This window comes from Panthera pardus, unplaced genomic scaffold (assembly GCF_024362965.1).
Source record: "Panthera pardus isolate Hobbes unplaced genomic scaffold, ASM2436296v1 HiC_scaffold_13, whole genome shotgun sequence".
Classification (NCBI taxonomy): domain Eukaryota; kingdom Metazoa; phylum Chordata; class Mammalia; order Carnivora; family Felidae; genus Panthera; species Panthera pardus.
The window spans coordinates 119233800-119354254 of NW_026526688.1; the positions used below are offsets into that span (position 1 = coordinate 119233800).

The window sequence follows — 120455 nt, forward strand, 5'->3', positions numbered from 1 at the left end:
GTAGCACAGAGAGATCTAAAATAAGACAGAGTCTAAGAAACATGGAAAGAGACATAAGTAAGTCTACAATGTCTAATTGGAGCTTGAGTTCAATTTATTGCCTCTAGGCTCCAAATGTGCTTTTCAACATATAGGCATACAGGCATTTTATTGCTTCACAGATATTGCATTTTTTACAAATTGAAATTTGTGGCAACTTTACATTGAGCAGCCATTATTATCAGCTCCGTTTTTTCCAACAACATTTGCTCACTTTGTGTCTCCGCACAAAGTGTCACAGTTTGGTAAACCTTGCAATATTTCAAACTTTTTCATTATTATTGTATTTGTTATGGTGAGCTGTGATCAGTGATTATGACTTGCTGTGCACTGTTGGTGGGAATGAAAACTGGTGCTCAGATAATGGTTAGTCTTTTTAACACTGAAGTATTTTAAAATTATTAGGTATATATATTGCTTTTTTAGATATAATAGTGTTGCATATAAAATAGACTACGGCATAGTGTAAACATAACTTTTATATGCACTAGGAAACCAAAAAGTTAATTTGACTTGCTTTCTTGAGATACTAACTTTATTGTGGTGTTCTGGAACAAAACCCACAATATCTTTGAGGTATGCGGTGATAACTAACTGAGTTCCTTTAAGCATTTCTCCTTTAAAATAAAATGAAGATTTCTCAGTAGAGGGTGTTGGAGGGATATTGTGGGAAAAAAGAGGCTCTCTAGAAATTCCTGGTGTGGGCTGGTGGTTGGCTGGTATGGATGTGAAGACATTCAGTGAAGGTCCACAGGGCTAGAAACAATTCGTACGTGACCTTGCAGCCTTGACCAGTGATGATCTTTTTGCAGGCCTCTTGACATGGAAACCAATATTTCTGTATGGCCTGTACGCAGCTTCCTGTGTCCTGGAGGGTCATACACCAGAACTCACTTCTACAAGTCTCTGCACAGCCTGTGTGCATCCCCCCTGTGGTCCAGGGGTCCAGATAGAGCTGCTACTCCCTCTGTTGTAAAGTAGATTACTGCAAAGAAACAATAAGTAGACTGACTCAAGAGCAAAAATGAAAGATTTCTCAATAAATCTTAGAAACAGAAGATGGTGGAATATTATCTTCAATGCACTGAGAAAAGATAATTATCACCCTAGAAGACTACACCAAGAAAAAGATTTTTCAAGAATAAGAATGAATTACATGGATAGATTTGAAGAACATTATATTGAACAAAAGAAGTATATATATATATATATATATATATATATATATATATATATAGTGTGTAATTCCATTTGCAAGACATTCAAAGAGAGACAAAATTAAACTATGGTGATAGAAATCAGAAAAGTGGCTACCTGGGATGGGGAGCATTTGATTAGAAAGAAGCACAAAGAAACTTTCCAGGATTAAATGTCCTATATCTTAATGGGGGTAGTGATTATACAAGTATATACATTTGCCCAACTCACTGAACTGTGATGGTTAATTTTATGCATCACCTTGACCAGGCCACAGGATGCCCACATAACTGATTAAACATTATTTCTGGGTATGTCTGTGAGGATGTTTCCAGAAGAGATTAGCATTTGAATCGGTAGGCTAAGTAAATCAGATTGTCCTCCTGGATTTCAATCAGCATCATCTATTCCACTGGGGGCCTAAATAGAACGAAAAGGCATCTATTCCACTGGGGGCCTAAATAGAACAAAAAGGCAGAGGAAGGGAGAATTTGCTCTCTGCCTGACTACCTGAGCTAAGACATGGACATCCTTCTTCCAAGGCTGTTTGAAATACAAATATCCTTTCCAAGATAGTCCAGAAACAAAAGTATCCAGTGCCATTGCTCATAAGATGTTCAGAAATGTGAGATCCATGGAGAATCATCCCCCAATATTTCAGAACAAATTTGGTATGTGAATTTTTTTCAGGGTAAAACATAGGATGGGGCGCCTGGGTGGCGCAGTCGGTTAAGCGTCCGACTTCAGCCAGGTCACGATCTCGCGGTCCGTGAGTTCGAGCCCTGCGTCAGGCTCTGGGCTGATGGCTCGGAGCCTGGAGCCTGTTTCCGATTCTGTGTCTCCCTCTCTCTCTGCCCCTCCCCCGTTCATGCTCTGTCTCTCTCTGTCCCAAAAATAAAAATTAAAAAAAAAAAAAAAAGTTGAAAAAAAAAAAACCATAGGAAATTGAATACAGATGAAAAGTTAGCATTCAAATTGAGATGTGCTGTAATTATAAAATGCACAAAAGATTTTAAAACCTTATATTAGGGGCACCTGGCTGGCTCAGTTGGCAGAACGTGCAAGTCTTGATCTCAGGGTTATAAATTCAAGCCCCACGTTTGGATGTAGAGATTACTTAAAAATAAAAATTCATCAAAAAAAAAAAAAGAAGAAATGTGATTACAGACATTGTAAAATTACTTATGAGTTGTACATTATATTTCTATTGAATAGCTCTGGATGTCTAATTTTCATTGGACCCCCTAGAATGATTGAGTAATCTAATGAATAGAAATTGGGAGAGAATATTGTCCTTGTTGGAGTTCCCTAGCAAACAGAGATGGAGGCAAAGCTTAACTTTTAATGTTTTGCAGGGAGGTACAATCCCAGAATAGTGAGAGTGTAGGAAAAAGGAAGTGAGTCAGAGACAGTGGGAAAGTACCTTTGGGCAGATGCTGGGAAAGTCTGATGCTAGGTTCTGTGGCATGATGTCTCATCTGAGATTTAAAGTGATGATAGGAGCCAGAATAACCATGGGACTGATTGGATTTGGCCTCAGTCCTGGGGCTGCAAAGCCCATGTGGGTTGCCATGCTAGGCTGTTTTGGTTCTGTTGGATTATGGTTACTGTAATTTCCCATTGATAATTAATATTGGGCATGGAAGTGGTAGAAGATATTCCACTGACTACTCAAGGTTCCAAACATAATCCTCCCTGCCTTCATTAGGTTGTAGCAACTCTAGCTTCACCTGGTAATCAGAATTCATTACCCCAGCCAGTACATTAGCTCCATTTTTTACCTGTTTGTCCAATAGAATAAGGAACCCAAAATGACTCCAAAATACTAGTCACAACTTCCAATTGGGTGGAACCTTGTATATTCCCTACATCTGGAACCAAGACTTCTGACCTAACAGAGTCAACAGTTTCAGGGATAAGAAACACAAATTCCATTAGTGAGTCACTGATAATGATGACAAGAGAGGCAACAGCTATTTCTACATCTTGGTTCCTATACCTGTATACTCTAGTTCTGGGGCACACACCACTTTATATTGGCCAGAGTTTAGTGCATATACTGCATTCTAAAGGAAGGGCTCCAACCCCATTAGGTGCTGCCCTCCAGCTGACACCTAAGCTGAGACTTCCACCGGCCATTGCACTGTTTTGTTGTTATTGTTATTGTTTGTTTTGTTTTAGGTTGGCTGCTCTTGGGTGATTGGGTACTCGGTAAAACCAGTGATTCTCAAGTTCATGAGCTCATCTTCACATTTCCTTTGACATCGAGTGGATCTATTTTCCTTTTAAATTTTATTTTATTTTATTTAATTATTATTTTTTTGAGTGGGTCTATTGTTTAAGACAATGTTGTAGGGATACCATTTCAAGAGAATGAATTCTATAACTCTAGGATGGTGCTAGTGGATACACTGCAGTCAAGGAAGGCAGAACATTTTCAGAATATGTATTAATTTCAGTAAATCAATTTGATGGCCCCACCAAGGAGGAAGGGGTCCAGTGTAATCAATCTGCCAACAGGTGGCTGGTCGGTACCATTGTCCAGAGCTCAGCAAAGAGCATTGATAAAGGATGTAGAAGGCTAGACCACCTATTCATATAGTTTACTCTAGTTTACTGTCTAGAGCTCAGTAAGATCGCCCTTGGTGAAAGAAATCCCATGTTGCTGGGTACGTGCATGTCTTTCATCTTTGCTACTGTGGACACTTTCCTCATGTGCTCAGTGCCAAATACTGGAGTGGTGCACAGACAGGCTGGCTAAAATCCACCAGAGTGGATCAAGTATATAGAAAGGACAAGTCTTTCTATATACTTGATTGTCAAGACCCTCCTCTGTGGTACATGTTCTCTTGTGAGCCTTAACGTGAGACACAACAAAACTGCATATGTTGTGTCCACTCCTACAGGGTCCATCCACATATTATCTACTCAGACCTCCATATCCCCCATCTTCCATCCTCATTTCTTTTAAGGCTGTTTTAAGCAAGACTTGACTCTACGCAGCTGTCAATATATAACTGTATCTCAGGCTACCTCTCCTTTCACATGAGGTGAAAAATCAAACATAAGTCTCCTAACTCTGTGTGCTGAGATTTTCTTTTACTAAATGTCATTCAGGGCCATTCCGGAATGGGGCTGTAATGTGGCAGCTAACCTTTTATGGCTATTTCCAATATATATTGCACCAGCCTACATGTGAATCAGGCCTCTGTCAGTTGATCATAAGGGACTCCCCATGAGGTCATCAGTGCAGCACTGATTCATGATGTAGAAGGCTATTGTAGTTTACTTGAGTCCTCTGGGCTTTGCTCGAGTTTGAATATATCACTTCCTACATACAATGGGACATTGGTGCCCCTGCCCAGTTCTATGACTTGGTTGATTTGATAATCCTCAGTTGAGGCTTCATAGTCCTTTAATGTACCACAGTCAGGTGTTTGGTCTTTGTTAAGACCTAGTAGCATACTAGGACCTATTTTTCAGAGTAGTTCTTTATGGTGAATTGCATAGCTTTGTTTTAGGATATAAGGATCTGTACTGTGACTCTTCTATTGGAGTTTGCCCCAAACTCTATATAACCTCCATGGATAAATCTCTAGCACTAGAAGATCTGTTGGATCACATGACGTAAGTGTAATTTTTCAGGTCTGACTATAGGCAATTACAAAGGCTTTACCTGACAGGCGTTGTGGGAAAAAGCCATCCCTTCATCCCATGCTTGGTATACAGCCAAAGTATTACAATCTCTAAAAGAAGTTGCAGTGAAGGACTGATGTCCCTCTGGCTCTTCACACATTTGCATTCCTAGCTCCAGTAACGTCATTCCTAGTCATTCCTAGGTCTCTTTATCTGAGGCCTTGGGCAGAGATCTTGTTCAGGTGACTCTGCTCCTATCTCCTTCCTTATTGGGCAGGACAAGTGGGAAACCTTGAACACATTTATTCCTACTCAGGCTCAGTACCCAGTAACTTCCTATTCCTAACCCTTCCTCCACCCCATCATCTACAGGGTCCATACAGCAGCTAGAGCCTTTTGTTCAGGGTTCCCTCAACAGTGAGACAACCCCACATCTCTGCTGATCCACCTGCCCCTCAACTGGCATGTCATTTTATGGGGGAAACGAAGCAGGGGGGAGTTGACATCTGGTCTCTTTTAGCCTTTTGTTTATACCATCACAGTAAGTGATTAAAGGCTTCACTGTTACCTTCATTATGGCTCCTCTCCTTCTGGTATTCAAATGAAGTGTTTGTTCCACGTTTTTAAGTTCTCCCACAGTCCTCGAATACATGTCAACTCATTTTATGCTTATAACAACCTGAAAACAAGGTGCACTGTCCACATTTTTTAGTTCAGGACACTTTCCAGTTCAAGTCCCACACTTGGTGAGCAGCAGAGGATTTTACATTTGCCTGCACATTTAGTGCAGGTTTCTGAAACCTCAGGAGGCCGCCTCTGTGAGGCTTTATAAAACACAGGGTCGTAGTCCACTAACATTAACGAAGGTGCTGTTCTATCTCTGGGCCAGGCTTTATGCTGCACGCTGTACACGGATTTTCTCAGCGCTCACAATGACCCTACGAATTAGGCAATTTTAGTTATTGTTTACTCTTTGAAGGGTGGGAGTACGCCCGGAGACCAACCTATGGAGGTGCAGGAGGTGAGCGTTACCACCTCCAGGCAGACACCTGCAGCGTGGATGAGGGTCTGGGGAAGTTTGGGGGTAATGAGGTGGTGAGTGTCTCAGGGTTTCGGTTCTCTGAAGCAGTCAGGAGCCTCTCTAGCTGTGTCTTGTCATCCTACTCTGTGTTCTTGAGCTTTCCGAGGCTTTGCGCGCCACTTTGTGCCCAGGAAACTGGGTGTCCCAATTACCGTGCACAGTTCTCGCCTCTCGTTAAGACACCGGAGCGGCAGGTAAAAGCGCGGAGCAGTGCTCAGACTGTAGAGGTACCAGCCCAGGACCGGCTTCTGCCGGTCTGCCGGGGATCTGCGCTCTCCGCCCATCCGCGTTGCCGCGGGAGCCGGGGCGGGTCCCCATAGCTCAGCTGACCTGGGGGCGGGGCCCGGGCGGGGGAGCGCCAGAGCCCCGGCCTCTTCCGAGGGGACCCGTGCTTCCGCGGCCTCCTGTCTGGGGATCGCGGCTGCTGCTCGCGGTATGCGCCTCCGCCTGCTTCTGCTGCTCGCCCTGTGCGGGGCGGGGCCCACTGCCGCAGCCCGCAGCCTCAGCTTGCGGGGAAGCTGGAGGATCCGCAGCGGGAACGGCTCGCTGGAGCTGCCGGGGAGGGTCCCCGGTTGCGTGCACAGCGCCCTGTTCCAGCGGGGCCTCATCCAGGTACTGCGTGCGGCCGCCCCGCCGGAGCCAGCACCGCGTGCCCCTCGTGGTGAGAGGGGCCAAGGAACCGCTTGGCAGCCCCCAATCCTTGGGCTTTGTTCCCGGGTTTAGATCTAACTTTACTTTTGCCTCTTCTGGTCTGTGGCAGGGAAATGCTGAAGCAGTTTGCCTTCTGTTGGCAGAGAGCACCGTTGGCTTCCGGGCTTGGTGGAAATAAGACGGAGCCAGTCAGGCACGTCGATGATTCTGGAAAGCGGAAGTTCGTACAGGGCAAACAGTATTTCTACTGGCGGTTTTCCTATTGCCATAGCTCTCCACTGAAGAGTGTGTAGAAAGGTCCTGTTACTGACAAAGCATAAGGCGGGGGATTCCTGTTTTACTGTGTGGACACTTCAGGGGACAATAGTTTTGCCAACTGTTAACTATATTGAGTAATGTCTCAGTTTTTCTCTTTTGCTTGTAGGCCTCAGGGAGTCAGATTTGGGAATGATGCAGCATGTTGGGTGAGGAGAATGAGATGTACAAGTAAGTGTAAGGTTGGATTACTAGTGCCAGTGTAAAGGCTAAATAATTTTTAAGGCTGATTGGGATATGAAGAAAGATGTTTCTTAGGGCATGTGATGCGTGTGTGAGTGTGTCTTAATAGTTGCTCCAATTTATAGACCACTTGTTGAGGACAAGAGGTTTGTTGTGTGCAGAGGTTTGCAAACAGCTTTTCCACCCTCTGCTGTTTTTATGGTTCCGTCAGCTGCATGTGGCTTTCCCATTCTTTATTTGTTCTTGCTCTGATAGAGGGTCACCTGGGGGGCTCAAATCATGATCTCATAGTTGGTGAGTTCCAGCCCAGCACAGAGCCCACTTCAGATCCTCTATCCCCCTCTCTCTCCACCCCTCCCTCTGCTTGCTCTCGCTCTCTCTCAAAAATAAATAAAGACATTTAAAAAATTAAAATCGTTCTTGCTTGGGAAAAGATGTACTTGATGAATATCTTTCAATCGTGTTTACCTGGGACAAGATGTACTTGACGCATTGTCCCAGTCCCCATAACAACTCTACAGAGTAGATCTTCTTATTTGCATTTTATGGATGATATGGAGTTATGGAGCCCAGAGAAGTTAGAGGATTTACCTAAGATCACACAACAATTAGGTGGCAGAAGTAGAAATCTATCCCAGGCTGGCCTGACTCCATTTCGTAGCCTGGATTCTCAACTGTGCTACTCTTACCACAGTGTTTTGAAAAACTGTTTTTGAAGCACTGTGGTTGACTTTCAGGAGTGTCATTAACAGTACTTAAATGACACGATTGTCAACTGGGGTTATGCAAAATTTATGATCTGGTACACATTAGCTTTTTTTCAAGAAATAAGTATCAGAAAGGAAGTGAATGTTGTAAATGAATGACACTGACCACAGTCCAGTTTATTTTTTAAAACAAGTAATTCTCAAATTTAGGTACTTCCACTATTTTTAGTTAACAAACTGCTTGTGACATAGACCACAGCCTACGTTGGTACTCTGAGGCTTCACTCATATATCTTGAGAATTCCTGTGTCTGTTTGGCAGGGTCTCCCCTTGCCTCATTTCACTGATAAAATTAAGGCAATGGGAAATACTGGTTTTAGCAAGTAGGATGATTGTTCCATTTAATGAGGCTACATATTAAGAAACAATGTTTGGTTACCAGCTAATGAGAAGGAGGTTGCTCACAGTGTGAAATAACTGACTTTTCCTCCTGAAAATAATTTACATTGTTTGCCAAATATTTCAAATTCGTAGAAGAACTTTAAGTTTAGTAAGGTAGATGTGGGTTTTATTTATTTATTTTAAATATTCATTTATTTATTAAAATTTTTTTAAATGTTTATTTTATTTTTGAGAGAGAGAGTGTGAGTGGGGGAGGGGCAGAGAGAGAGAGAGAGAGAGAGAGAGAGAGACAGGGAGACACAGAATCTGAAACAGGTTCCAGGCTCTGAGCTGTCAGCACAGAGCCCGACACAGGACTCGAACTTGGGAATGGCAAGATCATGACCTAGGCAGAAGTCGAACACTTAACCGACTGAGCCACCGAGGTGCCCCTGTTTATTTATTTTTAAGAGAGAGAGAGAGCACAAGCAGAGTAGGGGCAGAGAGAGAAAGAGAGAGGGAGACGGAATCTGAAACAAGCTCCAGGCTCTGAGCTGTCAGCACAGAGTCTGATGTGGGGCTCGAACCCATGAACCATGGGCTGAAGTTGGATGCTCAACTGACTGAGCCACCTAGGCGCCCCTGGATGTGGGTTTTAAATGGTAGTGGGATGAGAAATGGGGAAGGTTTTTGGGAATTGGAGAACTCCAAGCCTAATCATCAGCAACATCAGTATTATTACTGAATAATACGCTACTTTTATTCCACCTGCTTTATTACAACTTTGCCATCCTTTTTTGGTGTTGGCCCTCAGGAAATATTCTATAGTTTAGAGCAGGCAGTGGCCCCCATACTGTGTTTACACAAGAACTTGAAACATATCTTACCAAAGTCATTTACTTATTCATTTACCTAATTATCTCATAAGTGTTTATTTAGTACTTCCAACATAGCAGGCACTATTCAAAGTGCTTGAAATTGAGTGGTGAAGAAACAAACTCTGTGCCCATAGACATTCTAGTGGAGGAGATAGACAATAAGCAAATTAATAGGTAACATAATGTCGCGTGGTGCACCTAAGAGAAATAAAGCCGATTAAAGGAAGGGAGCGTAGGAGGCTGGTTGGGAAGGATTCCTATTAAAATAAAGTGGTTAAAGATGGCCATTTTGATAAAGTGACTTTTAAACAGAGATCTTTTTGATAAGGTCTGTTTTAAGAAGAAGTGCATTCTCAGCAGAGGGAAAAAAAGGCCGGAGTGGAGAGGGGAGAGGCCTTGAGGTGGAAGCATGCTCGACAAGTTCCAGGATTAGTGAGCTGGCCAGTGTAAGCCAGAGAAAGGGAATGTGTTCAAAGAAGGCATCAAGGGCGGACCATGCAGGGCTTATAAACTATGGGAAACACCTTGGATTTTATTCTGCATATGATGGGACTTTATTGGGAGTTTTGAGCTTAGACTTGCATAAATGGATCTGCCTATTAGAAAGTCATTCTGGCTATGTGAAGACTGCCGCAGAATGAAAGCATGGACACTAAGTACAGGACTATTACTTTTGAATGGACAGGAGATAACTTCCTGCTTGGACCAAGGTGGCAGCAGCAAACTGGTGAGCAATCTTGGGAGAACACTTTTTTTTTTTCTTGGTGTAGAATCTTAGTTTATCTGTTTACACATGTGGCTTGTATGAGTGTAGACATTTTTTTTTTTTTGCATTTCATAACTTGTTTTATTTTTTATTTTTTAAAATTTACATCCAAATTAGTTAGCATATAGTGCAACAGTGATTTCAGGAGTAGATTCCTTAGTGTCTCTTACCCATTTAGCCCATCCCCCCCACCCACAACCCCTTCCCGTAACCCTCAGTTTGTTCTCCATATTTATGAGTCTCTTCTGTTTTGTCCCCCTCCGTTTTTATATTATTTTTGTTTCCCTTCCCTTATGTTCATCTGTTTTGTCTCTTAAAGTCCTCATATGAGTGAAGTCATATGATTTTTGTCTTTCTCTGACTAATTTCACTTAGCATAATACCCTCCAGTTCCAGCCACGTAGTTGCAAATGGCAAGATTTCATTCTTTTGATTGCCGAGTAAATACTCCATTGTATATATATACCACACCTTCTTTACCCATTCATCCATCGATGGACATTTGGGCTCTTTCCATACTTTGGCTATTGTTGATAGTGCTGTTATAAACATGGGGGTGCATGTGTCCCTTCGAAACAGCACGCCTGTATCCCGTGGATAAATGCCTAGTAGTGCAATTGCTGGGTCATAGGGTAGTTCTGTTTTTAGTTTTTTGAGGATTGTGAGAATACATTTTATATATGTGTGTGTGTGTGTGTGTGTGTGTGTGTGTGTGTATGTATATATATGTGTGTATGTATATATATGTATATATGTATATATTTTTTGTAAGTTTATTTATTTTAAAAGAGAGAGTATAGGGGAGGGCCAGAGGGAATGGGAGAGAGAAAATCCCAAGCAGGCTCCGCACTGTCAGCGCAGAGCCCGATGTGGGGCTCGAACCCACAAACAGTGAGATCATGCCCTGAGCCAAAATCAAGAGTCAGATGCTTAGCTCTCTGAGCCAGCCAGGTGCCATGAGAACACATTTAAATGTAGAACCAGTAGGATTACTTCAGTTTGATTTGTTGATGGATTGGGCATAAGGTGTGAAAGAGGAGTCAAGGAAAAGTTCAGGATTTTTCGGTCTGAACAGTTGATTAAATGGAATTCATATTTACTGAGAGACTCCTGTGGCCAGCATGGGTGTTTCATAGGTGACTGTATTTCCTATACAGAATCTAAATCTTAGGTGTCTTGGAGAGTCTTTTGAGCTTCCTGCTAAAGGTTATCATTCATCATTCAGCCTACTATTATACCACACACTAAAGTATGCATTACAGTAAAAAAGAAATGAGTAAGACTCAGTTCCTATTTTGTAGGAGGTCACATTCTTGTGAGGCAGATGATAAGATATAAGTGCTTAGATAAGGGGACTCTTGTTAGGAAAGGTCTCAGCTTTCCTATTCAATTCCTCAGTAGCGCAAGTTTGAAAAGCTTTTTTTTTTTTTCCTTTTTAAATAAAAGATACTCTCAAATTAGAGAGTCTGTGCCAAAATTAGAAAATATAGGTAGTAAGAAGAAGAAAGCTTGGAAACCTGGCTTTCAGAGATAACTATTAAATTTTTTAAATGTACTATATCCATTCAGAATTTGTCTGTATGCACTTTTGATAATTATTTAAATACACAGTTTAACAACTTTTTTGTATAGTGTTTTTGATAGTTTTACATACAATAAACATATTTCTAACAAACCATATTTAATGGCTCTTTTTTATTTCATTGTGTACGTTTGCTACCATTTATAATCAGTCACTTACTGTTGGATTGTTATCTTACTTATTTTTTTCTATTCTTTGGTGAAGATCCTTTTAGCTAAATTTTAGTTAGTGTATATCCTTATTTTCTTAGACAATTCTTAGAAGTGCAATTGCTGATTCAAAGGGTATGCACATTTTTAGTGTTATAATATGTACTTCTCAGTTTTTTTTCAATAAAAATTGTAAGTTTTATGCTCCCATTATCATTTTATCCCAGTGCTCATTTTAAGTGCTAGATTTGGATATTTTTTTTTTTTTTTCAACGTTTTTTATTTATTTTTGGGACAGAGAGAGACACAGCATGAGCGGGGGAGGGGCAGAGAGAGAGGGAGACACAGAATCGGAAACAGGCTCCAGGCTCCGAGCCATCAACCCAGAGCCTGACGCGGGGCTCGAACTCACGGACTCACGGACCGCAAGATCGTGACCTGGCTGAAGTCGGACGCTTAACCGACTGCGCCACCCAGGCGCCCCGTAGATTTGGATATTTTAAAAAGCAGAAACAGGGGCACCTGGGTGGCTCAGTCAGTTGGGCGGACAACTTCGGCTCAGGTCATGATCTCAACAGTTCGCCAGTTTAAGCCCGGCTTTGCGCTCTGTGCTGACAGCTCGGAGCCTGGAGCCTGCTTCAGATTCTGTGTCTCGCTCTCTGCCTCTCCCCACTCTCGCTGTTTCTCTGTCTCTCAAAAATAAAGAAACATTAAAAAATGTTTAAAAAATAAAAGACAAGAACAATTTACTTTGTAGTAAGGTTGAACAATTTTTATCATGTTTATTGGTGATTTGCGGTTACTTATTCATGTTCTTTATTTTTCTATTAGCTATTAATCTTTTAAAATATAGATTTGTTAGACCTCTTTATTTGTTACATATTTTCAAAAATGTCCCATTCATTAATGATGTATTTTATCACATAGATGTTTTAAAGTTTTATATATTGAAATCTTATAAGGTTTTTTCCTTTTATGATTGTTATTTTGTTTGATACTATGCTTTGAAAGTAATTCCCTCTCTCTCAATTAAATAAATATTTACAAATATTTCTTTTTTTGTAACTTTATAATTCCTTTTCATATTTAAAATATTGATCCATTTGAATTTTTTTCAAATGGTTAATTAGTTTTTTATATCCCATACTTTAACAATTTCTCTTTTGTTCATTGATATAAAACATTAGTTTTTCATGTATGAAATTCTCATATACTGATACTTTTCTCATTCCCTCTTTTAAAATTACTTTTTAAAGCATTATAAATATTTAATGCTTAAAAAGTTTTTTTTAAATATTTATTTTTGAGAGAGGGAGAGATAGAGCATGAGCAAGGTGGGGCAGAGAGACAAAGGGAGACACAGAATCTGAAGCAGGATCCAGGCTCTGAGCTATCAGCACAGAATCCGATGCAGGGCTCAAATTCATGAGCTGCGAAATCATGATCTGAGCCGAAGTCAGACGTTTAACTTACTGAGCCACCCAGGCACTCCAAATATTTAATGCTTATTGAAAAACAACAACAAAATTGATGCCCAAAAATATAAAATATAAAGAACAAGGAAAAAATAATGAAAAGCATACTACAAAGCAGGAGTAATCACTGTAAAATTTTTCATGTGTATCTTTCCAGATTTTTCTAAGTATATACAAGTACAATAATATAAAAATTAAATCAATTTCTGAAATAGTTTTGTAAGTACTTCATTTAAAATATATGGTGAACATCTTTCTCCATCCACAAGTGTCTATAAATATAGATCTAGAATAATTTTTAATAACTATATAGATTCCATTTTGAAGATGTGTTCTACACTTAAATCTACACTTAAAAATAGAAGAAAATATATTATAAATATATGAATATCTACATGTACTAAAAAATGGTAGACACCAAATGCTTAGAACTTTTTCTCTAAATTTTATTACTGCCTTCTATCCTTCATAATGTAACTGGGACAGATGGTCAGAGAAGAAGATTTTGTATATTCTTGTACTCTGAAAGTAGCCAAGAGGCAATTGCCATGTGAATATACTTCTAAAGCTTTTTGTTATGGTGAATTTCAAACAAATAAAAAAAAAAAAGTAACTCAATGAACCCCCATTTACCCATCACCTGGCTTCAGCACAGTCCATTTTGTTTCTTTGTCCAGTCATTATACTACCCCTTACTTGAAGCAGTCCCAGATATCACATCATTTCATTCTCAAACATTTCACTGTGGGTCTCTAACTATAATACCATTATCACCATTTTAATATTTTTGTTGTGTTTCAGAGAAGGAGGTGTCACAATGATCAATGATGGCCCAAAATGGCCAAACATAAATTTATTTTTAAAGAAGAGGTACTTTTTCTGGTTGCCGTACTCACCTTCTACAAAAGACTTAAAAATGGGATACTTGGTTTTATTGGACCATTTTATGTGAAGTGATTTCAAAATCTTTTAGGAAAGGAATCATTTAAAGATCTATAGGGTTTCTAGAAGTTCGACTGCTTAAACAACGTGTGGCATTGAGGAGATAAATTAGCTAAGGACTCTGCATTTGAAGTTTAAATTTGAGCAGAAATAGTCATTCAGTTTGGAGGAAGAGAAAATCACAAGGTTTTTAAGCCTTTTTTCTTTTATTTTTTAAGCCTTTTTTTAAAGTTTATTCATTTATTATTTCTGAGAGATAAAGAGAGCACAGTGGGGGAGGGGCAGAGAGCAAGAGAGGGAAACACAGAATCCGAAGCGGGTTTCAGGCTCTGAGCTGTCAGCACAGAGCCTGATGTGGGCTCGAAGTCAGACGCTTAACTGACTGAGCCACCCAGGTGCCCCAAACCTTTTTTTTTTAAAGATAGCTTTAGAAAATCCTGATTCTTGGGGTGCCTGGGTGGCTCAGTTGAACACCCCACTCTTGTCTCACAATTTGTGGGTTCAAGCCCTGCGTCCAGCTCTGCACTGACAGCACAGAGCAGAGCCTGCTTGGGATCCTCTCTCTCCTTCTCTCTCTGCCTTTCCCCTGCTCATGCTCTCTATCTCAAATAAATAAACTTAAAAAAAAAAAAAGAAAATCCTGATCCTTAAACCTGGACACATGCTTCCTCATTTGATGCCTTGTCAGGTGTATTTAGGGCATAGGAGGATTTGCTTCTCATGGCCCAACACTGGGAATCAAAGCATCATCTGAGAGTTCAATCTTTAGGCTGGCTGGTCTTCATCACCCGTAGGTGTATATAGTCAACCTAGACTGTGAAATTCATCTGCATGTAATAATTATTTAATATTTTCCATGTGCAATGCACTCTCTTTGACCCTTTCAGGTGCACCTGTTCACATAATTCCCACCGCAACCCTGTGGAGAAGGTATCATTACTTATACTGACTGAGGCTCACACAAGTTATGGCCTAAGAGCATGCATCTAATAAATGGTGGGACAAGGATTCAACCCACATCTTTTCATGGCCCACGCTGCCTGTTGGCAAGAATAAATAGTAAGCAAAGAGAATAATTGCTGTTTTAATTTAAAGATGTCCAGTAAACACAGTGATGAGCACAGCATACTACTGTTCAAAATATATCACTAGAAGCATCCCATTTGCCAGAAGTTCTTGATAAATGCAATAATTCCTGAGGGTCAGTCCACACATCACTTCCTTATTCTCTGTGTCTCAGAAGTCTCTGAGTTTCAGCCATTACCTCTGTGCCACAACTGGTCCGGTGCCTTCATCTCTAACTCTGTCCTCCTGATTTGTGTCTGGAGATTTGGCTCCACTCTTCTACCTGAATGTCTTCATGGAGTATTGAAACTCGATATATGCAGATACCTCTTCTCTCAACTCTCCCAATCCTTACTTTTTCTTCTTTTATCTATTTCCTTTTTTTTAGGTTTACTTATTTATTTTTGAGACAGAGAGAGAGTGGGAGAGCACAAGTGGGGAAAGGGCAGAGAGAGAGAGAGTGAGAGAGAGAGAGAGAGACAGAATTTGAAACAGGTTCCAGACTCTGAGCTGTCAGCACAGAGTCCAATGTGGGGCTCGAACCCACAAACCATGAGATCATGACCTAGGCTGAAGTCAGATGCTTAACCAACTAAGCCACCCAGGCGCCTCTACCTATTTCTAATAAAAGCACCAACATTTTCTCAGTAAATGAAGCCTGGAATTTTGGTGCCATTTTTGTTTCTTCTCACATATGTTGCAACTTGTGCAACTTGTAGGTCCAGCCTACAACAACATCTTATAACCATTCTGGCCAAGTCATTTGTACTGTTATCAACCTCGCTTATTGTTTTCTTTTTAAAAAAGAGATCAACTGATTTTAGAAACAGATAAAGGAAATACAATTGATCCTTGAACAACGTGGGTTTGAATTTACACATGAATTTTTTTCAGTAAATACAGCACAATACTATAAATGTGTTTTCCTTATGATTTTCTTAACAACATTTTCTTTTCTCTAGCGTAGTTTATTGTAAGAATACAGTATATAATCCATATAACATACACAATATGTTAATTATGTTATTGGTAAAGTTTCTGGTCAATAGTAGACTATTAGTAGTTAAGTTTTTGGGGAGCCAAAAGTTAATCAGATTTTTGACCATGCAGGGTTTAGGAGCACTTATTGTTAACTGTACCCCTGAGGGTTAACTGTAATGATAAAAAAAATTTGAAGGTAGGGGGCACCTGGGTGGCTAAGTCGGTTAAGTGTCTGACTCTTGATTTCAGCTCAGGTCATGATCTCATGGTCATGAAATCAAGCCTGGGATCAGGCTCTGGGCTGGGCATGGAGCCTGCATTAGATTCAGTCTCTCTCTCTCTCTCTCTCTCTCTCTCTCTCTCTCTCTCTCTCTCTCTTTCTCCCCCTCTTCCCCCTCCCCTGCTTGTGTGCATGATCTCTTTCTCAAAAAAAAAAAAAAAAAAAAGAAAAAAAAATTACAGGTGGGAAACATAATCAAAGCAAGTATCCTTCCGTCCCTGTCTCCTAGTTTTCTAGTTCCCTTCTACAGAAACAACTACAGTTAACCAGATTCTTGTGTATATTCATGTATCTTATGATATATGTCTATATACATATAGAGTTATCTGTATTTCTTCATAAAGGATAGCATTCTATGTATGTTGTTTGGTACTGACTTTTTTCTTTCACTTGACATCTCATAGAAGTCATTTCAGATCCGTACATATAACAGTAATGACAGCTATCATTTGTTGAATGCTTGCTATGAGTAATGAATGGTTCTGAGCACCTTCCACATGTTACCTCTTGCAATGTTCATCCTGTTCCTGGGAGGTACTATTATTATCTCTGTTCTAGAACTGAGAAAACAGAAGTATAGGGGTGTTGTATGAGCTTCACAAGCTCCCAGAGGTATTCGGGCCAAGCTAGGGCTTGAACTCATGTGAACAAGATTGCTCCCCACTGCTGCTCTTACCTGTCAGCTCCATCCACACCCCTAGCTTCGTCTCAGAGGCAAGAACTATGGCTGCGCAGCTGTTCAACTGCCCACCCTTGCTCCTGAGCAAGTGTGATTTCCAACTCCTCTGACCCTCATGTCAGTCAAGAATCTCTCTCCAGGCATTTATGCTAATCTTTCATGAGTGCTACCCTGCACTGTGGAGTGGGCTAAGCAAATCATTTTGTTTCTCCTTTTAAATTCCCCTTTTAATCCTCTTTAGTCAGGATATAAGGAGTTTCCTTAACTCACAACCCCTTTTTACCTAGAGTTGTGTTAGTTGTGAAGCAGTATTTACTAGTTTAAGGATTTTAAGCAAAAATAACATTAAGGCCAATCAAAATATTTTGACTTATGAGGGTGCTTAGATGGCTCAGTCGGTTAAGCGTCCGACTCTTGATTTCAGCTCAGGTCATGATCCCAGGGTCGTGAGTTGGAGCCCCACGTTGGGCTTTATGCTGATAGCACGCGGAGCCTGCTTGGAAGTCTCTCCTCTCTCTCTCTGCCCCTCTCCTTGCTCGCATGTGTACTTTCTTGCTCTCAAAATAAATCAATTTAAAAACATGTTTTGACTTATGGATTTGTATATGTGAAGCTGCTGAAGTAAGAATCATAGCTGAGCTCATTTTGACAATGGATAAACAAGTTTGGAGAGTGCAGCTTCTTCTGAATGGAACACATCAATATCCCTATGTGGGTTAGGGTAGATCAGCTTCCTATGAAAGTCTGTCTTCTTTTTCTTTTTATTATATGGTATCTAGTACATGGAAAGTTTTATGCACATGTGCATTTGTGAGTTTTAAAGCCTATGATTAAATGAAGACCCATGCACCTGCCATCCAGTTTATGAACCTGCACATTGCCAACACTATTGCAGTTACCTTGCCTCTCCCAATCCTATCACTTGCCTTCCCCTAAGGTAACCGCTATTCTGAGTTATCACTTTCTTGCTTTTTACAAATTAAGGTTTTATATATCTGTGTATCTTTTTTAAAAGTTTATTTATTTTGAGAGAGAGACAGCACGAGTGGGGGAGGGGCAGAGAGAGGGAGAGAGAGAGAATCCCAAGCAGGCTCCGCACTGACAATGCAGAGCCCAACGTGGGGCTCAAACTCACGAAACTGTGAGATCATGACCTGAGCTGAAACCAAGAGTCAGATGCTTAGCCGACTGAACCACCCAGGCACTTCCAAATATCTGTGTATCTTAATATATTGGTTACTTTTGCTTATTTTTAAATGAATGTTTTCTTAAACTTTATTTATTTTTTTTGCCTAAGTGTCCAAGAATATATCTGTGTGTGAAATAGTTGCGAAGACTTCCTTTTCTGTATTTAACTCCATTTGAAGTAATTATGTCTGGGATGGAATCAGGCATTGGATTGAAGCAGAACTGGGGAGTGGAAATGCTATACCTGGTTAAGGAATTTATGTATCTCTAAATGGATGTAATAGATGAAGTTCAGAAGCTTACAGAGAAAATGGGACTGATAATGTTGTTTGCATGGCGTGGGGCCACATAGTCTGTTGATGTACAGCAGGTATGGTAAATGACAATGATAAATAACCAGCCCTACATAGCATGTTTATCCCCTGGTTCCCACTTGGTAGTAGCACTGACTTTGTAACTGTTGATGACGTTTGTGACATTAATGGCAGTATCAGGGAATGATTGAGTGTGTGGACTCTGGAGCCAGATGTCCTGGGTCTGAATCAGTGCTGCACCACTTCATAGCCATTTGACTTTGAGCTTTGGACTCTTTGTCAGTAAAGGGGAATGAAGATAATACCTGCCCCATTGGGTCATGGGCAATAGGGTAGCTATCAGCTATTGTTGCTGTGATCATCTGGTATAAAAGTGTATGTGTATTTGGCATGAAGCATTGTAGAATAGTTGAAAAAATGTTAGACTGCCTTGATTTAGTTCCTGGATGTACTGCTTAGTTGGGGGACCTCAGGAGTGGAATCTTTTGGAACTTTCGTTTCTTTCTCTATAAATGTACTGCATGTGTTGGTTATGAAGACAAAAGCATGTGAGTGGCTATCTCGGTTAACAAATGATACTTCTGTTGTTTTTTAGGGTTCGTGGGTTTGCCTAACAACTCAGTGACTTACGTGGTTTCTTAGTCATCAGGTGTAACACTGAACTGCTGTTAGCTTTGTTTTATTTAATTTTTGTTTGTTTTCAGGTTTCAACTTTTTACAGTTTATTTATTTATTTATTTATTTATTTATTTATTTATTTATTTATAATGAGAGAGAAAGAAAGAGAGTGAGCATGAGCGGGGGGGTGGTGGGCAGAGAGAGAGAGGGAGAGAGAGAGAGCAGGCTCTGCTCTGTCAGCGAGAAGCCCCATGTGGGGCTAGAACTAACGAACCGTGAGATTATGACCTAAGCCGAAACCAAGAGTTGGGCGCTTGACTGACTGAGCCACCCAGGCACCCCCAGGTTTCAACTTTTTAATAAGTTCTGTGAAGGATATCCTGAATGCTGGATAAGACACAACAGAGTATTTTTTTTCTTCCAGTATTAAAAAAAAAGTGACATTCACAAATGTCATTTAAAGAAAGTTTTATGTAGTTAAGGTGATGACCTTGAATTAAAAAACACCTCTAATCATGTTCTTGATTTCTTGTAGTTGCATTTGGAAATTGCTTCCTGGTCATGATAAACATTGTGTACAGGCTCTTAAAATGTCTCTAAGTGTACATTATTATTATTTTTTTTTTATTTTTTTTTTTAAGGTTTTATTTATTTTTGAGACAGAGAGAGACAGAGCATGAACGGGGGAGGGGCAGAGAGACAGGGAGACAGAGAATCGGAAGCAGGCTCCAGGCTCCGAGCCATCAGCCCAGAGCCCGACGCGGGGCTCGAACTCACGGACTGCGAGATCGTGACCTGAGCCGAAGTCGGAAGCCCAACCGACTGAGCCACCCAGGAGCCCCTATTATTTTTTTTTAAAAGCACTCTGGCCAAACTTTTTTTTTTTTTTTTTTTAACCAGAATCAGTAATCCTGAGATCCCAAACTAAAAACGTGGTAAAAGGAAAATACCCAAACTCAATAAATGTCCTAGGATTTGTCTTTAAGTGGGAGAAGATTTTTATAAAACACATGAAGCTTTCTAAAAGGTCTTTAACAAGCTACCTTGGGAGCTCAGTTTAAAAATAGAAGTTGATGCACTAACACAGATGTTTCAGTGCAGCTCCAAAAATCTTTATAAGTACAGCCATTTGGAAGGATGATCCTGGATCAGAAGTTTTATTCCTTGTGTAGCTACCACATTAGATGCACATGCCTGAACTTGGAGGTCAAAATTGTCTCTGTCGTTTCCTCCTGAGTAGCGGTCATAACCACCCGGCTTCTACCACCAGTCTCTGGGCCTTCCACATCCATATCCATATCCTCCAGGCCGCTGTCATATCTGCCACTCCCATAGCTCTGGTCCCTACCACCTCTAGAGTAGCTGCGACCACGCCCGTGGGCCCCAAAGGCACCGCCTCCAGTTCCCCTGGCTAACTTGCCCAGGTGATCCACACAGATCTGGCGACCATCCAGAGACTCTCCATTCATGGCTCCCATGGCATCTGAGGCATGCTTTGGACTGGTGAAGGTGGTAAAACCAAAACCCCAGAATCGCTGAATCTCACGGCCCTTGACAATGACCCCCTCAGAAATAGGACCAAACCTACTGAAGTGGTCTTCCAGAGTCTGCTCATCAGAGTTGAAGTTGAGCCCTCCCACAAAAAGCGTCCCTTGTTCAGAAGACATGGCAATGAGTTCAAGTACTGCAAATTAAGCGAAAGGACCAGAAGAACAGCTACCATCGAGGAGCTTATGAACGAAGGGAGTCAAACCATTCTAGAATCAAATTAAGTTGGTTGCTTAGCATTTGGAATAATGATTAGAAAGATAATATAAGCTTCTGCAACCTTTATTTTAGGGAGGTTAAAATATTTTCCTTTGGTAAGAGGAACTTTTGTTAGTAGACTTTATTTTTTGGAGCAATTTTAGGTTCACAGCAAAATTGAAAGAAAAATACAGACGGCTCCCATATATCACCCCCACCCCACATGCACAGCCCTCCCATTATCAACACCCCCCTGCCCCCGCCACCAGAGTGGTACATTTGTTATCATCAGTGAATCTATACTGACAAATCATTATCACCCAAAGTCTATAGTTTCCATTAGAATCCACTCTTGGTATTATATATTCTATGGATTTTGACAAATGTATAATGATATGTATTCACTATTATAGTATCATTTAGAGAAGTTTCACTGCCTTCAAAATCCTCTGTGCTCTGCCTATTCACCCCTCTCTCCCTTAATCCCTGGCAACCACTGATCTTTTTACTGTCACCATAGTTTTACCTTCTCCAGAACACCATGTATTTGGAATCATGTAGTATGTAGCCTTTTCAGATTGGCTTCTTTCAAGTAAAAGAAAAATTTTAACCTCTAAATTCTGTTTGTCTAGGGGTGCCTGGGTGGCTCAGTCGGTTGAGCGTCTGACTCTTGTTTTTGGCTCAGGTCATGATCTCACAGTTTATGGGATGAGCCCTGTGTCGTCAGCATAGACACTGTTTGTGATTCTCTTTCTCCCTCTCTTTCTGCTCCTACCCTGCTTGCGCACGCGTGTGCTCATTCTCTCTCTCTCAAAAAGCAAAATAAACATTTAAACTCTGTCTAGAAAAAATATATCTCAGCAGCTTGCCCTCTCGAACTCAATAGGCAGTTTCCTTCAAGGGGCTGGGAGACAGGAAGGGGAATTGTGCCCTGCAAACCAGATCATCAGCCGGCTCCAAGGCTTAGCAGGCTGACATGTTGCAACCACATTCGCCTTCACACCTTCCTTCTCATGATATTTTTAACTGTATTGGACTAAGTCCACAGTGTAGAGTTATAAATAAGGCTGGGTGGAGACACATGGACAAGCTAATGATTAGGTACCTCTTCAAACCTGTGTCCTTAAATATTTATTCCATGCTTATTCATTGGAGAGGCTGAGTGGTGTGTGTGTGTGGGAAGACAGAAAAGGAAGCAAGTTGGCTGGGCCTGGCACAGCCCATTTAGCAGGATAAAACTCGCTGTTAATCAGTCCTTAAAAATCAGCTTGGCGATATCAGTTGTTACTAAATCTCATCAACTACACCCTCCCCTGGTAGCTTATTAAAACATTTCTTCCAGTCAGGAGCAATTTCTGACTTGATATACACCCCACCATCTTGATATACACCCCACCGTTTCATAGTATGTCTTACAGATTTGTGCTCCGAGCAAGTGCCCAACCGACTATTGCTAACCCAATGTGGTCATTGGTGGGAGTTAGGCAAAATTGGCTTTTCTTTCTCCATCTGGAGTTGCAGTGCAACTTGGCCCTGTCCCAGTTGGAGAAGACCGCACTGTTTCCATCTAGGTGGCTGTGATGTTGTTCACAGAAAGATGACTGAAAAGCTTCACTTACCACTTTCTTTTCTGCCTCCTCGTCTGGGAGATAAAGGGTGGAAAATGAGTAGGAGAAGAAAGACCTAAGTATTACAAAAGGAAGGACCTGGGGCTGGACGCTCAGCCAGAACAGTATCTCTGAACACCCGGCAGGCCAGTCGCCTAGGGCAGAGAAATTGGCAACCATTTTCAGTAAAAGCCTGGACACTATTTTAGGCCTTATGGGTCAAATGGCCTCAGTCACACCTACTCAACTCGGCAATTTAAAAAAAAATTTAAATGTTTATTTATTTTTAATGTTTATTTGTTTTTGAGAGAGAGAGGCAGAGCGTGAGCAGGGGAGGGGCAGAGAGAGAGAGAGAGAGAGAGAGAGAGACAGAATCCGAAGCAGGCTCCAGGCTCTGAGCTGTCTGCACAGAGCCCAACGTGGGGCTCGAACTCACGAACCATGAGATCATGACCTGAGCCAAAGTTGGACGCTCAACCGACTGAGCCACCCAGGTGCCCCTCAACTCTATTATAGCATGAAAGCTGCCATATATGATTTGTAAAGGAATGGGCATGGTTGTGCTCCAATGAAACTTCATTTATTGACACATGTCCATTCTTAGCTCCCTGGCCAGACGAAATCAGGCAGTGAGCTGCATTTGACCCATGGGTTGTAGTTTGCTGACCTTGTCTAGGAAAATATAGGCAACCTGAAGTTGGTCAGTGTGACAGTGTCTGTGCTGCCTGCGTATTCTCTGCAGAGATCCTTTTTGTGCTCACTTGGTAAAGCTCAGTGGAAAATAACTTTGGAAATGCTAGGTGAATCCAAGGAGTGGGAATTTTGCCGAGGTTTGGGTAGTACAGGAGAAGCATTCCCCCTGGAGGCCAGCTGGGATAGTGGCAGAAATGAGCACGGCGAGGATGACAGGACTATGGGAGACTGAGGGCCTCACTGGGAATTGCTGACTTTCATTCTCTGCTAATACCTCGGAGGTTCTGTGTTTGGTTTTAACAAAGGCAGCCAGTCTTAATCTCCACACATGTACTTATTGATAATGAAACTATATGATTTCTATCTCTAAGAACTTTCATTGAGGCATTTTGTTGGCATTTTTAAAAAACATTTTTTGGTATATTTTAGTTATGTGAATGTTGTTAACTTTGTTGGAAGGGTAATAGTCTCTTAAATGGATGGAGCTTTTAACCTTGAGGATGAGATGTGCCTGCAAATGCATACTCCTAGGCCCAGGATTCATTAATTTTTAGGTGGCAAATAGCTATTGTTAATAATTTATTTCATGTTTATTTATTTTTGCATATTTAATCATCTGCCATGATTTTGATCACCAGGATCCTTACTACAGATTTAATGACCTTAAGTACAGATGGATCTCCTTGGATAACTGGACCTATAGCAAGAAATTTCAAATCCCCTTTAACATTAGGTATGTATGTGTGTGTGTCTATATGTACATCTGTATTTATTTAGTTATTGGTATTGAGCTTTCCTTCTTTCTGTCTCTGGAATAATCTTTTGTTTGTTTAGGCTGCATGTAAGAGAATTGTCAGACTAAAGCCTTGTCCTATAAAAGTGAATATATAATTTATGTTTTGATTTGTATATAATGGTGCCACTGATCATTCGTCATGAAATTATGTCTTGTTCAGTGGTTTTAATGGAGTCACCTACACCTAGTGAGTTCTCTTATTTGCATTTCCTTCTATGTGTACCCTCCCCTCCCTATAATCAATAGAATGTGTATATTTACAATCTGTCAAGTAGGATCAGAGATCCATCATTTATTCCATGTGGGGTTAACCAGCCATCAAGGCCGTGGCATTGGCCTTATATTATGTTGTGAAGCCACGAGGAAAAACAGTATAATTTCAGTAATGTTCCACGTAGCAAAATGTAACCCGGTTATATCTACCACCATTATTGCTAAATAAAAAAAAAAATCCTCTGTCCCTTTTGTATGACTTTTTTTGGGTAATTATTTAACAGCCTGCTAAAAGAGAAATAAAACCAGAATATGGTGCTCAACATCAACATTGCTGTGCTCCATGTTCGCGTTTGCAGATAATACTTAAAATATCTCTGTTAAGGGTCCTCTTTCATTTGAATTCAGCATTTCCAAAATGTAAGCAATTGACTGTCCCACTTAAAGCTTCCTTTATATTCTAACAGTCTCATTGCTTCTCTTAATGTAACAACCCTTTTCTGATCCTCTATGCCTGAGGTGTTTTTGGCTTATAATATCTTTTCTGCATCTCTGTATTCAATCTTCCTCTGCGTTCTGTTAATTTCTGCCTATCATTTCTCTCTTTAAGTTTATTTATTTATTTTGAGAGAGACAGAGACAGTGTGAGCAGGGCAGGCGCACAGAGAGAGAGAGAGAGAGAGAGAGAGAGAGAGCCCCAAGCAGGCTCTGCACTGCAACACAGAGCCTGCTGTTGGACTTAAACCCATGACACCCTGACATCATGACCTGAGCCGAAACCAAGAGTCAGACGCTTAACTGACTGAGCCAACCAGGGACCCCATCTTTTAAAAAAATTTTTATTTTAGAGAGAGAAAGAGTGAGCAGGGGAGAGGCACAGAGAGAGAATTTTAAGCAGGATCCATGCTCAGCATAGACCCTGACTTGGGACTCGATCCCACAACCCTGGCTGGAATCATGACCTGAGCTGAAATCGAAGTCAGATGCTCACCCGACTGAGCCACCCAGGTGTCCCTCATTTTTCTTGATTCAGCCCCTTTCTCCTCATTTCCAGTTAACATGTTTGCCTAGGCCTTTGTTAGTAAGTGCCTGCAGTTAGGCCAAAGCTGCATAACTAAATTTCTTGCTTTGTCTTTTTATTCTTCACTCTTTTTTAAAAAAAAAAAATTTTTTTTAACGTTTTATTTATTTTTGAGACAGGGAGAGACAGAGCATGAACAGGGGAGGGTCAGAGAGAGGGAGACACAGAATCTGAAACAGGCTCCAGGCTCCGAGCTGTCAGCACAGAGCCTGACGCGGGGCTCGAACTCACGGACCGTGAGATCATGACCTGAGGTGAAGTTGGCCACTTAACCGACTGAGCCACCCAGGCGCCCCTATTCTTCACTCTTGTATATAGAAACATTAGACTCATCTTCCCCAAATATTGGTTTTGCCCGTGACATTCTTGCTCAAGAACGACAGTGTCTTCCTTTTAATTGGTAAAGCCAGTTTAATCTTATTTGCTTGTGTGTGAAAATACTGCTTAATGTTGCCTATTCCTGTTCCACTTCCTGTGCTCTGCTGCCCTCTTGCCCTGCTGACTTGACCAGATTTCTCCCTTTAGCGCTCTAGCACAAGTCCTGCACCTGCACCTACTATGTTATCTTAATGTTGATGTCGTTTGCACTTCCTTGTTTGGAGTTTGCTCTTCCTCCAGGGTCTACCTTTTACCTAGACATTTTCTACTCATTAAAAAAAAAAAAAAAGGAACAACTTTATTGAGACCTAATTCACACACTATACATTCACCCTTTTAAAGGATACAATTCAGGGGTGCCTGGGTGGCTCAGTCAGTTAGGTGTCTGACTTAAGCTCAGGTCAGGATCTCATGGTTCATGAGTTTGAGCCCTGTGTCGGACTCTTGCTGACAACTCAGAGCCTGGAGCCTGCCTTGAATTCTGTATCTTTCCCTCTCTCGCACTTGTGCTGTCTCTTTCTCTCAAAAATAAATAAACCTTTTAAAAAAGCTTACAATTCAGTAGCTTTTAGTATATTCAAAGAGTTGTGCCACCATCGATCGATCACTATAATCAGTTTTAGAATTTCCCTCACTTCAAAGAGAAAGCCATACCCATTACCAGTCATTCCCCGTTCCCAACGTCCCCACCCCCTCATCCCTATCCCAGCACTAGGCAGCCACCAATTTATTTGCTGTGGATTTATCTCTTCTGGAAATCTCATATAAATGGAATTATACAATATGTGGACCTTTGTGACTTCCTTCTTTCACTTAGCATAATGTTTTCAAAGTTCATCCATGTCGTCACATTCACCGGTACTTTATTTCTTTTTATTGCTAAATAATATTTTATTGCACGGTTATACTACATTTATCCTATTCTTCTTTAAGTTCTTCTTTCTTTCTTGAAGTCTTTCCTTGTGACATAAGCTCCGATAGCACATATAGTCTGTCCAACAAGACTGTACTATAAACCAGAAGAGATGGAAAATTTTCTCTTTTTTTTCCTGTGTTTTTGGCTTGAATGGCAACTAGACTGCAGATTCCTTAAATTCAGAGAGTGTTTTAGTTCCCTGTAAAGCTTAGCAGAGTGCCGAGCCCATAATAGGTATTCATAGATACTTGTTAGTTGGTTAATGTTTTCTCTTAGTGTCAGTAAATGTAATGGTTTGTGAAAAAAAATTTTTTTAATGCTGATTTTTGACAGAGGGAGAGCGTGGGGAGGGGCAGAGAGAGAGGGAGACAGAATCCCAAGCAGGCTCTGTGTTGTCAGCACAGAGCCCGATGGGGGGCTCGAATTCATGGACTGCGAGATCATGACCTGAGCAGAAATCAAGAGTTGGACACTTAACCGACTGAGCCACTCAGATGCTCCTGTGAAAATGTCTTATGTCTACTATTTAACTTGATTCTCATAAGTACTTTGTGAAGCCCTAAAAAAAGTCAATGCATTCGGAAATTATAAGCTATGCTCATGACTTTATAAGGCAATTGAAACATTATGGAGAAAGATAAACCAGAGCACTCAACAGAAAAATGTATTAAACCAATACTTATGAAAATTTCATTGAAAATTGAATTTTAAGAATGTGTATTTTCAGGGGTGTCTGGATGGCTCAGTGGGTTGAACATCCGACTTTGGCTCAGGTCATGATCTCATGGTTTGTGAGTTTGAGCCCTGCCTTGGGCTCTGTGCTGACAGCGCAGAGCCAGGAGCTTACTTCAGATTCTGTGTGTGTGTGTCTCTCTCTGCCTCTCCTCTGCTCTGCCTCTCTCAAAAATAAACATTAAAAATTTTTTAAAAAGGAATGTTTATTTTCTGTGAAATATTTATACCTTTAGTTTTAACTAATAAAAAAGATTTATCAGGGCACCTGGGTGGCTCAGTCGGTTGGTTAAGCATCCGACTTTGGCTCAGGTTATGATCTTGCGGTTCGTGAGTTCGAACTCCGTGTCAGGCTCTGTGCTAACAGCTCAGAGCTTGGAGCCTGCTTTGGATTCTGTGTTTCCCTCTCTCTCTGTCCCACCCCTGCTCATGTTCTCTCTCTTTCTCAAAAACAAATAAACATTAAAAAAATTAAAAAAAAAGATTTATCTAAGCTAATGTTTTACACATCTTGTTTAAAATTTTTTCTCTTTTTTTAGCAAATGGCAAAAAGTAAACCTGATTTTTGAGGGTGTTGATACAGTTGCAAAAATCCTGCTAAATAGTGTTCCTATTGGGAAAACAGACAACATGTTCAAAAGATATGTAAGTATACAGTGACATCAAGTTAAAAGAAACCTCCCTGTATGTGTTTGTGTGTTAATTGTTGTGAGTAGAGAAAGGTAAGTGCATAATTAATTGCCCGTGCAGGTAGGTACAAGCTCTTTGAAGCACTGGGTAAATTACCTTCACACTTGCCACATTGTAGAATGATGAAAACACCACAGACCCTATAGAGTTGTGAAGATTTAATAAGCTAATTATATAAAATGATTGGCACAGTTTGGTTCTTGGCACGTGAGAAGTGTTCAACAAATGCTGTTCCCTTCTCTGTTATTTGGTGATCCAGAGTTTCATGAGAATTGACAATTGACAAACTATTAAAAAAGAAAATGCTCCATCCTGTCTGGAATGCTTACATTAAGGTATCATGTTCTCATCTCCCTGCAAGGGTCAACTTTTCAAAACAAAAATAACTTATGACTTAGAAATACATGCTGTTCATACCAGAGAGTCAGGTTGTCCTGAAGCATCTAGGAAATCCTTGGCAGTTCAAGGCCATATGTAAATAGCCAGAGCAGACATTCCAGGGCTAAAGATATTTTCTGCTTGCTCTCTTTGCCTAAGACCATCATCTGTCAGTAAAAATAGAAGGAGAAACCTAGAAATCTACTTTTGGGTAGGAGAATGTGCTCAGTTGTAACCGTAAGCAGGCAACTAAGTTACACTGTTTCAGTGAAGTGCTTTCTTCTGCAAAAAAGGCTAACCCTAAAGATTTCAATTATTTTATGCATCTTTCATACATTTTTGCATATCTATATCTAAAATTTTACACACGGGCCTACTTCCACATCTGTTCTTTCCTTTAATGCAGAGCTTTGATATTACCACTGTGGTTAGAAATGTGAACTCCCTTGAGCTGCGTTTCCAGTCCCCAGTGTTGTATGCGGCGCAGCGGAGCAAAGCTCACACTAGCTACTGGGTGCCTCCAGACTGCCCTCCGCCTGTGCAGAAGGGCCAATGCCACGTCAACTTCATTCGAAAGGTAACAGTCTTGCCAATGGAGGGGGCTTTAGCCTTGATGATGGGAGGTGCCGGTGTGGAAAATGCTTGTTTGAAGACACCCGTCGTATTTCAGAATTTGGGCATCTCTTTCCTGTCTGCTTCATGGGATTGAAAACTTGAAATCAGAACCAGAAGGTTTATGAATTTTTGTGGAGAATCTTTGCCTTCCTAGGTTTCCATCCTGAAGCATGCTTCAGAACTTAGGTAACAACAGAAAAAGAAGAAAAATAGGTGACTGATACTGTAAGTGCACAAAGTATTTTTTAACATTTAGGTTTATCAAACTTTTCACCAGAATGTGAGGTTCATATGTATTAGTGACTCTTGTTACTGGGAAGCCTTCTGCAAATATTAATATATTTGCTGATGTATTCCACATTTTAGTGCTAGGTTCTCATATAATCTAACAAAAATGACAAAATCCACAAGGTGATTATTTATTTATTTTTTGAGTTTCATCTGACTTTAAATGACTTGAGTTTATTCCAATATGTAGTTGGATTTTCTATGTGGCATTTAGTTTTTGTTTTTTTGTTCTTTACAGTTTATTTATTTATTTTGAGAGAGACAGAGACAGTGCAAGTGGAGGAGGGGCAGAGAGAGGGAAAGAGAGAATCCCAAGCGCAGAGCCCGATTCAAGGCTCGAACTCATGAACTGTGAGACCATGACCTGAGCCGAAACCAAGAGTCAGACACTTAACCAACTGAGCCACCCGGGCGTCCCTGTGGCATTTAGTTTTTAATTTTATTTTTATTTAAGAAATTTTTAATTGTGGTAAAATACGCACAACACACAGCTTGCCATCTTAGCCATTTTTAAGTGTGTAGTTCACTAGTATTAAGTATATTCACTTTGCTGTGAAACCAATCTCAAGAATTGTTTCATGTGGCAAAACTGAAAGCCTATACCCATTAAAAACAGCTCCTTATTTTCCCCTCCAGCCAGCCCCTGGAAACCACCATTCTTTCTGTTTCTGTGAGTTTCACTCCTATCTAAGAGGAATCATACTGTCCTATTCGTCACACAAATCCTATTTGGCTTGTTATGCCTGGCTTATTTCACTTAGTGTGACGTTCTCCATGTTGTAGCATGTGTCTGAATTTCCCTCCTTTTTAAGCCTGAATAATATTCCATTCTATGGAATGGGTCACTGGAGCCTCTGGTGCCCCAGTGCCCGCGGGTCTCTTTGAGACCCTGCTTTCAGTTCTTTTGCATATATCCCAAGAAGTGGGATACTGGAGTATATGGTAATTCTATTTTTAACTTCTTCAGAAATTGGCATGTAGTTTTAACAACAAATATAATCCTTGGTTTCATTGTGAAGATACAAACTGTATTTTTCCAGTACTTGTTGGCAAAAACCTCAGTTGATAAATTCTGATTATTTACATTAGGTGGCTCTCTTCAGAATGGATGGATTAATCATTAGGTTGTGTTTCCGTAATATAAGTACTAAGGTCAAAATTATACCCCCTCTTGTTTAACTCAACCTAGCTAAAGTTGTGTCAGTACCTTTTTTTTATTTTTTATTTTTATTTATTTATTTTTAAAATTTACATCCAAGTTAGTTAGCATATAATGCAGTAATGTTTTCAGGAGTAGATTCCAGTGATTCATCCCCTATGTATAACACCCAGTACTCATCCCAACAAGTGTCCCCCTTAATGCCCCTTACCCATTTAGCCCATCCCCCCCCACAACCCCTCTAGCAACCCTCAGTTTGTTCTCTGTATTTAAGAGTCTCTTATGTTTTGTCCCCCTCCCTGTTTTTATATTATTTTTGCTTTCCTTCCTTTATGTTCATCTGTTTTGTATCTTAAATTCTCATTTGAATGAAGTCATATGATTTTTGTCTTTCTCTGACTGACTAATTTCACTTAGCATAATACCCTCCAGTTCCAGCCACTTAGTTGCAAATGGCAAGATTTCATTCTTTTTGATTGCCGAGTAATACTCCATTGTATATATATACCACATCTTCTTTACCCATTCATCCATCGATGGACATTTGGGCTCTTTCCATACGTGGCTATTGTTGATAGTGCTGCTATAAACATTGGGGCGCATGTGCCCCTTTGAAAGAGCACACCTGTATCCCGTCTTTAAGGACACTTTTAAATTTCAGTTCTGACCTCTATATGGTCTTTCTTTAATCACTTCAAATATTTGGTAGCAATTTGCTTGACTGTTTTAGGTGTAGTATCAGTCTCTTAATATAAGCATTTGCTCCTGTTACTATAAAGGAATCATCTGTAACTGAACACTCAGGTATTCAATGGAATACTATGTACTTATACTTCTGTTTATAATTCATCTCTTGTTTCTGGTCTTCGGCGTCAAATGGCACAATGGTTTGAATACTAAAGTTTGCACCTTTTCTCTCTCCTTTTCTATCTCTTATCTTGTATCAGAATGAGGACTTCCTGAATCCTAATTTACTTTTCATGTCTTCAATAAAATGATATATATGTTATGCATATATCCATGTAGTATTTTTCCTCTGCCCCCCATTCAATCTGTGGCATTTAAAACACAGTTTCAGGTTATCCTGATAGAACAAAGCCCTCGTCACTTAAATCAACAATCAGACCCATGACTCTGCCCTCACAGTGTGTGGAGCACTAACCCTGGGGCAGACTTGCCAGAAGAGTGAATTGTGTCTTATTGTTTCTGGCTATACCGACATGGTCCAGTGGGAAGAGGCCTGAATTGGGAGAGCAAGGCAGGAATCTTAGATCTGATTTCTGGATTTATGACCCATAAAGATCTTAGGGAAGTCCATCGTTTGTGAATGGAGCTAATCCCTTCTCTTCTTGACTGTGTCGGTAAGAGCATATAGTGAAATAATAATGTGAATGCACTTTGCATACTGTAGAGTGCTATACATCTATTCAAAATGTAGAGTGGGAGGGGGCTCCTGGGTGGCTCAGTATATTAAGCATCTAATTCTTTATTTCAGCTCAGGTTATGATCTTGCAGTTGTGAGATCCAGCCCCATGTCAGGCTCTTCACTGACAGCACAGAGCCTGCTTGGGATTCTCTCTCTCTCTCTCTTTCTCTCTCTCTCTCTCTCTGTCTCTCTCTCTCCCTCTCTCTCTCTGCCCCTCCCCTGTTCAAGAGCATGCTCTCTCTCTCTTTTTCTCTGTCTCTCTCTCAAAGTAAATAAACATTAAAAAAACAAAATGTAGGGTGGTGTTATTACTTACTTTGGAGACTGACTTCTATAATTATAGACTTCTAAGTGTGTAACTGATTATATGCAGTTAGTGGAGTAGAGATATCAGCACAAACCCCCTCTTGTCTCTGCTTCCTTCTCTGTCCTGCCTGGATGGTGGGACCTCTCACTTCAGCTACTCTCTTAGCTATATTCTCCACCATCCTCCTTGTTTTCCACCTACATCTCTGGACATTCCTTCTAGGTTGCTTTATCCAGATCAACCTCCCCCTCTTGGAAGTTATATTATTCATGCTTCTTTCTGTTATAGGCACTTTCCTTCTCTCATTTTATACCCTGTCTAGACTATCTCATTTAGCTTCACTTCTTCAATAACCAGTCGAATTTCTAATGACTTCTAATATTGTATCTTCAGTCCAGACTTCTCTTCAATTCCAGACCTTATACTGGATTGCCTATCTGGCATCTTCACCTGCCTGATTCCCGGGGACCTAAAGATTCAGGATGTCCAACACTGTGCTTGGATCTAAACCCTTCTCCCAGGGCTCCCTGTCTGGCTGAATGGAATGCCATCCAGAACAGTTGCTAAAGCCAGAAACCTAAGAGTTATTTTTGGTAACTCCCTCTCTCTCTTTTCCCTCCTCCAACACACCACTGAGTCATTTTGACCATGTGGACATTATGACTTTAATAGTTCCTAAATCTTCCCATGCTGTATTTCTACTACCATGCTTGAGTTCAATCTATAATAATTTCTTGCATGAAATACTGCCCTGACCACCTAACTGGTATCCTGCAACCTCATTTGCCTTCCTCCAATTAATTTTCTACAGAACAGCCAGAATGTTCTTTTCAGACAAAAATCATTACAGCACTCCCTTCTTAAAACTCTTCAACAGCTTCTCATTGCCTTTAGGCTAAAGTAATGGGTCTTAGTTCTGTCTGGCTCATGCCCACTTCTCCAGTTTTCTCTCTGTCTCTTCCCATCATTCCCTCTTCATCTCCTGCAATGTACCATAGTTTCTTGCACCTCAAGGCTTTTGTACATGCTGTTCCTTCTGAAAAGGATGCTTTTACTTCCTTCTCCCTTAAACACACTGGACAAATGGTACTTATCCTTCAGATCACCATGTAAAAGTCACTATTATTCAGGGAAACTTGTTCTGACACCCCCACCCCCGCCATTATACTGTCCCCTGTCGACGTCTTTTGCATTTGTGATTGTTTATTCAATACCTGAGTTTCCTGCTATACTGTGAGCACTGTAAACAGAAGGACTGTCTGTTTTGTGTACTGATGTACTTCCAGCCTGAAACAAAGAAGGCAGTTCACAAACATTTTTTGAATAAGTGAAAAGTTTTATTTGGAGAAGTTGTATGAATAGGAGTGATTTGTAGCCCTTGGTGGGGAAAATAGTCTGCCTTATAAGATGTTGAATATTTTTGCCCTCCTCCTTATTCCTGTCTCTAAGAAAGGAATTGTGTACCTGAATGAACTTATAAACTCTTCAGTAAATAACCCCAAGATGATTTTCATTCCAAACATGAGAATCTGATACAAATGTGGATGCTATGAAGTAGTTTTAATTCTTTGTCTCTGTAGTGGAAACTAATTTATCTCTCTCTTAGATAAATACAGATCTTATGAAATAATACTTTTTTTTTTTTTTTTTTTTGGGAGAGAGAGAGGGCGCAAGCCAGGGGGAGAGTGGCAGAGGGGGAGAGAGACAGAGACAGAGACAGAGACAGAGAGAGAATCTAAAGAGGCTCAGTGCTGAGCCTGGGGCTTGATCCCACTACCTTCAGATCATGACCTTAGCTGAAATCAAGAGTCAGAGTTGGATGTTCAACTGAATGAGCCACCCAGGTGCCCCAGCAAATAATACTTTAAATGAGAACAGTTTGCCAATTCCTCGGGCTCTGTTCTACAAATGTTCCATTCAGAAAAATCTCAGTACTCCCTCTTCCTCTGGTGCTTATTCCTTTTTATTTATTATTATTATTTTTAATTTTTTTACACTTTTTATGTTAAATATAATTTATTGTCAAATTGGTTTCCATACAACACCCAGTGCTCATCCCAACGCTGGATGAGGACTTTTTAAAAGCTGAGCTCGGGGCGCCTGGGTGGCTCAGTCGGTTAAGCGTCTGACTTCAGCTCAGGTCATGATCTCGCGGTCTGTGAGTTCGAGCCCCGCGTCGGACTCTGGGCTGATGGCTCAGAGCCTGGAGCCTGTTTCCGATTCTGTGTCTCCCTCTCTCTCTGCCCCTCCCCTGTTCATGCTCTGTCTCTCTCTGTCCCAAAAATAAATAAACGTTAAAAAAAAAAAATTAAAAAAAAAAAAAGCTGAGCTCATAACCTCACATATTTGATTATCTTTATTTTTAAATGTTTCCTCATTTTTTATAGTTATTGCATTTAAATAGAATATTTTTTATGGTATTAAATTTAAATACAATGCTAGGTTCAGAGATATTTTGGAGAAGTTTAAAGAGTGACTAATTGTGTTGCTTCAGTATCATATGCTTTTGAAGAATAAATGTACATAATCAGATTTTATGTTCTTAAAACATTTCTGCCAAATTTAACTATGTTGCATAGGTTCCTATATGAGTTATTGTATTAGTTACCTACTGGTGTATAACAAATTATGCCCAAACTTACCAGCTTAAAATAACATTTTTTATCATAGTTTCTATCAGTCAGGAATCTGAAAGTGACTTAGCTGGGTGCCTCTGGTTCAAGGCCAGTCATGAGGTTACAGTCAAGCCAAGAAAGGACCAGGGCTGTGGTGATCTCATGGCTCTACTAGGTCTGAAGTGTCTGTGCCTAAGTTCACACATGTGGTCATCAGTAGGCCTCAGATTGGCTTCTAAACTCGCCATGTGGGCCTCTCCACTGAGCTGCCTCACAACATGGCAGCTGGCTTCCCTCATGGCTAGGAGAGAGCAACAGTGAGCACCCAAAACAGAAACTGCAGTTTTTTTTATAACTTGGTTTTGGAAACGATGTCACCTCTGCTGTATTCTCTTGGTTGGAAGTGATTCACTAGGTCTAATCCATACTCGAGGAGAGGGGATTGCATAGGGCATGAATACCAGGAGGGAATCATTGTAGGCGATTAAAAAAAATTTTTTTTAACGTTTATTCATTTTTGAGAGACAGAGAGAGACAGAGTGTGAGGGGGGAGGGCCAGAGAGAGACACACACACAGAATCCGAAGTGGGCTCCAGGCCCTGAGCTGTCAGCACAGAGCCCGATGCGGGGCTCAAACTCACAAATTGTGAGACCATGACCTGAGCCGAAGTTGGGCGCTTAACTGACTGCGCCACCGAGCACCCCAATTGTAGGCCATTTTAGATGCTCCATGTGGGACACACACATGTACACACAGTATGGACTTAATTGTATGTCTCCCCTGAGTTTTTATGTTGAAGTCCTAATCCTCAGTGGCTGAAAATCTACCTTGTTTGGAGATAAGGTCTTTAAAGAGGTGATGAAGTTAAAGTGAGACCTTTAGGGTGGGAGATAGTCCAGTATGAATGATGTCCTTGTTTGGAGATAAGATCTTTAAAGAGGTGATGAAGTTAAAGTGAGACCTTTAGGGTGGGAGATAGTCTAGTATGAATGATGTCCTTGTAAGAAGAGGAAATGCATGTGTGTGTGTGTGCATGGAAAAAGACTGTGAAAACACAGTGAGAAGGTGACCCTCTGTAAGCCCAGGAGAGAGGCTTCAGAGGAAACCAAAGCTTCCCCCACTTTGATGTTGGATTTGCCAGGCTCTAGAACGGTGGAAGAGTAAATTTCTGTTGTTGAAGCCACTGGTCTGTAGTATTTTGTTATGGCCACCCTAGCAAACTAATATGCATGCATATAATATTTTAAAAGAAAAAGCTTTTCACAGTTGTTTAAATGTCATGGTAATTGGAATGCATCTTTTTCCCCCCTGGAAATTACAGGAGCAGAGTTCCTTTAGTTGGGACTGGGGGCCGTCCTTCCCTACCCAGGGCATCTGGAAAGATGTCAGAATCGAAGCCTATAATATTTGTCATCTGAACTTCTTCACATTTTCCCCTATCTACGGTAAGCTAAGAGATGTGCTTTCTTGTTTGTCTTTTTTGAGCCTCCTTTATGTTATAAGAATTGGGTTTATAATCTGAAGATATAGATATACTTTCCAGAAATTCATTTAAAAAGAATTGGGGGGCACATTAAATTTCTATGTGTGAAAAATATACACAGACTGTGATTTGTCATGAAAATTTACAGTATAAAGCAGGAAGGAGGTAGATAGATACTTTTAAACATATTTTGAAAAGAAGATGAGAGAAAGCCAGAGTAGCTCTGGGTTTTTCTGAGCTAAGTGTTCCTTCTAAAAGGCCTGCTGTTTTGTGCTCCTCCCTGCGGCCTCTGTCCCCGCTTTGAGAACTTCACTGTGCTGAGGTCTTGATTTGCTTCGATCACTGCGCGTTTTCTCCTCTGAAGGCCATGCCACACTAGCCTTGTTAAGAGTTGAAAATAAACCGGTATGCACACAGAGCATACAGAAAATTTTGTAAGATAAAGAATACTACTTTCTCAGCCAAAGGAATGATTCCCAAGACGGGAGCACTGAATAAACTGTCAGAAATTTCACTGAGGTCCACGAATCCATGAAAAGCCGGTCAGATATTTTTGTTGAAGTGTTTGCCCAGCACTGTGTTTGTTTGTTTGTTTGTTTAGAAAGGAACTAGAGTTAGTATACTCGTGCCTGCACATTGGTGGAGATAAGGGAGGGAAGATATGAACAGTTACACCAAACAAGACTGTGTAATAACCTTGTGGGGTGGGACGCTGGTAGTTCAGAAGATCAAAGATCAGTGAGGATTTGAGAAGTCAGGGAAATCGGTGAAGGGGGAACTTGAGTGATACCTTGCGAGGCTCGGTCCAGTTACGTGCAGGCCTAACTGGATGGAATCAGCAAGCAAGAATGTGGCGGTGTGTCCGTGTAAGAGTCCTGGTGACCTGACATTGCTGTTCATCCAGCCAAATCAGTCTTGTAAAGGCAGAAGACAAAAAAAAAAAGCAAATCAGAGATGGTTGATAATTGAGGTTGTTAGGTGCTGCTGGCATTTTTAAATGTTAAAAAGGCATGAAAAGAGGGGCGCCTGGGTGGCTCAGTCGGTTGAGCGTCCGACTTCAGCTCAGGTCACGATCTCGTGGTCTGTGAGTTCGAGCCCCGCGTCGGGCTCTGGGCTGATGGCTCAGAGCCTGGAGCCTGCTTCCGATTCTGTGTCTCCCTCTCTCTCTGCCCCTCCCCCGTTCATGCTCTGTCTCTCTCTGTCTCAAAAATAAATAAACGTTAAAAAAAAAAATTTGAAAAAAAGGCATGAAAAGATGCAGTTTAAATTGCGTGTGCAAATGTGGCTGCCCACAGCTCTCTAGTTTAGTGCTTCTAAAGTGTTCAGAGGTATGACTTGAACTGAGTTCTGCTACTAAAATCAAAGGATGGTTCATTCTTCCCCATCCCCACCAATATTTTTTTCTCAGGTATATAATAAAATCCAGTGTGAGGAGAGGTCTGATTTCGCAAGAAGTTATTTATTTCATTGTTTTGAAGCTTAATCGGTGTTTTGGGTGGTTTGCAAGAAGTGCTATGAATACTAAATACCCTGATATCTGAAAACATTTGAATAACACTGCTCTAGTTTAATTTAAAATTTTGAATATGAAGCTAAACATTTCTTCCTGAGTATGAGTCATTAGAGTTCAGTTTATTAGTCACTAGCGACTGGGTGAATTTCATCTGGATTAAATCAACTTAAATGAGGTTTAAAATTTAATTTAGATTCAGTGTAATCAATTCCCCGTGTCAACTACATTTTTCCTATTTTGTGACTGCAGTATATTTTATACTTAACATATAGAAAAATGTTTCCTGTTCATAGGATATGCCCTGTGCATATCAAGCAGTAATTCTTATATTTCTGATTAATTTTATAGACTTCAATTTGGTTATTTGATGTAATAAAGACAACTGAAGCATAAACACGTAAAAGTGAGGTGAAGAACTTCCTTTAGGAATTTTTTCCAGAATTTTTTTTTTTCAATTTTTCTTTGAAAGACAGCAATCATCCCTGAAATCAATAGATATTTAAAAGTTGAAAAATAATGGGACGCCTGGGTGGCTCTGTTGGTTAAGTGTCTGACTTTGGCTCAGGTCATGATTTCATGGTTCGTTTGTGAGTTTGAACCCCATATGGGGCTCTCTACTGTCAGTGCAGAGCCTGCCTGGGATCCTCTGTCCTCTCTCTGCCCTCCCGCCCCCCCCCCCCCCAATCATGCACACACACTTTCTCTCTCTCAAAATAAAAAACACGTTTAAAAAAAGAGAAAGTTGGAAAATAATAAAGAGAATAAGCTAATATTTTTATGCATTCATTTGGTACATAATTTGAGGCAGGCATTGTGAGAGGCACTAAAAGTTTTTTATTTATTTATTTTTAATTTTTTAATGTTTTATTTTTTTTTTCAATGTTTTTTATTTATTTTTTTTGGGACAGAGAGAGACAGAGCATGAACGGGGGAGGGGCAGAGAGAGAGGGAGACACAGAATCGGAAACAGGCTCCAGGCTCCGAGCCATCAGCCCAGAGCCTGACGCGGGGCTCGAACTCACGGACCACGAGATCGTGACCTGGCTGAAGTCGGAGGCTTAACCGACTGCGCCACCCAGGCGCCCCATAATGTTTTATTTTTGAGAGAGAGACAGACAGAGTGCGAGCGGGGAGGGGCAGAGAGAGAGGGAGACAGAATCTGAAGCAGGCTCCGGGCTCTGGGCTGTCAGCACAGAGCCTGAGGAGGGGCTCAAACTCACGGACTGTGAGATCATGACCTGAACTGAAGTCGGACGCATAACCGACTGAGCCACCGAGATGCCCCAAGTTTTCTTAAAAGGATTAGTTTGTAGTTAAAACCAGATACATGTATTTTTTCTTTAAAATCACATCTGTTAATTTTTAAAATTTAACCATGAAATGAGGTTGGTCAGAACCAAAGCAAACAGTGGCTATCTCTGGGTAATAGTGCTACACACAGTTTGTATTTTATTTTTCTGCTCAACTGTCTTTTCCAGATTTCTATGCTGAGTTTATATTGTTTCTGTAGTAAGGGAAGAAAGCAGTTAAAAGACTCTATTTAGTAATTTCAGCCAACTCATTAGGAAACGCTAAACGAATTTGACTGTGTGGCACTTTCTTCTTTCTCCCTGCTGAGGCTACAAAAAGATCACCTTTTTGCTTCTCCAAATGTTCAAATCATTTCTGAATTTAAAATTGGTGAGTTTACCACTGAAGAGCAAATGACCAACCACACTCCCCAGTTTAACTGTGTGCAGAAAAAAGGCTCTTTGATTTTTTGAAAATTAACTTGAAATTCTTGTGAGTTAACTTTATGTATATAATAAATGTATCATTATATATATATTTTTTCCTTCTCTGCATTCTCAGTCCTTATGATGGAGGTTTCTAAACTTTTCATTTTTCAGTATTCTGTAGTCATTTGTTTGATTTTGCCCTAACCTCAGCTTCCTCAATGATTTTCACATATTCTTAATCTTTAAGATAGTAAGAACAAATTTATATTTGAAAAAAATACTGAGGTCAAAGGAAAGCAAGAATTACTCCTGTTATATCTTAACTCTTGCCAGTTGTCTAGATATTTAGAGATACCAATTCATTGATGTGACTTTCTTTGAAACCTTATTAGAAAATATTTATTTGAATAATTCCTCCTTAGCCCTGAAATATTCTAATTCAGGTTTTATTATTTTTTTATCATTAAAAAAGATTTTTTTCAATGTTTATTTTTTTGAGAAAGAGAGAGACAGAGTGTGAGCAGGGGAGGGGCAGAGAGAGAGAGAGGGAGACACAGAATCAGAAGCAGGCTCCAGTCTCTGAGCTGTCAGCACGGAGCCCAATGTGGGGCTCGAACCCATGAGCTATAAGATCATGACCTGAGCTGAAGTCGGCCGCTCAACCACTGAGCTGCCCAGGAGCCCCTCTAGCTCAGGTTTTAAATAGCAGTAGCTGTTCTAGGCACCCACATTTTCAGTGTTCCGGACGGTGAAAGACTGACTCTGGTACAGAAAAGAGAAGCTCAGATGTTTTTTACTGGGTGTAGAAGCCCAGCAAGATTCTCCTGTTCTTTTCTCTAGGGAAGGGGTGGAAGAATGCCCTGCTGGGGGAGGGGAGGGGAGGGGAAAGTCTGGTTGGACCTGGGTTTCCAAGGGGTGTGGGAAGGAGAGTTAGGGAGAAGATAGCTGGTAGGGGTGGATGCCCCAATTCCAAAGATTAGGACATTTATAAGCGAATGATGTGGCCCAAACTGCAGGCCCTGCGTGGCAGCGGTGGGTGCTGGTGGTGGTGTCTGTGCGAGAGACCCAGAGACAAAGTGAGAGAGGGGGAGAGAAAGAGATACATATATTCATTTGTTGATCATCTTCTCCATGCTAGGTCTTTCATATGTGTAATCATATTTGTAATATTTGTGAATCGTTCCCATTATGCCCCAAAATTTATTAGGCAAGGATGATCGTCTGGTCTTACGAGCTTTTCATAAGCTTACTTACACACATTAAGTCCAAATTATATAAGTGTGTTCTGGTGAAATGCTACATTGTTTAATCTTTCATTACCACAGTCAGAAAACAAACAAACAAACAAACAAACAGCACAGAGGTGTTTTCAGTATGTGAACCCTCCTCTTGAGCTGAGGTGAGCTGTACATCTTTGACCTGTATGTAGGGGGTTCCATCCTACCCAGAAATACTGCCATCTCCCACCCTATCCAAATTTACTTGCTGCCTCAGCCTGAAGCACCCACTCCTTCCAACTCAGAAACCTAGCCTGTGAGTTGGAGAGGTGAGTTTAGCTTTCGGTTTGACCTCGGCCTGCCCAGCAGAAGCCTGTGTTGAAGGTCATTGCAGCCCTTTGCCTATAGTGAATATAATATTGCAATAAAGCAAAGATTTGTCAATCTTGGTTAATGCAATCTTTTTGAATGCATTCATTTTGCATCACTTTCTCATTCATCTTTGAATTACTTTATTCATCAAATAACAGCATTTACCCTTGAAAATATCTTTATGGGTAGGTAGGTTGCTTGAATGATCTCTCCTGTGATTAGCTACCTTGTTGCCTGAGTAGATTTTTTTGCCCTGGAATTTACCAATTTATCCTTGTTTGGGGGAGATTTTGCTTTGCGTCTCTTTTGCTTTAGTTTCCTCTTTGAGGATTTTGTCCTGCTGAGTAAGCAAGGAGATCTTGCTGCTTGGTAAAGAAGGGGAAGACAGCTGTTGTAACTAACTGTGAGCCTGCCTTTCTGGCTAATGCAAGCTGTTCGCTCTTTGAAAAGCAGCTGCGGAAGGCTGTCCTATAATCCTAGCAGGAACACAGGAAAATATCCTATGTTTGAATTTAAATATTCGGCGGCTTGGTCATTTCAGCTTGTTGTCATTACTGTTTCTTCACTGCAGCTTTTCATCACCTATTAAAGATGTAAGGAGCAAGCGGGCAGAAGGAGGAGCTGTTAGATGCTCAGCAGGGTGAAGCTAATCAAGGCAGCTATCTTTGAATAGCTTTTTCCCCCCAATGAGATGAAGCGTCGTTTTTCATCTTACATAAGCAACCTATCATCCTTTGCAGATCCTTCCCATGCTGACCCGAATGTTCTCCCACTTCATTGCTAGTTCTTAACCCCCCAGATGCCATCGTGTGTTCCTAACCATGACCTTTGGATATATTTTGTTCCTCTAAGTAGGTTTACCATCTTGCGTTTTTTGGTTGGGGTGTAATTTATAGGGCCTGTCAAGGTTTACAGACAGTACATAATTCAAGAAATATACTTCTACTGTTTGATGCTCCCCCATAACTGTTGTTATGCTTTTATGAGATAGTTTAGGTTACAAAGATGGTATTTTGACATATGAAGAAACTGTGGCAACATGTAATTATGAATTAGGAGAGGGTCAGACACATTCTCTATGTTTGTAGATTTCAGTGTTCTTTTTCACAGACCCTTTTTTTATTAAGAGGCTAACATTTTAATGTTACATTCTCCCCCAAATGCTTTGTTTCATATTGAATGTACCTTATATCTCGACTTAAGATTCTGAAAGGCCTTTGCTTTGTTTGTTTATCATTTTATTTTATTTTCTTCATTATGATAAGTGTACTCTTTAATCCCCATCACCTATTTCACATATCCCCCCACCCACCTCCCCTCTGGTAGCCATCAGTTTGTTCTTTATAGTTAAGAGTCTGTTTTTTGGTTTGTCTCTCTCTCTCTCTCTTTTTTCCTTTGCTCGCTTGTTATGTTTCTTAAATTCCACATATGAGTAAGATCATATGGTATTTGTCTTTTTCTGCCTGACTTATTGTGCCTAGCTCCATCCATGTTGTTGCAGTTGGCAAGATTTCATTCTTTTTATGGCTGAGTAATATTCCAGTGTGTGTGTGTGTGTGTGTGTGTGTGTGTGTGTGTGTGAGAGAGAGAGAGAGAGAGAGAGAGAGAGAGAGAGAGAGAAAGAGAGAGAGAGACCACCTTTTCTTTATTCATCTGTCGATGGACACTTGAGCTGCTTCCATAGTTTGGCTGTTGTAAATAATGCTGCTATAAACATAGGGGTGCTTGTATCCTTTGAATTAGTGTTTTTGTATTTTTTGGGTAAATACCCAGTAGTGTGATTCCTGGATCATAAAAGTACTTTTGCTTTTGGTTTTCCTCATTGCTCATATACAGATTTCAATCTGTGCGTGCCTGCTAGTGTCTTTCTCTTTGGCAGGTGTTTCTGTGAGAGATGTATGCAAGGTGGAGAACATTATACTAGGAAACATGGGCCCTCTATTTGTCCTTTGGCTCTGGGGCTTTTGAGCTAGGTTCTACAGGTCTCAGGAACCTCATCTACAAAGTGATGAGGAGACTGCCAAGTTTCTTCTGCCTTTAACATTCCATGGTTCTTTTTCTGTGATTTGTAAGTTATGGCAGTAATTACAACCAAGTGAGGGTATAAGTATGGAAGAATTCAGTTTTTCTTGAAGCTAGACACATGACTACATAAAGACATTGATACTTGCAGCTTAATTATAATCAGTTAAAGTTTAGGATATGGTTTTAGAATCTTTTTGGTAGTTGTGTACGCACTTGAATTAAAATAACTCAGCTATCTCTTATTTTTCTTTTTTTAAAAATGTTTTAATGTTCATTTATTTTTGAGAGAGAGAAACAAAGCATGAATGGGGAAGGGCAGAGAGACAGAGAGGGAGACACAGAATCTGAAGCAAGCTCCAGGCTTTGAGCTGTCAGCACAGAGCCCCATGTGGGGCTCAAACTCGGGAACGAGGAGATCATGACCTAGGCTGAAGTTGGACCCTCAGCCAACTGAGCCACCCAGGCGCCCCAGCTATGTCTTATTTTTCTACTTCCATGTCGTGTTATACTTCTTTTTCCCTCTTAGACAACTGTGAATAAAGTTGTTTTCTTGCTTTTTTTTTTTAAAAAAAAGATGCTATTTTTAAGTAATCTCTACACCCAACAGGGGCTTGAATTCACAACGCTGAGATCCAGAGTTGCACGCTCTATTGACTGAGCCAGCCAGGCAACCCAAGCTGTCTTCTTTTTTTTCTGACCACATCTTGACAAAGAAGTAGACCATATAGGAATATAAAAGGGGCTGGCATATTTTAGAGAATTTTAAGGTTAACGTATTGGCCACATTTACACAAATTGGAGTTGTCTTGAAGGTTGTTTGCATGAAGAAGCAGCACACATCATTCTGGGTGTGTAGCTGCCTATGCTTTGTACAATTTCTACCCAAATCAGACTCATGTTTGTTTTTTTTTTATTAAAAAATTTTTTTAAATGTTTATTTTTGAGAGAGAGAGAGAGAGAGAGAGAGACAGAACACAAATGGGGGAGGGGCAGAGAGAGAGGGAGACAGAGAATCGGAAGCAGGCTCAAGGCTCTGAGCTGTCAGCACAGAGCCTGACGCAGGGCTCGAACCTGAACCATGAGCTCAAGACCGAGCTGAAGTCAGCTGCTTAACTGACTGAGCCACCCACATGCCCTGTTTGTTTGTTTGTTTGTTTTTAAAGAGGCCTCCCCGGGGGCGCCTGGGTGGCTCAGTCAGTTAAGCGTCTGACCCTTGGTTTCTGCTCAGGTCGTGATCTCATGGTTTGTGAGATTGAGCCCTGCATTGGCTCTGTGTGCTGACAGCATGGAGCCTGCTTGGGATTCTCTCTCTGTCCCGCTTTCTCTGCCCCTCCCCTGCTCATTCTCTCTCTCTCTCTCTCTCTCTCTCTCAAAATAAATAAATAAACTTACAATAAAAAGGTAAAGAGACCTCGCTGAATCAGCTTTGGAAAAATTTGAAAATGAGGCAGTGGCCAGAACCACACTGCCTGCCATCCTCTGGGTTGCTGCCTGATTGAGGTTACATGGAACACACCCTAGACTGCAGTCTCTTCTTCAGGGAGCAGGACATCAGCGAGGGCATCACTGAGTCTTTAGGCCTGGGAAGGCCTCAAGTTGTAGAGAAAACAGGTCAGTCTTGCCTGTCTACCCTGTTTTAATAGAATTCCCCTATCGTTTGGGCCCAGAGTTGATTCATCAGGATGAGGAGAGGATAGACAACTGACTTGGTGTGATAGGGAAGGAGACCTGATTTGGAGGCAGTTAATAGTTTTTCTTCTTAACTGTCCCCATCCCGGTACTTTCCGTTTTTGGAATTATTTGCATTCCACTTCAGGAGAGCTGGGGAGTCATAGGCATCGTTCGGCATTTTTTTAGTCTCCTTCTTTTGTTGATTTTTGTTTTACTTTTTATTTTATTTTTTGATTGGAGTATAGTTGACACACATGTTACATTATTTTTACGTGTACAGCATTGTGATTCAGTAAGTCTATATGTTATGCTATGCTCCCCACAAGTGTGGCTGCCATCTGCCACTATTCCACACTATTACGGTACTATTGACCATATTTCCCATGCCGTACCTTTTCTCCTGTGACTTACTCATTTTATGATGGGAAGCCTGTATCTCCCACTCCCCTTTATCCACTTTGCAACCCCCCCTACGAACCCCTGCCTCTGGGAACCATCAGTTTGTACTCTGTATTTATGTATCTGTTTTTGCCTTTTGTTTTGTGTTTTAGATTCCACATATAAATGAAGTCATACAGTATTTGTTTTGCTCTGTCTGATTCATTTCACTTAGCATGGTGCCCACCAGGTCCATTCTTTTTTGTGGCTGAGTAGTATTTCATTATACACACATACATACAATGTCTTCTTTGTCTATTCATCCATCAGTGGACATTTAGATTGCTCCCATATCTTGGCTGTTGTAAACAATGCTGCAGTAAACATAGGGTGCATATATCTTTTCAAATTAGTGATTTTGTCTTCTTTGGGTAAATACCCAGTAGTGGAATTATTGGATCTTATGGTATTTATATTTTCAACTGTTTGAGGAAACTCCATACAGTTTTCCACAGTGGCTTTACCAGTTTACATTCCCACCAACAGTGCACAAGGTTCCTTTTTGTCTACATCCTCACCAACACTTGTTATTTCTTGTCTTTTTGATTCTAGCCATTCTGACAGGTGTGAGATGATACCTCATTGTGTTTTATTTGCATTTCCATGGTGATGAGTGATGTTGACCATCTTTTCATGTGCCCATTGGCCATCTGTATGTCTTTTTTTGAAAAATGTCTGTTTGGGTCCTCTGCTTGTTTTTAATTAGATTCTTTCTTCTTTTTTGGTGTTGAGTTGTATATGTTCTTTATATATTTTGGATATTGACCCCTGATAGGAGATTTCATTTGTGAATATCTTTTCACATTCAGTAGCTTGCTTTTTTATTTTTGTGCAAAAGCTTTTTATTTTTATTTATTTTTCCAAGTTTTTATTTAAGTATTAGTTAACATGTAGTGTAATATTAATTTCAGGAGTATTATTTAGTGATTTATCACTTACATGTAATACCCAGTGCTCATCACCCACTTAGCCCATCCCCCACCCACCTCCCCTCCAGCCCTCCAGCAGCCTTCAGTTTGATCTCTATAGTTAGTGTCTTGGGGTGTCTGGGTGGCTCAGTCAGCTAAGTGTCCAGCTCCTGATTTTGACTCAGGTCAGGATCTCAGGGTTGTGGAATTGAGCCCTGCATCTGGCTCTGCACTGAGTGTGGAGCCTCCTTGGGATTCTCTCTCCCCCTCTCTTTCTGCCCTCCCCCCAAAATAAATAAATAAACACTAAAAAAAGGAAGAGTCTCTTATGGTTTGTCTCCCTCTCATTTTTTTCCTTTCACCTACGTTCATCTGTTTTGTTTCTTAAATTCCACATATGAGTGAAATCATATGATATTTGTCTTTCTTTGACTGACTTATTTTGCTTAGCATAATTTACTCTAGCTCCATCCACATTGTTTCAGATGGGAAGATTTCATTCTTTTTGATAGCTAAGTAATATTCCATTGTACATATATGTGTATGACTGAGCCACCCAAGTGCCCCTAAAAATGGGTCTTAGTTTATAAAAGGGAGCTCCCCTTAACTAGAAAATTTCTAGAAACTAGAAACAGGATTATATATTTTTAAAGTAGCAAGTAGGGGCACCTCGGTGGCTCAGTTAGTTAAGTGTCTGACTTTGGCTTAGGTCATGATCTCACATTTCGGGGGTGCAGCCCCCGTGTCGGGCTCTATGCTGAAAGTTCAGAGCCTGGAGCCTGCTCTCCTGGAGCCTGGATTCTGTGTCTTCCTCTCTGTCTGCCTGTCCCCTGATTGAACCCTGTCTCTCACTCTCAAAATCAAATAAACATTAAAAAAAAAAAGTTTGTTGTTTAAAAAAAAAATTTTTTTTAACGTTTATTTATTTTTGAGACAGAGAGAGACAGAGCATGAACAGGGGAGGGGCAGAGAGAGAAGGAGACACAGAATCTGAAACAGGCTCCAGGCTCTGAGCTGTCAGCACAGAGCCCAACGCGGGGCTTGAACTCACGGACCGTGAGATCATGACCTGAGCCGAAGTCGGACGCTTAACTGACTGAGCTACCCAGGTACCCCAAAAAGTTTTTTTTTTTTAAAGTAGCAAGTAAAAAGAAGTGACCAGGTAATACCAGGAAAATTAATGATGATTTAAGACTCTACATGTGCTTTGTGAAACTAAATTACTTAAATTCTCCAGGGCTTCTGGAAGGAAAGGTTGTATTCCATTTGTAAGAAGAGGAGAGGGCAAAATATGTTAGTATAGTGTATCTGCTGATAACACGATAGGCTTGTAAGTCTTCATATTGGGTTTTTACATTCTGCAGCCTTAGTTTTTTCAGTTAGTGGCACCTAAGGAACTTAACTAGATGAGCCCCAGAGAACTGATGATTTACTTTAGAGCTTTCTGTGTTAGAAGCAATAGAGACTGCCAGTAACCTTTGGGAATTACACTATTTGTCTTCCTGTCAGAGGCCCTTACAAGCAGCTGATTTTCCACTGAACAGGAAGTAATAGGAAATGTCCAAGGAGTCAGCTCAAACTTGGTGGTTATTAGTTGGTATGAGGTACCCAGAGGGCAGAACTAAAATCTTCAGGTGGAAATTAAAGAAAAGGGGATTTCAAATCAATGTGAAGAATGACTTTACAATAGTCAAGGCTAGCAAAAGGGAAGGCTATTTTGTGAGGCACAGGCTTTTTTTTTTTTTTTTTTCATTACAGAGATTAGAATAGTCTTTTGGGGGAAGTATTTTAGGTGAACTTTTTCTGTAAAGATTCAGATAGTAAACGTTGTAGTCTTTTGGGGGGCCAAATGTCTTTGTTGTAACTACTTAACTCAGCCATTGTAGTGCAAAGGCAACAGAAGACAACATGTACACAAATGAGCGTGGCTATTGTCATAGCCTGCTTGGCCTGTCTTAACAAAATACCATAGACTGGGTGGCCTCAACAAGACATTGAAAGCTGGGAAAGCAAAGATCAAGGTGCTGGCTGGTGGGTTTGTAGCGATGGCTCTCTTCCTGGTTTGTGTCCTCACATGATTGGGGTGCTGGAAAGAAAGAAAAGGAAGGAAGGAGGGAACGAAGGAACGAAGGAACGAAGGAAGGAAAACGAAGGAAGGAAGGGAGGAAGGAAGAGAAAGAGGGAGGAAGGAAGGAAGGAAGGAGAGATGGAGGGAGGACAAGAAGGAGGTAGATCTTTTTCTCTTATAAGGCCATAGACCTATCAGATTAGGTCCTCAGCCTTGTGACTTCATTTAACTTAATTACTTCCTAAAGACCTTACCTCCAGATACAATCATATTGGGGGGTTAGGGCTTCCACCTATGAATTTTGGGGAGGTGGGGAACACAATTCAGTCCAATAAAGTTTTATTTATTAAAACAGGAGGTAGGTTATATTTTGCCCAAGGACCAGTTGTTATTTGCCAGCCGGTAGTCTAGAGGGAATCAAACACTAATCAGAAAGTAGACTAGGTGATCTGTCAACATATTTCTAGTTCAAAAGTTTTATGAATCTGTGCTGTTATGGTTAAAGACTCACCAAAAGATATATTTGCTGTCTATCATCACTTGATATCATTAAAATAAATGCTCCCCTATATAATTAAACCTCCTCCCTACTGTAAAAATCTTGAACACCAATAAGACATGGTTTTTGGGGAAATTGTTTGGATATGATTGGCATAACTTAGAGGTTAACTATATAGTCTCTATATAGACTCTCTATATAGACAGTTTCAGACTGTCTTGGTTCATATCCAAGCTCTGCAGCTTACTAGCTGTGTGACCTTGGGCAAGTTACTTAACTCCTCTGTGCTTCAGTTTTCTCATTTATACAATGATTATAATAACAGAGTTTACCTTATAGCAGTGTTGTGATGTTTAAATAAGTTAATACATATTGAGAGCATAAAACAGTGCCTAGTTCGTAGGAAGTTCTGGGTCAATGTTATCTATTATTATTTCTTGAAATAAGAGATAGTAAGGGAAGCCAGACGGAATACGATGGGGAGGTCATGTAGTTGTCAAAGATTTAGGGATATTTTAGAAAATCAATACATTCAGATAAGATTGTAGTGTGTGGTTCTGTTTAAAAACAATAAAGGTGCTGTAAAGGGAAAATTGAGAGATTTCATATGTTCTTGGTCGGAGAAAAGTATCTTTAACAAATAAGCGTGGTTGTCTTGATATATTTTACTGTATCTTAGAAAAACTTGGAGGCTGTGGGTGTGTAAACTACAGAATTGGCTGGATCAGAACAAATTAATTCAGGGCTCATTGAGTAATGTTCCTAAGAATGAATCATTTAATAAGTAAAAATAGTTCTTAAGTCCAGGATTAGTTTTACTTCTGTGCACATCCAACCCCTCTGTACTTTAGGCTGATATGAGATGCAGATGATGAGATGTGGTATGACCATCTTTACAATAGGTCTGGTGTGGTTGTACATTTGTAAAGAATGTCAGTTATAAAGTCTTTGGTCATTGATCAGCATACATGTTTTTTCTTCATTTGTGGCAGAGCCATGATTATCGAACCCTCCTCCTTATTTGTGGGAGAAGGGTCTCTAAGATATTTCTCAGCTGATAACCTTTTCCTGGCCCTTTTTCACAGAGGAAAACGGAAGCCCTCAAGCAGGAACTTCTTCAGTCTCTTGCCATAGATCATAGAAAGCTAATTGCATCTGTACCAGTCATGTCCTCCCTTTCTGTGGCAGGAAGGAATGAGAACTTTCGTTGGTGGCTCTGACAGCCTGCCTATCCAGCCTTTTTGGATACTTCATCCCTGGTGTCTCCTGTGTAACCTAAAAAATATGGGTCTGCTTTTCTACTTTGCTCTCGCCCAAACCCTGCTTTGGCATACTGTCTTATTTTAAAATGCACAGATTCAATTCTGGAGACATTAAACAATGTGAATTTAATGGATGATAGAGGAAGGTGTTATATTGCACATAATATAACATGCTACTTCTAAACCTCCTGAAACATTCTAACCCATTCTCAAACTCCACTCCCTAAGTCTCATTCCTCAGGGCAGCTGTCTCATCTTTTCTCCCCATGACCTTCCTTTTCAGCCTTGCTACCTTTTCTTTTTCTTTTCCTCGTCTCCATTCCAAGATTTTCCAAGTGGCACTTTCAATCCCTTTTGCACAGATAGAAATTTCATGTCTCTCTGCTTCTTCCATTTTTATCCTGCTGTATCATTGTCATTTTTTAAAAAGATTTTTTTAAATGTTTTATTTATTTTGGAAAGAGAGAGAGACAGAGTGTGAGCAAGGGAGAGGCAGAGAGAGAGGGAGACACAGAATCTGAAGCAGGCTCCAGGCTCTGAGCTGTCAGCACAGAGCCGGACAGGGGGTTCGAACTCACAAACTGTGAGATCATGACCTGAGCTGAAGTCCCGCGCTTAACCGGCTGAGTGACCCAGGCGCCCCTCATTGTAATTAAAAAAAAAAATTTTTTTTTAACGTTTATTTATTTTTGAGACAGAGAGAGACAGAGCATGAACGGGGGAGGGTCAGAGAGAGAGGGAGGCACAGAATGTGAAACAGGCTCCAGGCTCTGAGCAGTCAGCACAGAGCCCAACGCGGGGCTGGAACTCACGGACCGTGAGATCGTGACCTGACCCGAAGTCGGATGCTCAACCGACTGAGCCACCCAGGCGCCCCATGTAATTTTTTTAAAATGCAGATCTGATCGTGTTACCCTTTTGGATGAAAAATCTCCAGTAGGTCCTCATTGATCTAGGGTGAAGTTCCCAAACTCCTCACACGACCCAGCATGAGCTGGACCCTGCTTACTTCCTCAGTCACACTGATCTCCCTTACCAGTTTCATTATTGCTCAAGTTTTTGTTAATGGCATTGTTCTTCCTCACTCATGGCTCTTCACCCTTGCTTCTCATAGTGCCTAGAATACTTGTCATCTGCCTCTGAACTTGACGTACTTCTGGGCTCTGCTACATACTGCTTTTTCACAAAGGCCTTCCCTCACCCTCTATAAGTTAGGTGACCTTTCTTCCTGTGAATGTTTTCTCAGAATAACCTCATATTTCTCCCATCCTGGTATAATCTCACCATTGTACTTGTCTATATCCCATTAGACTCTTAGACATGAAGACATGTCTAAGACATGAAGTCGAAGATATGAAGACCCATTAGACATGAAGTCAGGGGCCATATTTATCCTGGCCACGATTTAATTCTCATCACTTGGCAGAGTACATGGCACATACAAATATTTCTTGATTAAATAACACTTGACCATTGAACAACATGGAGACTAGGGTGCTGACCCCCCTGCACCGTTGAAAATTCACATGTAACTTTTTTTAAAAGTAATCCCTAAGCCCAATGTGAGGCTTGAACTCACAACCCCGAGATCAAGAGTCACATGCTCTATTGACTGAGCCAGTCAGGAGCCCCAGTGACTCCCCCAGAATTTCACTACCAATAGCCTAGTGTTGGCCAGAAGCCTTACCAATAACATAAAGAGTTGATTAAAACATATTTTGTATATGTATTATATACTGTACTCTTACAATAGTGCCTAACTTTTTTTTGTATTTCTAAGCTATGTGGTTCAATTATGAGTTTTTTCAAATTGTCACAAATCTCAAAAACATTTTCCAATATATTTATTGAAAAAAATCCTCATATAAGTGGACCCATGCAGTTTAAACCAATGTTGTTCAAGGCTCAACTGTGTATCTCTGTTTTTTTCACATTTGGTTAATTCTACTACATCTAAGTTTATACCTTATTATATGCCTTAAGAAACTCTGTATTTTTACTTTATAAAAAGGAGCAAACATGTATCAGTCTTAGAAAATTTATGTTATATTTTCATTTGTGATACTCTATTTATAAAGTTTTTTATGACTTATGATTGTAACATTTTTAGAGGTATCTATAAAATCTATAATTTTGGTTATTCTTCAAAATGAATGATGAAAAAAAGCCAAAACTGAATGAATGAAGATCAAATGAGAATTTCCACTTAACTTTTTATCATGACAGCATCTGTGGAATGCTTACTAGTTTAGAAGCTGCTTTAGTATTTTCTTCAGTGAATCCTGAGGAGTGCAGCAATAATGCTTAGCATATTATTTACATATATTCATATATATATATATATATAAGTGTTATATATATATGTGTGTGTGTGTGTATATATATACATATATATGTATATATATACGTTTCTTTTCTTTTTTTTTCTCTATGTCTTAGATAACCATACCCAGGGGTGGAATCTTGAAATAGAGTCTTCTTTTGATGTTGTCAGCCTAAAGCCAATTTCTGGTCAAGTGATAGTAGCCATTCCTAAACTGCAAACACAGCAGACGTACAGCATTGAACTTCAACCTGGGGAAAGGATTGTTGAGCTATTTGTGAAAATTAATAAGGTGAATGATGGTACTTCCTCAGAACCACTAGATGAAGAGCAATACTGTTCAGAAGAAATGACTAGAAAGAAGGGACTGAGTATGAAAGAAAAATGTACTTTTCCCATTTTTCCTTCACTTTTAACCTCTCATATTTGTGTGTGTGTTATGAGCTAAGGAATGATTTTTCCAAATTTTAAGATTAAGAAAATGGAGAATATGTGATTTGACATCCTTTCCTCTCAAGAAGGCAAGTGTGTTGTGTTTTAACTTTTCTGCACTGTTTGTGGCATCCTGAATCCAAAATACATTCCAAGCATTATATTTAAACACAGTGATTATAATTGGTACTTGTAAATTATTTTGAATATTGGCGCTATTTTACAAACAGAATTTTAATTCTAAACTCATGATCTTTCACCAGTAAAAGTGGGCTGTTTTTTTTCCTTTTCTTTTTCCTTTTGTTATTACTGGAATTGATCATTGTGAACCGAATAGGATGGAGTAAATCAACATTCAGTTACTGTTTGGATACAGTAAGAACTCAAAACAGTTTCTAGTTCTGGGCTTAAAAGGAGAGTCAACCTCAAAGTCCGGTTCTAAATGTTAAGAATACAAAATAAAATAAGCTTCAGTATTAGAAATGAAAAGAATTGTTTTTCTGATAACCCATGTTATTCTGTTATTTCCTTTCCCTTTTGGTATATTAATCCATGACTAAACACCTAGCACGTTGATTTTTTTTAATTTTTTAAAAATGTTTATTTATTTTTGAGAGAGAGAGCGTGAGCGGGGAAGGGGCAGAGAGAGAGGGAGACAGGAATCTGAAGCAGGCTTCAGGCTCTGAGCTGTCAGTACAGAGCCTGACATGGGGCTTGAACTCATGAACTCTGAGTTCATGACCTGAGCCGAAGTTGGACACTTAACTGATTGAGCCACCAAGGCGCCCCTAGCCTGTTGATTTTTAAGTATTATCTATGGGTTGGTATAATTTGGCATAACGTAGAACCTAGAATTTCTGTGCTTGACTCTATGATACATTGATATAATGTTCTGAATGACTATATTATTTTACTGAAAATATGCCACAGATTACTTAGAATGACTTAAATTGTTTCTTGAAAGAATGCTACTGTAGAAACTTGGTGGCCTCATGGACATGGAAACCAGACTGGATATAATATGACAGTTCTTTTTAAGTTGGATGGAGGCTTAAGTATTGAAAAATCAGCTAAGGTAAGCAAATACTTTAAAATATTTTGTCAAGAAAAAGTGTATTTCTTGTTAAAATAACAATACAAATCTTTGTAGGAAAAGAAGAAACCAGCAAAACTTCTATAACTTTATCACTCAGAGAGAGTCACTAGTAACAGTTATATGCATTCCAAAACTTCTCTGTGTGTATATTTATATATTTATAAATGGATTAGACTTTACAAATTATTTTAATATAAATATTATATAATATATATAATATATAATATAAATATTCTATTGTTTTTAAATTGCACATTATATCAAAGTAATACATATGTATAATTTTAATTAAAATTTTTTTTAATGTTTATTTTTTGAGAGACAGAGCATGAGTGGGGGAAGGGCAGAGAGAAAGGGAGACACAGAATCCGAAGCAGGCTCCAGGCTCTGAGCTGTCAGCACAGAGCCCAAATTGGGGTTCGAACTCACGAACCACAAGATCATGACCTGAGCTGAAGTCGGACGCTTAACCGACTGAGCCACCCAGGTGCCCCACATATGAATAATTTTAAAGCTCAGATATTACCAGAAAGTAATAGAATCCCTTGCCCAGCTCTTCCTATTTCTATTCCTATTTTCTATTCTTCAGAATCAATCATTTTTAACTTTTTCTTATTTCTTCTATTTATCTTTATTTTCCCAAATAACATGCTTGTACTGATGTTTTCTAATTTTGCAGTTTGATGTATTGCCTATTGACTTCAAACCTAGAGGATGAGGATATTTCTCTTCTACATGATTCTCTCTGATGACCCCTGCTTGCCCCCCAACACACACATTTTTGCCTCCCTCTGCCCTCGCAGTGTTGTCCAATGGCCATTTTTGTTAACTCAGTATTCAGTGTTTACATTATTATATTATGAAAATACTACTCAAAGCTGAATCACATGGTATGCTGAAATCATATTTCCTTTCTTGTACAACTTTCTGTATTACTCAGAGTAATAATTGCTTCATGTACCGGTTGCTTTGTTTTTCTTTTGTCTTCCTCCAAATCCTGTACAAACTTTCTGACATATTTGAAATACCTTTTACATTTAGTCACACTCACTAGGTGTTCTATCCCTTGTTTATTGTTACTATTATTATTCTTTTAATTTTTGCTATCTCCCAAAACGCTCTCTCCTAGAGCCATTTTTTTCATCTCCCTGATCTTGCTTGGTCACTCTCTAGAACTTCTACTTAGCTGTTGACCTGGAACTTCCTTTTATTATTATTCTTGGAATTTTCTTCATCTGTCTTCTAGGAATTCTAAGTATTCCCTTCTTTTTTCTTCTGGATTAAATATAGAACTCTGTTTCTTTGGACCCATGTTTTTCTTTTTTTTAATTTGACTTTCCACTTTTGCTGATACACTTTCTCCGATAGATTCCTGAGAATGGGTATGTAGAAGATAACATTTTGGAGAACTTGTAAGCATGCAAATACATAAAGTCTGTCTTCACAGTTACTTGATAGTTTGGCTGTGTATGGAAGTCTAGGTTGGAAATCATTTTCCTTCAGAATCTTGAAAACATTTTTTCATTATCTTTTAGCTTTTAATATTTTGTTTTAAAATGTAATTAACATTCTAATTGTTGTTTTCTTGTATAGGACTATTTTTGTTTGCTTCTGGAAGCTTTTAGGATTTATTTCTGATAATCTAAAATTTAAAAATTTGAAAATGAGTGGATTTTATTGTGGTTATTGTTGTTATGCTAGTTATACCTGTGAGCACTTCCAATCTAGAAGCTCAACCTGGAAATTTTCTTTTATTATATCTTTTATAATTTTTCATTTATTATCTTTGTTTTTTTTTTTTGATACAACTGTTAATCAGATATTGGACCTCGTGGATTGAGCAGTATTCTTAGGTTTGCCCTTCCGCATTCCATCTTGTCTTTTTATTTGGTCTTCTGGGAGATTTACTTAATTTTATTTTCAGTTTTTAAAATTAGATACTTTATTTTTGTTATCACCTAAAAATTTTCTAAAAAGGCTTTTTATTTTTAAATTGCATCCTATTTTAATTTTATAATTATAATATTTTCTCATTTTTCTTGGAATATTAATTATTACTATAAGTATTTTTGAAGTTTTCTCTGCATTGTTTTGTTTTCCGTATTTCTTTATTTTTCTTATTTGTTTTGGTTTCTGTCTTGGTGTCCATTCATTCTGAAGATTAAGTCACAAAAATGCAGATAAGAAATCCTAGATGAGGTTCGATATTCATTATATAGGTGGAAACCCAGCTCTATCATGTAGTGGTGCCCACATGTCAGTAGCTATAGATCATGAGTGTGTGTGTGTGTGTGTGTGTGTGTGTGTGTGTGTGTTTAGCTTTGCCAGTGAGGACATTCTCCACTCTCTTGCCTGAGGAATATAAGATTGGTTGTTACCATTCAGGGAGTCTGGTGGCAGAAGGGGACTACAATTCTGACCATTGAGCATACACTTTCATCCATTTCCCCTTTTGCAGTGTGCTTTATATCCTCAAGCCTCTCTGATTCTGAAAGGCAAAATGATAGGTGAGCCTCAGGCTCCCTTTTCCAAAGCAGTGTACTTGAGTTCTACTTTTAGAATTAAAACATATTAGGGACTCCTGGGTGCCTTGGTCAGTTAAGCATCTGATCTTGGTTTCAGCTCAGGTCATGATCTCATGGTTGTGAGATGGAGTCTCACATGGGGAATCCCTGCTGGGCATGGAATCTGCTTAAGAGTCTCTCTGTCCCTCTCTCTCAGCCCCTTCCCCACTCATGCTGTCGCCCTCCCTCCCTCCCTCCCTCTCTTTCTAAGTAAAAAATAAAATAAAATCTCTCTAAAATAAAAAAAAAAACAACAAAACATCTTATATAGGTCATTATACATACATTATATGTACATATACATCATACCTTATATTGGTCATATATATTTATATATATATGGGTGTATACACATACACACACACACACACACACACACACACACACATATACTATATGCCTTTCCATATCACTTTAAAAATTCCAAAATTGAGTCAAGATTGAAACTGGAGCTATTTAGAGAGGACAATGGGGAAAAATAGCCCCTGTACTCCAACGTATTGCAATCAAAATACCTGTAGAGAGAAATCTTGCCCACCCCCATCTGTCAGGGACCATTAATTAAAAAAATACAATAAAAATATTTCCCCTTGAAGCCATAACCATCTGTTTTATTTCTAAATCTGTGAATAAGCCTTACGGTAGAGGCTAGAGGATATTGAAAAGAAAATTTGACTTTAAAGGAATGACTAGGTCCTGCCTGGTTTGGGTTTCAGCACTAAGGACTGGAAAGAACTACACTTTGGTATTTATTAGCTGTAGGCTACTTATTTAGTCCTTTAAGTGCCATTTCTTTATATATAAAATAGGACAGTGAAGATGAAGTTACTTGAATCTGGCTTATAATAGTGTATAGTAAGTAGTAGCAATCTTGATCCCCTTCATAGGTTTTCTCCCTTCCCCAACATCAACCTTTGGTGTTTGCAGTTGGCTGGGGCTATGCTCTGGTGTCCTCTCTCACATTTGGTGTTACCTCTCCTTTGGGCCAGACACCATGCTAAATTTGGAAATATACCTTTTAAAGGCTCATTATCTATTTTTCCTTTGTTTAATCATGCTCTATATTTCCTGAGACACTGTGTATGTGAGTGTGTGTGCGTGTGTCTGTAGCGTAGATAGGGAGAATGTCCTAGAGCTGTCTAAAGGGCCAAAACATTCATGCTTATTCTAACCCTTTTGGTAGAAGATGTCTGCTCCCTCAAATGTTGACTTTGTTGTGTGTTATTTTCACGAAAGTGTCAAAAATAATGAGTCATTTCAACTTACTTTAGAGAAGGAAAAGGAACTTCTGTGCTTTTCTAACTGTGGGAAGTAATTCTTTTCATTCAATCTGGTATGGTTGCATTATTGTTTATTACATTTAAAGATGCCATTTTTTAAATTGACCAGCAACAGGAGTGAAGGAAGATGTGTTTCCCCATGCTTGTGTTAATGTGTGTCTGTGAAGTGTACCATTTGGTTGTGGCTGCTATAGAGTTTGTTACTTTTGAGACTCATTCATTACTAAAAACTTAGGGAGCATCTACTGTGTTTCGGCCACTTTGCTAGGCTCTGGTGATAGAGCAGCGAATAAGACCTTTCTCTCTGAAGCCTTAATAAAGCTAATAATTTGGTTGGGAAATTAAATAAGTAAGCAAGCAATTGCAATAAAGTGTAATAAGGATTCTAGAGAAATATGGAGTACTGTAGAAGCACAGAACAGGAGCATTCTGGGGAGATTCCAGAGAAGGTAATGTCTATGGTCTAAGGGATGAGTAGAATTTGACCAAGCAATGTAGCAAAGAGGCAGAGGGACAAGAATATGTCAGGGCCCAGGGACTCAAAGGAATATTGTGTGTTTTTGGAGGTGAAAGTCATTTCAATGTGGCTGCATTTGAGTTTAAAGTAGAACAGGAGATGGTATCATAAAGGTAGGCTAAGGCAAGATCACGTAGGGCCTAGTAAGCCGTGTGAAGGAACTGGGCTGCCCTCAGGGCAGTGGGAATTCTCTGAAGGGTTTTAAGGAAAGAGCCATAATGATATTTGTTTTACAAAGATTGTGCAGATCAGATTGGAAGAATGACAAGAATGGGGGCCAGTTAGAAGACTGTGATGGTGATTGAGTGAGGCCCAAAATGATGATGGCTCAGTCTACAGAATTGCTGAGGAAATAAGTTTGAGAGGGATTTAGGAGTTGATACCATCAGACTTGTTGATGTGAGAATGGGAGAGAAGAATGAATTAAGAATGGTTCTTGGGGCGCCTGGGTGGCTCAGTTGGTTAAGCTCCCAACTCTTGATCTTGGCTCAGGTCATGATCTCACAGTTTGGGCTCTGTGCTGACAGTGTGGAGCCTGCTTGGGATTCTTTCCCTCTCTGTCTCTCTCTCTCTGCTCTTGCTCCTCTCTCCCTGTCTCTCTCTGTCTCTCCCAAAATAAATACACTTAAAAAAAAAAAAAAGAATAGTTCTTAAGTTGTTGGTTTGGCCCACTGAACAGGTTGTATTTATGGTCTTTGAACTCAATTACTCAGAAAGAAGAGGTTTGAGAGATGGGATGGAGTGGAAATTATTTCTGTGTTAGATGTGTTTTGTATGGAGTGATTGAGAGATAGCCAAGGAATAATATTTGATGGGCATTTCATTATATAGGTCTGAATCTTAGGAATTACATGTGGATTAAAGACAGAGATGTGTAAGTCAACAGAATAAGTTCATTTTAGCCATGGGAGGGGATGAGCTACTTGGGGACTGCATGGGGAGGAGTGCTAAGACAAAACCCCAGGGAATCATGATAATTAAATGTGGGAGGAGAAAAGAAGCCCATAAAGGAATTGAAGAAGAAATGACCAAAGAAGTAGAAGCAAAACCAGTTGAGGGGGGAGTCACAGAAGCCAGAGGAAGAAAGTATGTTCAAAGAGTGTCAAATGCTATAAGGAACTCAAGTTGGAAAAGGAGTAAGAAATATTCTTTGGATTTGGTAATAAGGAAATGACTGCAAGACCTGACCAGAATGGAAGTCAGATTGCGGTGGGTCAAAAAATGACTCAAGGTGAGAAAGTAGAGCCAGTGAGTATAGGAGACTCTTAGAAATGGTGTGGGACTCACACCTGAGCCAAGTGGTAATGATGGCCGGTTGGGGTGAGAAGATTGGTTACATACAGGAGAGTGTGCACATAAGTAAGTATATTGAACTACTGAGATCCAGCTTTTTCATGGATGGAGGAAGGTGGTATAGATACAGAAAAGAGAAAAGCTAGAATGGGTTGGAATTGGAGCTAATAGTGTAAACTCATGATTTTCAGCATACATAGATAATAATAGAAATAAATACAGATGTAAATGCATGTGTGTGTGTGTTTATTTTCAGTCAGACACACACACACACACACACACACACACACACACACACACACACACATATACACATTTCCTAGCTCTTTCCAGGCCTTCCCACAGGTACTGTAACAGTGGTGCTATAGTAACAATCAACAGAATAGTGTTCAGATCTTGGTAAAGCTGTCTACTTAAAGGGATCAGGGCTCTTCGGAGAGCTGAGTAATGCTGGGGCTGGCACTTAAAATATCTTGCTGCACTACAAAGTAAGAAGGTACTCAACAATGATGGGATAAGTCAGAAGGACCCAGGAACCAGTTTAATGTGCTCCTGGTGGCCAAATCTGAAAATACTTGAACGTTAAAATGAAGAGTAGTAGAGCTGAGGACATGTTTGCTAATTCTGTAACTTGTTATTTATGAAAATTTTCCTTCACTGTAATAGGATAGAGGTGGAGAACGAAGCGAACTTAAAGTAGAGCACGTGAGACCAAGGTCACCCACAGGAGAGGTTATGTGGTGGTCAAGGTTGTGCACGCTAGAATGAGCAACTGAGGAACAAACACCTCAGCATCCATTTGCAGTGGGGACTTTGAAGAGTATTTATATCCATTTGTTCACTTGGCTTGGAAGGTAGAAGTTGGATCAGATGATCTTTGTGCCTCCCCACAATTCTGTGCTTGCCCAAAAGAGGAAACTAGAAGGAAACAAAAATTTGAGCTCTTTGGAAGTTTCAGGAATCGGTGTTTGTTTTGAAATTTAGATTATAAGTATAGATTAGTGACAGATTTGGTAAGTGAGAGATAATACCTGATTCACCTTTGTTTCCAGGGTAGTTCTTACAGGGAATTCAGTATCTTGCCAGTCCTAAAGTTCTTTATGTTTTCGGATGGTTTCAGACTTACCAGTGTTTCAACAAGCAAAGAATTTGATAGCTACTTGCCATCATTATCTGTGTCTTGGCAGGAATCTCAGTCTTATTTCTTCCCAGCTTTTATGTGGTGGGAGTATGTCAGAGTGGGACTTCTTTTCTTTTCTCCTTTGTTCTTAATTAAAGAATAGTTGACACACAATGTTACATTAGTTTTAGGTGTACAATATAGTGATGGGACAACTATGCTCACAAGTGTACCTACCATCTGCCACACTATTGCAAAACCATTAACTATATTCCCTATGCTGTGCTTTTTATGCCCACGACATACTTATTCCATAAGTGGAAGCCTATACCTCCCACTCCCCTTCCACCCATTTTGCCCAACCTCACACCCCCTCCTGACTGACAACCATCAGTTTGTTCTCTGTATTTACCGGTTTGTTTCTGCTTTAGTTTGCTTTGTTCTTTAGATTCTACACGTACGTAAGTGAAATCATATGGTATTTGTCTTTTTCTGTCTGACTTATTTCACTTAATGCCCTCCAGGCGTCTGGTTGGCTTAGTTGGTTAAGCCTCTGACTGGCTCAGGTCATGATCTTGCAGTCGGTGAGTTCGAGCCCTATGTCAGGCTCTGTGCTGACAGCTCAGAGCCTGGAGCCTGCTTCAGATTCTGAGTCTCCCTTTCTCCCTGCCCCTCCCCAGCTCGTGCTCTGTTTCTCTGTCTCTCTGTCTCTCTGTCTCTCTCTTTCTCAAAATTAAATAAACATTAAAAAAACACGCATAATACCCTCTAAGTCCATCCATGCTGTCGGATTGGAATTTCTTTTATTTTCTATTTATCGTGAAGTATGACACATATATAGAAAAATACACAGAACATATGTGAAATGCTTAATGAATGATTAGAAAAAGAACAGTTATCCTGATTAACAAATAGAGCATTGCTAGCACCTCAGAAGCTCCCCCCACCCTCTGTGAGCCTCTCCAATAACTGCCCCTTCCTCTTTCCCAAAGATCCACTGTCCTGCCTTCTGACACTAGAGTTTATTTTTGTCTGCCTGTGTACATAGAACCACATAGCGTGTATTCTTTTGTGTTTGGCTAATTTGGCTCAACATTATATTTGTGACATTTACCTAGGTTGTTGTGTGTAGCTATAGTTTGTTTATATTGGTGTATGATATTTCATTGTATTATGCATTCTGCTCTTGAAATTTAGGTAGTTTCCAATTTTGGCTACTCTGAATAATGGTACTATGAACATTATTGATTATCAGTTGGAGCACATATGCTCCCAACAGCATTTCTGCTGGAAGTGGTATCACCGGATCATAGGGCATGTGTAGGTCAGCTCTGATCGAGCATGTAAACGTGCCTTCCAGAGTGCTTATATTTCACTTTTACTCCACATGCCCGCATGCTCCCCAACACTAGCTTTTGTAGCAGGACTTTTTTTTTCTCTCACTATTGGCTCCTCCTTATCTCACCTCTCTCACTCTTATATTCTGATGGTTCCGTTTGTATCCTGGGCTTGCCTTATGTAAAACTATTCCGATTTTTAAAACATCTCATTGAAATCTATCTTGCTTCAGTTTTATACCTTTCTTGTCTCTCTTCCATTGAGATTAGACATACACATTTTAATTTTTTGTTTACTGAGTATGTCCCAAGACAGCAGCGCAGTTGACTTAGGCAAAAGGTGTTGGGGGAGTTACAAACTGTGGATACGGCCAATGCAGCAGAGATGGACTGGATCTCGTAAGAAGGGACTACATTTCTTTGTGAACAGGAAAGTGTATCTTGATGACTGAAAAAAAATTTTTTTCATTGTTGAAAGAAGTAACTTTGAGGCACATACTGTAAGTATGAAGGGAGATAATATAAAAAAAGTAGCAGGTCCTTTAAAAATAAATTAAAAAATAAAAAGATAAGTGTTGTGATATTATAAATTCTGTCCAACAAGTCCTTTCAAACGGACCCTAGAATGCAAGTCTGGTGGAGTCAGCTTTCTTTTAACAAAGAAAGTTTTGTGTATAAGTGTAGTGGGGGAGGCTGCTTGGGGTAAATGGAATAAAAAAATCTTCCTAATCACTGTTTTGCCATTTTATGCCCAGGTTAATTGATTATTTTTATCCTACAAATTGATTATACTTGAATTACCTACCTAATATGTGTTAAAGGCACAATAAGTATTTTTGAAGGGCTACCATGGTTTGCCTTTCTGGAAAAATAGGAAATCAATTAGTTGATATTTCTCTTTAGCGTAATTTACAGTTAAACCTTGGATTGTGAGTAACTTGTTCTGTGAGTGTTCCCCCAGACGAGCAAACATTTCTAATAAGTTTTAATTTGATGAACGAGCGATGTCTTGCGATACGAGCAGTATGTGATGCCAAATGTCCCATGATCACAACTGAGCCAATGGTTCTTGAAATTCGCTTTGACATACAAGTGCTTTGGATTACAAGCATGTTCCCAGAATGAAATTATGCTTGCAAACCAAGATTTTACTGTATTTTATAAGATTCTCCCATGTATTCACCCCCAAAACTAAATCTTCTTGCTAAAAGCAACAGAAGGTAGTTGTTTGTATTTGACCTGGCATCAAGATTCTCCAATTAAATTATTGTAGGGAAATAGAAAAAATAATGTAATAATATGTATTCCACAATTAGAAATTGCGTTGCATATTTCCCAAGCAAGAAGAGGTTAATGATTGCCTCTAGCTAGTATAATTAGAAAAATAATGGAAATTTGTTCCTCTCTCTTCTTTTTTCAAACTTTGCTTTGTTCTTTGTTTCTTAAGTTCCCAGTTTCATCTTTGCAGTATCTACAGGGCAGAAAGAGAACACAATGCCAGTGAGATTTCTTTCTTTTTCTTTCTAAGTGCTGCTCTTGGCTCTCTAAAGTCCTTAAAAGTACATAGCCAAAAAAATAGGGAAATCAGAATAATCACGCTATATTTCTGACCGCTCTGTACTTCTGATCAATACAGAGAATTCACAGAGATTGTCAAGTGTGTCTCCTTCTGTATGTCTTCTGTTCCCTAGGGCAGCCATAACAAATGGAATAGCTTAGAACAAAAATAACTTAACTTTCTCACGATCCTGGAGGCTAGAATTCCAAAATCAAGATGTTGGCAGGCCATGTTCCTTCTGTGCCTCTTCTGGCTTCCGGTGGTTGTAGGTAATCCTTGGCATTTCTTGGCTTGTAGATGTGTTACTTCAGTCTCTGCCCCTGTCATCATATGGCCTTCTCTCCACGTGTGTCTCTGCTTTACTTACATAGATGCCAGCCATTGGATTAAGGCCCATCCTTATCCAGTAAAATTTCATTTTAATAACTAATTGTATATGTAAAGACCCTATTTCCAAATAAGATCACATTCTGAATTTCTGAGTGACAGGAATTTTGAAGGACACTGTTCATCTCAGTACATTTCCCTTTTGTCTTTCTTCCTGTCGAATTTTAGTTAAACATTTCCAAAATGGCTATGGGCAGTGGCTTATCCAAGCTGGGCAATGGGAGCAGTTAGCCCTGCTAACTATCTGCAGGCAGTTAAGTGGGTACACTATGTGTAGACTACAGATTGGCCTATATTTTATTAGTAGTATGTCTGACAATTCTATATAATGTCAGTGATTAAATACTCCTCCCCACAAAATGTTTTGTTGGTCTAAGTTTTACCTATCTGTGCGATTGTTCTTGAGTTTCAATAACATATATGTATGCTTCAATTTAGCACATTTTTATTATTAACCCTTTAATAAATGTTATATTCTACATGGAAGTAAATTTGGAGAACTCTTATTTATATAGTTGTCTCCAGGTTCATGGAGACTCTGCTGCATATAGTCATTTTGAAAGTAAGTTTATAACAGTTTAAAATAGTTGTGCACATAGTTTACACCCTCAGTCCCCGTCTTATTACATATTGCATTTAGAAGTAGATTAGAAACAGCAACAGCATAGTGATTATAAAAAAGAAAAAACTCAGCATGAGTTACTTTAGTGTGACCTTTTTGGAGTTTTATTTTTATGCTTAAAGTTGTAAATAGAAATAATTGATAGGCTGAACTTTATTAAAATTAAAAACTTCTGCTCTGCCAAAGACAATGTCAAGAGAATGAGAAGACAAGTCACAGATGGGAGAAAATAGTTGTAAAAGATATATCTTGTTACATGAAATACAGGAAAGGGGAGCCTGGGTGGCTCAATTGGTTAAGCATCCAACTCTTGATTTCAGCTCAGGTTGTGATGTCACAGTTCATGGTTTGAGCCCTGCATCAGGCTCTGCGCTGACAGTGCAAAGCCTGCTTGGGATTCTCTCTCTCCTCTTTGCTTCTCCCCCACTTGCACGGGTGCGTGTCTGTCTCTTTCTCTAAATAAATAAATAAATAAATAAATAAATAAATAAATAAACAAACTTTAAAAATATATCCAGGTAGAACTCTTAAAACTCAATAGTAAGAAAATAACTCAATTAAAAAATGGGCCAAAGACCTTAACAGAAACCTCACCAATGAGGAGATACAGATGACAAATAAGTATATAAAAAGTTATTCATATCACATGTCATCAGGAAATGAAAATTAACACAAGATGGCACTGCACACCTATTAGAACGGCCAAAACCTGGAACACTAACAATTCTAAGTGCTGACAAGGATGTGAAGCAACAAGAACTCTCATTCGTGCTGGTGGGAATGCAGAATGGTACAGCCAGTCACTTTGGAACACAGTCTGGTAGTTTCTTACAAAACTAAACATACTCCTGCCATATGATCGAGCAATCAATTTGCTCAGTATTTACCTACATGAGTGAGAACTTACGTCCACACAAAATCTGTACATAGATGTTTACAGAAGCTTTATTCCTAATTGCCAAAAATTGGAAGCAATCAAGGTGTCCTTCAGTAAGTGAGGTGGTAAATAGACCTGGTGGATCCAGATGGTGGAATATTAGTGAATGCTGAAAAGAAATGAGCTCTGAAGCCCTGAAAAGACTTGGAGGAAGCTTAAGAAGCCAATCTGAAAAGACTACATATGGTATGACTCCAACTATATGACATTCTGTGAAAGACAAAACTTTGGAGGCAGTGAAAAGATAAGTGGTAGCCAAGGGCTGTGAAGAGGAGGGACCAATGAATAGGTGAAGCATACTGGATTGTGAGGGCAGTGAAACGACTCTGTATGATACCGTGATGATACATACATTTCAAGTTATATGTTTGTCCAAACCTATACAGTGTAACGCACCACGAGTGAAGTATGATGTAACGTATGGTTTTTGGGTGATAATGATGTGTCAGCCCAGGTTCATCAGTTGGAACAAATGTACCTCTGTAGTGGAGGATGCTGGTAATGGGGGAGGCTGTGCATTTTGGGGGCAAAGGGGATATGGGAAGTTTCTGTACCTTCCCCTCAATTTTGTTAGGGATCTCAACTGCTCTAAAAAAATAACCTATGTTAAAAAAAAACTTAGAGGACAGTGTGAACTGTGATGTGCAGTATGTAATATTTTGTTCGGTAAGTGCATATTTGAATTCATATATGAAATATTTTACTAATCTTAATGTCTCTGGAATTGAAATTCTTGATTTGTTGTTAATTGTTTTAAAATTAAAGAAAGAATCAAAGTGAAACATGACACCAGTGGTGTGCTTTAGTTGTGGCAGATATTAAACAAAAACCCCACATACCTTGGATTTCTTTGTTGATATCACTTCAGATGTTTCATAGAAATTAAATATGTCAGGTAATCAGATTTGCTGTGTAAAAGGTGGTAAGAGTTGAAGTAAAGAAGTCCTTCTTCGGGGCGCCTGGGTGGCGCAGTCGGTTAAGCGTCCGACTTCAGCCAGGTCACGATCTCGCGGTCCGTGAGTTCGAGCCCCGCGTCAGGCTCTGGGCTGATGGCTCAGAGCCTGGAGCCTGTTTCCGATTCTGTGTCTCCCTCTCTCTGCCCCTCCCCCGTTCATGCTCTGTCTCTCTCTGTCCCAAAAATAAATAAAAAACGTTGAAAAAAAAAAAAAAAAAAAAAAGAAGTCCTTCTTCTATTTCTGGAAAGACTGCAGCTGAACTCACAGAAGGTATCTTGAAACAAGTGGATGGTTGTTTCATAAACCTCCGTTGTGGTCAGCAAAATAAGAGTGCTGCATATCTGGCCAGTATTCACGGCGGAATTCATACAAAAATCAAATAGATTGATCTCAGATTTTATTTCTGTCTTCTGGAAATCATTCTTTCAACCTTGTGGAATTTTCTTTTTTGGAAAGATTTCTTCATGTGTGATGTTTTCTGGAACTTTGGAAAAATTTTATTCATTCTTTTTAATCTCACCTCATTGTTGGAAAAAGCTACAGAAAGTCTTTCCTAGACAAGATGGAATGCTCATTATGAAGCTAGGGCACAGTAAATTTTGAAAAGTTGATCTCAACTTGGAAGTACTGTGTGACACAAAGAAATGTGGACAAATGAGAATCAGCTCAGATTATGTTCTTGGCTACCGCAGTTTTTCCCTTTTCAGTCATCTCCACCCCCCCCACCCCCCCACCCCCATATAGAAGTTTAGATGAGGTTAATCAGATACAAACATATTTTCAGATAGCCAGAATCTGCCTTGAACAACGTACAGTGAAATACCAAGCTTTCAAACTTTTCTTTGGAGTGCACAGAAAGGCAAATCCTATTTACTATGCAACAAAAAAATGAAAGGAAATGAACATTTACATAGAAAAAAAAATCAAATTCTGAAGAAGAGTGTCAAGAGGAACAACAAAAGATTCTAGTCTTACAAAGCAAAATAACAATGTTGAATAGCCCAATCATTTTCTTTTCTTTAAAAAAAATTTTTTTTAATGTTTATTTTTGAGAGAAAGAGGGAGAGAGAGAGAGAGAGAGAGGAGAGAGAGAGAGCAGGGAAGGGGCAGAGAGAAGGAGACACAGAATCTGAAGCAGGCTCCAGGCTCTGAGCTGTCAGCACAGAGCCTGACGCAGGGCTTGAGCTCACGAACTGCGAGATGAGCTGAAGTCGGACCCTTAACGGACTGAGCCACCCAGGTGCCCCTAGCCCAATCATTTTCACCAAGAACTGGACAGTTGTTCTAAAGCCATGGATCAAATAATGTCTGTGTTCACTATCATTCAGCCATTCTCTCTAATTCTTTTACTTTCAGAAGACATACTTGGGATGTGGAAATTTTTCACTCCAGAAGCATTTGTAAACACTTTGAGTGGATCTAAATAAACAAAGGCATGGGTACTACTGCATTTTTTGGGATTTAATGAGAAATGGAACTTTTATGAATCTCTGTCAAACTTGCCTTTATGTCTAATACTTTCCCAAAATATTTGTATATTTTGGGCTTCATTTGAAAAAACATGTTTCTAGGGGTGCTTGGGTGGCTCAGTTGGCTGAGCATCTGACTCTTGATATTGGCTCGGTTCATGATCCCAGGAGTTTTGGAATTGAGACCTGTTTTGGGCTCCACACCGAGTGTGGAGACTGCTTAAAATTCTCTCTCTCTCTCTCTCTCTCTCTCTCTCTCTCTCTCTCTCTCCTCCTCCTCCTCTGCCCCTCTTCCCCACTTGTGCTCTCTCTCTCTCTCTCAAATAAAAAAAAATAGTAATAATTTAAAAATTAAAAAAAGAAAACATATTTCTAAATTAAATTAGAAAAGGTGTTTTTCTATCAACTATGCAAGGATAGATTGACAAATCTGGCTATAGTCTTTATAAAACATATACATACAAAGAAGATCAATTTTGACAAAGTTCTTGACATGTTTAGAAGTTAAGATTCAAAATAGCAAATATTATTCATTTCTATAATGAACCAATATACAGATACATTATTTACTTTTTTTTTAACACATTAACATAATCAAATACATGAATCCATTACTTTTCCCTTTTTATACTCTAATATTTATTTTATTTAAAAATGGCATGATTGTTCATATAAAGTTAAATAAAAGAAAACTTTTAGTATCTGCATTTCTTTTTTGGATATTATCACTATTTCATTTCATTATTATTACTGAAAATCATTTTGTCATATAGAAGAGGAGAGTTGTTCAAAAGTGTTTCTGTTGGGGTGCCTGGGTGACTCAGTCGGTTAAGTGTCCAACTCTTCATTTTGGCTCAGGTCACGATCTCATGGTTCATGAGTTTGAGCCCCACGTGGGGCTCTGCACTGACAACACAGAGCCTACTTAGGATTCTCTCTCTCTCTCTCTCTCTCTGCCCCTCCCCTATTCATACTGTCACTCTTTCTCTCTCTCAAAATAAATAAACATTTAAAAAAATGTGTTTCTGTCTTCTGTCAGTTACAGTAAATACACCTCTGGCTAGAAAAATACCAAACAGCTCTGCTGGTGTAAACTTTTAATCTGTTAACTTCTGGTTGTGCTATCTGCACATTTTAGGGCACAACAAAAAGACACTCTCCTGTCTAATCTCAATTCATCCTTAAGAAAAAGTATATTATAAATAATTTTTTAGAATAAAATAAAACATTGAACTCTAAAATGAGTTTCAATTAAAATTTATTTAAAAGATCGTTTTGAACACAAGGACCCCCTGCAGGATGCCCGGGGATCCCCTTGTCCCTGGCCACACTGAAAGAACTACTGTTCTAGATGTTTGGATCTATGTTAAAAATTACCTGTGAAAATCATCGTACACTTTTTACATTTTGCAACCCTAAAGCAGGTATTGGTAATTCCACATCAAGATCTTCCTCAGCCAAGACTTATTCTGTGTCTTCTCATAAAGTTAACTCTTATCAGTTTGTCATGTCATATTAATAATGGCAAGGGTAAGAAAGTGGAAGAATGGTGGGCACTTTTATTTCATGAAATTAATTAATTAATTAAAATTAGAGAGGAAATACACAATCTTGGTTCAAGGCTAGACTTTGTTGGTGTAGAATCAAATTCCTCATTCCTTGATCCAGTTTATGACTGGAAGGAATGAAGATTTGGATGAGAACATCAACCTTCCCTATCTAGGGTCTTACTGCTCCAGCTTAACTATGGGAAAACCTGGCTAAAGTGTCACAGGGACAAAGGTCTCAGCTTCCTCTCACATAGCAGTTATAACATTGCAGGGTGTGTTCCTGTTCCTTCTTCTGGTTGGAACTGCGCATCTCCAGAGCTCTCTCAAACATTGGGTTTAATGTGATAATTAGTTACAATTACATTGCCCTTTAACAAATCACTACTAATGTGCACTAATGTGCCATTAAGATTGGAAAGTTGTTAAATTGTGAAATACCTTGTGCTGAATGTCTTTGATTCTAAGATGCACATTTGGACACATTTTAACAACACTGAAATGAGAATGTGTTTTTCTTTCTTTTTAAAAAATTTTTTTTAAAGATTTATTTATTATTTTTGAGAGAGAGCACACAAGCAGGGAAGGGGCAGAGAGAGAGGGGGACAGAAGATCTAAAGCGGGCCTTGTGCTGACAGCAGTGGGCCCCATGTGGGGCTCGAAACCATGAACCACGAGATCATGACCTGAGCCGAAGTCAGATGCTCAGGTGCTTGAGAATGTGTTTTTCAATCAAAGATGCATCAGTTTAACTGGTGGGATTTCCTCCCCCATTTTTGTGAAATATGTTTTTGTTTATATTTCTTTTGATATAATTACAAGTGCTTATTTCATGAGGAAGACTAGAATGTATTTCCTCTTTAATAGTTTCTATATTTTTTCTATTAAAAGATTTACAGAATCTGGTGATAATTTATTTTATATATATATATATATATATATATATATATATATATTCTCTGAAATGTGCATTTCCACATTAAGTGCCTCGTAGCAAATAGGAAATTAACATTAAATTATTTTCATGTAAATTGTTCAAAAGTTTGCTTTCCTTTTCAAAAAAAATCTCTTTTGGGGCTCCTGTGTAGCTCAGTGGGTTAAGCATCCAGCTTCAGCTCAGGTCATGATCTCATGATTGGTGAGTTCAAACCCAGCGTCAGGCTCTGTGCTGACAACTCAGAGCCTGGAGCCTCCTTCAGATTCTGTGTCTCCCTCTCTGTGCCCCTCCCCTGCTCCCACTCTCTCTCTTTCTTTCAAGAATAAAATCAACATAAAAAACCCTCCAAAATCCTCTTTTGCTTATGTTTTCAATTTGATATTGAGTATTTAATTTTGTTCATAATAGGTTTATTTTAGGACAGTGGAACTTATAGAAGAGTCCATTGAAGGGTCTCAAGGTCTGAGTTTCTACTTCAAAATTAATGGATTGCCCATATTTCTGAAAGGCTCAAACTGGATCCCAGCAGATTCATTCCAGGATCGAGTAACCTCTGACTTGTAAGTTATTGTTTTTTTGTTTCTTCTTTTTCTTTTTATTAACGGTCCCACAAAGCTAAAGAGTTACTCATTTTTTACTTTCTTTGGTTCCAGTGAAAGGAACTCAGAGAAAAGACAGAATTCTGGGATGGTGGAAACTTTAGAACGGAAAGGATTTTTAAATCATATATTCAACTCTCATGAGCTATAGATAGTCTTAACAGCTAAACTACTAGAGACTGCTGAAACCATCCAATTTTTAAAAAACTATTATATATTTCCTCTGGAGGAACAAGAAAGTGTCTCGTGCACATTTTGGATAGTTAGTTCCTGGAAAAAAAATGATTAAGTTTGGCTTTTTTTAAAAAAACAAAAACCTTAAATATTTCTGTGCATTCTTTTTAAAAAATGGAAACCCATATTTACCTCTTCATTCTGAGCTCTTTGCATATTCTTTTACTTTTACCTTAATAAAAAGAACATTAAAAACTTTACAAATTTAAATCTAGAAAAAAAATGTAAAGTGTTTATCTGAAGCTTTGAGAAGAGCACTTTACAAGAAAATATTTCCTGATTGTGATTATAAGCTTTGTGATAGTAAAAATGAACTTTGTGAAGTGAGAATAAACACATCTAACTTACTTACATATGGATAGATATGCATTGTAGCGTATTATTCGGTGTTTAGAATTTGCCAAAAATTGTAGTAATTTGCTTTTACTTTAAACTGTGTAAAAAGAGAGAGAGAGAGAGAGAGAGAGAGAGAGAGGCAAACTGTAAGACAGACTCTTAACTATAGAGAACAAACTGAGGGTTGCTGGAGGGGAGGAGGATGGGCTGGATGGATGAGGGATGTTAAGGAGGGCACTTGTTGGGATGAGCATTGGTGCTATATATAAGTGATGAATCACTAAATTCTATTACTGAAACCAATATTCTTTTATATGTTAGCCAACTAGAGTTTAAATAAAAACTTGAAACAAGAAAAAAAATAAAAATAAAAAGATAGAGAAAGGCAAACCTAGAATCAGACTCTCAACTATAGAGAACAAACTGATGGTTGGTTACCAGAGGAGAGGTGGGTGGATTCACGGATTAAATAGTTGATGGGTATTAGAGAGGGCACTTGTGATGGGCACAGGGTGTTGTACTTTTTTTATAATTAAATTTTTTTAAATGTTTATTTATTTTTGGGGCGCCTGGGTGGCGCAGTCGGTTAAGCGTCCGACTTCAGCCAGGTCACGATCTCGCGGTCCGTGAGTTCGAGCCCTGCGTCAGGCTCTGGGCTGATGGCTCGGAGCCTGGAGCCTGTTTCCGATTCTGTGTCTCCCTCTCTCTCTGCCCCTCCCCCGTTCATGCTGTGTCTCTCTCTGTCCCAAAAATAAATAAAAAACGTTGAAAAAAAAATGTTTATTTATTTTTGAAATCAAGAAATGTGAGATCATGACCTGACCTGAAGTCAGATGTTTAGCTGACTGAGCCACCCAGGAGCCCCAGGGTATTGTACTTAAGTGCTGAATCACTATATCATAAACCTGAAACTAACAAGACACTGTATGTTAACTAACTAGAATTTCAATAAAAATGTATACAAAAAGAAAAAAGAAAAAGAAAGCCCAGAAATGGACTCACGACTGTATGATCAACTAATCCTTGACAAAGTGGGAAAGAATATCCAATGGAAAAAAGACAGTCCCTTCAACCAATGATGTTGAGAAAACTGGACAGCAATGTAGAAAAGAATGAAACTGGACCACTTTCTTATAGCACACACTAAAATAAACAAATTCAAAATGGATGAAAGACCTAAATGTGAGACAAGAAACCATTAAAATCCTAGAGAAGTCAGGCAGCAATCTCTTTGACCTTGGCCATAGCAACTTCTTACTAGACACATCTCTGGAGGAAAGGGAAACAAAAGCAAAAATGAACTATTGTGACTTCATCAATATAAGAAATTTCTGCACAGTGAAGGAAACAATCAGCAAAACTAAAAGGCAACCTTTGGAATTGGAGAAGATATTTGCACATGAGATATCCGATAAAGGGTTAGTATCCAAAATCTGCCATCAAACTCAACTCCTCACACTCAACACTGAAAAAACAAATAATCCAGTTAAGAAATGGGCAGAAGACGTGAATAGACACTTTTTCAAAGAAGACATACAGATGGCCAACAGACACATGAAAAAATGCTCAAAGTCACTCATCATCAGGGAAATACAAATCAAAACTATGATGAGATATTACCTCACACCAGTCAGAATGGCTAAAATTAAGAACATGGGAAACAACAAGTGTTGGCGATGATGCAGAGAAACGGGAACCCTCTTACACTGCTGGTAGGAATGCAAACTGGTGCAGCCACTCTGGAAAACAGTGTGGAGGTTCCTCAAAAAGTTAAAACTAGAACTACCCTATGACCCAGCAGTTGCACTACTAGGTATTTACCCAAAGGATACAAAAATACTGATTCGAAGGGGAAACATGCACCCCAATGTTTATGGCAGCACTATCGACAATAGCCAAATAATGGAAAGAGCCCAAATGTCCATGGACTGATGAATGGATAAAGAAGTGTGTGTGTGTGTGTGTGTGTGTGTGTGTGTGTGTGTGTATGTGTATGTGTACATATATATAATGGAATATTAAGGAGCCATAAAAAGAATGAAGTCTTGCCAGTTGAAATGACGTGGATGGAACTAGAGTATATGTTGCTAAGCAAAATAAGTCAGTCAGAGACAATACTGTATGATTTCATGCATATGTGGAATTTGAGAAACAAAATGGATGAAAGTGGAGGGGAAAAAAGAGGCAAAGCATAAAACAGACTCTTAACTATAGAGAACAAACTGAGGGTTGATGGAGGGAAGTGGGTGGGAGATGGGTTAAATGGGTGACGGGTATTAAAGAGGGCACTTGTGATGAGCACTGGGTGTTGTATTAAGTGATGAATCACAAAATTCTACTCCTGAAACTAATATTACACTGTATGTTACCTAACTGGAATTTAAATATAAACTTAAAAAAGAAAAAAAGAGTTAAAACAAGCAAACAAACAAAAATGAGCTGTGTATATCGTCTTGAATTTCATATGAAAGTGAAATTATTCTCCAGACATAGACACAGATAATTTACTGCCTCTTTTGCTTTTCAAAGTTCCTCTCCTAGCTGGCTTTGGCAGTGGCTGTTCACCATAGCTACGCCAATTAGTGAACCTGCCCATGGATGCCTTTGCTGAAGCACAATGCTCTGGGTCGTTGGTCAGCCAGTTATTGGGCTTCTTGGTTCCTCCCTGGGCTCTGTTCTGGAAATGCAGGTAGATGTTCTCAAAGTAGCTGTTAATTGCTAGATTTTCCTGTGGCTCATGTGAATAGGAATTGGAAAGATGAGAAAGGAAACTTACTAGAGAAAGAAGCATAGCAGGTGCCCTACTTATGATGGTTCAGCATGATTTTTTGACTTTACCATGGTGTAAGAGTAATACACATTCAGTAGAAATTATACTTTGAATTTTAAATTTGGATCTATTCCTGGGCAAGTGATCTGTCCAACAGTAATCTCTCATGATCCTGGGCCGTGGTGGCGGCCTCAGCTCCCAGTCAGCCACATGACACTGAGGGTGATCAACTCACGATCCTTCTGTTCCCATGTAACCATTGGTTTTTCACGTTGACTATAGTATTCAGTAAATTACAGGAAATATTTAGTACTTTATTCTAAACTAGTCTATGTGTTAGATGATTTTGCCCAACTGTAGGCTAATGTACGTGTTCTGAGCACATCTAAGGTAGGTTAGGCTAAGCTAGGATGTTCAACAGGTTAAGGTGTATTGAATTCATTTTCTAATTAACAATACTTTCAACTTATGATGGGCTAATTGGGATATAATCACATCATAAGTTGAGGAAGATATGGACTCGAAGAATTGAAAAAACGAGATAAAAGTAAGCTAGGTACTGGGATGCCTGGGTGGCTCGTTTGGGCGTCCGACTGTTGGTTTTGGCTCAGGTCATGATCTCATGGTTTGTGAGATGGAGCCCCACTCTGACAGCACAGAGCCTGCTTGGGATTCCCTCTTCACCCCACCCCCCTCCACCTCTCTCCCTTCCCTGCTTGTGTTCTCTCTCCAAATAAATAACCTTAAAAAAAAAGGCATGCCAGGAACTAATATGCAAAATTTGATTTTTGTCTTATAATTTGCAATGGTTATATAAAATTAGCTCATACTTTCTAAGATTTTACAACTATTTTAAAAACAGTATAATAATAACTGTTAATTTAGAAGGCAGAGAAAAGGTATAGCCCATAATTTTTCTAGATTTGCTTTTGTGGTTACAGTTAATGTGTATATAATTTCCACTTTCTCCACTTAGCACTGTATCCAAACCATCAAAATTTCAAAATGTGTTTTTCTAACAGAGGTTTGAAATGTATTTATCAACCAGGATGCGTTTTTTAAAATATTTTTTTTAACACCCCCAGATTTCCAAATTAACATTTGTTTTTTAAAATTTCTTCTATAGGCTACGGCTCCTTTTGCAGTCTGCTGTGGATGCTAACATGAATACTCTCCGGGTTTGGGGAGGAGGAATATATGAGCAAGATGAATTCTATCGACTCTGTGATGAACTGGGAATAATGGTGGGTAGCTGACAGCATTTTATTGGTTGATATGTTAGTGTATCCTCACTTTGACCTCCTGTGTTCTAAGTGGGTGATATTGCTCGTTCCTTCTTTTCTCAGAGCTGGAAATGATATTCCACTTTTTGTAGAGGAATAAATGGCATCTTGAAAGACCTGAACCATAGCTGATGGCGAATATCATAATTATGTAATTATTTTTAAGTGGTAGACATTCTATATATTTATATATTTGTAATTTTCTTTGTGATATGAGGGTATGATTAAATCTATTAAAATGTTTTACTTTAAGGAGATCCAGCAAGACCTATAGAGAAGAAAAATAATAAATGAAGAAAAGCTATGTTTCATATTGTATTTAAGTATCCCAAGGATGTTTTGCATTGGTGAGGGTTAAGCAAAGGAAATACATTCTTTTAGTTCTAGTATTACAGGTCTAACAGAGAAAGCACTCCAGAGAGGAATAGTAATTATAATAATATTGAAAATACTGATGGTCATAATATGACAATATTCTATCATATTTATTGAATGTCAAGCATTGTTCTCAGTGGTCTGCATTTATTATTTTATTTCATATTCATGTCTATCCTATGAAGTAATTTCTGTTGTTCTCCATCCCCAACAACCGATAAGGAAACTGACACGTGGAGGAGAGGTTAAATAACCTGAAATCAAGGTTGTGACTCAGGTTGACTGGTTTGGGGCCTGTGCTTTTAACCACCGCGTCATAACAACCTCCCTAGAAATGAACTTATGTGGTTTCATTATGAAAATGTCCATGTAGCAATCCTTTTGGCCATGAAAAGTTAATTCCTTTATAAACAAAGACTGTTTCTTAACAGTCTGGTCCATCTCTCGATATCAAATTCCCAGTGAAAATTAGAGTATTGCAGTGTGGAGGGGCAGGGGGAAGGTTCTTTTTTGAATTTCATATTCCTCTCAACACGCTCACTGTTTCCTGAGTTGAATACCCCTCTCTTCACTTTCTTTTCTCCCTACTTAACACTTTCTCCTCTCAGATTCCCACCCCCCCAGTTTTGTGCAATTCTGGAAGGTCGTGCGGTCTACAAGAGACTTTCCCACTGCTTGAATCGCAGTATTGCTCAAATGATCCCACTCATCAGCCTAACTTGATTTTTCATTTGCCTGAAGGGTAATTCCCAAAGTTCTAAATGAAGAATTTCTTTCAGTGTAATAAAATTTATGGAAGTGCTTCATTGCCTTTTATTTGATTTGATAGGTATGGCAGGATTTTATGTTTGCCTGTGCTCTTTATCCGACTGATCAGGGCTTCCTGGATTCAGTGAGAACAGAAGTTGCTCACCAGGTATGTTATTACCATTCCAAGAAGAAGGAAAATGCTCATGTTTCATTTTGCTTTTTATTAAAACTGTCTTCGTTTTTTCTTTTTCTTTTCTTTTCTTTTCTTTTCTTTTCTTTTCTTTTCTTTTCTTTTTCCTTTTCTTTCTTTTTTGGTTGTTGTTCTCTTCACTAAATCGCATGAAAATCACAATCATATAATTGACTTCCCTGGTCTAATAGCTTTAACATCACTTACATGCTGATAACGCTCAGGTTTATCCCCAGCTCTGACTTCTCTGCTTGAATTCCTGGTTCTTCTATCCAACTGCCTCCTTGGCACTTCTACTTGTAGGCTTCAGAGTCCTCTCAAATGTAACATGTCCAAACCAAATTTGCATTACCTTCTCCAAACCTGCTTTTCCTGCAGTTTTCCTCACCTCAATAAATGGCAAAGCTGGTCTTCGAAAGTCTCAGGTCAAAAAGTTAAAGTGATTCTTGACTCCTTGATTTCTTCTGCATTCCATATGTATACACCTATATTTATAGATCTATAAGTGCAAGGAAGTGAATGTAATGTAACTCTGTCCACTGAAAAGGACTAGAAACAATGAACAACCTAATAATACTGAGTATCCTTTTATTGAAATAATTTTTCCTATTAAGAGAAGGGCTTTGGGGGAGGGGCCAACACGGTAGAGAAGTAGGAGGATCCAAACTTCCCTCATCTCTCAAACAAAATAGTGTTGAAGCCAAAGGACTTTGAACCCCAAGGATCCGGGAAGGAAAGAAAAGTGCTTCGTAGAGAAATGGCTGATTCTGGGTCTGAGACAGGAAATATACTAGATAATCCCGGAATATTTTGACATAAGATAACAAGGAAACTATCAAAGATATGTCAAAAAGAACTTGGACAAGGTTATCACCAACCAATAGCAGTACAATTTGAGCTCAATAAGGATAAGGGCGTCAGTGGATTGAAATCCATCAAGTATGTTAAATTCCGTGATTTCATCATTATAATGTCTGTGGATGTACATTTGTGTGGAAAACCAAAAGAAACGCAAGGAAGTGATTAGTATAATACTCAAGATAGTGGTTACTGTTGGAAGGAGGAAAGCATTGTAATTAAAAGGAGTGCACGAGGAGGGTGCCTGGGTGGCTCAGTCGGTTAAGTGTCTGACTCTTGATCTCAGCCCAGGTCATGATCTCATGGTTCCTGGGTTCGAGTCCCACCTCGGGCTCTGCACTGATGGTGACGGCACAGAGCCTTCTTGGGATTCTGTCTCTCCTTCTCTCTGCCCCTCCCCCACTTGTGCTCACTCTCTCTCCTTCCCTCTCTCTCACTCTCAAAATAAATAAACTTAAAAAAATAAATATAAGGGGTGCATGATGGCTTCTGGGTTTCTCTTTCTTGGTCTACCTTGTGGTTACAAGGCTGATTGCCTTATAATAATTCACTGTGTCATAATTTTTTTTATGTCTGTGTTTTATTTTTTTAGAAAAAGATTTAGAAAGTACAAATGAATCCTCCCTTGCTCCGAGCCCTCCAGATAAAGATCCTCATCATGCCCTATCCTGTCTCTGCCGGCCTCCTGGCCCCATCAAGCATTCTCTTCCTGTGCCATCCTTGCTCTGGAGTACTTTCTCCCTGTGGACCTCTCATTTTTTTCTGGCACACTTGAGCAGGACTTTCTCTGGGAAGAAAGCCTTTCTATATTTGCAAGTCTGGATCATATCATTTGCCCTTTGTGACATATATCACACTTTGAATTTCTTGTTCCATGTTTTGTTTTCCCTGCAAGACTGTAGTCTCTCTGAGGCCCAGGGGCTTGTTCCTCTGTGTATCCCCACTAGCTGGGTTATTTATCAGGAACATAGATAGATGGATGAATGAACTTTAGAAATATTAATTATAGTTATGTAGGTTGCAAACATTTCAGTTTTTTAAACTTTTTTCATACAAATAAATAAAATATGATATCAGTGTGCCTTCCTTTCTTTTATGTATTATTAAAGAGAAGGAGAACATTTTTTTGCAGAGTTCGTTAAAATTTTAAAGCAGAGCTTGCCACAAAATTCTAGGTCAGCTTGAAGGGTATGTGTAGAACAGAGTCACTGCAGCTTTTTGCCTCTTCAGTATTTGTGTTTTCAGTAGCACCATAAACATGCCATTCATAGTTGGTAGCAGCCCTCACTTCCTGGGGATGCGCAAAGGCAAATAAAGGAAATAGTGTTTATAAGGCTAGTTTAGAAAAACACAAGACTGTAATTTTTGAGAATGAGATAAATCTCTTTAATGCATCCTTAATGCATCTCTGTTTCGTATAGGAGATACTTAGCATCTTGAATGGAGGCCACACGGAGAACATCAGCTGGGATCCATCACTGTAACCATGTGTTACATGGAAGAGAAGTTATAAATACCAATGAGGTTATATTGCTAAAATGAGTTCGAAAGGAATTTCTCTTGATCATTGACTCACTCCGCTGTCAAAGAGATTTCATTACCTTCTTTTGCTGGAGTCCATCTTCTAGTGGGTCAGAAGAACTGGATCCTTCCACCTTTATGTAGGGCTGGTCCACAGAGAGCCCAGTTCATGCAGATTCAATTCTTAAGGCTGGCAGGATTTTCAGATAGATTGCTGATTTCTTCCTCTATGTTTGGATATATTCGGTAACTTGCATAACCTTAGTTGATTTCTCAGGGCATGACATTGATAGTTATTTCTGGAGCTATTCTCTTGATGCCCTAATCCTTTTTCTGTTAGAATATTCCGTATATTTGTCTTTAACTTACGGAATATCTCTGGGACTCACTTGCTTTGTGAAACCCTCTCTAGTTGTCTTTGTGGTTTTCTGAATTCAGGGGAGACTGTGACAACCTCAGTCCCTCTTTCAGCAGAAGTGGTTGTTCTACCTCATTTGTTTCTTCACACAAAACTCCAACTTGTTCTTGAGAAACTCCTCTGTAATATAATGTCTCCTGCCTTTTGTATTTCTTAGAACCTTTTTGTGGCAAGTCAGATAATGATGAGGTTGATTTATTTTTCTTTTTTAATAAAAGGGATTATGTTTTCTTCAGTTTTTATACAATAGAGGAGAAGAACCCCATCTTATTGGTGTTTATAAAATCTAGGCAAAAAGAATCGGAGATCGCTTAAAATGTATCCCTACAGGTAATGTTACAAGCCATTTTCTAATGAGTTTTCTGACACATAAGAATTTATGTGCAGAAATGCAATGGCTATACTTTTGTGAATAATTATAGCTCTGAGGTTTTTTTTTTTCGTATTGGTCATTTGAAAATTATTTTGTGTTTTTTGAAATTTTAGATCAGGAGACTGAAATCTCATCCTTCCATCATCATATGGGGTGGAAATAATGAAAATGAAGCAGCGCTGATGATGAATTGGTTTAATATACACACCAGTGAACTGCATACCTACATCAATGACTATGTGGTTCTGTATGTGAAGAATATTCGACAGATTGTTTTGGCAGTAAGTAATGATTTTTCATGCAATAGAATTTAAGAAACTCTTTTGAAAGTGGATCAGTTTGAATATTGGTATAGTATACTTTTGTGTCCTTTTTTAGGTCAACCTTCAACATTATCATTTTAATACAGAGCTGCGTGTGAATGGATTATAATGCTGCAGCATGTGAATGGGCTCGTGGGTTATGGACTTCTTTAGGAATTAACTTATCTATGGAACTCACCACACATACACCAATATTGTGTTTATACTTGCATATTATCATAGACTCTTTCTGGAGCCCATCCAAGGAACCCCAAAGGTTGAGAATTTCTACTTTAGATGGTTTACTGATATGCCACTTCTTTTTTTCTTTCTTTTTGTTCCACAGTATATTAATATGGTGAATTCTGGGAATTAATTTTCTTTTTTTTTTTTCTTTTTTTTTCTTTTTGAGACAGAGAGAGACAGAGCATGAGTGGGGGAGGGTCAGAGAGAGGGAGACACAGAATCTGAAACAGGCTCCACGCTCTGAGCTGTCAGCACAGAGCCCGACGCGGAGCTCGAACTCACAGACTGCGAGATCATGACCTGAGAAGAAGTCGGACGCTTAACCGACTGAGCCACCCAGGCACCCCTGGGAATTAATTTTCTAATAATAAACTAGTTCTAGTATAAGCTCTGTTTAGTTACAACTTCTTGTTCTTGTAGTCTGTGTTAGATTTGGTTTGCTAATATTTTAGTTAGACTTTAAAAATTTATATTCATAAGCAAATTTGGTCTGTGGTAAGAATTGTAAACTCAAATGCCTAGAGGAGCCAAATTTGTTTAAAAAAAATAAGTAGAGTAGATGAGGCTCACAGAGAGAAGAGGGGACTGTGGTAATAGGAAAATGGATGTTGGGTCTCATTTATATTGAGAGTTTTTTCTTAAAGCTTATTTATTTATTTTGAGAGAGACAGAGACAGCACAAGTGGGGGAGGGGCAGAGAGAGAGAGGGAGAGAGAGAATCCCAAGCAGGCTCTGCACTGCCAGCAGACAGCCTGATGCAGGGCTCAAACCCACAAAGCTGTGAGATCATGACCTGAGCTGAAACCAAGAGTTGGTTACTTAACTGACTGGGCCACCCAGGTGCTCCAGCATTTTTTTTTTTATTAGAGACAGAGCACGAGCTGGGGGAAAGGAGCAAAGGGAGGAAGAGAGAGAATCCCAAGCAGGCTCCAAACTCGGTGCAGAGGCCAACATGGGGTTTGATCCCACCACTTGGGATCATGACCTGAGCTGGAATCAAGAGCCAGATGCTCAATGGACTGAGCCATCCAAGCACCCTTCTTATCTTTTTGATGATAGCCATCCTCACAGGTGTGAGGTGATCCCTCATTGTGGTTTTGATTTGCATTTCTGTGATGATTAGTTAAGCACCTTTTCATGTACTTATTGGCTATCTGTATGTTTTTGGAAAAATGTTTGTTTAGATCCTCAACTCATTTTTTAGTTGAATTGTTTGGTTTTTGCTATTGAATTGTATGAGTGCTTTAATGTATTTTGGATATTAACCTGTTAGCAGGTATATGATTTGGAAATATTTCCTCCCATTCAGTATTTTGCTTTTTCATTTTATTGATGGTCTTCTTTGCTGTGCAGAACCTTTTTAGTTTGATGTAGTCCCACTTGTTTATTTTTGTTGCCTTTGTTTTGGTGTCAAATCCAAAGAATCAAAGCCAAGACCAATGTCAAGGAGCTTACCACCTGTGTTTTCTTCTAGGAGTTTTATGATTTCAGATCTTACATTCAAGTCTTTAATCCATTTTGCATTGATTTTTGTGCATGATTGAAGAGAGTTGTTCAGTTTCATTCTCTTGCCTGGGACTGTCCAATTTTTCTAACACCATTTATTGAAGAGACTGTCCTTTCCCCATTGTATATTCTTGTCTTCTTTGTCATAAATTAATTGACCATGCATATATGAATTTAATTTCTGGGTTCTCTGTTCTATTCTATTGATCTATGTGTCTATTTTTATGACAATACCATAATGTTTTAATTTTGCTTTATAATGTATTTTGAAGTCAGAAAGCATGATGTCTCCAGCTTTGTTCTTCTTTCTCAAGATTGCTTCGACTATTCTGGGTCTTTTGTGGTTTCCTAAAAATTTTTGGATTATTCATTCTGTTTCCTTGCAGTTTTGATAGGGATTGCATTGAATCTGTAGATAGGTTTAAATAGTATGGACAGTTTAGCAATATCAGTTCTTCTAATCCATGAGCACAGAATATATTTCCATTTACTTGTGTCTTCTTCAGTGTCTTATAATTTTCAATAATAATTTCAGTTTTTCACTTCCTTGGTTAAATTTATTCCTAGATATTTTATTCTTTTTGATGCAGTGGTGAATAAGATGGTTTTCTTAATTTCTCTTTCTAATAGTTAATTATTAGTGTACAGAAATGCAATAGATGTCTGTGTATTGATTTTGTGTCCTGAAATTTTACTGAATTCATTTATTCTAACAGTTTTTTGTGAAGTCTATAGAATTTTCTACATATAATATCATGTCATCTGCAAACAGTGCCAGCTTTACTTTTTCCTTTACAATTAAGATACCTTCTGTTTCTTTCTCTTGTGTAATTGCTCTGAGTAGGACTTCCAGTACTATGTTGAACAAATATGGTGAGAGTGGGCATCCTGGTCTTGTTCCTGATTTTAGAAGGAAAAGTTTTGAGTTTTTCACCATTGGGTATGATGTTAGCTATGGGCTTGTCATATATGGCCTTTATTATGTGGAGGTATGTTCCCTCTGTAGTTACTTTGTTGAGAGTTTTTGTAATAAATGGATGTTGAATTTTGTCAAATGCTCTTTCTGCATTTGTTGACATGATAATATGATTTTTTAAAAGTAGGCTCCACACCCATCAAGGAAGCCAATGTGTGACTTGAACTCATGACCCCTGAGATCAAGACCTGAGCTGAGATCAAGAGTCAGACCCTTAACCAACTGAGTCACCCAGGCGCCCTGTTCATGATTTTTATCCTTCATTTTATTAATGATACAAGATGTGGTGTATCATCTTGATTGATTTGTAGATGTTGAACTGTCCTTGTATCCCTAGAATAAATTCCTTTTGATCATGATATATGATTTTTTTTACTTATATGAGTTTCTTTGTTAATATTTTGTTGAGAATTTTTGCATCTATGTTCACCAAGGATATTGGCCTGCAATTTTCTTTTTTTTTTTTTCAACGTTTTTTATTTATTTTTGGGACAGAGAGAGACAGAGCATGAACGGGGGAGGGGCAGAGAGAGAGGGAGACACAGAATCGGAAGCAGGCTCCAGGCTCCGAGCCATCAGCCCAGAGCCTGATGCGGGGCTCGAACTCACAGACCGCGAGATCGTGACCTGGCTGAAGTCGGACACTTAACCGACTGCGCCACCCAGGCGCCCCTGGCCTGCAATTTTCTTGTGGTGACTCTATTTGGTTTTGGTATCAAGATAATGCTTGCCTTGTAAGATGAGTTTGGAAGTTTTCCCTCCTCTTTTGTTTTTTGGAAAAGTTTCAGAAAGATTGGTATTAATTCTTCTTTGAATGTTTGGTAGAATTCACCAGTGAAGATGTGTGGTCCTGGACTGTTGTTTGTTGGGAGGTTTTTGATTATTGGTGCAATCTCCTTGCTAGTTAATTGGCCTGTTCATGTTTTCTGTTTCTTCATGATTCCATTTTGGAAGGTTGTATGTTTTTAGGAATTTATCCATTTCTCCTAGGTTGTCCAATTTGTTGGTGTATAGTTGTTCACAGTAGTCTCTTACGATCCTTTGTATTTCTGAGGTATCAGTTTTAACATCTTTTTCATTTCTGATTTTGAGTCATTTCTCTTTTTTTTCTCAGCAAGTCTAGCTAAAGTTCTGCCATTTTGTTTGTCTTTTTTTAAATTAATTAATTAATTAATTTATGTATTTATTTTAATGTTTTTGTTTTTTGGGTTTTTTTGAGTGAGAGAGAGAGAAACACAATGTGTGAGTGGGGGAGGGGCACAGAGAGAGAGAGAGAGAGAATCCAAAGCAGGTTCCAGGTTCTGAGCTGTCAGCACAGAGCCTGATGTGGGGCTCAAACTCTTGAACTGCAAGATCATGACCTGGGCTGAAGTCGGACATTCAACTGATTGAGCCACCCAGGCGCTCGTTGTTTATCTGTTTTAAAGAACCAGTTCTTGGTTTCATTGATCTTTTCTATTGTCTTTTTAGTCTCTATTTCATTTATTTCTCCTTTGATCTTTGTTATATCCTTCCTTCTACTAACTTTGGGTGACATTTGTTCTTTTTCTAGTTTATTAAGGTGTAAAGTTAGATTCTTTCTTTATTTGAAATTTTTGTTTTTTTGTTTCTTGAAATGGTCATTTATCTCTCTGATCTTTCCTCTTAAACTGCTTTTCCTGCATCTCATAATTTTTGGTATGTTGTATTTCCATTTTCATTTGTCTCAAGGTATGTTTTAATTTCTCTTTTGATGTCCTTGTTGATTCATTTGTTGTTCCGTGGCATATTCCTTAATCATCACATATTTGTCAATTTTCCAGCTTTCTTCTTATAATTGATTTCTAGTTTCATACCCTTGGGGTCCAAAAATCTGCCTGATGTGAGTTCAGTCTTCTCAAATTGGTTAAGATTTGTTTTGTGGCCTGACATATGATCTATATTGGAGAACGTTCAATGTGCACCTGAGAAGAATGTGTATTCTGTTGCTTTTGGATGGTATGTACTGTGTTTATCTGTTAAGTCCATCTGGTCTAAAGTGTCATTTAAAATTCTATAATTATAAATGCTAAAACAGAACTTGATATATATCATATATGAATATGTTCATAGGTGAAATAAGGGAAAAGGGAGAGGAAAGAGCTTGTTCCCAACTCCACTGTAGAGCCCTTCCTTATGGTGGTTCTTTTTGCATTACTGCATTCTAATAGGCATATTATACTTGTATTTACTACATGCAGAAACATTATATAATAATATAAATTAGCTTTTTTTTTTTGCAGGGAGAGGAAGCAGCACTTTATTTTTTGTAGTAATGTAACTTTTCAAAAGATGAAACTTTTAAAAGCTTTAATGGTTAATATGTGATTTAGTAACCTGATTGTCTTTATAATTTTTTGATCTATAATTAGATATTTTAAATATTTGGGTATCTCTTGAACCAACATAAAAAGGGACATATTTAAAAGAATAGTATGTGATTTTGGCACCCAAATATGTTCAGTTCATGAGACTCTTCATTTATGTGAAGAAACTTCGGTGAGAATTCATGAAAAACTTAGGTTCACATTTTTTTAGCTTATCTGATATGCTAAGTCATGTGTCATGAAGAATTTTTTTATCCACAAATGGTGATGGTATAAGCTTTAATTAATATTTATAGAACATTTATTTTATAATCTTTTTTCTCATAGTGTTGGTATTACATTTTTCATATCTGATGGATTTAAGAAATGGATTTTAATATTTGAGGATTTTCATTTCGCAGCTCGGTGGTTGAGAGCTTATAATTCCAAGAGGAAGCGAATGAGGCATGTGGCCCCATAGTGGTGCAAATTGGTTAGGAAACTACTTCCTAGGAACAGCTCTGTATTATGGAAATGGGAACATGAATTTTGGTGGACATTTAGCCATATCTTCCACACATGGGTTATTTACCATTTACTGTGGTCCTATGAAGGAGTAGTTATTATCCCCATTTTGCAGATAAGTCTATTGAGGCTTAGACCTGTCCAAAAATAATAAGGTTCTGATATGATATTTAAACTCAGCCCATCTGACTCAATAGCCTCTATTCTTTTCTTTTTTTTTTTTCTCCTGCTGTGCCTTTTATTCCCATGACCTGTCCATTCCAGGAACTTGTATCTCCCGCTCCCCTTTTCCCATTTTGCCCAACTGCTGACCCAACCCCTTCTGGCAACCATCAGTTTGTTTTGTGTATTTATAGGTCTGATTCTGCTTTTTGTTTATTCATTTGTTTTTGTTTTAGATTCCACTATGAGTAAAATCATATATTATTATGTGTTTCTCAGTCTGACTTATTTCACCTACCATAATATCCTCTAGGTGCATCCATCCATAATGCCCTCTGGGTCCATCTCAAATGACACAATTTCATCTTTTTTTGGCTGTAAAAGATTCCACTATATAGATATAGATATAGATATAGATATAGATATAGATATAGATATAGATATAGATCTGACATCTTCCTTATCCATTTGTCCATTGATGGACACTTAGATTGCTTCAATATATTGGTTGTTGTAAATAATGCTGCAATAAACACAGAGGCACACATATCTTTTTGAATTAGTATGTTCCTTTTCTTTGGGTGGTAGATATCCAGTAGTAGACTTATTGGATTATATGGTATTTCTATATTTAGTTTTTCAAAGCACTTCCATACTGTTTTCCACTGTGGCTGCACCAATTTACATTCCTACCAGCAGTATGCAAGGGTTACCTTTTTTCCCATATCCTTGTCAACACTTGTTTCTTGTCTTTTTGATTTTATCCATTCTGATAGGTGTAAAATGGTATTTCATTTTAGTTTTGGGTTGCATTTCCATTATGATGAGTGATGTTGAGAATGTTTTCATGTGTTCATTGGCCATCTGTATGTCCTTTTTGGAAAAATGTCTGTCCAAGTCCTTTGCCCATTTTTTAATTGGATTATTTGGTTTTTTTGGTGTTGAGTTGTATATGTTCTTTATATATTTTGGATATACATTTATATATATCCCCTTATCAGATATATCATTTGCAAGTATCTTCTCCCATTCAGTAAGTTGTCTTCTTATTTTGTTGATGGCTTCCTTTGCTGTGCAAAAGCTTTTTTCTTTTGATGTCCTCCAAATAGTTTATTTTTTATTTATTTATTTATTTTTTTTTTTTAATTTTTTTTCAACGTTTTTTATTTATTTTTGGGACAGAGAGAGAGACAGAGCATGAATGGGGGAGGGGCAGAGAGAGAGAGAGGGAGACACAGAATCGGAAACAGGCTCCAGGCTCCAGGCTCCGAGCCATCAGGCCAGAGCCTGACGCGGGGCTCGAACTCACGGACCGCGAGATCGTGACCTGGCTGAAGTCGGACGCTTAACCGACTGCACCACCCAGGCGCCCCATCCAAATAGTTTATTTTTGCTTTTGTTCTTCTTGCCTGAGGGGACATATCTAGAAAAATGTTGCTATGTCTAATGTCAGAGAAATTACTGCCTGTGTTTTTTATGGTTTTTAGGGTTTTTATGATTTCAGCCCTCACATTTAGGTATTTAATTCATTTTGAGTCTATTTTTGTTTTGTTTTTTTTTTGTGTGTGTTTATTTTATTTTATTTTTTCCAATATATGAAATTTATTGTCAAATTGGTTTCCATACAACACCCAGTGCTCATCCCAAAAGGTGCCCTCCTCAATACCCATCGAGTCTATTTTTGTTTATTGTGTTAAAAGGTGGTACAGTTTAATTCTTTGGCATATAGCTGTCCAGTTTTCCCAGTACCGTTTATTAAGGAGACTGTCTTTTTCCCACTGCATATTCTTGCCTCTTTTGTCATATTAGTTGACTGTATAGTTGTCGGTTTATTCCTGGGCTCTCTATTCTGTTCCACTGATCTATGTATTGATTTTTATGTCAGTACCATACTATTTTGATTACTACAGCTTTGTAGTGTATCTTGAGTTGAATTTTTATAACCTCCAAACCTTGTTTCTCTTTTTCAAGATGTCTTTGGCTGTTTGGGGATCTTCTGTAGTTACATACAAATTGTAGTATTATTTGTTCTAGTTTTGTAAAAAATGCTATTGGTATTTTGATAGGGATGCATTGAATCTGTGGATTGGTTTGAGTAGTATGGACATTTAAATAATACTGATTCTTCCAATCCACGAGCATGAATATCTTTCTATGTGTTTGGGTCATCTCCAGTTTCTTTCACCAGTGTCTTATAGTTTTCAGAGAGGAGATTGTTCACCTCTTTGGTTAAGTTTATACCTAGGTATTTCATTCTTTTTTTTTTTTTTTGGTGTAATTGTAAATGGTATTGTTTTTAAATTTCTTTTTCTGCCATTTTATTAGTGTATAGAAACACTACTGATTTCTGGGTATTAATTTTATATCCTGCAACTTAGCCTCTTATTCTTAAGCACTACACCTATGTTTCTTAAGTGGAGGAAATTTTGTCCTCCAAGGGACAGGGGAACATTTGGCAATGTCTGTAGACATTTTTTGGTGTGTGTAGGGGTACCACTGGCATCTAGTAGGAGAAGGGCAGCGATGCTGCTAAACATTCACTCTCCTCCTGCCCCCTTTCCAAAACTTATCAAGCCCAAAATGTCAGTGTTGCCAAGGTTGAGAAATTCTGCACTAGACTTTGTACTACCCATGTTGGTAGAAGGTAATGTAAAGGCATGACATGATGGGAAAAGAGTAGGAGAAGGTGCTGAGGAATAAGCTGAGTTTTAATAATGACAGGATATAAAGGATTGGCGAATAGCAGAAAGGTGCTGGTGGTTGTTGAATGCAGAACGCAAATGGTTCTTTTTTTTTTCCTATCAGCCACTTGGCATTTCAGAGACTTGACAATATTTTTTTAAAAAAGTAAATGGTCTGACACAAACAGACATTTCTCCAAAGAAGACATACAGATGGCCAGACGTGGGAAAAGATGCTGAACATCACTCATCATTAGGGAAATGCAAATCAAACCTACAAGGAGACATCATCTCCTTCTTGTCAGAATGGCTAAAAGTGTTGGTGAGGATGTGAAGAAAAGGGAACCCTTGCCTACTGTTGTTGGGAATGCAAGCTGGTGCAGCCACTGTGGAAAACAGTATGGAGTTTCCTCAAAAAGCTAAAAATAGAACTACCCTAGGATCTAGTAATCACACTACTGGATGTTTGCCCCCAAATTACAAAAACACTAATTCAAAGGGATACATGCATCCCTGTGTTTTTAGCAGCATTATTTACAATAGCCAAATTATGGAAGCAGCCCAAATGTCCAGCAATAGATGAGTGGGTAAAGAAGATGGTGTGTGTGTGTGTGTGTGTGTGTGTGTGTGTGTATACACAATATTCCATTATTAATGGAATATTACTCAGCTATAAGAAAGAATGCAATCTTGCTATTTGCAACAATGTGGCTGGATCTAGAGAGTATAATGCTAAGTGAAATAAATCAGTTAGGGAAAGACAAATACCATATGATCTCACATTTATGTGGAGTTTACACAAACAAAAAAACCAAAAAAAATGAGTAAAGGAAAAGAAGAGAAAGATAGAGAGAGAGAGAGAAACCAAGAAACAGACTCTTAACTATAGAGAACAAAGTGATGGTTACCAGAGGGGAGGTGGGTGTGGGGTGATGGATGGACTAGCGATAGGATTAAGGAGTGCACTTGTCATGATGAGCACTGGGTGGTGTTGAATGAAGTGTTGCATCACTAGAGTGTACACCTGAAACTAATTTTACACTGTATGTTAACTATGTTGGAATTAAAATAAAAACTTAATTTAAAAAGGTAAATGGTTTGTATTTTACTGAGTGAATATGCCTTTTAAACCATTTTATTTCTGAACTCAGAGAGACAAGACTCGTCCTTTTATCACATCCAGTCCTACAAATGGGGCCGAATCTATTGAAGAAGGCTGGCTGTCTGCCAACCCCTATGACGAGAATTTTGGTGACGTACATTTTTATGACTATAGCAATGATTGCTGGAATTGGAAAATTTTCCCCAAAGCTCGATTTGTATCTGAATATGGATATCAGTCCTGGCCTTCCTTCAGTACATTAGAAAAGGTAAGCCACTTTTGATTTCCCAATGATTCAAAATGGTAGGCTGTGGGCCTATGTCACTTTCTCAACAGTGGTTCAGAAAGTCAAATGAAATCTACTTCTTATTTAAATGAAAGTTTAGGAAGATCATAGAACTTTTGTTTCTTTATACTTTGGGAAGCTAAATTTCTTGCAGTCATCATTTTGGGGGTTAATACTTTTCTATATTGCTTTTAATTATGTTCCTTCACAAATACTTAAAAATTAAATGGGAACCAGGTGTTGCTTAAGCCTGACTTCTTATCATGCATGAAAGTAACTCTTACTTGCTATTTTCCCTATATCCTACAACTGTTTTTTTTTAAAGCTTATTTACTTATTTTGAGAGAGAGAGAAAGAGAGAGAGCATGAGCACACGTGTGTCTGTGAGAAGGGGCAGAGAGGGGGAGAGAGAGAATCCCAAGCAGGGGGGATTCTCACGTGGGGCTCAATCTCATGGACCATGCGATCATGACCTGACCTGAAATTAAGAGTCAGATGCTTAACCAGCTGAGCCACCCAGGCACCCCTAGCCTACACCTGTTTTATCATTTATAGCTATTCAGAATTGGATGGTTTGCTACAGTAAGAAAAAATAATATGATAAATAAACTTTCGTTTAATGTTATCAGGTCATATTATTTCTTTTCTTTCATCTCCTCTTTTACCTCTTCTATTTCCTCCTCCACTTCCTCCTCTTTTTATTTTATGTTGGTGTATTTGATTTTCACTATGGCATTTCACTTTCCTTATTCCTACAGATTCAGTTGCACAAATGGATTCAATTTCAGAGTTGTGTGTATTCTTTTTTGAAGAATTTTATTGAGATATAATTCACTGACCATACAACGCACCCATTTGAAGTATATGCTTTCATGATTTTCAGTATATTCACAGAGTTGTGCAAGCATCACCACGACCTAGTTTTGGAGCATTTTCATCACCCCAAAGAAACTCTGTTCCCACTAGTAGTCACTCCCCACTCTCTCAGTCCCTTCTCCCCTGCTCTAGGCACCACTAGTCTGCTTTGTTTGTCTATTTGTTTGCCTGTTTTTCACATTTCATATTTTGGAATCATAAAATATGTTATCTTTGTAGGCTGGCTTCTTTCCCTCATCATAAAGTTTTCCAGATTCATCCATGTTGTAGCATGTATTAGTTTTTATTCTTTTTTATTGCTGAATAATATTCCATCGTATGGATATACCACATGTTTATCCATTCATCAGTTGATGTACGTTTGTGTTATTCCCACTTTTTTGGCTATTATGAATAATGCTGCTGTGAACATTTGTATACATTTTTTTTTTGGTGAACATATGTTTTCAATTATATTAGGTATATACCTAGGAGTGGATTGCCCGGTCATATGGTAACTGTTTAACATTCTGAGGAATTGCCAAACTGTTTCCCATAGTTTGCAATGGCTGTGCCATTTTACATTCCCACCAGAAAATGTATGAGGGTTCCAATTTCTCTACATCTTTACCAACACTTATCCCCCCCCCCTTTTTCACATTTCCCTGGAAATTTGCATTTCCTTGAGAGCTAATGATGTTGAGCCTCTTTTCATGTGCTTGTTGGCCGTTTGTATATTTTCCTTAAAGAAGTGTCTATTCACATCCCTTGCTGATTTTTTAATTGGTATGTTTTATATCAGATATATGATTTGCAAATATTTTCTCTTAATTTGTAGATGTTCTTTTTACTTATTTGATGGTTTCATTTAAGACACAAAAGTTTTAAATTTTCAAGTTATCAAAAATACTTATCAATCTTCCCTGTTATCTCTTGTGCTTTTGGTATTTTGCTTTCTTTCTAAGTTTTTAAAATGTTTATTTATTTCTTAGAGAGAGACAGACCGAGTGCAATCAGGGGAGGAGCAGAGAGAGGGAGACGCAGAATTCGAAGCAGCTCCAGGCTCTGAGCTGTCCGTACACAGTCCAACGTGGGGCTTGAACCCACGAACTATGAAAACATGACCTGAGCCAAAGTCGGAGGCTTAACCAACTGAGCCACCCAGGCACCCCTAAGAAACCATTTTCTAATCTAAGATCACAAAGTTATATTCCCGTGTTGTCTTCTAGTTTTAGCTCTTACATTGAGATCTGTGATCTGTTTTGAGTTAATTATTCTATATGGTATGAGGTAGGCATCCAGGTTCATTTTTTTCTGCATGTGGCTATCCAAATATCCAAACACCATTTATTGAAAACATTATTCTTTCCTCCATTGCTTGTCTTGACCCCTTTGTCAAAGTCAATCAACCATAACTTTTAAGGTTTATTTCTGGATTCTCAATTTGTTTCTAATTGAACTGTCTCTTTTATGCCAGTATGCACTGTCATCCTTACTGTAGCTTTGTAGTAAGTTTCGAAAGCAGGAAGTGTGAGTCCACCAACTTTGTTCTTCTTTTAAAGATTGTTTTGGCTGTTCTGAGTGCCCTCCACTGACGTACCAATTTTAGGATCACCTTCCCAGTTTCTGCAAAAAAGTCAGCTGGGATTTTGATAGGGTCTGTGTTGAGTCAGTAGGTCAGTTTGCAAAGTATTGCCATCCTAACAATATGAAGTCTGATCCACAAACATGTAATGTCTTCTTTCATTATTTTGTAGTTTCAGTGTTCAAAGTGTATACTTCTTTAGTTCAATTTATTCCTAAGTGTTTTATTCTTTCTGTAAATGGAATTATTTTCTTAATTTATTTTCAATTGTTCATTACTGGTATATAAAGAGACAATTGATTTTTTTTTATTGAACTTATATTCTGCAACCTTGCAGAACTTATTATCTTTAGTTTTTGTGAATCCTTTAGAGTTTTCTATATATAAGAGCATCTGTGGATAGAATTAGTTCTACTTCCTCCTTTCCAGTATGGATGCCATTTATTAACTTTTCTTGACTAATTGCCCTGGCTAGAACCTCTAGTACAACGTAGAATAGAAATGGTGAGAACAGACATCTTTGTCTCATTGCTTATCTTAGAGAGAAAGCTTTGAGTCTTTTACTGTTTAGTAAGATGTTAACTCTAAGTTTTTTTGTAGATGCCTTTTTTCAGGTTGAGCAAGTTCTCTTTTATTCCTAGTTGGTTGAGTGCTTGTATCATAAAAGGGTATTGGTGGGGCATGTGGGTGGCTCAGTCAGTTAAGTATCTGACTTAGGCTCAGGTCATGGTCTCATGGTTTGTGGGTTTGAGCCCCGCGTCGGGCTCTGTGCTGACAGCTCAGAGCCTGGAGCCTCTTCAGATTCTGTGTCTCCCTCTCTCTCTGCCCCTCCCCACTCACACTCCATCTCTGTCTCTCAAAAATAAATAAATGTTAAAAAAATTATTTTTTAAAAAAACGGTGTTGGATTTTGTCAAGTGTGTTCTTTCTTCATTTACTGAAATAATCATGTGCCTGTAGTTTTTGTTTCCCCTCGCCTATCACTTGTGTCAAGTAACCCCCCAAAATTTTAAGACAATTTCAAAATCGCCCTCAGTTTTGCCACTTAAACCCAACTATATTTGCTTCTACACATTGAAGTTACGTTGTATTTTTAATTGTAATAAATAATGTTATCACCTTAGATCTACCCTTATTTTTTTTTATTACTCCTATATTACGGGGTAGACTTTGGGGGAATACTCTTGTTTCAAAATGAAGGAGGATGGAGTTGAGTGTCCTGAGTCAGGTAGGAACAAGTATTAGAAAAGGAAGGAAGGAATGAAAGAGGCAAAAATATTTACTGAGCAGATGCTCTGTACCAGAGACTCATTGTTTCATTTAACAATAATCTCCCCCACACCCCCACTTTGAGGCCAAGAAGGAAACGAAGGTCCTAGAGGGTGAGAGTTCCATCATTATCCCCAGACAGCAAGTAGCATATGTGGATTCAGACTTATTATCTAACACCATAGCTGATCCATTTTCCTTTCACTACATTTCAGGAAGGTGAGTGTTATGAATTGCTAAACCTTTTTTCTTAAATCTGTTAACATTTCTATTTACATCCTGACAATAATGCAATTGCTGTGTTTTTGTGAAATGCCTGATGTTGTTCAAAGATACTAAACACTATGTTTTAAAATAGGAAAAGGTGAAGCCAAGTTCTGTAAGTTCTGTTCATTATGAATCCTTGATTTAGTTATTACCTCTTTTTGAGTTACATTGCTCAGTTGAGGTTGAATTGGGTAATTGGGAAAATAAAAGAAACCAAAAGAGTAACTTTACATAAAGCTTAGGTTCTTTTATTTAGAGTTTTTTCATGTATTTAACAAAAAATTAAAATGTCCCTTTCTAGTTTGGGATGCATCACTTCTCTGTAAAATAATTATGTTTTCAACAGGCCATTATCAATATTGCACACCGATTAAAAGCTTGGGCTATGGAATAAACAGATCTGGATTTGAATACTAAGAACTGCCACTCACTAGCTATATTGCCTTGGACAAATTAGTTAATCATTTTGAATGTTAGTGTCTTCATCTGTAAATTGGGTTTAATAGTAGTAAAATACCTCTTAGGGGAGGGTTGGGGGAAGAGAGAGAGAGAAAAAGAATGTGTGTGTATGTGTTTGTGTGTGTTTCTACATGCAGGTACTCGTGTGTGCATGTGATCACGTGTAAAGGTTAAGTTAATTTATACGTTGAAGCACTTAGCAGCAGTTCCTGGCACATAGCAACAGGCCATAAAATGTAAGCTGTTGTTAGTATTGATGTAATCCATTCTAGCCATAGGATTTGTATGAAAGGTTTATTTTCTCCAGAGCCATCTAGGTTTAAAGAACTAGAAGCTGGAGCTGGACTGTGCCAAGTAACTTAGGAACTTGGGCAAATCACTGAACCTTTCTGAGCCTCATCTCTAAAACAGAGCGATAATAATACCAACTCATAGATTGTTATGAGGATTAAATGAGTTAATATTCTTTTTTTTTTAAGTTTATTTATTTATTTTGAGACAGCAAGAGAGAGCAGGGGAAGGTCAGAGAGAGAGAGACAGACAGACAGACAGACAGAATCCTAAGCAGGCCCTATGCTGTTAGCAAGAAGCCCGATGCGGGGCGCGAACTCACAAACTGTGAGATCATGACCTGAACTGAAATCAACAGTCAGATGCTTAACCAACTGAACCACCCAGCCGCCCCTAAATGAATTGATATTCTTAAAACAATTAGAGCCCTACCTGGCACTTTCTAATTCCTTTTGATAACATTGTTAGAGCTGAAATGTATAAGACTCTCAAACCATGGCTGTTACAAGTTAGAAAGCTTTCTGCATAACAGATCAGGTTTACCAATTGTGGGATACATTCAAATCATTACCCATCATAGAGCTGAGAAGCCTGAAGGTGTGTTTTAGACTTTCGAAAGGAAGAAACATAGAAAACAGGGGAAGGCTGGTAAAGGTGTGTACGTCTCAAATGTGTACAAGATGACTGTAAATACTAATACCTGTATTTTAAGAAACTGAAGCAATTAGTGTTCTCTAAACTGTCTGGTGGTAATAGTTTTGAAAAATAGACATAATAATAAAGAATAGTAATTTGGAAAAACTTCCACTTTAAACATGGCTAATGTACACTACTTACATTTTAGTATAAATAAATTCCTAAAGAATGTTTTTCCTTTGAAGGTGACTGGTCTGTGCATTGCATGATTATAGGGAATTAAAGTCATATTTTGTGAACAGGGATAATATTTTTATTTTTTATTTTTTTTAATTTTTTTTTTTACATTGATTTATTTTTGAGAAACAGAGTGAGACAAAGCGTGAGTGGAGGAGGGGCAGAGAGAAAAGGAGACACAGAATCTGAAGCAGGCTCCAGGCTCCGAGCAAGCGGTCAGCACAGAGCCTGATGCGGAGCTCGAACTCACAAACTGTGAGATCATGACCTGAGTTGAAGTCGGACGCTCAACCAAATGAGCCACCCAGGCGCCCCAAGATTTTTAATTTTCAAGGATTTTTGAGGGTGGGGTAGACTATGTTTTTCAAAGTTTCTGTGTAACTTGGATTAAAACTGATGTCTTCAAATGTAGGCAGCAATTGTCTTCTATCCTTCTCAAATGCTAACAGAGCATTAAATCATAGGCCTCGAAGCCAGAATTATGGTCTATTTTTCTGTAAAAGGTACAGTATTAACATATGCATGGTACTTGTTTTTGTTTTTTACTTTGACCTGATGATAGCTTCTCCAACAGATGAAGGAATAAATAGTATAAATTGTGCCTAGTTAAAAAAAATTATTATTAGGGGAAAAGAATATCATTGTTTGGTCTGTGTCTTCAACTATATAAAAATTAAACACATGTATAGATCAAATATATTTAGTAGTCATTGAGAAACAAATGAGCAAGTGACCGCAAAGCATTTACCATCGCAGCAGTGATATTTTATTTTTGTTAAAGAATTGACAGTTTTAACAGAATGCTGATTTCAGTCCATTGTTCAATTTTGACAATTTATTTACCTGAATAAATAAAATGCCATTGAAAACTAAACATAATAAATGTTTTAAAAACAGGAATAATGTTTTGAGAAGACAAGACTTTTGACAGAAATGCCAAAGTGTAACTTTCTAAAGGTTTGAGTAAGAGGACTGTGTAGATGCCAAGTCCTGGATTTGTGATTCAGCTTTGCACAGGGCTAGTCTTTCACCAATAATAAGGATGATGGCAAAAACATCTCACATCTGTGAAATTAGAGTCGCAGAACAAACCTTGAGCTCTTTTCCAGTATGTAGAATACTTTTCAAGTTTGTCAGAAATGTTGTTTCACTCCTGACTTCCCAATTTGTACCTCTTATTCTCTGCTCCAAAGGTTTCATCTAAAAAGGACTGGTCTTACAACAGCGAATTTTCACTTCATCGACAACATCATGCAGGTGGAAATAATGAAATGCTGCTTCAGATTGGATTTCATTTCAAACTCCCAAAAAACACAGATCCATTACAGACATTCAAAGATACCATTTACCTTACTCAGGTAAGGCATTTTCATTCTGGAGTTCAACAGGTTCCTGCAGTTAACATAAGGGATCATGTAGAGTCTGTAAGCCTTACGTGGTGAAAAAATACTCAAGTTTTTATTTTGCCAGTTGAGATTATCTTCTTCAAAATAGATACATGATGACATGCAGTGCTTTTGCATTCGCCTCTCTTACAAATTCTTGGCATTTGCCTCTCTTACAAAGAACAGCTCACAAAGCTCTACAACAAATTGTGCATTAAAATGTTCCCTAGCTCAAGATTACTATAAAGGTTTAGTAATTAAGACAGTAGCATTTCCCAAGGACAAAATGGAACAATAGAACACAATAGAGTCCAGAAACAGACTTGTGTGTAATATAGTTACTTGACTGATGGCGATGATGCCATTGCAATTCTGTGGGAAAGGATAGTTTTATCAATAAACAGTGCTGTATCAAGTGGGTATCTTTATAGGAATTTAAGGAAATGAACTTTGATGCCATATACAAAAATTAATTGGTCAGTGATCAGAGACTCAATTGTGAAAGGTAGTATAATAACATTTTTAGGAAAAAAACTTATTTTCATGATCTTGGCAAAGATTTCGTAAACAGGACATTTAAAAAACACTAACTGTGAGGGGCGTCTGGGTGACTCAGTTGGTTGAGCCTCTGACTCTTGATTTCAGCTCAGGTCATGATCCTGGGGTCATGGGATTGAGCCTCCGTGCTTAGTGTGGAGCCTGCTTAATACTCTCTCTCTCTCTCTCTCTCTCTCTCTCTCTCTCTCTCTCTCTCCCTCTCCCTCTCCCTCTCTCCCTCTGCCCCTCTCCTCCACTCTCTCTGTCTCTCTCTCTCTAAAAAAACAAAGCAAACAAGCAAACAAAAAAATCACTATGAAAGAAAATAATGATAAATTGGACTTCATTAAAATTACAGACTCTTGTAAATCAAGTCACAATTAAGAGAGGGAAAAGACAAGCCACAGATTGGGGAATCATATTTGTAATACATGTATCTGCTAAAAGATTTGTATTCTGAATAAAGAACTTCTATAAAGTAACAAGAAAAAGACATAACCTATTAAAAACGGACAAAAACCTTGAACAGGCACTTCACCAAAGAAGATATCCAAATGGTCAGTAAATATATGAAAATGTGTTCGATTTGATTCTTAATCAAGGAAATGCAAATTGAAATCGTACCCCTACGCAAGGCACACGATGTCATTTTAGCACAATGGCTAAAATTAAATAGACTAACAATACCAGCTGTTGGTGAGGATGTGTGACACCTGGAACTTTTAGACATTGTTAGTAGGAATAGAATTTTTTAAACCACTTTGGAAAATTTTATGGCAGTTTCTATCCAAGCTAAACATTTGCTTCCTCTTTGAATCAGCATTTGTACTCTTAGCTATATACCCAAGAAAAATGAGTGCATATGTCTGCCAACAGACATCTAAAATAATGTTCATAGCAGCTTTATTCATAATAGCTCCAAAGTGGAAACAGCCTAGATGTTCTCTAACAGAAGAATTTATAAACAAATTATGGTATATTTCTATACCATAGAAATATATTCTATGGTATATTCTATAATAGAATACTCCACGGCAATACAAAAGAATAAACTGCTGAAATCAGAATCAATTTGGATGATTCTCACAAACATGTTGAGCAAAAGAAACACTGACATTTCAGTATAGACTAGATAAATCGATTAGTGGTAACCCCTGTTGTGGAGGGCGTGATGAATTATGGTTAGAAAAGGGTATAAGAAAACTTTCTGGATTGCTAAAAAAAAGCTTTATATCTTGATCTGGGTGCTGGTTACATGGGTGTATACACATGATAAAAATCACTGAGGCGTACATGTTCCATTATGCACTTTACTGGATTATTTTTTAAAACAGCTCTATTGAGATATTGACATACCATAAGATTCACTCATTTTAAGTGTAGTATATTTATCAAGTTATGCAGCCGTGACCATAATCCAATTTTAGAACATTTCTGACATTCCAAAAAGGTCTCTTGCACCTATTTGCAGTTACTTTCCTTTCTCACCTTCAGCCCCAGGCAAACATTAATCTCCTTTCTGTCTCTATAGATTTTCCTTTTCTCAACGTTTCATATAACTAGACTCATATAATGTGTGATGTTTGCATCAGCCATCGGGCTTCTTTCACCTAGCACGCTGTTTTTGAAGTCCTTCCATGTTGTGGCGTGTACCTGTACTTCATTCCTCTTTCTTGCTCGATGGCATTCTGTTGTAATGGATATGCCATGTTTTATATATACATTCATCAGTTGGTGGACATTTGGATTATTATCAATCTTTGACTTATGAATAGCACTACTGTGAATATTTGCATACAAATCTTTGTGCACGTATTTTCATTTCCTTTGGGTTGAAATACACAAGTGAAATTGCTCAGTTATATGGTAAATTTATGTTTAACTTTGTAAGAAACTATCAAAACTGTAAGACTGTATTAAAGCCACTGCTTATTAAAATTTTGTAAATATTTATTTATTTTTGAGAGAGAGAAGCAGAGTGTGAGTGGGGAAGCAGCAGAGAGAGAGGGAAACGCAGAATGTGAAGCAGGCTCTGGCCTCTGAGCTGTCAGCACAAAGTGCGACGTGGGACTTGAACTCATGAACCATGAGATCATGACCTGAGCCAAAGTCAGACGCTTAACCAACTGAGCCACCCAGGCGCTCCAAGCCACTGCTTTTTTATCTGATGTTTTTTCCATACTTGTTTCAAGTTTGGAGAGATAAGGCAGGAGCCTAATCCCAATCATATGAGTTGATCTGAAGTAGATTAGAGGTTTTTGTTAAATATCACATTTTAAGTTTTGCGTCTTAACACCTAAAAATATGCCAGTTTTTATCCAGACTCTTGCTCACCCTCATCAGTTTTCTCCTGTATAAAAACATAAAATTCTGGATGGAAGCTGAAGCAGAAAACTGTTAGCCAAAAGAACACTCTTTTTTGGAAGGTGATAAACCGATAAGGAGAATTTTATTGTTTTATTTAAAATTTTTTTTTTTTTAACATTTATTTATTTTTGAGACAGAGAGCATGAATGAGGGAGGGTCAGAGAGAGAGGGAGACACAGAATCTGAAACAGGCTCCAGGCTCTGAAGCAGTCAGCACAGAGCCCGATGCGGGGCTCGAACTCACGGACTGTGAGATCATGACCTGAGCCGAAGTCGGCCATCTAACCGACTGAGCCACCCAGGCGCCCCTGAGAATTTTATTGTTTTAACCATCAGCTTATCAGTTAGGGAAGTTTTACCAGTGTGATGTGTAATTTGTGAACTTACCTCACAGAATACAAGTTAAAAGGTAAAGTTGGTATCTGTCCCTTTTAAAGTGTTGAAGTTCATCATGATTAGCTTTTCACAGCCACTATTCTATAAAAGTGTCTCAGTTTTGGTATATGAAATAGGATGATCCTTATTTGTGTGTATACACATGTGAACCTTTTCAGCTGCTGTTTTTCATGCTGGCTGTCCTCCTCCCAGCTGTTCATTTTATTACTATTACTATTACTTTATTCTATTTCCTCAAAACCACGTTCAAGGTAAAATTTTTTAAGTTTGTTAATTAATTAATTTTTATTTTTTATCTTTTATTTTTTGAGAGAGAGTGTGTGTACGACCAGAGGGGAGAGGCAGAGAGAGAGGGAGAGAGAGGGATTCCCAAGTAGGTGCCATGCTGTCAGCACAGAGCCCAATGCAGGGCTCTATCTCATGAACTGTGAGATCATGACCTGAGGTGAAATCAAGAATCAGTGCTTAACCAACTGAGCTACCCAGGTGCCCCCTCCGCAAAACCACATTCAGAGAACTGAGAGAAATAATTGTTCTTTTTGAACTCATTAGCATCAGAGGCACATAGTTAGGAGCTGGTTTTTGTTGGTGATGGCTTTCATCTGATAATTTAGCACCTGGATGGCTCCGTTGGCTAAGCGTCCGACTCTTAATTTTGGCTCACATCATGATCTCATGGCTCATGGGATTGAGCCCCAAGTCAGGCTCTGCACTGACAACATGAAGCCTGCTTGGGATTCTCTCTCTCTCTCTCTCTTACCCTGCTTGCTTGCATGCTCTCTCTCTCTCTCAAAATAAACAAGTAAACTTAAAAAAAAAACTAGCACTGGTGTCTTATCAGGCATTGGCTTGGAATTGGATTTGTCCTTGTTAGTTCTACCTTGGAAGCTTCTGATGTACTAGCTGGGATCTGAGATGAAAAATATTAAAATTATGATTTTTTTTGTTTTTATTGTTGGATTTTCTTGACTGAAAGATAGACAGGAAATGTTAGAGTAAAATGTTCTTTCTCCCCTTGCTCATTTGACTTTAGAACAATCATCTTTGACCTGTGCATTAGAAATAAAAACCTTGGGGCACCTGGGTGGCTCAGTCGGTTGAGCGTCCGACTTCGGCTCAGGTCATGATCTTGCAGTTCGTGAGTTCAAGCCCCGCATCAGGCTCTGTGCTGATGGCTCAGAGCCTGGAGCCTGTTTCAGATTCTGTGTCTCCCTCTCTCTCTGACCCTCCCCCGTTCACGCTCTGTCTCTCTCTGTCGCAAAAATAAATAAACGTTAAAAAAAATTAAAAAAGAAATAAAAACCTTTCTTAGGTCCATTTTCTCTGTTCCTAATTCCACCCCCTGTTCTTTTTGTCATTGTCTGTCCTACTATTCTGAAGAACATGTGCATGTGTATCTGCATGTGTACCATGTTTTAAGACATTCTATTAAGCATTTTTTTTGCAACTTTCAGAAAAATCTTGGCTGAGAAAGCTATGCAGTACGTTCCTTCACATTTAGATCTGTCCCTATCTTATCTTCTAACAGCAAAAGTATCCTAGGATTTTACTTCTTTAACTCTTCTAATATTCCAAAATAATCTTGCCTCACCTTTCCATCTCCTACCTTATCCTGTTATATTGTATTCCAAATAGCCTACTTACCTAGGCATACTCTCTTAAGCTGTGTCACACAGGCCTCACTGCCTTGTTTGAGGACTGTCTGTACTAACACTTCTGAACTGTTAAGGCAACTTACTCTGCCAGCATGGCCTCTTAACTAGCCTAAGACTCAGAGAGCAAGCTGGGCTGGAGATAGTCTTTACTAACCCCTTAGCTTATAGCTCCCTCTAGTGCCTTCATTTGTTCTTCACATATTTGTTGAGCATGCAATGAAGGCTAGATGCTTGGGGATATCCTTAAGAGATTCATATATATATTTTTAGGTTTATTTATTTTGAGAGAGACAGCGCCAGCATGAGTGGGGGAGGGGCAGTGAGAGGGAGAGAGAGAATCCCAAGCAGATTCTGCACTGCCAGTACAGGGCCTGATACGGGCTGTGAGATCATGACATAAGCTGAAAGCAAGAGTTGGACGCTTAACCAGCTGAGCCACCCAGGCACCTCAAGAGATTCATATTCTTTAGGGTCCATTTTATATTCCTGTGTTGCATGTAACTTGATCACAAGAATGAGAAAAAAGGCATTCTATGTTGTAGGCCCAGGTGTTGATGATACTTGCCACCCTGGAACAGTTATTTGTTTGGTAAGCAGCACTGAGATGTGATAGAAGATCCAAGCCATGCTGACCTTCTAAGATGAATGGGATGGGTAAAGAAGGGGAATGAATGTGATATTATTAATAGAGTACATTACATACTAATATATATGCAACATGTAATTTAGCAGGCTAGTAGACTGTCAGAATTCTTTGGGTATCTATGACATGACTGGCCCTGGGCCATGAGATGCTTTGTATATCTTCTCATGTAATCCTAACAACATATCTGTGTTACTGTTTTCATTTTATAGTTGAGTAAACAGGCTCAGAAGGGTTAAGTATTTTGCCCAAGTTCTCAGGCAATGAATGCAGCAAGTTTCTGCCTTTTAAACTATGATATTATATCCCTTCACAATTAAGATAAGGAAAGTTCTTTACTACTGAGGTGTTTGGTTGAATTATAACATCAATTTGTAGCAGTTAAATAAAGCAGACATCAGAAATTTGGCACATTAAAAAAGGCCTTATTGGAATAATAGAGAAAGTCAATAAAACCAAAAGTTAGTTCTTTGAAATGCTCAACAAAATTGAAAAAACTATAGCTATACTGGCCAAGAAAAAAAAGAGAAGATTCCAATTACTAAATTAGAAATGAAAGGGACAACACTACTGTTGACCTTAAAGAAATAAAAAGATTGATAAGAGAATACTGTAAATAATTGTATGACAGTAAGTCATTTAACCTAGATGAAACAGCAAGTTCTTTTCATAGAAAGACACAAATTATGTAAACTGACTCAAGAAGAAATAGAAAATCTGAGTAGACCTATGACAACTAAAAAGATTGAATTCATAATAAAAAAACTTCCCCCTACAAAGATAGCTTCACTTGTGAATTCTAAAAAAAAATATTTAAAGAAGAATTAATACCAGTCTTTCACAAATTCTTCCCAAAAAATGGAAGAGGGGAAAACACTTCCTAACTCATTCTGCAAAACCAGTTTTGTTCTGATACTAAAACCAGACAAAGATATAAGAAAAGCAAACAGAGACTATTATCTTTTATGAGTATAGATGGAAAGAAATCTTCAATAAAATACTAACAATCCAAATCCAGCAGTATATACACTATACACTATACTCTATATACCATAATCAAGTGGGATTTATCCCAGAATGCAAGATTGGTTCAACATGTGAAAGTCAATCAATGTAATATACCATATTAATAGAATAAAGGACAAATAACTACATGATAATCTTGGTAGATGAAGAAAAAGCATTAGACAAAGTCCAATACATTTTTGTGATAAAATTTTTTTTTCAACAAACTAGGACAAGAGGAGGGCTTCCTCAACCTGGTGTGACAACTTATGGAGAACCCATCGCTAATATCATTGAATAGTGAAAGACAGAAAGACAAAGTTTTCTTCCTAAGATAAGAAGCAAGATAGTCTTGCCACTTCTATTCAATATTGTACTGAAGATTCTAGCCAAAATAATTAAGCAAGAAAATCAAATAAAAGACATCCAAATTGGAAAGGAAGAAATAACACTATCTCTGTCTGCAGATAACATGATCTTATGTATGGAAAAACATAAAAAAATCCACCTAAAAACCTACGAGAGCAAATAAGTTAATTCAACAACATTGTAGGGTAGGAGATCAATATACAAATATCAGTTATATTCTAAGCATGAACAATTTGAAAATGAAATTAAACAATAACATTTACAATAGTATCACAAAGAATAAAATATTTTGGAATATATGTAACCAAATAGATACAGGATTTGCACTATGAAAATTAGGAAACATTATTGAAAGAAATTAAAGAAATAGAAAGACATCTGTGTTCATGGATTGGAAAACTTAATATTGTTAAGATGGCAGGACTCCCCAAATTGATATACAGATTCAACATAATCCCTATCAAAATTCCTAATGCCATTTTCAGAGAAATGGGGAAAATGATCCTAAAATACATATGGAAATGCAAAGTATCCAAAATGGAAAAAAAAATCTGGAAAAAGAACAAATTTGGAAGATTCACATTCCCTGCTTTGAAAACATAACTACAAAGCTACAGTAATCAAGATAGTGTGGTATTGACCTAAGGCCAGACATGTAGGTTGATTGAATAGAATTCAGAGTCCAGAAATAATCAAATAAGTCCATGATCAAATGATTTTCTATAAGGGTGCCAAGACAATAAAATGGAGACAGAATAGTGTTTTGAACAAATGGTGCTGGAAAAAAGATATCCACATGTAGAAGAATGAATGTGGAGCCCAACCTCATATCATATACAAGAATTAACTTAAAATGGATGAAATCTAAATATAAGAGTTACAATTATAGGGGTGCCTGGGTGGTTCAGTCGCTTAAGCGTCCATCTTCGGCTCAGGTCATGATCTCGCAGTTTGTGAGTTCGAGCCCCGCATCGGGCTCTGTGCTGATGGCTTGGAGCCTGGAGCCTGCTTCATATTCTGTGTTTCCCTCTCTCTCTGACCCTCCCTGCTTGCACTCTGACTCTCTCTGTCTCAAAAATAAATCAATACTAAAAAAAAAAGAGCTGAATTTATAAAATTCTTAGAAAACATAGGTGTAAATCGTTGTGAATTTTGATTTGGCAACAGTTTCTTAGATATGACACCTAAAACACAAGCAACCAATGAAAAAATAGGTAAGTTGTACTTCATCAAAATTAGAGACTTTTGTGTGTCAGAGGTCAATATCACAATAGCAAAAAGATAATCCACAGGATGGGAGAAAAATTTTGTGAGTCATATATGTAATAAGGATCCATAATATGTATAAGAACTCTTAAATTCACTAATGAAAAAGACACCTAGATTAAAAAACAAGCAAAATATTCAAATAAACATTTCTCCAAAGAAAATGGCCAATAAGTACCATGAAAATATTCTTAACATCGTTAGTCACTAGGGAAGTGCAAATCAAAACCACAGATAACCACTCATACCCACTGGAATATCTATAATATTAATAATAAAGAATTATTGGTAAGTGTATTGTTCAGGGTTCTCCAGGGAAACAGAACCAATAAGATATACACACAAATATATATGAGATTTATTGTAGGAATTGGCTCACACAGTTATGGAAGCTGAGAAGTCCTACAATCCATCCACAAGATGGAAAACCAGAAAAGCCAGTGGTGTAATGCAATTTGACTCTAAAGGTCTGAGAACTCAGGGGCCACTGGTGTAAGTTCTGGAGTCCAAAGGCCCAAGAACCAGGAGCCCCATTGTCTGAGAGCAGAAGATGGATATCCCAAGTCAAAAAAGAAAGAGAAATGGTCTTCCTCTGCTTTTTGTTTAATTCAGGCCCTCAACTGATTGGATGATGCCCACCCACATTGGTGAGGATGGATCTTCTTTATTTACTCTTCTGAATCCCTAGAAACATCCTGACAGGTACACTCAGAAATCATTTTACCAGCCATTTGGGCATCCCGTAGCCCAGTCAAGTTCACACGTAAAGTTAACCATCACAGTAAGGATGTAGAGAAATTGGAACCCTCGTATGGTTGCTGGTGGGAATGTAAAGTGATGCAACTGCTGTGGAAAAGCTTGTCAGTTTCTCAAAAAGTTAAACATTGAGTTACCATAGGACTCAGAAGTTCTACTTTTAGGTGTATATCTGAGAATATTGAAACACGTGTTCACGCAAAAAACTTGTGCACAAATGTTCCTAGCATTTTTCAGAGCCAACAAGTTAAAACAATCCAAATGTTTATCAACTCGTGAATGGATAAATAAAATGTGGCATACCTATACAATGAAATATTACTCAGCAATAAAAAGGAATTGAATAATGATACATGCTACAACATGGATGAACCTTGAAAACATTATGCTAAGTGAAGAAAGCCAGTCACAAAGGCCGTATATTGTATCATCCTACTGATATGAAATGTCCAGAATAGGTAAATCCATAGAGACAAAAAGGAGATGAGTAGTTTTCACATAAGGAGGAGAAGGGAGAATGAGGAGTGGCTGTTAACCAGTACAGTACTGTGTTTCCTTTTGGGGTGATAACATTCTGGAATTAGGTAGTGGCGGGAGTGCACGACTTGTGCCTACATTATAAGCCAATGAATTGGAAAACACACAGGTGAATTGTATGGTATAAATTGTATCAGTTTATAACATGGCTAGATTGGAAGATTCTTATCCTCAGGATACTTTTAAGTATATAAAGAATATAAGTCACATTCTGTCAGGAGGGCTTAGTCACATGGCTACCCCTAGTTCCAAGGGCAAGGGGTGTGCTTCTGGAGCATGTAGCCCTCCTACAGCTCTGTCACCCTGGAGGACAGGGGTAATGGGTTTTTGTAAACAGTTGGCAATCTCCATCACAGTGGCAAAGCTGGAATTGGAACCTAGGTCTTGGTGTCCTGGTCCAATTTCTTTTTACCCTACCATCTGTTTCTCCAAGGAGACTGATTTCATAAGTGTAATCAAGCAAGCTGCTGAAAATAGACTTTTTTGAAACTAAAATAAGATTTGTCTGCTAACAGAGGGACTGAGTAGCCTAGGAAATGACTAAGCATTTATCCTTCTTATGTGCAAAGGCTGTCCTCTTTAGGGAAGGATGCAGGAGTATATACATACAGGTCCAGTTTTGAAAAGGGAAGAGGCAATTCCAGGGATTTTCTAGGGAAGTGCGATGGTACAACGTCCCGTTAAGAAGCATAGTGGGCAATGGCCTTCTGCATCTTTATGAACAAAGGTGTCATTCATTAGCCCTGATTGGCATCCACCGATTTGGGTAAACCCAGATCCACGATACTGGCGTGAAACAGTCTGTCTGTGGTGTCCACTGCACTGTGCCAGAGCTGGAGCACTAGAGTCTCGATTATCCTCCTTCACGCCAAGTTCAGATGTGACAGGCCACTAGTTAGGGCTTGCCTAGTGCCATTTGCCTTTCGTTGCTAGCCCTAAGGGGTAGGCAATCCTGCATGCTTGTAAACAAAGTTTTTAAGTTTAAAAATTCTCAAAGACTGTAAATATTTACCTGTTAAACCAGAAAAGATAAACTACAGTGAGGAAATTGTTAGAATAGATAGACCAAAATAAATATATCTTGCAAGTATAGTTCTGAAAATTGAAATAGAGACTGGAAATTCAGATGTTTGGGGGGACCAGGCAGGTATTTTTTTTTTTTAATTTTTTTTTAACGTTTATTTATTTTTGAGACAGAGAGAGACAGAGCATGAACAGGGGAGGGGCAGAGAGAGAGGGAGACACAGAATCTGAAACAGGCTCCAGGCTCTGAGCTGTCAGCACAGAGCCCGACGCGGGGCTCGAACTCACGGACCGCGAGATCGTGACCTGGGCCGAAGTCGGCCGCTTAACCAACTGAGCCACCCAGGCACCCCATCAGGCAGGTATTTTAAATGCATGGGAGTATGGCTATTGGGAATTGTGGCAAAATGGAACATATAAACCCTGACTTAAGACATTAAATAACATCCAAATAAGAAACAAAAAACACCTGCTTCAAAACAAAACAAAACAAAACAAAACAAGAACCCCTGCCTCTGGGCCAATTAAAATCTGTGTGGGGCAAAGGTCATCTTGGGGGCCACCAATTTATAGCAACCTCTTGACTGGAATCTAATATACCAATATGCAGTAAGGAGTCCAACATTTGTTGCATAAAGAACACAAGAACGTAAAATGTTCTTAGCTCCTGCATTTAAAGAAACAAAACTGGAAACCATTCAAATGCCTAATAATTGAGGAATGATTAATCACACAGTGGTAAAACTGTATAGCCATTTATTTTTTTTTTTTATTTTTTTTTTTTAAATTTTTTTTTCAATGTTTTTTTATTTATTTTTGGGACAGAGAGAGACAGAGCATGAACGGGGGAGGGGCAGAGAGAGAGGGAGACACAGAATCGGAAACAGGCTCCAGGCTCCGAGCCATCAGCCCAGAGCCCGACGCGGGGCTCGAACTCACGGACCGCGAGATCGTGACCTGGCTGAAGTCGGAGGCTTAACCGACTGCGCCACCCAGGCGCCCCTGTATAGCCATTTAAAGCACAGCGATGCTAGCCAGTGCGGGGCATGGAAATGTACACATGTGAAAACTAAGTTACACTAAGTTACAAATGTATATGTTACCACATGTGTTAACAAAGATTGGAAAAGAATTTGGAGCAATGTAAATAATTGGATGCCCCTGAGATTTTTTTTCCCCCTGAAAAGAAGCTTAAATTCACCATGGAGAAAAAGAAAATCCAAATCACCTCTACCAAGGCTATGAGTAAAATATCTAGGTGTCCTCTGAATTAGATCCATTTAAGCACAAGCATGACTATTTTATAGGTTATGGCTTTGTCCTAGAAGTTTTCTTTTTTGCCGGAAAGAGATAATTTCCTACTCTGGTTATACACTGATATTTTGTTCCCACTTCAGAATTCTGTTTTTACTTCTTTCTTATTTATCTTTCCTGTTTCCTATTTAACCTCTTTCCTATTTTACTTCTTTCCTACTTTATAAATGTGGATCCTAGGAAAGAGTCCAGTCCCACATTGAATGGTCTCCCACTCCTAGTCCCTGCAGTCCGTTCTTCTTTCAGTCAGTAGTATCTTCTTGTGGGCATGCAAATCTGGTCACTTCACCTGTCAGCATACAGGCTTTCCGTGACTTCCAGTTGCCTCTAGGGCACACACCAAAACATTCCCAGGTCTGATCCTGGAATCTCACTGGCCTCTCTTCCATTGCTCCAGGCTTTTTGATTTTTTTTTTTTTTTTTAACATTTATTTATTTTTGAGACAGAGAGAGACAGAGCATGAACAGGGGAGGGTCAGAGAGAGGGAGACACAGAATCTGAAACAGGCTCCAGGCTCTGAGCTGTCAGCACAGAGCCCGACGCGGGGCTCGAACTCATGGACCGTGAGATCATGACCTGAGCTGAAGTCGGACGCTTAACCGACCGAGCCACCCAGGCGCCCCATGCTCTGGGCTTTTTGCTCTCTGGCCACCCTGGCCTTTCATTCTGGGCCTGTGCATTTTCCCCTCACTACATGCATCCTCTTTGGCTGCTAGGTTCTGTCCTCTCTCTTTTTGTCTTCTCCTTTTTCTCAAATGTTTATTTATTTTTGAGAGAGAGAGAGAGAGAGAGAGAGAGAACGAGCAGGGGAGGGGCAGAGAGGGGCAGTGGCAGAGGAGCGGGGAGAGGCAGAAAGAGAGAGAGGGAAGGGGTGCCTAGGTGTCTCAGTTGGTTAAACGTCTGACTTCATCTCAGCTCATGATCTCGTGGTTCGTGGGTTTGAGCCCCACGTCAGGCTCTGTGCTGACAGCTGGGAGCCTGGAGCCTGCTTCGGATTCTGTGTCTCCCTCTCTCTGCTCCTCCCCTGCTCGTGCTCTGTCTCTCTCTGTCTCTCAAAAAATAAAATAAAACGCTTACACACAACTTTAAAAAACACCCTCAAGCCTGCTGTTTTCTCAGACCTAAACACTCACATCGAACAATAACACCCGTGCTTCAATGCTCTCCCCTGAATCAGGTGATGCAGGCTCAGTGTGTCAAAATAGAGACTGAATTCTACCGCCGCAGTCGCAGCGAGATAGTGGATGGAAAAGGACACACCATGGGCGCACTTTATTGGCAGCTGAATGATATCTGGCAGGCTCCCTCCTGGGCTTCCCTAGGTAAGTGTTTCAGCATCTTTGTGCATGTGAGAGAAAGCAATACCTGTGTGAAGAGGCACTGAGAAAGCACAGGGCCTGAGGGGTCAAATTAACCCAAGTAGAACCCCTTCGCAGGGGAGGGGAGGTTCCCCAGTAGCCTATGAACCAACCCGCCCCCCTTCCTAGTCTTTTGGGGGGAGCCTCAGAGGCAGCCCGGTTTGAGTTCTGGGCTGTGCAAAGTCACAAAAGCGAGCTAATCCAGGGGATAGATTCATGCATGAAGATCTCAGCCATGTGTCTCATCATTATTGCTTAAAAATTTGAATTTAATTACGAGGACTTTCCAAGCAAAAGAAGTATTTACTTAAGCATCTTTTCTTCTAAATTATTTAGATGAATTCAACCATGTGGAAGGCTGGCCCAAGTAAGTGTTAGAATATCCCTTTCCTAGATTCCCCTTTAAGCACCCCCCCCCCACCACCACTTAAGACTTCTAAGGTCTTATTTTTGCCTTATTTATCTCTAGGAGAAAGGTAGTAGAGTCAGAAATCCAAGTAGGAAGAGTTATCAGTTGAACCCGTTTAGTTGGCAACACATAAGACTGGCATGGTGCCTGCAGTTGAATTATTCTGTTTTGATACATTTTTAAAAGTATGGAGTAATAATGATTCTTTGGCGTTCACTAGAGGTGGTTTGAAGCAAAGTTCAGTCAGAAATATAAACAAATGTTTTGGGTCAAAAATGAGGCAAGGCCATAAAGTAAAAAAGCCACTTTGCTGGGGGAGGCTCTTAAATTAGCTGTGGAAGTAAATCCAAAGGAGTCCATTGCCTGCATGCTTTCATTAGTGCTGAATCACCTCTTGCAGGAAATTGGAGTTTTGATCCAGTTTCTCTGACCAAAGTCTTTATCAACACCAACCAGATAAAAGAGTATTGAATGAGAATCAGGGGTAGACGCGGGGGGAGTAGCCTTTCTGGGACGCTTAAAGCTGGACAAAGAGATATTGTTCAGAGACACTTAGACCCTGACCCTGCCTTCTGTATGTGGCTGAGCTTGTGGACTCCTGGAGCAGAGTTTAGTTCAAGAACTGGAAGAGTCCAGTCTTTGTAACTCTTCCCTTAAATGACTGCATGCAGATTCTTTGAATGAGTTCTTTATTTAAAAAAAAAAAATTTTTTTTAACGTTTTATTTATTTTTGAGACAGGGAGAGACAGAGCATGAACAGGGGAGGGTCAGAGAGAGGGAGACACAGAATCTGAAAGAGGCTCCAGGCTGTCAGCACAGAGCCCGACGCGGGGCTCGAACTCACGGACCTCGAGATCATGACCTGAGCCGAAGTCAGCTGCTTAACCGACTGAGCCACCCAGGCGCCCCTGAATGAGTTCTTTAGAAAGGGTGACTAAACCCAAGTACAGGTGTATGATGGCAGAGCAAGAATTTGTTTTCTAAACTCTTGCAGGATGGTGCCTCCATGGAGAGGCTCACCATCTTCTTCTACCCGTTACCGAAAGCAAGAGCCTGAGAGAAGGTGTGACAGGTTATGCTGTGTGTATTCTTGCTCTGGGCAGCCTCATAGCCTCTGTTTAATTCTGCTTCAATGGCTCAATAAATCTGGTGTGCAGGTGGGGTAGGGAAAAGTATGTGTCACCTCTTATCACCTGAAATACTGATACCTCAAAGGTATCATAGCTGCTTGGAACCGAAAGATTCTTATATATTTCCTTTTAAAAAATAAGCCTCATTTTTAGTTACAATTTTGCAAATACAGAAATCCACCTGGACATTTTATTTTGCTTGGCTCATCAACTTGGACAGTTACAGAGCTAATGGAAAAGCCAGAAATCACATAGCATTTTTAGCTGATTATGTAGGATATTATATTGGTATCCATACTTTGTCACTGATTAGCAACTAGTGTGTGTCCTAGTGAGACCTTTTGTTTCCATTGCTGTTCTCCTGTATTCTGCGTGTGACCACGAAGTTAGAACTGTGCACGTGAGGTCTTCCCTGTAATGAATACCACATGTGAGAGTGTGCAAGTCACCTCAGGTCTGAGCCATCTTCCATTTATGAGAAAGCTTTCCAAATACAGTTGACCCTTGAACAACATGGGGTTGAACTGTGTGGGTCCAGTAATATTAGGATTTTTTTGGTAAATACAGTACAGTACTATAAATGTATTTTGTCTTCCTTATGACTTTCTTAATATTTTCTTTTCCCTAGCTTGCTTTATAGTAAGAACACAGAATATAATATATACAACACACAAAATATGGTTAATTGAGTTTATGTTATTGGTAAGGCTTCTGGTCAATAGTAAGCTATTAGTAGTTAAATTTTGGGGGAGTCAAAATTACACACAGATTTCTGACTGCACAGGGTTTGGTGCATATTAACCCCCATATTATTCAAGGTCAATTGTGTAAGTTCTAGTTCATTTTATAGATCTAATAGGAAAGGCCTGTCCACCCCTCCCTGTTTGTTGTTTTTAAGGGGAACTATTATGAGTTGTGACTGAAGGGCTGAGAGTTGAAATTTGCAAAATTGGAAGAAATTCTTTCTATTTGAACTTCAAACCACATTCCTACATGTCAGCAGCGTGCACTGTGAATTCTGGACATGACATCTCCCCCCCCACACCCCACCCCCTCACCCCTCCTCCCCGCTTCCCTTCCTGCCATCTCTCTTGAAGTTGTTCAGAAGTGCAGTGCTTTGTGGGGAAAGATCTTCTTTCTGAAATAGAGGCATGTTGAACATATATTTTAGTTTGTGGATTAAGCATACCACACATGCCAACAGGGCACAGAAATAATAGATTCTCAAAAGCTTCTAATTGTATCTGAGCAACTGCCATGAATTGTCATCTGTGTGTTCTCCAGTCTACATTTGCCAGAGGTATTTGTGATAAAGGTGGTTTTATTTCACTCAGAGGATTTTGTGTGTATGGGAAAAGGAGACTGTGAGTTTTAAATAACTCTTTCTGTTACTTTTTAAATTTTTTTCAGTGTTCTATGCTTTTTTCAGGTGTGCTGTGTAGTGATTCGACATTTGTGTACATTACAAAGTGCCCACCATGATTAAGTGTAGTTACGATCTGTCACCATATAAAGTTATTACAATATTATTGACTGCGTTCTCCATAACTCTTATAAATGAATATTTATAATATTTGATACAATTGTAACATTTTCTTACGATTACTAATATATGTAACATTTTTATTACCGCCCTACTGATTTCCTTCTTCATGTGTATGTAGTAAAAAGGACCTTTGGTACACTGAGCTCCTGGAAGCAGAATTATGTATGAGAAAGTGCTACCTAGGAGTCAGGTCTGGGCTCAAAGTACTGCCTGTGGCATGTTTGATTTAATGGCTTGAGCCTCCGTTTCCTCATTTGTAAGGTAGATGTTAAAGATGTTAAAGATGTAAGAATGCCATGAGGTAATGTCCAGAATGTTCTGAGCCCTCAACAAATGTGCGTTCCTGCCCCTGTGGACTCTCCCTCCTGTGCCCAGTCCCTGGAATCCTGACAAGTCAGGCACAGCTGGACCACGGGCAGGATAACCCTGACTGTCTCACCCTGGCCATGTCTTAACTTTACTATTTTTAGAATATGGAGGAAAGTGGAAAATGCTTCATTACTTTGCTCGACATTTCTTCGCTCCACTGTTGCCAGTGGGATTTGAGGATCAAGATGCGTTTTTCATCTATGGTGTGTCAGACCTTCACTCTGACTGTAAAGCGACACTCACTGTAAGTTGCTTGGTTTTTTTTCTCTTTAAGATGGAGAGTTTTTGATTATTTCTTGAGTGATTTGGTTATAGTTCTTGCAGGAAAAAGAAAAGAGAAAACAATGCTAGGCAAAAAGAGAGGGTAGAACCTCAAAGAAACCCTGGGGCACCTGGGTGGCTCAGTTGGTTAAGCATCTGACTTCAGCTCGGGTCATGATCTCGCAGTTCGTGAGTTCGAGCCCCGTGTCAGGCTCTGTGCTGATGGCTCAGAGCCTGGAGCCTGCTTCTGATTCTGTGTCTCCCTCTCTCTCTGCCCCTCCCCTACTCGTACTCTGTCTCTGTCTCTCAAAAATAAATAAACGTTAAAAAAATTTCTAAAAACAAAAAAATTAAAAAAAAAAAAAAGAACCTCAAAGCAGTCCTGGGAGGCTGCAATTTGGAGGACACTGTGAATAGGTGACGGTTATAGAATAACAATAATACACCAGGTCGTGTGTGTTCCATGGATTACTTTGTTTAATTCTTACAACCGCCTGTGAAGCCAGTGCTGTTATTATTCTCATTTTACATGTGGAGAAACAGAGCCTTCGAGAAGTCGAGTCACTTGCTCAGTTACATGGTACTACATAGTAGGACTGGTCGAACCCTGTTCAACCCAGGGTTCATAGGCTCTTAACCAGTTCTGCTGTTCTGACTTGCATCTATTATTACTGGTGTTCTCTAAAAAAAAAACAAAACCAAAACAAAAACAAAAAACACAATAGTAACCAAGTAACCAAGAATGTTTGGTTTTGCTCTGTCTTGTGTCTCCCTAGGTGAGAGTCCACATGTGGAGTTCCCTGGAGCCCTTGTGCTCCTCTGAGACCGAGCGTTTTGTCATGGAAGCAGGGAAGGCCGTTCTCCTATACAAGGAGCAGGTGCCTGCATTGTTGGGGCGTTGTGGGAACTGTACCCGGCAAAGCTGTGTGGTTTCCTTTTACCTTTCAACGGACAACCAACTTGTGAGCCCAACCAACCATCACTTCCTGTCTTCGCTGAATGAGACCGTGGGGCTCCAGAAGGCACACATCACCGTAAGTACCAGTGGCCTGGGGTCACGGTGGCCTTGCAGACCTGCCCTGCTTTGGGGGCAAGCATGCTGCATCCTGCATTTTGCAAAACTTCTCCTGGGTGCTGAGTTTACCTGGGACCTGGGAAAGGTCAGCCTCTTTCCACTAGAAGCAAAGACCAAATGACTTTTTTTCGAACTCAGTGTTTGTCAAAGTTTAGGGTTCCTGCCATCCTGCTATCCCTTGGCCCCTCCGGAGGGGGGCTGGAGCAGAGAGCAGGAAGCGGCAGTGGGAGTCATCACCGCTGATGGCTCCTGCACTGACTGCATTCCAGGCTCTGTCCCCGGGGCTCTGCTGCCTCATTCCTGAAGTATGAAGTGCTGCATTGACACTGGAGCAAACCTGTGTAGAGGGGAGGAGTAACATGCTGCAGCCAGGAAGCCCCAGGAGAAGCATGCTGATTTTGAGTGTTTAAGTAGAGTCTCTGCATGTTTTTTAATGTTTAGTTTTGAGACACAGAGACAGAGCGTGAGCAGGGGAGGGGCAGAGAGAGCACGAGACAGAATCCAAAGCAGGCTTCAAGCTGTCAGCACGGAGCCCGACGCAGGGCTCGAACCCACGAGCCCTGAGATCATGACCTGAGCTGAAGTTGGACGCTTAACCGACTGAGCCACCCAGGCGCCCCGAGCCAATCAATTTTTAAAAACATTCCTCAGGGGCGCCTGGGTGGTGCAGTCGGTTAAGCGTCCGACTTCAGCCAGGTCACGATCTCACGGTCCGTGAGTTCGAGCCCCGCGTCAGGCTCTGGGCTGATGGCTCAGAGCCTGGAGCCTGTTTCCGATTCTGTGTCTCCCTCTCTCTCTGTCCCTCCCCCGTTCATGCTCTGTCTCTCTCTGTCCCAAAAATAAATAAACGTTGAAAAAAAAAAATTAACAAAAAAAAAAAAATAAATAAAAACATTCCTCAGGGGCACCTGGGTAGCTCATTTGGTTGAACATCAGACTCTTGATTTTGGCTCAGGTCATAATCTCATGGTTCATGGGATCAAGCCCAACATCGACCTACCTAAGATTCTCTCTCCGTTTGCCCCTCCCCCCTCTCGAAAATAGAAAAAAGAAATTCCCTCTACTCTCTTTGATTTACTGCTTCAAAGTAGCTCAATCACCAAATCTATAATTGCCAAGAAAAAAATGGGATGACCAGGATGTGTTGTTATAAAAATTGTGCAGCTGGAGACCTTGGAATCTGTATAGTTGATTTAAAACCTTTCCTACCCTCTCCCCCACACACCGTGATTAAATGTATTCTTCAAGAAAGTTTTATTCTCTAATTTTAGTGAAGTTTAAGCTTGTTTTACACCTTTACTTAATTGAGAATGCTTTAGTGAGAGGGTTTTTATTGCGTTTACTTAAGACTTTTTTTTTTTTTTTTAAGAGAGAGAGCGAGAAATTGCATGAGTATGGTAGGGGCCGGGGGGGGGGGGGGTGGTGGCTGGAAATCTTAGCAGGCTCCACACTCAGTGTGGAGCCCAATGTGGGGCTTGATCTCATGACCATGAGATCACGACCTGAGCCGAAATGAAGAGTGGTTTCATTTCGGAGAAATGACTGAGCCGCTTGACTGAGCCACCCAGGCGTCACGCATTTACTTAATCATATAAAAACTCAGTCTTTGAACTGAAAACATATCTTTCTTAATAGCGAAATATTCACATAACGAAATGCAAATTATCTATAATAACTGATGTGGAACAGCTATGAAGGGAATTATATACATTGATGTAGTTTCTTTCCAGAAAAAAAAAATGAACAAAACCAAAAAATATGTAGCAGATAAATTTGCAATCTCTAGACTTAGGATTTTGAAATCTCTTTCTCTTTCCTAAGCCAGGCCTTCATGAGCCTGGGACAAGTGGGTGTGAGAGAAAAGTGGGACTTGTTCCTTTGTCCTACCTCATTGGGATTTCAATGAGACCTGCCCTTCCTAAAGGGATGTAATAATAGTAACCATAGCTAACATTTGCTGCCCGCTTAATATAGGCCAGACGCTTGGGTGCGCTATCCCCAATAGGATGCTGGGAAATTGTTTTCCATGGCTCCCTGAAGCAGGGTACAAGCTCCAACCTGGACTCGGCAGTGAGATTGAGATGCGACTTCTGATTGGAAGAAGGCAATACGAGGGAGCAGACACCAGTGTGGCTTCTGGCTTTGGCTTTGGAGCAGCAGTAGCCGGGGCCTCCTGGCAGCTGTGTGGGCCGGATGTGGGGCCAGCCGTGTGAATTGCATGCCTGGGACTGACTGCTTTAGGGTCTTCACCGAACAGCTGGGCGGCATGATTTGGGAATGTAACCTCTTGCTTCAGTCCTGAATCTCTGACCCTCCGAGAGATACCTAAAACATCTTAAGTTTCTTTTCTGTTTTCTCCAAAGTACGGTTTCTTGTTTATAACTCAGGACCCTGCATGATACCTAAGGCCAAAATGATATATAGTAAAAACAGTGCCCTGAAATTCTTCATGCCACATATAACATGTAACGTCAGCCCTACCGTGTGGCATGTGTGCATGTTGAGGAGTCATGTTTCATGTCAAATGCACAGCTTTAAATACCAGATCACACTCAGCTGCAGACTCACACTGAGAACCTCACAAACCCCTATCCTCGGGGCACAGCCCAACCTGGCCTCACTTTAGCATGTGCTAATTGGCTAGTTCATGGCAGGACTGAAACTGCACTGTCCTTTGCTGATATTGTGTGGGATTCACACATGTTAAAAGTGCTAATGATGTGACATTATGGGACCATGCAATGAAAGAGAGAAAGCTCCAACGGTAGAGCTTTTGTAAGTGCCTGGCAGGCGGCTGTCTAGATTGCTGGATCTTTTCAGAAGACAAGCTTCATGGTTGTGCTCTGCAGCCAGCGCCGCATATATCCTGAGAAAGTCATTTCAGCTTCCCAGCCCTTATGCAAAAATGTTCCTCCCTTGATCCCCTGAGAAAAACTGTGAAGGACACAATGCTTTTGAGCTTCTTGTGAACCACTCTCCTTAATAATTAGAGACTGCATGTTTCTACACTTGGCTTGAGATTACAATTTGGTAATTTCCCACAGCCTTAAATAAATTTTCCGTGTTTTTTTTCTTAGTACCTGACACAGTGCATGGAATATAAGACTTTGGCAACTGCAGGACCAAAGTTGTAGCGAATGTGCTCCTTGATGGGCCACAGAAATGTTCCAATAGGTATTGTGTGTAGAATAGATAGATCTCCCCTCATCGTTCACTTAATTTATCTTTTTCTTTCAGGCCAACATCACCCAGCAAGGTGACACATTTGTGTTTGATCTGGAAACCTCGGCTGTCGCTCCCTTTGTTTGGTTAGATGTAGGAAGCATCCCCGGGAGATTCAGTGACAATGGTTTCCTCATGACTGAAAAGACACGGACTATATTATTTTACCCTTGGAAACCCACCAGCAAGAGTGAATTGGAGCAATCTTTTCACGTGACTTCCCTGACTGACACTTACTGAGGGGTTACAGGTTGTATTTTCAGCGAACTCTGGAATAAAGCATTTCGAAGGCACCGGCCGAAGCGGAAGACAAGTTGAAGAGGCTGAGAAATGTGTCTGCTTGCGGCCACACATCTGATTCATCGCTCTGTGAAGACTTTGTACAGAGCATTCTTTCGGGAAAGGTTGTTTACTCAGGTGATATCCTCCAGCAAGGCTGTGCATCGGTGTTCCTCTGTGCCAGGACCGTAGTTTTATCCCTGCCCCCACAGCTTTAGCAAAGCCATGACCCAGTTATGACCCAGTTATAACCCAGCCACCTCCTCCTACCCGGGAGAGGAAGTCCACACATAAAGTCCTCTCAGGGAATCGCAGGAACATGACCATTGCGGTATCTGTGGAAGGTTGTGAGGTCACGTAGGCCTCTCCTAGTTAGCTTTGAAAAATAATGAATAATCACAGTGAAGCTGCTTTGTTATTATTCCCTGAGGAAATGGAGGTTCAACTGTCACAACAGAGAGAGATTTCTGGGTAGTAGCCACGTTGTTGTTTTTGTTGCTGGAAAGTTTGGGGTGTTGGCTGTCGCCATTTGATTACTTTTTTGGGTAGGGTTCTTTTTTCCTTTGTGGGTTTTGTTATAAAATATTGTTTTGACAATAACAGCTTCTTTTTTTCAAAGGCCATTTAGAGTGGTTCTCCTTTGAAAAATAAGCTCACATTGAAATGGACATCACTGTGGTCACTCTGGAAACTTCTGCGTGTCATATGCTGTCACCTGCGTGTCATATGTATGTCAACCCATACATAATTATGTATGGGTTGTAGATGTGGCTAAATCCAATGAACTTTCCAATTCAAAGGCTGTGAGTTAGATTTATATTTGTTGACCCTGGCAACAAAGTGGTGTTTCTTTTAGCTTCGGTTTCAATCATTTTATATTAATATTGATTAATTGTAAATTGCTGTAAATTTGTTTTATTATACACGATCATGTTTATAAATTATATCGATAATGAAACAAATGGGTCAAAATGTTAATAGATGAGGTGTGTAGGAATTCTTTTAGACTGCTTTTGCAACCTTTCCATAAGTTTGAAACTACATCAAAAATTAAAAGTTACGTAAATTGCACTGACAACATGATATTTCATCTGTGGCTTATTTAATCATTCCATAAACATTCATTTGTGCCCAGTATTGTGCTGGGCAAGGATTTCCCTTTAGCTCTCAGCAACTTTTTATTCTACTTGATAAACTGGGAGAGTTTAAAGAATCTAAATTAAGATGTTTGAAGGGTTTTCCCTGGGAAGAATCATGTAATTGGTTATGGAATGGACTGGCGGTGAAAGTCTGGCTTTAAAATCAAGACAAATTAGGGGTGCCTGGGTGGCTTAGTCGGTTTTGCCACTGACTTGGGCTCAGGTCATGATCTCACGGCTTGGCACAGGAGTTCGAGCCCCGTGTCAGGCTCTGCACTGACAGCTCGGAGTTGGGAGCCTGCTTCAGATTCTGTGTCTCCCTCTCTCTGCTTCTCCCCCACTCGCGCTCTGCCTCTCTCTCTCAAAAATAAATAAACATTAAAAAAAATTAAATTAAAAAAATAAAAATAATAAAATGAAGACTAATTAGATAATAGATTGGTTTTAAGATGTGAGAAGATTTAGGCCACAGTTCAGTGACTAAGAAGAAAATAAATGCAGACAACCTGGCCTCTCCTTCAATATCGAGGAGTCTCCTCATTTTATGTGTTATTTCAATATATATATATATAAAAGTCTTATGAAGGCCTGGGATTTGGGGATGCAACTCAGAAACTTCTTACTTGATAAATATATAATTTTCTTGTCACTGTTGAAATTCTGTTTTATCAAACAGTTGCTGAAGGACAGGGACACTCT

The 120455-nt window shown here is 39.2% G+C and overlaps 1 protein-coding gene across 3 annotated transcripts; it reads left to right on the forward strand.

Moving 5' to 3' along the window:
* Positions 1-6323: 6323 nt before the first annotated feature.
* MANBA (mannosidase beta) lies at positions 6324-119700 on the forward strand. Of its 3 annotated transcripts, none has more exons than XM_019416027.2 (17): positions 6325-6565; positions 23792-23886; positions 27809-27914; positions 28744-28914; positions 36070-36193; positions 52362-52537; positions 53642-53752; positions 70706-70857; positions 75363-75480; positions 76724-76810; positions 80118-80285; positions 89878-90096; positions 96907-97071; positions 110145-110289; positions 113882-114024; positions 114818-115075; positions 118354-119700. In XM_019416027.2, the coding sequence occupies exons 1-17, from the start codon at positions 6389-6391 to the stop codon at positions 118576-118578; spliced, it is 2640 nt and encodes an 879-aa protein (XP_019271572.2). In that variant the 5' UTR covers positions 6325-6388; the 3' UTR covers positions 118579-119700. The 3 variants fall into 3 exon arrangements, with proteins under 3 accessions (XP_019271580.2, XP_019271572.2, XP_019271598.2); XM_019416053.2 differs by lacking the exon at positions 6325-6565 and adding an exon at positions 15021-15041; XM_019416035.2 differs by lacking the exon at positions 80118-80285 and having other exon boundaries at positions 6324-6565.
* The last annotated feature ends 755 nt before the right edge of the window (positions 119701-120455 follow it).

Bases quoted from the DNA above. Each gene is read 5' to 3' on its own strand.
- MANBA (XM_019416027.2), top strand. From the start codon at position 6,389: ATGCGCCTCCGCCTGCTTCTGCTGCTCGCCCTGTGCGGGGCGGGGCCC. The intron at 80,286-89,877 runs GTAAGTAATGAT...TTCTGAACTCAG, and splicing joins TTCGACAGATTGTTTTGGCA to AGAGACAAGACTCGTCCTTT. The intron at 110,290-113,881 runs GTAAGTGTTTCA...TACTATTTTTAG, and splicing joins TCCCTCCTGGGCTTCCCTAG to AATATGGAGGAAAGTGGAAA.